This window comes from Salvelinus fontinalis, chromosome 13, assembly GCF_029448725.1.
Source record: "Salvelinus fontinalis isolate EN_2023a chromosome 13, ASM2944872v1, whole genome shotgun sequence".
Lineage (NCBI taxonomy): Eukaryota > Metazoa > Chordata > Actinopteri > Salmoniformes > Salmonidae > Salvelinus > Salvelinus fontinalis.
Genome location: NC_074677.1, coordinates 53,058,560 through 53,172,378, shown reverse-complemented (window position 1 = coordinate 53,172,378; position 113,819 = coordinate 53,058,560). Strand labels below are relative to the sequence as shown.

Below are 113,819 nucleotides of genomic sequence, written 5' to 3'. Positions count from 1 at the left end.
CAATTGTTGGAAAAAGTACTTGTGTCATGCACAAAGTAGATGCCCTAACCGACTTGCCAAAACTAGAGTTTGTTAACAAGAAATTTGTGGAGTGGTTGAAAAACAAGTTTTAATGACTCCAACCTAAGTGTATGTAAACTTCCGACTGTATATACTGTATTCTATTGAACTGTATTTTAGTCAATGCCACTCCGACATTTCTCGTCCTAATATTTATATATTTCTTAATTCCATTCTTTTACTTTTAGATTTGTGTATTGTGAATTGTTAGATACTACTGCACTGTTGGAGCTAGGAACACAAGCATTTCGCTACACCCGCAATAACATCTGCTAGATATGTGTATGTGACCAATCAGATTTGATAATAGCCAGTTGATGTGATAACAATCTTGTGAGTTGACATACAGTGGGGAGAACAAGTATTTGATACACTGCCGATTTTGCAGGTTTTCCTACTTACAAAGCATGTAGAGGTCTGTAATTTTTTATCATAGGTACACTTCCACTATGAGAGACGGAATCTAAAACAAAAATCCAGAAAATCACATTGTATGATTTTTAAGTAATTAATTAGCATTTTATTGCATGACATAAGTATTTGATACATCAGAAAAGCAGAACTTAATATTTGGTACAGAAACCTTTGTTTGCAATTACAGAGATCATACGTTTCCTGTAGTTCTTGACTAGGTTTGCACACACTGCAGCAGGGATTTTGGCCCACTCCTCCCTACAGATCTTCTCCAGATCCTTCAGGTTTCGGGGCTGTCGCTGGGCAATATGGAGTTTCAGCTCCCTCCAAAGATTTCCTATTGGGTTCAGGTCTGGAGACTGGCTAGGCCACTCCAGGACCTTGAGATGCTTCTTACGGAGCCACTCCTTAGTTGCCATGGCTGTGTGCTTCGTGTCGTTGTCATGCTGGAAGACCCAGCCACGACCCATCTTCAATGCTCTTACTGAGGGAAGGAGGTTGTTGGCCAAGATCTCGCGATACATGGCCCCATCCATCCTCCCCTCAATACGGTGCAGTCGTCCTGTCCCCTTTGCAGAAAAGCATCCCCAAAGAATGATGTTTCCACCTCCATGCTTCACGGTTGGGATGGTGTTCTTGGGGTTGTACTCATACTTCTTCTTCCTCCAAACACGGCGAGTGGAGTTAGACCAAAAAGCTCTATTTTTGTCTCATCAGACCACATGACCTTCTCCCATTCCTCCTCTGGATCATCCAGATGGTCATTGGCAAACTTCAGACAGGCCTGGACATGCACTGGCTTAAGCAGGGGGACCTTGCGTGCGCTGCAGGATTTTAATCCATGACGGCGTAGTGTGTTACTAATGGTTTTCTTTGAGACTGTGGTCCCAGCTCTCTTCAGGTCATTGACCAGGTCCTGCCGTGTAGTTCTGGGCTGATCCCTCACCTTCCTCATGATCATTGATGCCCCACGAGGTGAAATCTTGCATGGAGCCCCAGACCGAGGGTGATTGACCGTCATCTTGAACTTCTTCCATTTTCTAATAATTGCGCCAACAGTTGTTTCCTTCTCACCAAGCTGCTTGCCTATTGTCCTGTAGCCCATCCCAGCCTTGTGCAGGTCTACAATTTTATCCCTGATGTCCTTACACAGCTCTCTGGTCTTGGCCATTGTGGAGAGGTTGGAATCTGTTTGATTGAGTGTGTGGACAGGTGTCTTTTATACAGGTAACGAGTTCAAACAGGTGCAGTTAATACAGGTAATGAGTGGAGAACAGGAGGGTTTCTTAAAGAAAAACTAACAGGTCTGTGAGAGACGGAATTCTTACTGGTTGGTAGGTGATCAAATACTTATGTCATGCAATAAAATGCAAATTAATTATTTAAAAATCATACAATGTGAGTTTCTGGATTTTTGTTTTAGATTCCGTCTCTCACAGTTGAAGTGTACCTATGATAAAAATGACAGACCTCTACATGCTTTGTAAGTAGGAAAACCTGCAAAATCGGCAGTGTATCAAATACTTGTTCTCCCCACTGTATATACTTTCCCCCAAACCTTCACAATTAAATGTTAACTGCAAAGTAGGCATAGCCTACCTGGCAAAAGTATATCACGAGTAAGTACATTCCTATCGATTATTTGTTATTTGCAAACTTTGCCATGGAATGAGCAGCAGCAGTACAGAACCTTCCCTAGACCAGCACACTAGGCAGAACACTGCGCAATTAAAGGGCCAGATGCTCAATTAAATCAAAATGTTAGTTTTCTTCCAGACCTAAAAATAATTGTTTTCTAATGTGATTAAAGCACTGATATCGACTGAGAATATATGATTTTGTTGTTTCTCTATGAACAATGGTCATTTTGAGAGTGAAAACCCCCCAAAATCTAAAACCAGGAAAAATACAACCGATAAAACACAATTTGGGAAAATAGAAAACATAATCACAGATTTTATAGGGCCCCCTTGGAGTTTTTTTATTAACCATTATTTTACCAGGTATATTGACAGAAAACATTGTGCACGACTTTCTCTTGTACACTAAGGACCCGGGGAAGTTGCAGGGGAGAGGAGAATGTGCCTATTTGAAAGCTAGAAAAAAATGAGTAGCTTGCTTCCTTTTTACCTTTATTTAACTAGTCAGTTAAAAACAAATTCTTATTTTCAATGACAGCCCAGGAACAGTGTGGTTAACTGGTCTAGGAACAGTGTGGTTAACTGGTCTAGGAACAGTGTGGTTAACTGGTCTAGGAACAGTGTGGTTAACTGCCTTGTTCAGAAGCAGAACAACAGATTTTTACCATGTCAGCTCAGGGATTTGATCTTGCAACCTTTCGGTTACTAGTCCAACGCTCTAACCACTAGGCCAACTGCCACCCCAAATGTAGCTCTCATGCTAGAAAATGTTGGAGACCCCTGATCTATACCATAGAACATAGCACAGTAATAACAAAACTTGCATGCATGGTTGTTCAGTCAGTAGACTAAAATCCCTTGTGGTTTTATTTTTTGTAAATACATGTTAATTCAAATTCAAGTTGCAGCTTGAATTTGTAAAATGAAAACTTTTTTGTTCATAAAATAATGTTCTGATAAACTATTTAAGCCCCTCAATCATGGTTTGATTGTATTTATGCACCTGAAATAAGCACACAAATATTGTCATTAGATGCTGAGTTAGATTTTTCAATATTGGATTGAATAATGATATGTTTCAAGACCCCTGTACCAACTGGCAAGGTACAATATGTGAGCTGTAGGTGTGTCTGTTCCATCACAGTATGTCTACCGCCTCCAACAAGAGCAGAAAATTAACAACTGGCAAATAGATTTTTAGAACTTATGTAAGGATTACTTGCCCGAAGCAGTATATTATTTAAAGAGATAGACCACTCAAAATATATGTGGAAAATCATGTTAAGTTGTATTTTGAATTGACTATACCTTTAAAATTGTGTTGACCTGAGATTATATGAAACTAACATTACATGTTGTCTTGCTCTTCACCCTCAAGCAAGGTTTTACACTGATAGTTAAATGTCACATTAAACCACACACACAAAGAGAGATACAGGGATTGTGTGTTAGGGGGAGCTCTGTTTACCATCTAAAGTGCTGACAGTTAGATTTGATTCACTAGTTCCTGCCCACAGAAAGCACTGGAGGGGCAGATACTGCTTTGTTTATCACTGTCCGTCTATTTTGGCTGCTGGTATTTTATTTTCTAAATTGATGGGCTGTTGCATAAAACAGCTTTCAGCCCATTTCACATGCACTCACATGCACACACGCCTACACATATTACATGATGCTGCCCCTGTTTGAACCCGGTGATCTCACCACCTCCGGGGTTCTATAGAGGGTAGGAGTGGGAGGTCACAGCCACACCCCCAACAAGCCCCATCTCCACCCATGGGTATTGTGTGTGTGTGTGTGTCTAAGAGGCGGGGGATAGAGATGGTAGCAGGTAGCAGCTTGTGTGTGTACGGGGGGGAGGGGGGGGGGGATGCTCTACAGTAAGCCCATGCTCTACAGTATATATAGGAGTGAGAGGTAGCAAAGAAAAGCAGATCTCCTGTTTTGTCCTTTATAATTCTTGATACTGACCCTGCTCTGCTGTAGCCATGACGACCATGCTGCTGAGCGCACTAGGAGCACTGCTCTGCTCCTTGGTTGTCACCGCTGAGGTCATGCCCCAAGGAGACTTCAATCTACAGGGGGTAAGAGAGAAAATGAAGAGAGGGATCAGAAATCAGCATTACATTGAAAATCAAATGACGAGGAACAAACTAGGGATTGTTATGGAGAAAAAAGAAACATTAGGAGAAAGAATACAGAAAGAAACCTGTGATGAAAACAAGATTCAAATGGAAGGGATGAACGAAATGTGGGAATTCTAGTGACACATTGTCAGGTGTTCATATTGAGACAAGAGTTATTGAGATGTTCATTCATGAATGATTCTGGGCTATTTCAGTATAGAGCCCTCGCAGATTTAAAGAACCACTGAACACACTGATTGGCACGTGGGTTTTTCTGTTGCTCATTAGAAAAATGAAGTTTCAGTCTTGGAGGTGTGTTTCCTGGCCGATTCCACATTTGGTTATTGATGTTTGTCCCCCATGAGACACTGTAGCCTATTTCACTTTCTCAAAATCCCCAGAGTGAACTAAATAGAAATAGAAATCTGTAATTCATTTATTTTGACGTTTTTGCCAAGGATGTTTTAGTTGTGCGGCTTTACATCTAAGGTGTTTAGTGCAGTATTTCTCAAGCAAAGAAATGCATGAGTTGTTGTCTAATGTGAACAGTCGGAGCTGCTGAGCAGGTCTGTCTCACTGTCTATGCTATTAGATAGAGAGCAATCACCGCAGCTGTTCACCCCATGTTAGTGGAAAAATCCTCAAATCAAAACCCAACCTTCATTTACCCGTTGTGACACACGGATGTTCCAAACTCCGTTTTAGACGAGACTGACTTTATCTCCATAATTATCCTATTTACACTTTGAAGTCAATGTTGATACTAGAATAACTTTCGGACTCATATTGATGCCACAGAGGCCGTTTTCATAGGGATCTGTTGCTTTTCAAAGGCAGCCGTTCTTTAAGGTTGATACTTTCTGTGACCCCTGCAGACAGGAATGAGGAGGTGATGTAATCTAATCAGGGCTGGTTTTTGCAGGTGGCAGGAAAGTGGTACGTGATTGGATTTGCCACTAATGCCCAGTGGTTCGTCAAACACAGGGCCGACATGAAGATGGGCACCACCATGCTGACACCAACTGCTGATGGAGACCTGGATATTGCATACACTAGCCGGAAGTAAGTAAGAGAGAGAGAGTGAGAGAAAGAGAGAGACATTGTGCTGATTCTGTATGAACTGTATTGTCTCTGTAGCGCTGATGGCTCCTGCTGGAGAATGAACCACCTGGCCAAGAAGACAAACCTTGCGGGGAAATTCATCTACAATAGCGAGCGTAAGTCTACAACCTATAAACACATACACACACAGTGCACTAATGGGCCTGTGTGTGATATTGTCAATTCAACTCCCTCTCGTCCCCTCTAGGCTGGAGTAATGAAAATGACATGCGTGTCGTTGACGTTAAGTATGACGAGTTTGCTCTTATTCACACCAAGACCAAGGGTGTTTCAGCTGTGCTCACCAACCTGTATGGTACGATCCTTTCCACTCCTCTGCAAAATCCTATGACCTATCATTGTTTCACTATTCCTTTCCCCATCATTTGTTAGAAATCTTATATTACAAAATATTGCATCCCTCACAGTATATTTAGTCTGCCATGCACTACATGTGTTGTGTCTACAGCCCGTGGAACAGACCTGAGCCCTGACCTGCTGCAGAAGTTTAGGCAGTTCTCCCTGGACAAGGGCATTCAGCCTGAAAACATCGCCATCTTCCCCAAAAACGGTACATCCCATCTCTGTTTGTGAAGTGTGGTTAAGTTGGATAATATTTCTGGATAGAAGTGTGGAACGTCTCAGACTTATCAACCGTCTTTTTTTCTGCAGATGAGTGTCCCGCTGCGTAATTTCATCCATCTTCTTTACTTCCAAGGCGTGCTCCCTTGATCCTTCTGCATGGCTTTGCTACTTGATGGGTAGACCCATGGCCACTGTGGCAACCATGAATCATCTTTAGCTGCAGTGATCCATCAGACTACATCTTAACTTGCATCTGCAATACATACTGAAGCCCAGCGTAGCTGGTTAGGCAATCTTGTAACCTTAGTTTTTCACTTCCCTGATTGGTTCCAATAAAATACTGTCTAGTGCTTTTTCCGTTTGTCAGTCATTCTACTCTTCAGATAACTAGAATATGTTGGGTATTTAATACCTCTGAACCTAAGATGTGATGTTAGCTGCTTTAGAAGTTTGTGTTGATCAAATGTCATGTAAACCCAGCTCTAAAAGTAACCTTGATGTACCATCATTCTATTGAAAATGTTATCCTACTCCTTGCAGTAATTAGGTAGCTGACAATTACACACATTTGTCAATTATTAAAAAGACAAACATGCAGGTAAAATATTATGCTTTTATATTTTTGTAGCTTTTTCAACAAATACGTCAAGTACATCCATAACACAGCTCTGATTCCTCCTGTTATATGTTTACATCTACACACTTTATTTAAAAATGTGTACAAAACAATAATTTACCTCCTATAGAATTCTAGTTACACTGAATATTACAACAAAGTTCATGATGAAATAAATACAAAAACAAAAATGATCACAGGGGAAGGAACTGTCAAAGCCAGAGTACAAATATACCACCAGTCTTTACAAGTTGTATTTCTCCTCAGGGGACTAATGCCTCTCCCTGGCCACTGGCATAAGTAGATGTGTGTTTGGGTAAAGGAAGTATGTTGTGGTCATGAGTCTGTGGTACCAGATCTAGTGCAATCTAACTCTGAAGGCCTTGCTGGCACTGCATCATATTTCAGGTGTCTGATAATCAAGTTTATTAGGGGTTAAATAATCTGTATGAAGATGGGTTTATGGGTTGGTTCTAAATGATACTGCATACCTGTTAGATCCCCCCACCCCCATGGGATAAACAACCACATCTAGTATCTCATTTTGTGTAAAGAAGTGAATTAACTAAAAGAAACCACAGCTTTTACAATGGACATGGCTATTTGCTATGATGCAGTCAACTCCTTCTCCAGGCATTGTCCATGACCAGACAGACAGTTCTCCTCAAAACAACAAAGATATGATGACATGGAGATGTGGGGTCAGAGCACCAGGAAGCACAACACGCTATGAAAGTCCCGCCTACTTCCTAGTTCAAGTCCTGTTTTTTGAATGGGCATCAAGCTTACATAATCAAATAAATGAAAATGTGGTTATTTAAGATATGTCAAATTATATTTGTACTCATGGATTAATTTACTTATACCTGATGCCTTTAATAGGGTTTCCAATTGCATTTTAATATTCCATAATCAAAAACGTTCATAAAACCCATTGGATAAAGGTGAATTAATCCACGGATACAAATATGTGACATCATTTTTTTATTTAAATAACCACATTTTCATGAATTTGATGATATAAGCTTGACGCCCATTCAAAAACAGTATGGGACTTGAACCAGGAAGTAGGCAGGACTTTCATAGGGTATAGATACATTTCTGTAATGTCTTAACTGACACATCCCTCACAACTGGCACTCAACCCCATACAAAACACATTCTCTCAGTGTCTCAGCATTCAAAGCATCAGGTATAATTCATGAGTTCATGATTACTGCATTCATAGTTCATTAAATATATTGGCAAGTGCTATTCGAATAAGAGTTCATCTCGACCACTCTGCTCAGTGGACCTGCTTTTTCGCAGCAGGTGAATGTCCATTTCATTGTGTGAATACAAACAGCTTGTAGATAACATTTTGTCTTAGTTGTGTGTCAACAAGTAAAAGTAGGATTAAAAGTTGCTACTTTAGTAACTGGACTGTTGGCTGTGGAGTAAAAACTAACGTATGAATCTACAAAGACCTCAGACTCTTGCACATCCTACAATGCACACTTTCACCAGCAGGGGGATATGCAGACAAAGTGCAAGTCTGTACAGGGCTTTGTCACATGATTCCATAGGCCTTACCCAGGTATATGTACACTTATATTAATTTTCAGTTGCAGAAAAGTTAGCTTGAGAGTCTCTGGGGTAATAATAACAGAAGATGTCCCATGTTAATGCAGCTAACAGACAGACACACATACACACCCTGAACAAAAATATAAACAACATGAAAAGTGTTGGTCCCATGTTTCATGAGCTGAAATAAAAGATCAAAAGAAATGTTCCATACGCACAAAAAGCTTATTTCTCTCAAATTTTGTGCACAAATTTGTCAACATCCTTGTTCGTGAGCATTTCTCATTTGCAAAGATAATCCATCCACCTGCCAGTTGTGGCATATCAAGAAGCTGATTAAACAGCATGATCATTACACAGGTGCCCCTTGTGCTGGGGACAATAAAAGGCCACTCTAAAATGTGAAGTTTTGTCACACAACAGATGTCTCAAGTTTCGAGGGAGCGTGCAATTGGCATGCTGACTGCAGGAATGTCCACCAGAGCTGTTGCCAGAAAAGAATGTTCAATTCTCTACCATTAGCTGTCTCCAACGTTGTTTTAAAGAATTTGGCAGTATGTCCAACTGGCCTCACAACCGTAGACCATGTGAATGGCGTCGTGTGGGCGGGTGGTTTGCAGATGTCAACATTGAACAGTGCCCCATGGTAATGGTATGGGCAGACATAAGCTACAGACAACGAACACCAAATTGCACTTTATCGATTGCAATTTGAATGCACAGAGATACCATGACGAGATCCGAAGGTGATGTGTCGCGCTGCATGAGACAAAATGGTGGTCTCACACCAGATACTGACTGGTTACTTGATCCATGCCCCTACCCTTAAGGTATCTGTCACCAACAGATGCATATTTGTATTCCCAGTCATGTGAAATACATAGATTAGGGCCTAAAGAATTTATTTCAATTGACTGATTTCCTTATATAAACTTTACTCAGTAAAATGTTTGAAATTGTTGCATTTATATTTTTTGTTCAGTATACATACATACAATTTATTACGGTGTGGTAGTGGTTCCATTTGTGTTTTTGTTGTGGTATGAGGGGTAGGTTGTGCCAGGGTCACTCTGCCTGCACTAAGTCCTTGTGGTGGCGTGCGATATGCTGGCTCTTCTCCGAGGGCCTGCGGAAGCCTTTAGAGCAGATCTCACAGCGGTGGGGGTAGTCTTTTGTGTGGATGGAGATCACATGGCGCTTGAAGCCCGAGGCATCCCCAGAGCTGTAGTCACAGTACTGACACTGGTACACCCTCCTCTCCCTGGGCCCCTTGGCCATGCCCGCAGCACTAGAACTAGCACCAGGTACCAAAACCTGCTTCCTTGCCATCGGTGCACTGGCAGGGGAAGGCCCCAATAAGGTCCTTTTGGCCCCGTTCTTTTCAGGAGAGGCCTGTTGCTCCTTGGTGTGAACTGACAGGATATGGCGACTGAGCACAAAGGGGTCCGCGATCTTGAAGTTGCAGTGCCGGCACTGGTGCAGTTTCTTGGCACGGTGCGACGCCGAGTGCTTCTTCAGTTCAGACGGCCGGTGGAAGCCTTTATCGCAGACGGCACATTTGTGGGGGTAGTCCTTGGTGTGCACCGATATGATGTGGCGCTTCAGGTCACTGGAGTTGGAGCTCTTGTGTTCACAATGGGCACACAGGTGGGTTTTGGCCTCCTCGTGCGTCAGCCCGTGCTGCAGCAACTCCTCCTCCTCAGCAAATGTCTGGAAGCAGCGCTCACACTTGAAGGGCATCTCTTTGCTGTGTTTGGTCTTGACATGAGTCTTCAGGTTGGAGGAATCAGCCGACTTGTAGTCGCAGTAGAGGCAAGAGTAAGGCTTCTCGCCGGTGTGTGTGCGCATGTGTTTCTTCAGCTCGGAGGGGTGCCGGAAGCCCTTGCCACATTCCACACAGATGTGAGGGAAGCTCTTACTATGGACAGCCAGCAAGTGGCGGTTGAGCAGACCTTGTTCAGCCGTCTCGTAGTCACAGAACTTACACTTGTGCATCTTGTTGGCCTGTGAAGGCACCGGACTCTTGGGCTCACGGTGGTGGTGCTGCAGTCGATGTGAGAAGAGCGCCGCCTGCTGGTGGAACTCCTTGCCACACACCTCACACTCAAACAGACCCTTGCTGCTCAGTGTGTGCCCCTCCATGTGGTTATGAAGGCTTGCCTTCTTGTTGGTGGTAAAGTCACAGTCCGTGCACTGGTACTTTTTCCTGGTCAGGACATCTTGGTGGTGGTTTTTGGTGTGGCGCTTCAAGAAGCCTCGCGACTTGAACTTCTTGCCACAGAGCATGCAGGGGTATACGGTCAGAGGCTGGCCATATGGACCAATAATGATGGCTGGAATGGGAAACAGATACAAACTCATGACTCCCAGATATCACATGATCTATATTCAGAAATGAAACGTGTGAAAACCTGTGCAGAGTGAGTTTGGCAATCAGCTGACTTTATAAATGACCCGCAGTTGCCCAGCCCATAGAATCAAAATGCAAAATGATTGGCACCCTTGATAAAGAAGAGCAAAGACGACTGTATAAAATAACAATACAAATACTGAGCTATATTGTATGCTTAAAAATTATGTTATTTTATACTAATACAATTGCTTAGAGAAAGAATTTGTTTAACAAATTAATCTCAAAACTACAATGCAATACTCCAGCACCCTCCCATTGGAGAATCTGGAGAGATTCTGTATGGAGGAATTGTCTAAGACCCATCCCAATGTGTTCACCTATCTCATAAAACATTTTAGAAAAAGGCTCAGTGTCATTATCCTCACAAGGGAAGGGTGCTGGTATATTGAATACAGGGGTGGCAATATTTTTGACCCCTATCTTTTAGATGCATTTTGTTTATTAAGCAAAATCTCTTTCTCTGAGCAATTTCAACAAAAATAATTACCGGTAGCACACAATATTCATTACATTCTGTCCACATACTTTTGTATCGGCACATACACTACACGACCAGAAGTATGTGGACACCTGCTCGTCGAACATCTCATTCCAAAATCATAGGCATTAATATGGAGTTGGTCCCCCCTATGCTGCTATAACAGCCTCCACTCTTCTGGGAAGGCTTTCCACTAGATGTTGGAACATTGCTGCGGAGACTTGATTCCATTGAGCATTAGTGAGGTCGGGCACGGATCTTGGGCGATTAGGCCCGGCTCGCAGACAGCTTTCCAATTCATCCCAAAGGTGTTCGATGGAGTTGAGGTCAGGGCTCTATGCAAGCCAGTCAAGTTCTTCCACACAAACCATTTCCGCTTTGTGCACGGGGGCATTGTCACGCTGACACAGGAAAGGGCCTTCCCCAAACTGTTGCCACAAAGTTGGAAGCACAGAATCGTCTAGAATGTCATTGTATGCTGTAGCTTTAAGATTTCCCCTCACTAGAACTAAGGGGCCTAGCCCGAACCATAAAAAACAGCCTCAGACCATTATTCCTTCTCCACCAACCTTTACAGTTGGCACTATGCGATTCGGGCATGGTGAAGCGTGATTCATCACTCCAGACAACGCGTTTCCACTCCTCCAGAGAGTCCAATGGTCGGCGAGCTTTACACCACTCCAGCTGACGCTTGGCATTGCGCACGGTGATCTTGGGCTTGTGTGTGGCTGCTCGGCCATGGAAACCCATTTCATGAAGCTCCCGATGAACAGGTATTGTGCTGACATTCCTTCCAGAGGCAGTTTGGAACTCGGTAGTAAGTGTTGCAACCGAGGACAGAAGATTTTTACACACTTCAGCACTCGGTGGTCCCGTTCTGTGAAGTTGTGTGGCCTATCACTTCGCGGCTGAGCCGTTGTTGTTCCTAGACGTTCCCACTTCACAATAACAGAACTTACAGTTGACTGAGGCAGCTCTAGCAGGGCAGTAATTTGACACACTAACTTGTTGGAACGGTTGCATCCTATGACGGTGCCATGTTGAAAGTCACCATGGTCTTCAGTAAGGCCATTCTACTGCAAATGTTAAAACTATGGAGATTGCATGGCTGTGTGCTCGATTTTATATACCCATCAGCAACGGGTATGGCTGAAATAGCCGAATCCACTAATTTGAAGGGATGTCCACATACTTTTGGCCATGTAGTGTAGCTCACTATTTGTATTAATTATTTGACAGTGTTATTTGCTCATTTTTATCATGGGTGCCAATCAATTTGGGACCTGACTGTAGTTCAGTCCCATCTGACAGCTAAATACCTGTCTGGACCTGGCGAGGCTCAGCCCTTGTTCTCTTATTCTTGTTCCGTTGCCTGTTGACCTTGTCCACTCCGTCTGACTCGTCAATGTGCAGCAGAGCACTGGCGGCACCGTTCCTGTTCTCACAGCTTTCACTGTCCTCAGAACCTGGAATCACATCGTAAACGTTGAATGCAAATGCACACCTCTCAACACTGCTAGAGCAGCGATACGGCGCAGACTTTTTTAACATTTTGTTACATTACAACCTTATTCTAAAATGTATTAAATTCCCCCCCACCCCATCAATCTACACACAATACCAAAGCAAAAACATGGTTAGAATTTTTTGCAAATGTTTTAAAAATAAAACACTGAAATATCACATTTACATACAGCGCTGTGAAAAAGTATTTGCCCCCTTCCTGATTTCTTATTTTTTTGCACATTTGTCACACTTAAATGTTTCAGATCAAACAAATTGTAATATTACAAAGATAACCCAAGTAAACGCCAAATGCAGTTTAAATGATCATTTTATTTATTAAGGGAAAAAAGCTAACCGAACCTTCATGGCCCTATGTGACAAAGTATTTGCCCCCCCCCCCCCTTGTTAAATCATGAATTTACTGTGGTTAATCACATTTTTTGAAAGCTGAGTTCAATTTCACTAGCCACACCCAGGCTTGATTACTGCCAGACCTGTTGAATCAAGAAAATAGAACCTGTCTGACAAAGTGAAGTAGGCCAAAATATCTCAAAAAGCAAGACATCATGCCGCGATCCAAAGAAATTCAGGAACAGATGAGAAACAAAGTAATTGACATCTATCAGTCTAGAAAGGGTTACAAAGCCATTTCTAAAGCTTTGTGACTCCAGCGAACCACGGTGAGAGCCATTATCCACAAATTGAGAAAATTTGGAACAGTGGTGAACCTTCCCAGGAGTGGCCGGCCTACCAAAATTACCCCAAGAACGCAGCGACGACTCATCCAAGAGGTCACAAAAGAACCTACAACAACATCTAAAGAACTGCAGGCCTCACTTGCCTCAGTTAAGGTCAGTGTTCATGACTCAACCATAAGAAAGAGACTGGCCAAAAATGGCATCCATGGCAGAGTTCCAAGGCGAAAACCACTGCTGACCAAAAACAACAAAGGCTCGTCTCACATTTGGCAAAAACATCTTGATGATCCCCAAGACTTTTTGGGAAATATTCTGTGGACTGACGAGAGAAAAGTTGAACTTTTTGGAAGGTGTGCGTCCCGTTACATCTGGCGTAAAAGTAACACAGCATTTCAGAAAAAGATCATTATACCAACAGTCAAATATGGTGGTGGTAGTGTAATGGTCTGGGGCTGCTTTAGGACCTGGACGACTTGCTGTGATTGATAGAACCATGAATTCTGCTATCTACCAAAAAATCCTGAAGGAGAATGTCCGGCCATCAGTTCGTAACCTCAAGCTGAAGCGCACTTGGGTTCTGCAGCAGGACAATGATCCAAAACACACCAGTCCACCTCTGAACGGCTTAAAAAAACAAAATTAAGGTTTTGGAGTGGCCTAGTCAAAGTCCAGACTTGAATCCGATTGAGATGCTGTGGCGGTTCATGCTCAAACCCTCCCATGTGGCTGAATTAAAACAATTCTGCAAAGAAGAGTGGGCCAAAATTCCTCCACAGCGATGTGAAAGACTCATTGCCAGTTATCGCAAACGCTTGATTGCAGTTGTTGCTGCTAAGGGTGGTACAACCAGTTATTAGGTTTAGGGGGCAATTACTTTTTCACATATGGCCATGAAGGTTCGGATAGCTTTTTTCCCTTAATAAATAAAATCATCACTTAAAAACTGCATTTTGTGTTTACTTGGGTTATCTTTGTGTAATATTTAAATTTGTTTGATCTGAAACATTTAAGTGTGACAAATGTGCAAAAAAATAAGAAATCAGGAAGGGGGCAAATACTTTCACAGTACTGTACATATTCAGACACTTTACTCAGTACTTTGTTGAAACACCTTTGGTAGCAATTACAGCCTCGAGTCTTCTTGGGTATGACGCTACAAGCTTGGCACATCTGTATGTGGGGAGTTTCTCCCATTCTTCTCTGCAGATCCTCAAGCTCTGTCAGGTTGGATGGGGAGCGTCGCTGCACAGCTATTTTCAGGTCTCTCCAGAGATGTTTCATTGGGTTCAAGTCTGGGCTCTGGCTGGGCCACTCAAGGACATTCAGAGACTTGTCCTGATGCCACTCCTGCATTGTCTTAGCTGTGTACTTAGGGTTGTTGTCCTGTTGGAAGGTGAAACTTCACCCCAGTCTGAGGTCCTGAGCACTCTGGAACAGGTTTTATCAAATATCTCTGTACTTCGCTCCGTTCATCTTTCCCTCGATCCTAACTAGTCTCCCAGTCCCTGCCTCTGAAAAACATCCCCCTAGCATGATGCTGCCACCACCATGCTTCACCGTAGGGATGGTGCCAGGTTTCCTCCAGATTTGACGCTTGGCATTCAGGTTAAATAGTTCAATCTTGGCTTCATCAGACCAGAGAATCATGTGTCTCATGGACATAGTCCTTTAGGTGTCTTTTTGCAAATTCCAAGCTGGCTGTCATGTGCATTTTACTGAGGAGTGGTTTCTATCTGGCTACTCTACCATAAAGGCCTGATTGGTGGAGTGGCCCTTCTCCCCTGATTGCTCAGTTTGGCTGGGCAACCAGCTCTAGAAATAGTCTCGGTGGTTCCAAACTTCTTCCATTTAAGAATGATGGAGGCCACTGTGTTCTTGGGGACCTTCAATGCTGCAGATATTTTTGGGTACCTTTCCCCAGATCTGTGCCTCAACACAATCCTGTCTTGGAGCTCTACGGACAATTCCTTTGATATCATGGCTTTGTTTTTGCTCTGACATACACTGTCAACTGTGGGACCTTACATAGACAGGAGTGTGCATTTCCAAATCATGTCCAATCAAATGAATTTACCACAGGTGTACTCCAATGAAGTTGTAGAAACATCTCAAGGATGATCAATGGAAACAGGATACATGAGCTCAATTTCGAGTCTCATAGCAAAGGGCCTGAATACTTATGTAAATAAGGTATTTCATTTATTTTATTTTTTACACACATTTGTAAAATGTTCTAAAAACCTGTTTTCGCTTTGTCATTATCGGGTATTGTGTGTAGATTGAGAATTTACAAAAAATATTTAATCCATTTTACAATAAGGCTGTAACGTAACAAAACGGGAAGTGGTCTGAATACTTTCCAAATGCACTGTACTTATTACTACAGAGTACAGAAGAGCAACAAGACATTCTCTGCCCTGTTAAACGATACATTCTTATATAATAGTGTGTGTCACTGACCATAAGCGGCTGCCCAAGCCACAGGCATGAAGTCCTTACTGAGAGCCGTGCCGTCGTAAGACCGCTCATGGGTCACTGGCTCCTCACCCCCCACCACCACCTCCATGTAAACCTCATCAGATATCTTTGATGCACCTGCAGGAAAACACACTAGTTTTAACACAATCGTAAAACACACACACTCTCACACACACACACAGAATTTATTTCTTACCATGGTCCCCTTGGGACATGTACACCATCTTCTCTCGGAGCGCTCGGCCTGTAGAGTCCGTCAGTGCCACGTCCTCTGTTTCTCCTACGCAGACAACCACACAATGACTTAATACTCCTTAGTGATCAACTAACGTGGGTTATAGAATACCTCTTTCTAAGTGCATTGAACATGATTCAAATGTCTCCTTACCCAGGTCATCCTCCCCAGAGTCTGCCTTGAAGATATACACCTTGATCACCTCCTGGCCATCCTCGTCCTTCTCCACCTGGTCCTCCACGGCTCCCTCCACAGTCACCTCTGTACCGTCGTCTGACACCATCTTGCCTGCCTCATCCACTGGAGGGAGATGAAAAGAGAGCGAGTTAAGAGAGCCATTCACTACTGATCATTAGTCTAACTGTAATGTTTTCTTTATAAGAGGCCAGGTGACTGAGTGAGTGCTATTGATGTAGAACTGGAGAAGTGAAGCAGGATGGTACTCACAGGAGATCATGAGGTAGTCCCCACAGCCGTCTGTGTCTTGCTCTGGGTCCAGTTCATCCTGGGCATGCCCGTCTGCCACCATCTCATCCTCAGGCATGTCCCCCATGGCAACGCCTTCGTCCTCCCCCTCCAGCGACATCACACATGTCTCCACAGCAACCTCCTCGTCCTCATCACAGTGCACATACTCAGACACCACATCCTCAACAGCATCCTGGATCACCAGCTCCTCTGAAGAGAATCCATGCACCGCCATTCCCTCCCCCTCCCCCACCAGGACCGTCTCCTGCAGCTCCACCACAAACTCCTCCCCTTCAGCACCACCCTCATCTGGAACACATCAACACAGGAACAGGTGGATATCTTCAGTGTTGGCCTACATAAACATATTGCAGAAGACATACAGTGCTTTCAGAAAGTATTCACACCCATTGACTTGTTCCAACATTTTGTTGTGTTACAGCTCAAATTTAAAATGGATTCAATTTAGATTTTTTTGTCACTGGCCTACCCACCCCATAATGTCAAAGTGGAATTATGCCATGGTTTGTGCAAGCCGGAACAGCTCATAGGGCAGGTTGATGTAGCTTGATGTACCCCCTGGACTGGACGTGAGTCTATTGCAGGACCTTACCCCAATCTATCTCCTTAATGCTGAGTGCCAAGCAGAGACGCATCAGGTCGCATTTTTACAGTCTTTGGTCGAGCAGTGAATTTCAAACACAGATTCAACCACAAAGACCAGGGAGATTTTCCAATGCCTCACAAAGGGCACCTATTGGTAGATGGGTAAAAATAAAAGCAGACATTGAATATCCCTTTGAGCATGGTGAAGTTATTAATTACACTTTGGATGGTGTATCAACACCCAGTCACCACAAAAACACAGGCATCCTTCCTAAATCAGTTGCTGGAGAGGAAGGAAACCACTCAGGGATTTCACTATGAGGCAACGGTGACTTTAAAATAGTTACAGAGTTTAATGGCTGTGATAGGAGAAAACTGAGGCTGGATCAACAACATTGCAGTTACTCCACAATACTACCCTAACTGACACAGTGAAAAGAAGGAAAATATTAATACTGCAAAAAAGTGGCAAAGCAATTTACTTTCTGTCCTGAATACAAAGTGTTGTGTTTGGGGAAAAAACAATACAACACAGTACTGAGTACCACTCTTCATATAGTGGTGGCTGCATTATGTTATGGGTATGCTTGTAGTCGTTAAGGACTGGGGAGTTTTTCCAGGATAAAAAAATAAACTGAATGGAGCTAAGCACAGGCAAAATCCTAGAGGAAAACTTGGTTCAGTCTGCTTTCCACCAGACACTGGGAGATTAATTCACCTTTCAGCAAGACAATAACCTAAAACACAAGGCCAAATCTACACTGGAGTTGCTTACTAAGAAGACAGTGAATGTTCCGGAGTGGCCGAACTACAGTTTTGACTTAAATCTGCTTGAAAATCTATGGCAAGACTTGAAAATGGTTGTCTAGCAATGATCATCCACCAATTTGACAGAGCTGGAAAAAAATTGAAGAGAATAATGGGCAAATATTGTACAATCCAGTTGTGCAAAGCTCTTTGAGACTTAACCAGATAGACCCACAGCTGTAATCACCGCCAAAGGTGGTTCTATCATGTTTTGACTCAGGGGTGTGAATACTTATGTAAATTAGATTATTTCTGTATTTCCTTTTCAAGAAATGTGCAGAAATTTATAAAAACATGTTTCACTGTGTCATTATGGGGTATTGTGTGTAGATGGGAGAAAAAATATATATATTTCATCCATTTTGAATTCAGGTTGTAACAACAAAATGTGGAATGAGTCAAGAGGTATGAATACTTTCATAAGGCACTGTATGCATGCACTCTTACAAAGAAAATAGCTTTAAAAAGCTTTTAAGAAAAGCTTTACTTTTGTGCAGAACAAAGAACAGTACAGGGAAATACTTGAATGCTCAGTGAAACGTAGCTATTACCTGATCCATGGAGAATGATTTTAGGATCCTGGGAATGGAGTGCAAGCCTTGTCTCATCCTCATCCATTGTCCTTACACCTCATTTGTCACTGCAGCACTGGAGGCAAGAATTGACCAGTCAAATCACAGTCACATAGGCCTAATGGCCAACCCAAAATATTAGTCTACCATATTCAAATCCTAAATCTCACTCAAACAAGAAATACATCTCATTACAATGTAACAGTTATCATTATGCCCATGTGTTTCCCCTCCTGTGAAATGTAGTCATGTCCTAATCTTTCTGGATATCAATTATATTGGTCTGCATTTTATTTGGTGGTAATCTTCGAAACTATTTTAGCTATATTACTTGGCCAACTGCCTAAACCAAAAATAGGAAGGGTATAGGCAGCTATGTGATTAGGTTTATTTAAGCTATGATAGTAATGATAAAATCATTATTTTGTTGTAATGTGCTTTGACGTCACGAGAGATGTTTTCAGCCATGCAAATACTATCTATCGATCTTCATCCTCCTAGTCATGCAAAGTGAAAAAATATATGCGGTTACTCGCCGAAATGCACCGAGACATAAACAAAAGGTTTGAGCGACGCAGCACAGTTGTCATCCAATTCCCCCGCGGTCAAATCTGACAGCAGTGGTCTGGCACACAACAGTGTGGGAGCGCGAGACAAGCAGTGATGCTTCATGATACTTACCGGAGGACACGCACAATTAGATCAACAGACTCAAACCTTTAACTATAGCCTAAATGGGAACAAATTCACTACAAAAATGGCGCTTGCTGTAAATTACCTAGGTATTTACGCAAAAAGACAACATTTAAAGACAAAAGATCTACAAGCAAACAAAATTAGAATTTCACAAAAGTATCTGGCGGTCGTAGTAAAATGGTTACATAACATCAAAGATTAGACTCTAGCTAAATGTGGTCGTTTAAGTTCTTTAAAAAAAAAAGTGAAAGGCAGCTTTGAGCTAGCTAACGTCAATGGAAACATGACAGCTGACCCAACCCACACATCCGTGCGATAGTAAACATAAGTGCATAGCTAGGTTAGCAAGTTCGCGAGCCACTTGAAAGGTTTATTGCTAAGTATGGCGGCTAGCCTGCCTAGCTAAAGCATATTTCCTTCAGTGTTTTCAAAAACAGATGTGCGCCATTTTGTTGGAGATCCCTGGACAAACATTTTACCCACTGGCGTTATTAATGCAGAACAAAAATAATCTCTACAATATCATATTTGAACATGGTAACTATACTGTTAAACTTTGTGGGGGGTATCTGGCTAATAGCAGACTATAATGTTACCGATGTTATGGAAAATCCACTCGCGGATTTTCTAGGCCGTAATTATGGCCTATTGTGGCCGGGGCCCAAATAAGCAAAGGCCCAACCCCTCGTACGCTTCTCCACTTTTCAGATAGAAACATAGAATAATGCACATGCAATCACAAATGTAAAGCATTGCCTATGCTCCGTGCACATAAAAAAAAAAGCGCAAGATAACCTGCTTACCAGATTGTGTAGTACAGGTTGGCCTCTCTCGATTTCCAGGCCGTCCGGTTTCCCCAGACTCGGGCAGGATTCAATCGGGAGTTTGTGCTAGCTGGGCGGGCCGCTGAGGCGCAGGGAGGGAGGGGCCGAGATTTTCGAAGCTCCACTGATAATCGCTACAGCCCCCAGCTCCGCCAGCACCAAGGCCGCCGTCAGCACTCACGTCACAGCCCGAAAGTCGTAGGAAAATGCGGAAGAAGTCTGGACACCCAACTGCTGGTAGTTATAGACAGGCCACGATCAGGGGCACAGCAATTGTGCTCCACTATGAAGATTTTACATCGCGGCTGTTTTCTTTGCATACCCTTTGAAAGCCTGGTATAGTGAGCTTTGTTTATTCATGTATGTCGCTAAAAATCATGAACAAACTGCGATGATGTTCGACATTTACTCCTACTACCATTAGCCAGATGCAATTATCTAATCCTATTGGTTAATCATGTTACTACCCGCTTTACAGGTTAATTTGACAGCTACAGATTTGCCAGTGATTGACCACTTCTACTTCTTGATCAAAATCATTTGACACATGGCATTCTTTATTCTTAAAGTTGTTATCCATTGATGATCTTCTCTCATGCCTGCAATTTGAGTATACCTTCAAAGATGATCAATATCAGCACATTGTTTGAATGTAGCAGGAGAGAGACCAGCTGTCAGGGTGCTCGATCTTAGTGTCTTCAGCAGCAGAAGTAAATGCTCCACCACCGTTATTGCCCAGGCCTCAGCTGGAAGCAGTAGAACACTTACACAAACGGTAGCCTATTGCTTTAGAAAGTAAAATATACTTTATGTATTTGACTGAAAATCTCTCATATTTATTTTCATGTATTATTTTAAGGTTATTTTAATATGTATTACACTACTTTCAAGAGTGAACTATTTTATTGTATTTTCTAAATTGTGTTGATGTTGTGATGTCATCAGCGGGAGCCATGCTTTTACTTCTGTTTGCTCAAAGCGTGATGAGAGCTCTGTGCCCACATGTTCAAAACATGGCGAACCAGTTACCAACACCAGAAAGCACGAGGGGTTTGAGCTGATTGTATGGAGATTGTGACAGCTGGTTAAATGGTGTCCCTTGACAAGGCAAGAACAAGATGTATGTCAGGAGAAGGGCAGTATTATCATAAGGAGACACTTGGAATACGGAGGAGGAATGGAGGGGAAAAGAGAGAGAGAGGGAGGAAGATGGTGAGCTTGAGTAGGTTAAAATGGTGGAAAAAAGGGAGATGGTTTGTTAAAGAAGAATGGTAGAAAGTGTAAGCAGAGTGAGTTGAAGACAGGAGGATAAATGGAAGTGAATGAGGGCAAAGTGTGGTAGGTGTGGTGAAGTTCTCTGAGCCTGAGGCTTGCACCGAGGGTCAGGATAAAGATGACACATCTAATATCCTACCACTCATCCAAGCTTCCCTGGATCTGCACTCCATATCTCCCTGTGTTACAATAAATACCATGATTCATTCATCCCTGTTTCTTGGTCTGAGTCTGCTCTTGGGTTCCACTGTGCTGCTCCGCCTAACAGTTAGCTAGCCAGAGAAATGTTGAGCAACATTAGCCAATTCAACTGATAAAATAATTGAGTTTATGGTGTGAAAATTAGCTGGCTAATAAAGTCAGACAGCTAACTTAGATGAGTTAACGTTAGTAACCTAACCAATTCGCTATAGTATTTACTGGTATGACTCCTTGCCGTTCCTCAAGTTATAACACGTTAGTTGCTTACTGGACCCTGGCAATCTGTGTGAAATGTTAACTAGCTAACGAACTAACTACATTCTGGTAAATTTTCAGAATGAGAGAATTAGGTGAAACAAGTCGATTCAGGGATCAAGTGTAGCTGAAGCTGGGCATGGCTTATGGAACACCACACACTTTCCCTCTCACTTTTTCAATACAGTGGATAAAAAGGGGTATGCCTGAAGGAGATCAATTATGCCAACAATGGGTATCATGCTCTGTTGGCACATTGTAGAACAGATGTCCACAGGCAGAAAGTGTACAATGTAATAATGTGCCGTGTAGCCCAAAGATATTGCTTTTGTTGTGTTGAATTTGACAGTAACACTTGTGTGTGAGTGAGGGGGGATAATTCAATGTTTTACTCCATGAATGTTATTTTTGCACATGTAACCAACTTCACATAACCCCCCAGAAGAAAGGTACACGGACACCCACACTTCAGGTTGACTCAGTTTTTATCTGCAGTAAAAGATGTCAAACGGAAATGACAGGCATTGACAGGATGGTCACAGCCACACGTTCACTGGTTAGGTAGGACACTATATATATTTTAGATAGGAGCAACTGTAATGATACATGCCCTCAATGTGAAAATACAGAGCACAAGTACAACCCTTTTTAAATAAACCTTTTTAAGGTAGTAAGTAAATAAACATTAAATTAATATTTCAATAAATCGCCTGCTAGCAAATCACCTGCTAGCAATAGCTAGCGTGACATTGCAGTGCCGTGACCCACGGTGCTAGTTAACTTAGCTCGTTATTAACATGGCTAGCTAAGCCAGCAACAACTTGGTTAACTTGCCGAAATAGGTCTTAAATACATTAACGGCAAGATAAATATATACATAGTCACATTCGCTATTTACTTTGGGATATATGACCCCGTTTTCCAAAGACACTATTGTGTTATACAGTTTTAAACAGTTTTTTTATATTACAGAGGAAAAAGACACGAACGTGCTCTCAGAATATCTTGACTGAGGAGCAGGCAGACCAACTTCCCAAATAGGGGAGAAGCACTCAAAACCCACTAGTTGTTCTTTCAAAGAAAATAAGTCCGAAGATCTCTCGTTTGCCAACCTCACTACTATGGCAGCAAATATTATTATGAATTCAACAACACACAATGAAAGGAAACTTTATTTATATCACACATTTTCCTGAAGTGAATGGTTTCACACACTACTCTACCCGCAAACTGCGGCGTTCTTTGATATCTACATTGCGCGCGAAGTTGATGTAAAATCTAAATTTAAAAAATACTTTGACACGCACATGTAGCCTTGTGCACTTGCTCGATGTCTACTATAGTGGCCGCTATAATAGAGCAAAAATAGAATGCCTGTTTGTTTCATTCTATTTCTACTAGGAAACAAATAACATCGGGTTGCTTTCTTTACATTTTTTAGCTGTGAGTTAGGTTCACATTAACCACTTTTTATATTACACAAGAGACTGATCATGTAGATCATATTCTTTGTTGTTTAATTAGTTAAAATCTGCATTTCCCCCTAGCAGGGATTTTTTTTAGCATGTGTCACCTTTTTGGGCCCTCACCAGTTTGCATCCCTGACTTGGTACCATCGAGGTGCGGATATTTACTTTCTACATGAGTTGTTATTTTTCAGTTTCGTCCTAAGAACAGATTGTAGTGGTAAAATAAAAAGGGATACATTTTTTGGTGCCATTTAGGCGAAATGGAATTCTAAGCGTCACTCCAGTCAGAGGCTCTGCGAACATTCGATTCCATTCATTTGCTATGGGCTTGCGCTAGTGTTCCAGTTTAGCCAATATTATTTTTCAATTTTTCAGCCTTGGGTGAATTTTGACTCGTTCTATTGTCCAGCCTAAGTCCAGACGGCAGCATAAACGTTTGCCTTGTATTTGTATCCATTCCATGCAGTCATTAAAAGAGAGACAACCGGCAGAATTATGTCCAGAGCTTTCTCTTCCCTTCCCCCTACACCTCACCAGAACACAATGCAGAAAGGTACCGGTACAGAACCGGTTACACATGCACAAAGCCCCACCTGCTAGCAGGTCACACGTACTTCTCCAGCACCTGTGACGCCACCATAATAATCCCACCACTGCCACAAATGTAGCGGGAGAGAGAACAGCTGACAGGCTTGATCTTAGTTTTATGGCGCAGTCTTCCAGTCTTATGGAGACTACTGCTCTACCACCTGTAACACGAAAGCCCAGGCCTTAGATTGAGGCAGTAGAATACCCAGTCACAGCTGTAGGCTAATACACTGTAATTTACACAAGCATTTTTATTAGATTTGTGTGCAAAGCAAGAGAAGAGAAAATGAACAGCCATAGGAGTGGAAAAGGGTTTTTGCTATTCATTAGTCTTGCTCAAGTTGAAGTTCTAGTTCAGGTGGATTGCACATTGTCCATATCATCCAGAGCAAGCTGCCTTGTCCACAAGCAGAGTTTCTCTGCTTCCTCTTCCCACTCAGAATCTGAGAGGGAATCCTCACTGGAGTCTTCCTCCAATCCCAATGGCAAAACTATCTGGGGTGCTTCAGGCTTTACAACACTTCCTTCCATGTCTTTCTCTTGCTCTCCTCTCTCTGGGTTGTGGTTTTTCTCTGTTATTTCATTATTCTCATCCTGTAGAACGATGTAGAAATAAACTGATCAGAAATTGAGGCTACCTCTGCTATGTCCTGTTATCTACTGCACAGCGCTGATTGATCCCCCCCCAAAAAAACATCTGAGCAAGTAGAATTTATGGTGTGTATATAAACTGAGCAAAAATATTAACGCAACATGTAAAGTGTTGGTCCCATGTTTCAAGAGCTTAAATAAAAGATCCCAGAAATGTTCAATACGAGAAAGAAAAAAAACTTATTTCTCTCATTTTGTGCACAAATTTGTTTACAGCGCTGTTAGTGAGCACTTGTCCTTTGCCAAGAAAGTTCATCCACCTGACAGGTGTGGCATATCAAGAAGCTGATTAAACAGCATGATCATTACACAGGTACTCCTTGTGCTGGGAACAATAAAAGGCCACTCTAAAATGTGCAGCTTTGTCACACAACACAGTGCCACAGATGTCTCAAGTTTTTAGGGGTGGCGTGCAATTGGCATGCTGACTGAAGGAATGTCCAACAGAGCTGTTGCCAGAGAACTGGATGTTCAGTTCTCTACCATAAACCGCCTCCAATGTCATTTTAGAGAATTTGGCAGTACGTCCAACAGGCCCCACAACCGCAGACCACGTGTATAGAGTCGTGTGGGTGAATGGTTTGCTGATGTCAACATTGTGAACAGAGTGCCCAATGGCGGCAATAAGGTTATGGTATGGGCAGGCATAAGGTACGGACAACGAACACAATTGCATTTTATCGATTGGCAATTTGAATACTGTGACTTGATCCTGAGGCCCTTGTGAGGCCCATTTTCTTTAAAGCTATCTGTGACCAACAGATGCATATCTGTATTCCCAGTCATGTGAAATCTATAGATTAGGGCCTAATGAATTTATTTCAATTGACAGATTTTCTCATATGAACTGTAACTCAGTGAAATCTTTGAAATTGTTTAATGTGCATTAATATTTTTGTTCAGTATATGTTTCATATAAACTCACCTTCAGTGTACCCCCAAGGATATACAGATGTCTCATGCGGGCAGCTGTGGTGCGTGCACGGGCAGAGCGGCGAGTTGAGGGGAGGGAGGTGGAGCTAGTGGCAGGTTGTGAGGCATGGCGTGCTGTAGAAACCACAGAAGAGGGGGGAGCAGCAGGAGACCTAGGATCAAGTGAAGACTATTGCCATCATGATGCCATCTGTCATGAATAGTAAACCCACAGTTACTCAAGTAATGTGTATATACACTGAGTGTAGAAAACATTATGAACACCTGCTCTTTCCATGACAGACTGACCAGGTGAAAGCTATGATCCCATATTGAGGCCGTCATTGTAAATAAGAATTTGTTCTTAACTGACTTGCCTAGTTAAATAAAAAAATGTCACTTGTTAAATCCACTTCAATCAGTGTAGATGAAGGGGAGGAGACAGGTAAAACAAATATTTTTAAGCCTTGAGACCAGTTGAGACATTGATTGTGTATGTGTGTCATTCAGAGAGTGAATCGGCAAGTCAAAAGATTTAAGTGTTTTTGAATGGGGTATGATAGTAGTTGCCAGGCGCACCGATTTGTGTCAAGAACTAGGTTTTTCACACTCAACAGTTTCCCGTGTGTATCAAGAATGGTCCACCAAAGGACAACCAGCCAACTTGACACTGTGGGAAGCATTGGAGTCGACATGGGCCAGCATCCATGTGGAGCGCTTTTGACACCTTGTAGAGTCCATGCCCCGACAAATTGAGGTTGTTCTGAGGGCAAAACGGGATGTAACTCAATATTAAGAAGGTGTTCTTAATGTTTTTTATACAGTGTATATAGTATATTGGCCTATTGTAAATGCAAGAAAACACATTAATGACTTAATACAGCAGGGAATCTCACTCATAGTGCCCCCCTGAGCTTGTCTTTATGCTTACCTGAGCATCCGAGGTGGGATTGCTCCTCCAATCAGAGGGCAAGGAATTTGAGGCGCTAACAGCAGCATCTCTTGCCTTAGCCTGTCTGCCACAGTGTCCTTCCCGCCCACCTCCAAGCTATCCCACTGTAGGATGTTTCGTGACAGTCCTTGAAGAGAGAGAGACCTCCAAGTGTTCTCTCGCCCTCCAAGGTATGCAGGCAGCTCGTCAAGGTGACTTGAGAACTAAAATTATGGTACATACTAGTGCTGTCAGATTTGTCTGGAAATCATGTCCATTGCATATGGTACAATTGTTTCATGTATGATGTAAAAGTATTGCTCCAAAATGCTCTGAATGTGAAAACTACTCTTATCAAAAATGTTCTTAATCTCACCTGCATAAAGTCCCTCATACAGGTAATATAAGACGTGTCAGAAATCATCCTCCCTTGCCTCTGGATCTCATCAGCAATAATGTGATTGATGAATATCCTATTTCCCATCATCCTGCAGGTGTCTGTTGTGGCCTACATGGAAGTACAAATAGGTTTAGAAGATATGAGACATGTCGAACCAACTAAATCATCCACTTGTATTGACCACATCTCTGCTAATGCTGCAGAAATCTACTCAAAAGCAGTATCCATACCCATCAGATGTAGTGATCATATCTAGGAAAACCAGTTCCAAAGACTGGACCTAAAATAGTGCATAAGCGATCAGGATTTGCAATGATTCCTATGTTGAAGATATGAAAAATATTTGTTGGTCTGATGTGTGTAATGAGGAACATCCTGACGCTGCACTTGAAACATTTATGAAATTGCTTCTTCTGGTTACTGACAGGCATGCGCCCATAAAGAAACTGACTGATAAAACTGCCAAATCCCCATGGATAGATGATGTTTGAAAAACTGTATGGCTGAGAGGGATGAGGCTAAGAGAATGGCAAATAAGTCTAGCAATACAGCAGATTGGCAAAAATACAATAAATTGAGTAATCACGTAACTAAACTAAATAAAAAGAAGAAGAAACTACCGTAAAACTTCAATTAATAGCCCAGATGTTTATTTTCTTAAATCACAGAACACAACAGGTGCTTATTAGAGGCTGGCTTCTATTTGAGCCAGGTGTCTATTTCCTTAATGCACACAGCTTTTGCTCATTTGCATAGTTCATTGTTTAATTCCAGCATTCACTTCCAGCAATGTAATGCATTTCTTAATTTGTTGCACTAACGTGTTATCATTTACACACTGTGTCACGTTTCTTTTGTCTTACTATGACAAAAAAATAAGAATAATGATTCTTGCTTTGACTGTGCATTTTCGTCAGTTCTTACTTTCGCCACTAGGCTGATTTCTGGGGGTCTACTCCTGAAGTTGACTTTTTGTGCTTCACAGTTAGCTAGTAGTTCTCAGCTGTTAGCAGCCAACGGCTAGCAGTTTCTTATTGCCGATAAAAATGGATGATTGACATAATTTTGTTTGTTATTACTGAATTATTTAATATAACAAATCAAACATTTAACCTTGCAAACAATTCATGGTAATTCATGGTAACCTCGTAAACAATTCATTTAGACCCATCGCTTATTTGAAACAGGCGTTTATTTGCTGAATTGTGTGCCATTGCCCGGCTATCAAAAGGGACAGGCGGCTATTTGAGACTCAGTGTTTAATTGAAGTTTTACAGCATACTATAGAACAAAGATAAATTATATAAAGAATGATAGCAAAAAGCTCTTAAGTAAATTCAATTCTAAAAAGCTTTGGAGTACATTAAATTCTAGGCAGAAAAGCTAACTCAGCTCCAGGCTGATGGATCATTCCCTTTGATATTGTCAATCACTTTAATAACTTTTTTGTTGACAAGATTAGTAAGCTTAGGCATGACATGCAAACAACAAATGCTGAGCCTTAATATTCATGCATAACGGACCAAATAATGAAAGACGAGCCCTGTAGCTTTGAATTCCGCAAAGTTAGTTAGTGTGGAAGAGGTGAAAAAATAATTGCTATCTATAAATAAGGACAAACCACATGGAACCAACAACCAGGATGGTAAATTACTGAGGTTGGTAGCGGAATACATTACAACTCCTATTTGCCACATCTTCAATCTAAGCCTAGAAGGCGGAGTGTGCCCTCATGCCTGGAGGGAGGCAAAGGTCATTCCGCTGCCCAAAAATAGCAAAGCACCCTTTAATGGTTCAATCAGCAGACCAATCAGCCCGTTAACGATGCTTAGCAAACTTTTGGAAAAAAATACAATGTTATTTTACAGAAAACAAATTAACAACAGACTTTCAGCATGCTTATAGGGAAGGGCACTCAAAGAAATTGACAATAATAAGATTGTGGAAGCTGTTTTGTTAGACTTCAGTGCAGCCTTTGATATCATTGATCATAACATATTTCTGATCAAACGTTGGTGTTATGGATTAACTTCCTCTGCCTTTATCATGGATGGACAGTTACCTATCGAATATAACACAGAGGGTTTTATTTAATGGAAGACTCTCTAATGCAAATTTGGTTGACTGTGGTGTACCGCAGGGCAGCCGGCTTGGACCATTATTGGTTTTTGTGTTTACTAATGACCTTCCACTGACCTTGAATAAAGCCTGTGTGTACATGTACGCTGACAACTCAATAGTATACACGTCGGCTGCAACAGTGAAATAAATAACTTAACATAGAGATCCAGTCAGTTTTAGAATGGGTAACAAGCAATAGGCTGGAGCTAAATATCTCAAAACGAACCTCATCTGGATCTATTATTGAATAATGTGGCTATTGAGTAAGTTGAAGAGACCTGACTGCTGGGTGGCACCGTAGCTAGGAATCTATCATGGTCAAAACATATAGACTCAATGGTTACTAAAATGGAAAGAGGTCTGTCCATGATAAGGCGTTGCTCTGCTTTCTTGATATGTCAGACAACCAGACAGGTCCTACATGCCCTAGTTTTGTCGCACCTGGACCACTGTCCAGTTCTGTGGTCAGTTGCGGCAAAGAAGGCAAATTGCAGTTGGTCCAAAACAGAGCATCACGTATTGTACTTAGATGTACACGAAGGGAGAATGTCAATGACATGGATCTCTCCTGACTCAAAGTTGAGGAGAGATTGACTGCATCACTATTGGTCTTTGTTTGAGGCGGTGATGTGTTGAAGGTACCGAACTCTCTGTTCAAGCTGTTGGCACACAGTTCGGACACTCATCGGTATCACACAAGACATGCAACCAGAGGTCTCTTCACAGTCCCCGGGTCCAGAACAGAGGCTGGAAAACACATGGTATTAAATAGAGCCATGACTAAATGGAACACTTTGTCACTGCAGGTAACTCAAACTAGCAATAAAACCAGAATAAAAAAAGAGATAAAAGGACACCTTACGGCACGACGGGGACTGTGAAGAGACACACAAAAAAATATATATATTTGTATTGTATTTTGCATTGTATTATGTATTGTATTACAGTGCATTCGGGAAAGATTCAGACCCCTTGACTTTTTCCACATTTTGTTACGTTACAGCGTTATTCTAAAATGTATTAAATAAAAAGAAAATCCTCATCAATCTACACAAAATACTCCATAATGACAAAGTTTTTTTTTTTATTGTCTAAAATATAAAAAATAAAAACATTTACGTACTGTAAGTATTCAGACCCTTTGCTCTGAGAATCAAAATTGAGCTCAGATGCATCCTGTTTCCATTGATCATCCTTGATGTTTCTAAAACTTGATTGGAGTCCACCTGTGGTTAATTTAATTTATTGGACATGATTTGGAAAGGCACACACCTGTCTATATAAGGTCCCACATTTGACAGTGCAAGTCAGAGCAAAAACCAAGCAATGAGGTTGAAGAAATTGTCCATAGAGCTCCTAGACAGGATTGTGTCAAGGCACAGATCTGGGGAAAGGTACCAACAAATTTCTGCAGCATTGAAGGTCCCCAAGAACACAGTGGCCTCCATCATTCTTAAATGGAAGAAGTTTGGAACTACCAAGACTCTCCCTAGAGCTGGCCGCTCGGCCAAACTGAGCAATTGGGGGAGAAGGACCTTGGTTAGGGAGGTGACCAAGAACACGATGGTTACTGTGACAGAGCTCCAGAGTTCCTCTGTGGAGATGGGTAAACCTTCCAGAAGGACAACCATCTCTGCAGCACACCACCAATCAGGCCTTTTGGTAGAGTGGTCACATGACAGCCCGCTTGGAGTTGCCAAAAGGCACCTAAAGGACACTCAGACCATGAGAAACAAGATTTTCTGGTCTGATGAAACCAAGATTGAACTATTTGGACTGAATTCCAACCATCACGTCTGGAGGAAACCTGGCACAATCCCTACGGTGAAGCATGATGGTGGCAGCATCATGCTATGGGGATATTTTTCAGCGGCACGGACTGGGAGACCGGTCAGGATCGAGGGAAAGATGAAAATAACAAAGTACAGAAAGATCCTTGATGAAAACCTGCTCCAGAGAGGTTCACCTTCCAACAGGACAATGACCCTAAGCACACAGCGAAGACAATGCAGGAGTGGTTTCGGGACAAGTCTCTGAATGTCCTTGAGTGGCCCAGCCAGAGCCCAGACTTGAACCCAATGAGACATCTCTGGAGAGACCTGAAAATAGCTGTGCAGCGACGCTCCCCATCCACCTGACAGAGGTTGAGAGGATCTGCAGAGAAGAATGGGAGAAACTCCCCAAATACAGGTGTGCCAAGCTTGTAGCGTCATACCCAAGAAGACTCGATGCTGTAATCACTGCCAAAGGTGCTTCAACAAAGTACTGAGTACAGGGTCTGAATACTTATGTAAATGTGATATTTCAGTTTTTTATTAGCAAAATTTTAAAAAACCTATTTTGCGTTGTCATTATGGGGTATTGTGTGTAGATTGATGAGGGTGAAAAAAACTATTTTATACATTTTATAATAAGGCTGTAATGTAACAAAATGTGGAAAAAGTCAAGGGGTCTGAATAATTTCTGAGTGCACTGTATGTAAGTGATACGTGGTTGGGATATGACTGTGATATGTGGTTGTCTCGCCTGGCTATCTTAAGATGAATACACAAGCTGTGGGTTGCTCTGGATGGGAGCGTCTGCTGAATGGCTAAATTGTAATGTAAATGTAGTGATATGTATGTTTGTATATTTAAGTATATTATGTATTTTATTTGTTGTGTTGTTTCCTTGTTTGGACCCCAAGAAGAGTAGCCGCTGCCTCGGCAGACGCTAATTGGGGATACTAATAAATAAAATTATACTATATACTATATACAGTTGAAGTCGGAAGTTTACATACACCTTAGCCAAATACATTTAAACTCAGTTTCTCACAATTCCTGAAATTTAATCCTAGTAAAAATTCACTGTTTTATGTCAGTTAGGATCACCACTTTATTTTAAGAATGTGAAATGTTAGAATAGTAGTAGAGAGAATGATTTATTTCAGGTTTTATTTCTATCATCACATTCCCAATTGGTCAGAAGTTTACATACACTCAATTAGTATTTCGTAGGATTGCCTTTAATTTTTTTTACTTGGGTCAAACGTTTCGGGTAGCCTTCCACAAGCTCCCCTCAATAAATTGTGTGAAATTTGGCCCATTCCTCCTGACAGAACTGGTGTAACTGAGTCAGGTTTGTAGGCCTCCTTGCTCGCACACGCTTTTTCAGTTCTGCCCACAAATATTCTATAGGATTGAGGTCAGGGCTTTGTGATGACAAATCCAATACCTTGACTTTGTTGTCCTTAAGCCATTTTGCCACAACTTTGGAAGTATGCTTGGGGTCATTGTCCATTTGGAAGACCCATTTGCGACCAAGCTTTAACTTCCTGACTGATGTCTTGAGATGTTGCTTCAATATATCTACATAATTTTCCTCCCTCATGATGTAATCTATTTTGTGAAGTGCACCAGTCCCTCCTGCAGCAAAGCACCACCACAACATGATGCTGCCTCCCCCGTGCTTCACGGTTTGGATGGTGTTCTTCGGCTTGCAAGCCTCACCCTTTTTCCTCCAAACATAACGATGGTCATTATGGCCAAACAGTTCTCTTTTTGTTTCATCAGACCAGAGGACATTTCTCCAAAAAGTACGATCTTTGTCCCCATGTGCAGTTGCAAACCTTAGTCTGGCTTTTTTATGGCGGTTTTGGAGCAGTGGCTTCTTCCTTGCTGAGCGGCCTTTCAGGTTATGTCGATATAGGACTTGTTTTACTGTGGATATATACTTTGTACCTGTTTCCTCCAGCATCTTCACAAGGTCCTTCACTGTTGTTCTGGGATTGATTTGCACTTTTCGCACACCAAAGTACGTTCATCTCTTGGAGACAGAACGCATCTTCTTCCTGAGAGGTATGACGGCTGCGTGGTCCCATGGTGTTTATACTTGCGTACTATTGTTTGTACAGATGAACGTGGTACCTTCAGCCATTTGGAAATTGCTCCCAAGGATGAACCAGACTTGTGAAGGTCTACAATGTTTTTTTCTGAGGTCTTAGCTGATTTCTTTAGATTTTCCCATGATGTCAAGCAAAGAGGCACTGAGTTTGAAGGTAGGCCTTCAAATACATCCACAGGTACACCTCCAATTGACTCAAATTATGTCAATTAGCCTATCAGAAGCTTCTAAAGATATGACATCCTTTTCTGGAATTTTTCAAGCTGTTTAAAGGCACAGGCAACTTAGTGTATGTAAACTTCTGACCCACTGGAATTGTGATACAGTGAATTATAAGTGAAATAATCTGTCTGTAAACAATTGTTGGAAAAAATACTTGTGTCATGCACAAAGTAGATGTGCTAACCGACTTGCCAAAACTAGAGTTTGTTAACAAAAAATGTGTGGAGTGGTTGAAAAACTAGTTTTAATGACTCCAACCTAAGTGTATGTAAAGTTCAGACTTCAACTGTATATAGTTTGTGACAGCACGGGCAGCGCCATTGAGGCCATCTTTAATCTAAAGTGTCATGCGCCATGTTCTACCAACTGAGCTACAGAGGACCACTATGTGGGTAGTGGACAAGTGCATACTTCAGGAAAAAGTATAAAGTATTGAGATTCATTGACAGCAGGGGAGCTTCAACCCCCCCAAGAGCACAAACACTGACATCTATTAGACAACACCATAGACGTCTATAATGTGCTATACTGTAGTGTACGCTAATGTACTTTGCTGTACATTGTGGACGACAGGAAAAGGAGGACCGAGCACGCCCCCATTCTCATCGACGGGGCTGTAGTGGAGCAGGTTGAGAGCTTCAAGTTCCTTGGCGTCCACATCACCAACAAACTAATATGGTCCAAGCACACCAAGACAGTCGTGAAGAGGGCACGACAAAACCTATTCCCCGCCAGGAGACTGAAACGATTTGGCATGGGTCCTCAGATCCTAAAAAGGTTTTACAGCTGCACCATCGAGAGCATCCTGACGGGTTGCATCACTGCCTGGTATGGCAACTGCTCGGCCACCGACCGCAAGGCACTACAGAATGATCACTACTGTGCATGATTCTCTCTTTACTGCAACTTTGTCACAGTTTCAGTAGTGACACATTTAGTGGGGTGGTAAGGAATTCAGGTAAAATGTCAAATATGCAATACAAATGTGTGTGTATTATATGGCATTTGTTGGAAGACTTGTTTGGGAGGAATAGGTTACAAATGTGAATTTTTTTTTCAACCCCCAATTTAAACCACTTCTGTAGAATAACCCATACAGTATATTATGAAAGGTGAGATGTCTCTCTCAGGCTTACCTGATTAGATGGTAGGAACACTCTTTTTCCAGAAATATATTGTCTTCCTCCTCCAAGGTGGAAGATCTTGAAGACAATCACTGGAGGGAACTGGGAACCTGAAAATCTATCAGCCAAAGAACAAAAACAGGCCCATTACTGTGCTAGTGAAGTTTAGCATGCAGTTTGGTCTCTTTGAAAATAATTACATCCACATGATTTTTACTGTCAGCATTTTAATTTGGATTTACCAGACAATCTTTACACTTGTTGAGACCATAGCAGCAAAATGGGTATTAGGTTTACAGATGGGGTACCTGAATCTGACCTTGCAGTGCATGCTTGGATCTCTGACCAGATCAGCTTCTCTAGGGCTGAGTTGGCGAAGAATAGCAGGTGCAAGACAGTGCTCCTGAACAGTGCCATGACAAAAACAAACAACTCACTTTTTGGCCCACTTACAGTGCCTTGCAAAAGTATTCATCCCCCTTAGTGTTTCACAAATTGGTGAAGTGAAATGAAAAAAATAACTTGTTTAAAAAAATGTAAAACGGAAAAGTGGTGCGTGCATATGTACTCACCCAATTTGCTATGAAGCCCCTAAATAAGATCTGGTGCAACTAATTACCTTCAGAAGTCACATAAAGTCCACCTGTGTGCAATCTAAGTGTCACATGATCTGTCACATGATCGCAGTATATATACACCTGTTCTGAAAAGCCCCAGAGTCTGCAACACCACTAACATGCTGACCAGACCGGACACGTCGCGTGCGCGAGGGTCGCAAAATAAATGTAGAAATCCATGTTATTCAATTATTGCACCCACACTGCTCGCGCGCGCCAACGAGTGTCTGCGATGCCAAGGTCTAAAATAGAACTCGTTTCTATTTCTGACGCAGATCGCGCTGAAAGTCCTGCCTCTCCCATCTCCTCATTGGTTTATAGAAGCAGGTACCCACGTGCCATCAACTTATTGGTTATACCCATGTGGGTGATTGAAAGACGAACTGTTTTGCCGGTCGTCGTGTTAATACTATAGAGGTTTAGATGCGATCACCATATAAATTCAAAGATGAAAAAGCCTGGAAGGAGGAGAGATGACTAGAAACGATTCGGTTGGCCGTTTTATGTGTGGATGTCACGTTCCTGACCTTATTTCCTTTATTTTGTCTTTGTTTAGTATGGTCAGGACGTGAGCTGGGTGGGCATTCTATGTTATGTGTTTCTATGTTTAGGTTCATTGTTAATTAGCCTGATATGGTTCTCAATCAGGGGCAGGTGTTTTACGTTTCCTCTGATTGAGAACCATATTAAGGTAGGCTGTTCACACCGTTTGTTTGTGGGTGATTGTTCCTGTGTCAGTGTTTGTACCACACGGGACTGTTTCGTTTGTTAGTTTGTTCCGGATCGTGCGTTCTTTGTTGTCTGTAAGTTCTCATGTTCAGGTCTGTTTACGTCGTTTGTTGTTTTGTAATTCATCAAGTGTGCTTCGTGTTCGTCTTTCTTTAAATAAATCATTATGTCTTCATACCTCGCTGCATATTGGTCCGATCCATGCTCCTCCTCAGACGAGGAGGATAACGAACATTACAGAATAACCCACCAACCAAGGACCAAGCAGCGTGGGAGAAAGCAGCGGCAGAAATCTCAGGACTCCTGGACATGGGAGGAGATTTTGAACGGAGAAGGACCCTGGGTACAGGCTGGGGAATATCGCCGCCCCAAAGCTGAGCTGGAGGAAGCGAAAGCTGAGCGGCGGCGATATGAGGAGGCAGCACGGCAGCGCGACAGGTACGAGAGGCAGCCCCAGATTTTTTTTGGGGGGGGCTAGAGAGGAGTGTGGCTAAGCCAGGTAGCAGACCTGAGCGCACTCCTCGTGCTTATCATAAGCAACGCGTTACTGGTCAGGCACCGTGTTATGCGGTTAAGCGCACGTTGTCGCCAGTGCGTGCCCATAGCCCGGTGCGCTATAGGGCAGCCCCCCGAAAGTGTCATGTGAGTGTGGGCATCCAGCCGGGGCGTATGCCTGCTCAGCGCGTCTGGTCTCCGGTACGCAGTTTCGGTCCAGGGTATCCTGCGCCGGCTCTGTGTGCTGTGTCTCCGGGGCGCTGGGAGGGTGCAGTGCGTCCTATGCCTACGCTCCGCTCGTACCGGGCAAATGTGGGAGTGGAGCCTAAGGGAGAGGTGCGCGTAGTAGGCACTAGATCTCCAGTGCTCATCCACAGCCCGGTTCAACCTGTGCCTGCACTCTGGAGGGTCCGGGCTGGAGTAGTATTCCAGCCTGGGGGAGTGGTGCCAAGGCTGCGCACCAGAGCTCCAGTGCTCCCCCACAGCCCGGTCCTTCAGGTGCCTCCTCTTAACATCAAGCCTCCTGTAGGTCTCTCCAGCCTGGTGGGTTCTGTGGCAGCCCCACGCACCAGGCTGTCTCTCCGTCTCCTCCCTACAGGTGTGCCCGTCTGCCCAGAGCCGCCTGCACTGCCCGTCTGCCCAGAGCCGCCTGCACTGCCCGTCTGCCCAGAGCCGCCTGCACTGCCCGTCTGCCCAGAGCCGCCTGCACTGCCCGTCTGTCCTGAGCCTTCAAAGCCGCCCGTCTGTCCTGAGCCTTCAAAGCCGCCCGTCTGACCTGAGCCGCTAGAGCCGTCCGTCAGTCAGGAGCCGCTAGAGCCGTCCGCCAGACAGGAGCCGCTAGAGCCGTCCCCCAGACAGGAGCAGCCAGAGCCGCCCGCCAGACAGGAGCAGCCAGAGCCGCCCGCCAGACAGGAGCAGCCAGAGCCGCCCGCCAGACAGGAGCAGCCAGAGCCGCCCGCCAGACAGGAGCAGCCAGAGCCGCCCGCCAGACAGGAGCAGCCAGAGCCGCCCGCCAGACAGGAGCAGCCAGAGCCGCCCGCCAGACAGGAGCAGCCAGAGCCGCCCGCCAGACAGGAGCAGCCAGAGCCGCCCGCCAGCCATGACCAGCCAGAGCCGTCAGCCAGCCATGACCAGCCAGAGCCGTCAGCCAGCCATGACCAGCCAGAGCCGTCAGCCAGCCATGACCAGCCAGAGCCGTCAGCCAGTCCGGAGCTGCCCCTCAGTCCGGAGCTGCCCCTCAGTACAGAGCTGCCCCTCAGTCCGGTGCTGCCCCTCAGTCCGGTGCTGCCCCTCAGTCCGGTGCTGCCCCTCAGTCCGGTGCTGCCCCTCAGTCCGGTGCTGCCCCTCAGTCCGGTGCTGCCCCTCAGTCCGGTGTTGCCCCTTAGTCCGGTGCTGCCCCTTAATCCAGTGGGGTTAATATGGAGGGTGGTTGTTAGGAGGAGGCCACGGAAGCGGGGATTGACTATGGTGGGGTGGGGACAACGTCCAGAGCCAGAGCCGCCACCGTGGACAGATGCCCACCCAGACCCTCCCCTATAGGTTCAGGTTTTGCGGCCGGAGTCCGCACCTTGGGGGGGCGGAGGTACTGTCACGTTCCTGACCGTATTTCCTTTATTTTGTCTTTGTTTAGTATGGACAGGACGTGAGCTGGGTGGGCATTCTATGTTATGTGTTTCTATGTTTAGGTTCATTGTTAATTAGCCTGATATGGTTCTCAATCAGGGGCAGGTGTTTTACGTTTCCTCTGATTGAGAACCATATTAAGGTAGGCTGTTCACACCGTTTGTTTGTGGGTGATTGTTTCTGTGTCAGTGTTTGTACCACACGGGACTGTTTCGTTTGTTAGTTTGTTCCGGTTCGTGCGTTCTTTGTTGTCTGTAAGTTCTCATGTTCAGGTCTGTTTACGTCGTTTGTTGTTTTGTAATTCATCAAGTGTGCTTCGTGTTCGTCTTTCTTTAAATAAATCATTATGTCTTCATACCTCGCTGCATATTGGTCCGATCCGAACGTTACAGTGGATTAATTGTCGGAGTAGAGGACCTTGTGCATTTCAGGTAAAATAACAACTCAATGTTTATATCCCAGGACAAATTAGCTAGCAACAGCAAGCTAGCTAAATAGGACAAATTAGCTAGGAAGTGCAAGCTAACTAGCTAAATTGCCATGTATGTTTAATACTTTTCGACCTGTCCCCAAATTAATGTAATTGGTTCAGAGTTTGTTTTGATATTTTAACCTGCGTGTCGTGATCGCGTTTGGTGTAGGGGGACAAAATTAATTTATGCACGATAGCGCACGATGTCGAACGAGCGCAGCCGGTTTGGGTTCCGTGTAAGCAAGGGGCACCACCAAGCAAGCGGCACCATGAAGACCAAGGAGCTCTCCAAACAGGTCAGGGACGAAGTTGTGGAGAAGTACAGATCTGGGTTGGGTTATAAAAAAATATCCGAAACTTTGAACATTCCACGGAGCACTGTTAAATCCATTATAAAAAATGGAAAGAATATGGCACCACAACAAACCTGCCAAGAGAGGGCCACCCACCAAAACTCACGGACCAGGTAAGGAGGGCATTAATCAGAGAGGCAACAGAGAGACCAAAGATATCCCTGAAGGAGCTGCAAAGCTCCACTGCGGAGATTGGAGTATCTGTCCATAGGACCACTTTAAGCCGTACACTCCATAGAGCTGGGCTTTACGGAAGAGTGGCCAGAAAAAAAGCCATTGCTTAATTTTAATTAAAAAATAAGCAAACATGTTTGGTGTTCGCCAAAAGTCATGTGAGAGACTCCCCAAACATATGGGAGAAGGTACTCTGGTCAGATGAGATTAAAATTGAGCTTTTGGCCATCAAGGAAAACACTATGTCTGGCACAAACCCAACACCTCTCATCACCCCGAGAATACCATCCCCACAGTGAAGCATGGTGGTGGCAGCATCATACTGTGGGGATGTTTTTAATTGGCAGAGACTGGGAAACTGGTCAGAATTGAAGGAATGATGGATGGCGCTAAATACAGGGAAATTCTTGTTGGAAACCTGTTTCAGTCATCCAGAGATTTGAGGTTCACCTTCCAGCAGGACAATGACCCTAAGCATACTACTAAAGCAACACTCAAGTGGTTAAAGAGGAAACATTTAAATGTCTTGGAATGGCCTAGTCAAAGCCCAGACCTCAATCCAATTGAGAATGTGTGGTATAACGTAAAGATTGCTGTACACCAGTGGAACCCATCCAACTTGAGGAGCTGGAGCAGTTTTGCCATGAAGAATGGGCAAAAATCCCAGTGGCTAGATGTGCCAAGCTTACAGAGACATACCCCAAGAGACTTGCAGCTGTAATTACTGCAAAAGGTGGCTCTACAAAGTATTGACTTTGGGGGGGTGAATAGTTATGTGTAACAGTATAGCTTCCTTCCCTTTCCTCACCCCTACTCAAGTTTTGAGTTTTTTTGTCTTATTTCTTGTTTGTTTCACACACAAAAAATATTTGGATCTTCTAAGTGGTAGGCATGTTGTGTAAATAAAATTATACAACCCCCCCCAAAAAATATATTTTACTTCTAGGTTGTAAGGCAACAAAACAGGAAAAATTCCAAGGGGGTGAATACTTTCGCAAGCCACTGTACATAAGTTAACATCTGATATAATGATTATATCAGATTTTCACACAGCTCCCCACCAATAGGCCTATATAATTGAGTTCATATTAAGGCTATTTAGCCTATGATCAATTTAAATCTGAATTGCAATGTTGTGTTGATCAGTAAGGCTGCCAGGCTGCAACTCTAGCACTCACAGCAGCACGAACAGTGAGCGACATCAGCTGGAAAAGTATTTTGTCTTGGTGAGACCTCCAGTATGTCTGGATCTTCATCGCGGCAAATACACGCTCCTCTTGATTGAATCTGCATGATGTAAATTCATAATCAGAGACTCAGAATATATCAAGTTCAGACATTTAACAACAGAAGCAGACTTTATCATGTGCGAGGCCTCGTCTTGTACAATTAATCTACGGACCGGACCCTTACCCATATTCCATTTTCCACTCCTGCAATGCTGTTGCCTCTGCCTGTGTTGTATCTTGTTAGAGACGAGTTGCTAAGGGACGATTAGAATACTAACTTCACGAGCCAAAGTAAAGACACATTTCCTGAGCTAATCAGAGCGTTGGTGCTATACGGAATCGTTGCGACGCCCATACCCTAACTCCTACCCTTAGCCTAATTTTAACCTTAATCCTTTCCTAACCCTAACCATTTTAAATCGGTTAGGGACCCTTCCCTACCTTCATCATGTTCAATGTCAACTTCAATGAGGATAGGGCCGTCCCAAGGATCCCAGATAGCATTGGAAAAATCCCGCAAAAACATGTACAAACGGATTGTCGACCTTTGCATTCTTATGTGTTAATAACGTGTTTATTAACAAAGCGTTTATTATCAAGTAATTATCTGGTTAGTCATTGGCCTTATTATGAGAACACCGGCCTATGAGATGAACAAGAGCCGAGGGAAGTTAGCGAGTTTCGGATTGGAATGCGACCTGAGGAGCAGCATGTTCTCTTTCGGACACCGTAAGTACTCGAAGCTTGGCACGGTAAAAAAGGATCATGTACAAGGTGAGAATATAAACTTTATGTACTACGTAATAACTTAATATTTGGAAATTAATTTATTTCCGATTCAGTCCACACTGGTTTATTATGTGTTTTGTTAATTTACTGTTTTAGTTGAATAGCGATCTGTTTCAATAACATTAAGGGGACTCGATCCCCCGGTGAAGCACAGAGGGCGTAAGGACAGCGAGCAAGACACCATGATTATCAAGGGCATTGCATTAAATGCATAACACAGTATATATTTTCTTCATTATGTCGGAGTCATTCATACTGATACTTAGAGTTTCTGGCGCTCTGAGGTAGCTGTCTCTTGTCACTCATGCATAGCCAACTAAAGTCGAAAGTAAAAAAACGCAGCTAGTTTTTCACACGCGTTCGGGCTGAGTTTACCACACTCTGTAGGTCCTTACTTGGTCTATCCACGGGGTACTTGAGACTCATGGGAGCATATGAAGGTGTACTTCATGGGTACTCTGGGCAGAACAAAATTCAGTCTTTACTTGGTCTATCCACGGGGTACTTGAGGAGACTCATGAGAGCATATGAAGGGGTACTTTATGGGTACTCTGGGCAGAACAAAATTCAGTTGGTGGTACAGTAACCGTAAACGTTTGGGAACCACTGCTTTAGGCTAGAAGTTCATGAACTAGACAGACACTCGATATACCGGTATTGTCACATGCCTACTTAATGGGATGAACAATATACTTCTTTTTTTACACTAGATGGCGACATTGATCTTCTGTAACACTTTGAGGGCCACAATTCTCAATTCCATTACAACTTCTAGCTTCTACTCCTTTGGTGTTTCCAGGTCTGAATGTTCTGCTTGACAGGTGAAATTTGCAACATTGTGATGGCCTCACTAGGTAATAGCCTGGCTGACTCAATTCACGAACTGCGAATTTACACCTGAGACTTACCCCGTTTTTTTACCAAAAAGGCTCAAACTTTTGTATCCACCTCCACGGCCCGGCTCGTTTCTCACTGGGCCATGGCCTCAGTGGAACTGCTTTGACTGCTGGTACTTTTCAGCTTGCATTTAAATAACAATGGCTAACTGTGAACATGGGTTAACACATTCCACTGTTAACACCTTCTCACAAAGCAACTGTCTTGATGATGCAGAGGTTGTTGATGTTATGCTGATGAAGGAGGACCCAAAAGCGACGAAATAGAAACAGAGTCTTTATTCCAGTCATAGACAAAAACGATACTCCTGATATATCTAAGGTAAAAACAAAACAGGAAAACTGAAATCCTCTCGTCAGTAGAGATGAACGACTGGAGACGCGACCCCTAGACACCTGCTCACACGCAGCATCTGATGAAGGCAAAAACACGATAGGGCGGAACAAGGACACAGAAACAGCAAACGTCAAACAAGAATCCGACAACGACAGGAGCGGAAAACAGAGGGAGAAATAGGGACTCTAATCAGAGGGCAAAATAGGGGACAGGTGTGAAAGAGCAAATGAGGTCGTAGGGAGAATGAGAAACAGCTGGGAGCAGGAACGGAACGATAGAGAGAGAGAGAGCGGGAGAGGGAGAGAGGGAGGAGGAGAGAGAGAGAGAAAGAGAAAGAACCTAATAAGACCAGCAGAGGGAAGCACAGGGACAAGACATGATAATCAATGACAAAACATGACAGTACCCCCCCACTCACCAAGCGCCTCCTGGCGCACTCGAGGAGGAACCCTGGCGGCGACGAAGGAAATCATCAATCAACGAACGGTCCAGCACGTCCCGAGAAGGAACCCAACTCCTCTCCTCAGGACCGTAACCCTCCCAATCCACTAAGTACTGGTGACCACGTCCCTGAGAACGCATGTCCATGATCCTCCGTTCCTTGTAAATAGGAGCGCCCTCGACAAGGACGGGAGGGGGGGAGGGAAGACGAACGGGGGCGCGAAGAAAAGGCTTGACACAAGAGACATGGAAGACAGGGTGGACGCGACGAAGATGTCGCGGAAGAAGCAGTCGCACAGCGACAGGATTAACGACCTGAGAGACACGAAACGGACCAATGAACCGCGGAGTCAACTTGCGAGAAGCTGTCGTAAGGGAAAGGTTACGAGTGGAAAGCCACACTCTCTGACCGCGACAATACCTAAGACTCTTAATCCTACGTTTATTGGCGGCTCTCACAGTCCTCCCCGCAGACGAAGACAGACCGGTACTAAAGTCTAAGGCGATCTGAGACCATGGTCGAGAAGGAATGGGAAGCGGTCTAAGACGACCGGCAGGAGGAGAGTTACCTGACTTAGTCTGCGCGCAGTCCGAACAAGCAGCCACGAAACGGCGCGTGTCCCGCTCCTGAGTAGGCCACCAAAACCGCTGGCGAATAGAAGCAAGCGTACCCCGAACACCGGGGTGACCAGCTAACTTGGCAGAATGAGCCCACTGAAGAACAGCCAGACGAATAGAGACAGGAACGAACAGAAGGTTACTAGGACAAGCGCGCGGCGACGCAGTGTGAGTGAGTGCTTGCTTTACCTGTCTCTCAATTTCACAGACAGTCAACCCGACAACACGCCCTTCAGGGAGAATCCCCTCGGGTTCCGATGACGACAATCGATGAGAAAAGTAAGCGCAAGGATGGACCTTATCGTCAGACTGGAAGCGCTGGGACAGAATGGCTCCCACGCCCACCTCTGAAGCGTCAACCTCGACAATGAATTGTTTAGTGACGTCAGGAGTAACAAGGATAGGGGCGGATGTAAAACGCTTCTTGAGGAGATCAAAAGCTCCCTGGGCGGTACCAGACCACTTAAAACAAGACTTGACAGAAGTCAGAGCTGTGAGAGGGGCAGCCACTTGACCGAAATTACGAATGAAACGCCGATAGAAATTAGCGAAACCGAGAAAACGCTGTAACTCGACACGTGACTTAGGAACAGGCCAATCGCTGACATCCTGGACCTTAGCGGAATCCATCTGAATGCCTTCAGCAGACAGATAATCATCGAGAGCCTTACGTTCGGGAGCCGACAGAGAGAATAATCTACCCCGAGGAGAAGTGGTCCCCGGATGGAGATCAATACAACAATCATACGACCGGTGAGGAGGAAGAGAGTTGGCTCTGGACCGACTGAAGACCGTGCGTAGATCATGATGTTCCTCCGGCACTCCTGTCACATCACCAGGCTCCTCCTGAGTAGAGGGGACAGAAGAAACAGGAGGAATAGCAGACATTAAACACTTCACATGACAAGAAACGTTCCAGGATAGGATAGAATTACTAGACCAATTAATAGAAGGATTATGACATACTAGCCAGGGATGACCCAAAACAACAGGTGTAACAGGTGAACAAAAAATCAAAAAAGAAATGGTCTCACTGTGGTTACCAGATACTGTGAGGGTTAAAGGTAGTGTCTCATATCTGATACTGGGGAGAGAACTACCATCTAAGGCGAACATGGGTGTGATCCTCCCTAACTCTCTGAGAGGAATGTCATGTTTCCGAGCCCATGCTTCGTCCATAAAACAACCCTCAGCCCCAGAGTCTATCAAGGCACTGCAGGAAGCAGCCGACCCGGTCCAGCGTAGATGGACCGACAAGGTAGTACAGGATCTTGATGGAGAGACCTGAGTAGTAGCGCTCACCAGTAGCCCTCCACTTACTGATGATCTCTGACCTTTAACTGGACATGACATGACAAAATGTCCAGCAGAACCGCAATAGAAGCAAAGGCGGTTGGTGATTCTCCGTTCCCTCTCCTTAGTCGAGATGTGAACACCTCCCAGCTGCATGGGCTCAGTCTCTGAGCCGATGGAAGGAGATGGTCGAGATGCGGAGAAGGGAAGCCCCGCTAACGCGAGCTCTCTTCCCCGAGCTCGGTGACGAAGATCTACCCGTCGTTCTATGCGGATGGCGAGTGCAATCAACGAGTCCACGCTGGAAGGAACCTCCCGGGAGAGAATCTCATCCTTAACCTCAGCGTGGAGTCCCTCCAGAAAACGAGCGAGCAACGCCGGCTCGTTCCAGTCACTGGATGCAGCAAGAGTACGAAACTCTATAGAGTAATCCGTTATGGATCGATCACCTTGACATAGGGAAGCCAGACCCCTGGAAGCCTCCTTCCCAAAAACTGAACGATCAAAGACCCGTATCATCTCCTCCTTAAAGTTCTGATAAACGTTAGAACACTCAGCCCTTGCCTCCCAGATAGCTGTGCCCCACTCCCGAGCCCGACCAGTAAGGAGTGATATGACGTAAGCGATCCGAGCTCTCTCACTAGAGTACGTGTTGGGCTGGAGAGAGAACACAATATCACACTGGGTGAGAAAAGAGCGACACTCAGTGGGCTGCCCAGAGTAACATGGTGGGTTATTAACCCTAGGTTCCGGAGACTCGGAAGACCAGGAAGTAGCTGGTGGCACAAGACGAAGACTCTGAAACTGTCCAGAGAGATCAGAGACCTGAGCGGCCAGGGTCTCAACGGCATGACGAGCAGCAAACAATTCCTGCTCGTGTCTGCCGAGCATTGCTCCCTGGAACCCGACGGCAGTGTTGAGAGAATCCATAGTCGCTGGGTCCATCTTGGTCGGATTCTTCTGTTATGCTGATGAAGGAGGACCCAAAAGCGACGAAATAGAAACAGAGTCTTTATTCCAGTCATAGACAAAAACGATACTCCTGATATATCTAAGGTAAAAACAAAACAGGAAAACTGAAATCCTCTCGTCAGTAGAGATGAACGACTGGAGACGCGACCCCTAGACACCTGCTCACACGCAGCATCTGATGAAGGCAAAAACACGATAGGGCGGAACAAGGACACAGAAACAGCAAACGTCAAACAAGAATCCGACAACGACAGGAGCGGAAAACAGAGGGAGAAATAGGGACTCTAATCAGAGGGCAAAATAGGGGACAGGTGTGAAAGAGCAAATGAGGTCGTAGGGAGAATGAGAAACAGCTGGGAGCAGGAACGGAACGATAGAGAGAGAGAGAGCGGGAGAGGGAGAGAGGGAGGAGGAGAGAGAGAGAGAAAGAGAAAGAACCTAATAAGACCAGCAGAGGGAAGCACAGGGACAAGACATGATAATCAATGACAAAACATGACAGTTGATTCCACTCGCCCCAAGTCTTGTGTCAAACGCAGTTCCTGAAAAATAACACTTGAGCTTACGTTAACATAAACGCTGGCAACACACTGGTGTGGGGTAAGTCTCAGATGGAAATGCCCCATTGATGTCCCAGTCATTCTGTGTCTTCCAAGGTAGCAGGTGTGGCTGCTGTGCCTGGAACTCTATGGCTGCTTTCAGGGACTGTGTTTGCTGCCACCAAGGACAATCCAAATGTCACCTTAAATACAGATGAGGTACCGCATTGTGCGCACAATCACACTTTCTGAAGTCTTTCAGCATACATCCAATCTGAGGCAAGCCCACATTTGGATGCGGTAACTGACCCATATTGTTTGTTACAGCTCTCCCTCTACACTATACCACAGCAGAAGTTCCGCTATGTGGAGCCGGAGATAGGGCACTTGGAGCAAGGTGTTACCACTCTAAGGAAACTGGCAGAGCCCTACACTACCTGGTGTCAGGTACATTGATAACCCTACTCACCTGTGAGCTACTGGGTGATAGAAAAGACTGTTCCTAACAGAGGAAAGAATTACTATCTAAAAATAAGGACAGTTGTTGGGTGTTTGTGTAGATATGCAACCCCAGGCAAGATTCACAATGTCTGATACCCCCATCCTCACTCCAAAATAACTTCACATGGGCACTGAAATGTGAAATGTTTTTGCCCTGCTTTACATTATCATCCCAGTTGCTTTTGCGTATTTTACAATGCGCCCCTGCAAAGATGTACTGTGATTAGCTGTGACTGGTAAATATTAACTACAGTAGGTCTCACTAATATCAATTCATCTTTGATTTCTCTTTGAGTATGAACTGTACTTATTTTCCCAGAGACCAGTTAATATTTACTGGTATTCCTATGTGTCTAGAGCTATTATACATCCTGTTTCACCATGGCCAGTAAATCTGTACTGTGTTTCACCATGGCCAGTAAATCTATACTGTGTTTCATCATGGCCAGTAAACATTTATTGTTGATTCGATGCTGCAATCAATAATCATTGCACTTGTTGAAATGATTTTGTCCATCTCCAATGAAGTGTTAGTCATGATTGTGCTGCTCTGCTTCTACCCCTGTGATCACACCAATGATCTGCTCCCCTTTCAGCAAACAAGCCATTCAGCAGTGGAAAATGTTCAGGTACTCCCCCATAGCCACTCACACATAATTCAAATCAAATCAAGCTTTATTTATACAGTGCATTTCAGACATGGAATGCAACATAATGTGCTTTGCAGGAAAAAACTACTAAAATACAATGAAAATAAAAGCTGAATTATTTACTACACTACAAATATAAGATTAAAAAAACAAATGAATGACAAACTGAACAATTAAAAAAGACCCTAAGGAAAAGCAACGCTAAAAATATGTTTTAATATCTCTTTTGGGCTCCTGAGTGGCGCTTTGTTCAAAGGCGCTGCATCTCAGTGCTAGAGGCGTCACTACAGACCCTGGTTTGATTCAAGGCTGTATCACAACCGACCATGATTGGGAGTCCCATAGGGCGGCGCACAATTGTCCCAGCGTCATCCGGGTTTGACTGGGGTAGGCAGTCATTGTAAATAAGAATTTGTTCTTAACTGACTTGCCTAGTTAAATAAGGGTTCAATAAATATATGTCCACAGTTTTGCACCCCCCCCCCCCAGCTTTATCACAAAGCCCAGCTAACGTTGCCATGGGGTAACATATATTAACTGAACAGTACCGGACCCATAATCAAACATTGTCGAACGCCACATGTGAAATGCATTTTCTCTGAGTTATGTTCACCAAGTGTAACACTTCCAGTGGTGGAAACAAGAGTCAGGTGCAGAGAGCAGGAATCTCTTTCAAAAAAGTGGAATTTTATTTCCTTAACGTAATCACCTACAAACCGGTGACGCCACACTAAACACTGGGCGCGTAAAGAGAAATGTTCCAAAGTCAATAGAATAACAAAATCCACAAAATACACACCACAAACACGAAACAGAAAAACAAGCCCGCACAAAAGGGAGCGGGCCAACTGGGTTTAAATAACCCCTAATCTAAACACACAACAGGTGAAACAAATTAGACAAACTAAAAGGATAACAGAAAAGGGGATCGGTGGCAGCTAGTAGACCGGAGACGACGACCGCCGAGCACCGCCCGAACGGGAAGAGGCACCATCCTCGGCGGGACTCGTAACAGTACCCCCCTCCCGACGCGCGGCTCCCGCAGCGCGCCGACTCCGGCCTCGAGGACGACCCGGAGGGCGAGGAGCAGGGCGCTCCGGATGGAGGCGGTGAAAGTCCCTCAACAGGGACGGATCCAAGATGTCCCCCACCGGTACCCAGCATCTCTCCTCCGGACCGTACCCCTCCCAGTCCACGAGGTACTGCAGGCCCCTCACCCGGCGTCTTGAGTCCAGAATGGCTCTGATCCTATACGCCGGGGACCCCTCGATGTCGAGAGGGGGAGGAGGGACCTCCGGTACCTCACCTTCCTGCAGGGGACCAGCTACCACCGGCCTGAGGAGAGACACATGAAACGAGGGGTTAATACGATAGTAAGAGGGAAGTTGTAACCTATAACACACCTCGTTTATCCTCCTCAGGACTTTAAATGGCCCCACACACTGCGGCCCCAGCTTCCGGCAGGGCAGGCGGAGGGGCAGGTTTCGGGCCGAGAGCCAGACCCTGTCCCCTGGTGCAAACACAGGGGCCTCACTGCGGTGGCGGTCAGCGCTCCTCTTCTGCCGTTCACTGGCCTGCTTGAGAGAGTCCTGGACCGCTCGCCAGGTCTCTCTAGAGCGCTGTACCCATTCCTCCACCGCAGGAGCCTCAGTCTGGCTCTGGTGCCACGGAGCCAGGACCGGCTGGTACCCCAGTACACACTCGAAGGGCGACATGTTCGTAGATGAGTGGCGGAGTGAGTTTTGGGCCAACTCCGCCCACGGGACGTACCTCGCCCATTCTCCTGGCCGGTCCTGGCAATACGACCTCAGAAACCTACCCACCTCCTGGTTCACTCTCTCCACCTGCCCATTACTTTCGGGGTGATACCCAGAGGTGAGGCTGACCGAGACCCCCAGACGCTCCATAAACGCCCTCCATACCCGGGACGTGAACTGGGGACCTCGATCAGATACGATATCCTCCGGCACCCCATAATGCCGGAAGACGTGGGTAAATAGAGCCTCCGCAGTCTGTAGGGCCGTAGGGAGACCAGGCAATGGGAGGAGACGACAGGACTTAGAGAACCGATCCACAACGACCAAAATGGTAGTGTTCCCCTGAGACGGAGGAAGATCCGTCAAAAAATCTACTGATAGATGAGACCATGGCCGTTGTGGAACCGGAAGGGGTTGTAACTTCCCCCTTGGTAGGTGCCTAGGAGCCTTACTCTGAGCGCATACCGAGCAGGAGGAGACATAGAGTCTCACGTCCTTAGCCAAGGTGGGCCACCAGTATTTCCCTCTAAGACCACGCACTGTCCTCTCCACCCCCGGATGACCCGAAGCAGGTATTGAGTGAGCCCACCGAATCAATCGATCACGAACACCAAGCGGTACGTACCTACGGCCAGTCGGACACTGGGACGGCGCAGGTTCTACCCTCAACGCCCGCTCGATGTCCGCGTCCACCTCCCATACCACCGGAGCCACCAGACATGAGGCGGGAAGGATGGGAGTCGGATCGATGGGCCGGTCATCCGTGTCATAGAGACGAGACAGCGCGTCGGCCTTTGTGTTGAGGGAACCTGGTCGGTAAGAGATCGTAAATCTAAAACGAGTAAAAAACATGGCCCACCTCGCCTGACGCGGATTCAATCTCCTCGCCTCTCGGATATACTCCAGATTGCGATGGTCAGTCCAGATGAGAAAAGGGTATTTAGCCCCCTCAAGCCAGTGTCTCCACACCTTCAGGGCTTTTACCATAGCTAGTAACTCCCTGTCCCCCACATCATAGTTCCGCTCCGCCGGACCCAACTTCTTAGAAAAGAAAGCACAGGGACGGAGCTTCGGTGGCGTGCCCGAGCGCTGTGATAGCACGGCTCCAACACCAGCCTCGGACGCATCCACCTCCACTATGAACGCTAATGAAGGGTCCGGATGCGCCAACACGGGAGCCTCAGTGAAACGCGCCTTCAACTGGTTAAAAGCTCTCTCAGCCTCAGCCGACCACTGTAGACGCACCGGCCCTCCCTTTAGCAGTGAGGTAATGGGGGCCGCCACTTGGCCAAAACCCCGGATAAACCTCCGGTAGTAATTGGCAAACCCTAAAAACCGCTGCACCTCCTTTACCGTGGTTGGAGTCGGCCAATTACGCACGGCGTTAACGCGATCACTCTCCATAACCAACCCTGAGGTGGAAATGCGATAACCCAGGAAGGAAACGGCTTGTTTGGAAAACACACATTTCTCAGCCTTGACGTATAGGTCATGCTCTAGCAGCCTCCCAAGAACCCTGCGCACCAGGGAAACATGCGCGGCGCGTGTAGCAGAATAGATCAGGATGTCATCAATATACACTACCACACCCTGCCCGTGCATGTCCCTGAGAATCTCATCTACAAAGGATTGGAAAACGGCTGGAGCATTCTTTAACCCATACGGCATGACGAGGTACTCATAGTGGCCTGATGTGGTACTAAACGCTGTTTTCCACTCGTCTCCCTCCCGAATACGCACCAAATTATACGCGCTCCTAAGATCCAGTTTTGTGAAAAAACGTGCTCCGTGGAATGATTCCACCGCCGTAGCGATGAGAGGTAGCGGATAACTAAATCCCACTGTGATTGAATTTAGACCTCGATAATCAATGCACGGACGCAGACCTCCCTCCTTCTTTCTCACAAAAAAGAAACTCGAGGAGACGGGTGACATGGAGGGCCGAATGAACCCCTGTCTCAGAGCTTCCGTGACATATGTCTCCATAGCCAACGTCTCCTCCTGTGACAAGGGGTACACATGACTCCTGGGAAGTGCAGCGTTCACCTGGAGGTTTATCACACAATCCCACCGTCGATGAGGTGGTAATTTAGTCGCTTTCTTTTTACTAAAAGCGATAGCCAAATCGGCATATTCTGGGGGAATGCGCACAGTGGAAACCTGGTCTGGACTCTCCACCGAGGTGGCACCGATGGAAACTCCCACACACCTACCTGAACACTCCTCTGACCACCCCTGAAGAGCTCCCTGTCTCCAGGAAATAAGGGGATTGTGAATGGCTAGCCAAGGAACCCCCAACACCACTGGAAACCCAGGTGAATCAATAAGGTAGAAACTAATCTGCTCCCTATGATCCCCCTGTGTTACCATGTCCAGCGGCATCGTGGCCTCCCTGATCAACCCTGACCCTAGTGGTCGGCTATCTAAGGAGTGCACAGGGAAAGGAGGGTCTATCTGCACTAACGGAATACCCAACTTACGGGCTAGACCGCGATCCATAAAACTCCCAGCTGCGCCTGAGTCTACGAGCGCCTTATGCTGGAGAGAAGGGAAAAACGCAGGAAAAAAAATAACCAAAAACATGTGACCGACAGGAAGCTCTGGGTGAGTCTTGTGCCTACTCACCTGGGGTGATCGAGGAGTATTCCGCCTGCCATCTCCACTCCCAGAGGCGCTCCTCCAACACCGGTCTGAAGTGTGTCCTCTCCTGCCACAATAGGTGCAAGAGAAGCCACCTCCTCTGGCCCCCCTAGATGCAGCCCCTCCCAACTCCATCGGGGTTGAAGCGGGAGGACTGGGAGGTGGAACGAACAGGACCCCCTCTGAACGCCCGCGGGCAGCTAGCAGGTTGTCCAGTCGTATAGACATGTCAATTAACTCATCGAGAGAGAGCGTAGTGTCTCGACAAGCTAGCTCCCGACGGACGTCCTCCCGAAGGCTACATCGATAATGGTCCATCAGGGCCCTGTCATTCCACCCCGCGCCAGCAGCCAAGGTCCGGAACTCCAAAGCGAAGTCTTGCGCACTCCTCGTCTCCTGTCTGAGGTGGAACAGTCTCTCACCCACCGCTCGGCCCTCCTGAGGGTGGTCAAATACGGCCCGAAAGCGGCGAGTGAATTCTGGGTAGTTGTCTCGAACCGAGTCTGGGCCGTTCCAGACCGCATTAACCCATTCCAGGGCTCTACCCGTCAGACAGGAGATGAGGAGGCTAACACTCTCCTCTCCAGAAGGAGTCGGACGAACAGTGGCCAAGTAGAGCTCCAACTGGAGCAAAAACCCCTGGCACCCAGCCACCGCTCCATCGTACTCCCTTGGGAGCGCAAGACGCAATGCACCCGAACCTGATGCTGACGTTGATAGGGAAGGTTGCGCCGTCTGGGAAGGAGCTGGGGTTGTAGTCGGGATACCACTCCTCTCCCATCGTTCCATCCTCGCCATCATCATGTCCATTGCCGTCCCTATCCGATGGAGAACGGCGGTGTGATGCTGGACACGCTCCTCCATCGATGGGAGAGGGGTGGTTGCTGCTTCTGCTGACTCCATATTGGGGTGCGGGCTTCTGTAACACTTCCAGTGGTGGAAACAAGAGTCAGGTGCAGAGAGCAGGAATCTCTTTCAAAAAAGTGGAATTTTATTTCCTTAACGTAATCACCTACAAACCGGTGACGCCACACTAAACACTGGGCGCGTAAAGAGAAATGTTCCAAAGTCAATAGAATAACAAAATCCACAAAATACACACCACAAACACGAAACAGAAAAACAAGCCCGCACAAAAGGGAGCGGGCCAACTGGGTTTAAATAACCCCTAATCTAAACACACAACAGGTGAAACAAATTAGACAAACTAAAAGGATAACAGAAAAGGGGATCGGTGGCAGCTAGTAGACCGGAGACGACGACCGCCGAGCACCGCCCGAACGGGAAGAGGCACCATCCTCGGCGGGACTCGTAACACCAAGGGTGACAAAAAACTATTGACCCATCTCCATTCTGTCCAGAAGGCTATCATGGTCAACAGTGTTGAATGCAGCACTTAAATTTAAATATAAGAGTACAAGAACAGAGCTGTTTGGTATCTGTGCTGGCTCTAAGCTCATTTACCACTTTAAATAAGGCTGTCTCTGTGCCGTGGTGGGCACGAAAACCAGATTGGAATCTTTCAGTTGGCACTTCAGATATGCATTTAAAAACTGTTTTGAAGAAGGTGGTGGGGATACGTTGAGAAGGCAGGTAGAAGGCTTAAGTTGTGATATCACTTTCCTGAGCATGTCTGTGTCAACCAGGGAAAATAAATCCATAGTGCCTTTGTGTGGTAGGCTAGGGCACATATCAAACTTCTCAGACAGCCTTAGGTCTTGCTTGACTGATACCCAGCCTAATATTGATTATCTTATCTTTGAAATATGCCGCAAACTCATCACATTTAGATGAGGAAAGTTCACATAGGTTTGCGGGGGTAGGATTTATCAGGCCATTAATGGTCAAGAAGAGCACTCTCAAATTATTGTGATTTAATAGTGATCAAGTTATAAAAATGAGCCTGTCTGTCATTTCTAATTGCCTTGTTATAAATGCCAAGTTGCTCTCTCAGAATATCATAATGGACGTGCAACTTTGACTTTCTCCACTTCCGCTCTGCCTGTCTGCCTGTACTCCTTAATTGATTAGTTTCCTCACTCATCCAAGGGAATCTCCGTTTGAATGTGGCCTTTTTCAACTTTACTGGAGCTATGGCATCAATGGTTGTCCTTAATTTGCTATTAAAGTTTTCAACTTAATCATCACAATAGGAAGACAGAATAGGTGGTGGAGTATTGTTCATACACTCAATAAAATCTGGAGCAACTTCAGTGGTAAGATAGCATTTCTTAATAGTCCGTTCAGTATTACCCTGTGCTATGGGCAACAAGGTAGTAAAAAATCCACTGTGGTGATCAGATAAAGCAACATCAACAATAGAGGATATGTCAATAGAAAGCCCCTTGGTAATAACCAGGGCCAGAGTAGGTAATAACCAGGGCCAGAGTATGGACACGGTTATCGGTGGGCCCAGTAACATGTTGGATAAAGTCCATAGTCTCTTTGTCAACATGAATATTAAAATCGCCCAATACAATGATTTTGTCACAGTTCTCAAGGACAATAGACAATAGTTAAGATAAATCAGTAAAGAAAGTGGGGCAGTGCTTTGGTGGCCAATAGAGCGTTATGGCCAGCACTGGTGGCTGCCATTTAAACAGTATAGCACGATGCTCAAAAGACCCAAAGTCGCCAAACGAAATGTCCTTACAGCTGAAAGCATTAGTAAACCCCTTCGGTAGCAGGGAGGTGGCCAGAGATAATTATTATCTTCCCTGTGCTAGCGAGGGTGTTTAAAAAATGTTTGTAGTTCTCCCTCAGATCCTCAAATCGCCTAAAACGAAGGTCATTAAAACCTACATGTGATGATGGTGTCAATATTGGAGTAGTTGGCCAGAACAATGGGCAGGAGGGAGTTGATGTCATGGACACGAACTCCTGGGTGAAAGTGGACCTAGGTCGGTCCACAGATCTAGGGCAGGCCAAAATCTCTCACCATTGAGCTGCCCACAATAATGGTGGTCGTGATGGAATCCGATAAGGAAGCGACCTGCTGAACTGCGGTGGCTGTGGGGGAGGGGGGGGGGGGGTCACTGGGCGGGCGCCGGCTGTTGCTATACACCCAGGATCCGTGCAGATTCCCGAGGCTGGTAGGTCCGTCTCAAGAGAGGCAAAGCTGTTTGATAGCTGGATCACATCTTCTCGAATAGATGAAGGGTGGCCAGACTGCTTCCCCGATCTCCTACGCCTTGCGAGTGTCGTCTCCCATGGGCCGCAGAGTTGAGCTTAACATCTGTCTGTTGGGGGAAGGAAGGCCCTAAAAATTGTCAAAGACTCCAGCCACCTTAGTCATACTATTATCTCTGCTACCGCATGGCAAGCGGTACCGGAGTGCCAAGTCTAGGTCCAAGAGGCTTCTAAACAGCTTCTACCCCCAAGCCATAAGACTCCTGAACATCTAATCAAATGGCTACCCAGACTATTTGCATTGCCCCCCTTTTACGCTGTTGCTACTCTCTGTTATTATATATGCATAGTCACTTTGATGACTCTACCTACATGTACATATTACCTCAATTACGTCGACTAACCGGTGCCTCCGCACATTGACTCTGTACCGGTGCCCCAGGTATATGGCCACGCTATTGTTATTTTACTGCTGCTCTTTGATTTGTGCCCAGGGTTGGATAAAAACACTGGTGGGCTAGCTCTGTTAGCATTAGCCGTTAGCCTGCTCCGTTTTCATGATGGCTTGCATCTAACTGCTACTTAACAGGAATCCGGGACACAAACTTGCGTCTGACCGGGTCGCGGAATCTGTAGCAATACAAACTTTACCTCTGATTTAAAACTTTCATAAAAATAACAAATCGAGTATACCGTTCTGTTGTGCGCTTTGATGACACACATGATCATCATAAACTCACAGAGAGGGATTGAGATTCAGCTGATTAGTTGTTATGTCTAAAAGACTGGTAAAGTACTCTGTAAATAATTATTTTAAACCCATTCAGCCTCTCCATTTCTGCTCGGCCAGGCTGTTCCATTTCTGCTCTAGAAGCTTCTGTTTGAGGCTGTGATCACTGCTTCTAAGTCACCCATCTGACCTCTGCCCTATTGGCTCCTTCAGTTAGGAGATAAGCAGCTCACTAACATACGGCACATGTTTGTCAGTAAAGTGCAGTGGTTGGAACTTTATTGGTAGTTGCTCTTTTACAGTGCAGAATGTCTTTACAATGTTTCAAGGGTACACAAAGTGCTGTTGGTTGATGTTTCAACTAGAGCTCCCTACTGGGTGACAGATTGACCTGTGCTTTAGGCTGTAAAACCCAATTTACAAATAGTGATTGTAAACAGTCAAATAAACCTTTGTATTGTAGGTAATTCTGACTCTATTGCAGGGTAAATAAAGACAGGTCTCTTCGTAGGCAAACAGAACTGTATGAGGGTTCTAAGGGCGTGGTAGTCCTACTGTAACCGGTTCTGTACCGGTACCTTTCTGTGTTGTGTTCTGGTGAGGTGTACGTGGAAGGGAAGGCTCTGGACACAATTCTGCCGGTTGTCTCTCTTTTAATGGCTGCATGGAATGGATACAAATGCAAGGCAAACTTTAATGCTGCCGTCTGGACTAACATGCACAAGTATATTTGCCTCTCATCACGCTTTGAGCAAACTGAGGAGTAAAAGCAAGGCTCCCGTTGATGACATCAACATCAACACAATTTAGAAAATAAATAAAATAATTAATCCTTGAAAGTAGTGTAATACATCTCAAAAGAACCTTCAAATAATAAATGAAAATAAATATGAGAGATTTTCAGTCAAATACATCAAGTATATTTTACACCTGTTACACTACCACTAGTTATTCTACCACTATAACAATCACAGTACAAACAATATAAAGCATCACAAGTACACAGTTAACTTGAATTGAAGATTACTGCGCAAGAGCATATTTACTGTGAAATAACGTATTATCATGTTATTAAATGTCAACTTGTTCTGTAACAATGAAAAATAAGCACTTATCCATTATTGAATGGCTCTGAAGGTGCAGAGATTGGGTGACATGAGCTGATGTACGTTACGTGTTCACTGTACTGTCCTCTTCTCCTGTGGGATTCAGGGTGCCGTTGGAAAAGTGATGCCCAAGGTTGAAAGTGCCATCCAATTAGGAAATGGTAAGAGAACACACACCCCATGATACACATAAAGTGAACGCATTACTCATACACTGTAATGTACACCCATTTGTACAAATAGAATGTCAGTTTCAGGTTGGTAACAGAGTTACTTTCTGTTGTTTCAGAGACTTTCACTTTCCTGCAAAACCCTCCTGCTGAATTCTACCCCCGGGCTGGGGTCATTGGATTTGCTGGTATCCTTGGACTCTTTCTTGCAAGAGGTAAATAGTGGGTGTAAGTTTTGGGTTTGGATGAAGAGTACCCTGTTTTTGATCTCTATTGTTTTGGGGTTTTATCCACTTGTCCTTGTGCTAAGAAAGCACTCTGTGAGTCTCTGTGCCAGAGGCTGATCTAGAGGTAGAGCTGTAGCCTCCAGACCATACAAGGCCGGGGTACAAATCTCAAACCTACTGCTGCTTCCTGTTGCCCTCTCCGGCTTCCTTTTCTTGTTTCTAATCTCCTTGAATAAAAAATAGTCTATGTGGCCCTCTGTCCTCTGTCTTCTAGGCTCCAGGGTGAAGAAGCTGATCTATCCTACAGGACTGATGGCTGTGGGCTACACTATGTACTACCCCCAGCAAGCCGCATCAATCGCCAAGGTGAGTTAGCGTGTCAATATTGTATGTCAGATGTTGTGTTTTTTTTTAACCTACTTGTGTGGGAGATAATGCATATTGTTCAATACCAAGACATAAGACTGTTGTAGGGTCATTCTAAAACCTGTGATGTTTGACTCTTAATGTATACTATTTTGCTTAAACCGATTTTTCGGTCCCCCTCCTTCCCACAGAACACAGGAGACTCGTTGTACGATTTTGCCCTGCAGGGCTACGTTAACGTAGAGAAGGTTTTCAAGTCAGTGGAGGGGAAGGTGAGCTCATCCTGTCAGGTCAAAAACTAGTTTGATCCTGAGGATAGAGATGGTACAGAATTACTGTGCAGATCATTACAGATTATTTGTAATGGGTTGACAAGTCTGAATTTTCACATCCTACCATGAATCTTTCCACAGCCAGTGAAAAAAGAGAAACCACAGGAAAATAAGCCAGAAGAAACGAGATGAGAAGAGCTGCAGAGGCCAAACCCTGATCGCAGCAGGTACAACAAACCTGAACATTTTCGCACAATAACAGCCTGCCAGCACCCAACACTTTAATCATTGCCCTAGTGGTCAACCTGCAGGCTTATGTAACACCCCAATAACTTGGCACAAAATGTGGCCAATTCATTATAAATCCTTTATAGTAACATTTATGCCAACTTTAAGATATTTGGGGGAGAAGTCAGAGAACAAACCAGTGTACTTTACATATCAGGTGCTAATGCTAGTAAAGTCTTGTAGATAAAGGCTAACGATGAGTTCTCTCTTTTCAGATACGTTGTGACACTAGGATCGTGACAACAAAACAAGATTAGCAGTCTTCCCAGGTCCTCCCAATGTATGCTACCATAAGTCATGGTTAGGCTCGCTCCCATTTGCGACTCTAATGACCAGCTTTTGCACTAGCCTTCCTCTCTGGCATTTACCCAGGAGGGGGTAGGACCTATCACGAAGGTTTAAACTTTATGTATTGAAGGTTCAGCTTTGTGATTTGAATGTATTTATGTAGACCGGAATAAAATCTATATTGTACGATCTATATTGACAGCGTGGATTTTAAAATAAAAGGCCACCGAAAACTGTAGAGGTATTGTACAAAGGCACCCTAAGAACAACTACGTGTGAGAACAACTACGTGAAGAAAAACATTGTTTGACAACAGTTAAGAAGTCTGTCCTTCCACAAACAAGCACCCACTTCTCCTTCTGAGCCAGACGTTATCATCAGGCCCGTTATAAACTATCTATACATGCTGATTCATGTTGAAATCTATGTTCCAGTACAAGGTCACATGACTAAGATAGTTCTCCTTTTTGCTTATGGAAGGTCAATCACAACCATTATCAGACATGAGTAAATGAAACGTACTGACTTCGAGTTTCAAAACCACCCAGATGTATAACAGGTCTTGCAGGAAGAAGTTGAACAAACTGTTTTTGTATTTATTCATTGAAATACATATTTCTTTTAAAATACATTGACATCAACAAACGAAGGGGAAGGCATTGCCGTTAGTAATCAGTGGTCATTTGCTGAATTTATCGTTTCTTTGCAGAAATCTTCAGCAGGTCATCCTTATCAATCGCATAGAGTCGCCAGCCCTCCTCATCGGACAGGTCTGAGGCTCCACGACGCTTGTAGAACTCTATGGACGACTTGTTCCATTCTGCTACGATGAAATGCATGCTACTGCAGCGAGTCTTAACTGCCGTCTGAGGAAGGGAGGACATTAAACAAAGTTAGACAGGGTCATCATATATCCTTGACTATAGGATGGGAGTTTTCCATAGGCTGGGCTGATCTATGCGTTCAGTAAATTGATTGCAAAAAAGTCCTATAGACTTACCTCACTCAGAACCTTCAGGATATCGGACCCAATACCATAACCTGAGAAAACAGGATCAAAGATTGGCAGTTAAGCCCTGGATCCAAGGACCCTGATTCAGTTGCCAGCGTTGGGCCAGTAATTGCTAGTTCGACTCCCCAAGCCGACTAGGTGAAACACCAAACGATCTGCCCTTGAGCAAGACACTTAATCTTAACCCAGTGTTTCCCAAACTCGGTCCTCGGGACCCCAAGGGGTGCACGTTTTGGATTTTGACCTAACTACACAGCTGATTCAGCTAGGGCAAAAAAACATGTGTGAAACAGGACAAATATAACCAATCCTATTTCTTTAATGTAACACACCATCATAGACTTACCTCTGAACTCCTTCATCACATAGAAGTCCTCTAAGTAGAGAAGCTTCCCAATCCAGGGGTCATAGGTGAAGTAGTACATGGCAAACCCAACGACAGTGTATCCTAAAACACAGTGAAAACATCCACATCAAAACCGGCAGGTAAGTGTTTGTGTAAAACTACTAGGATCTGACAAAATCCAACTTGGCTTATTGAGTATGATATTTTTATGTTATGATGATGAAGGGGATTTTCATGGTCAGAAAAAACTTGAGCCCTAGTTATGATATCACTGAGGATTTAAAAGGAGTTTCTCCGAGAATTGAGAACATTAAATTCCAAACTCCAGATCATGATTCACTTTGAGTTACGCCCACCAACACTAACCATACCTTGTGTTGTGTCTACCAACACGTACTATTGTGTACCTTAGCAGCGCTTCCGTAATTTTTTTTACTAGCCATAAATGTTTGAAATCTTGATTGTCAAACCTTTGCACTATTTCCTTACGAACTGACATTCTGTGAAACAGAATTACAACATGGCTTACCGTCTGAGCTCTGCTTATCCTCAGGAACTTCTGCAACGACGCAATGGTAGAACGGATGATCCCCAAAGCCGTCCTCTAGTAATTCTGAAAGTAAATTGTAAAGTCAGGGACTTCTGATTTGTTGGGGAAACATTTGATATGTTTACAATAATCATCCATCACACACATACAAGTAGACTTAACGTTACCTTTCTCGGTCAAGATGACCTGCTCTTCCATTTTTTCAAATTTCGCAAGTTCCTGAAATAATAGGGGAGAGAAAAAAATGTATTGTTGTTAGTCAAATGTCATAATATTGACAAATATGCTTAGGCTGTCTGTGATTATAACTTAAACTACAGAGATTTAAACATATACATACATACATACATCGTTGAATACACGCATCCTTTTACCTTTATGAGTCGCAATATGTCTGGCACGTCCTTGGGCTCGGCTTTCCGTAATATGAAATTTGACATTTTCTTTTTTTACTCTTCTTTCCTTTTCTAACAAGTCCTCTGAATGTGAAAATAAGCAAAACCTGTTTCTTCATCCGCTTCTTAGGAGTTGACCCCCCTGCAATACGTTTAGGATTCCAATACGAGCGGAATTACATTCGCTTTGGTCGCTGGCAGCTAGTGACTTTATTGAGCGCTTCACTCTCTTTTAAACATATTCTGTAAACGCGTCACAATCACATCCCGGAAGACTAAACGGGAAAATAGCTTAACAAATAACGGTTGACGTCATCGGGTCTCTACTTCCCATGACTCATGAGCCGTGCTAATTATATGCCAGCTGGCTGACGATACTATACTTTCTGAAAGACGCTAACCAAATTCACATATCGATCAATGTGATACAATCCTTTTCCAAAGCATCTGGTCTATATCTTAACATTAATAAATGTGAACTCATGGCTGTCAAAGATTGTGCGACACCTTCATATTATGATATTCCAGTGAAAGAAGAACTTACTTATTTAGGCATAACCATTACTAAGGATCAGAAGTCTAGAGGCTTACTAAATTTTAACCCTCTTATTTTTTTAAAAACAAAGAAGCTAAATCAATAGCTACAGCGGAACTTATCTTTTAAAGGAAGAGTCCTAATAACCATGGCTGAGGGTATCTCTAGGCTAACATATGGCGCTCAATTTATTTTTTGACGGTTAAATAAGCAAGGAGTAAGACCTGATGCTTTTCAACTTTCTGTGGAGAAACCGTACCCATTACATTAGGAAGACTGTTGTAATGAACACATGAGTATGGTGGGATGAATTTTCTGGACTTTACTACCTTAAATAATACCTTTAGGATCAATTGGATAAAACAATTCCTAAGAAGACCAACTTCTATATGGAATTTTATTCCTCATCATGTCGGTCTTCTCTACTTTTGGTGGCCTTAACTTCATGTTGGTTTGCAATTATAATATTGACAAAGTTCCAGTGAAACTCTGCTTTTCATCGGCAGTTTTTCTTGTCATGGACCTTAATTTATAAGCAAAAATGTTATCCACACAGATATTATATACAGAATAATCGGGATATATTGTATAAAAATACTCATTTGTTTTTAGAATATTGGTGCCGAAATAATATCCTATTGGTGAGCCAACTTTTTACTTAGTTATAAGAGATTCTTATCACTTTATAAGATTCCTGTAACGCTAAAAGATTTTGCGATTGTTTTAGACGCCATTCCCTCAGGTGTTGCTTTATTATTCAGGAACGTGTCAAGACCTGACATTCAGGACCTACCTTCTATTAACCCTGTTGACTCATCATTAGGAAAGATTTGTTTCTCTTTTGGTCCATTCAACAACAGAGCGATACGAACCTTGTTTCAGCAGGATGTTGTATCTATTATACCTTATGTCCTGCCTTATTGAAACGGTTTAATTGATAATATCTGTTGGAAAAAAGTTTGGATGTTGCCACATACCTACTTGTTAACAAAATTAAGGAAGTTTCCTTTAAAATTATTCATAAATATTATCCTGCCAACCACTATACGAAGAAGTTTAAGAAAAACATCAACTCAAATTGTACCTTTTGTAATGACCACCCAGAAACGGTGATGCATCTTTGGCATTGTATTCATGTAAGGCAACTGTGGCAAGACATCAGTAGATTTATAATTGTACACATTTATGAAGATCTTACACTATTGTGGAGAGATGTACTGCTTGGATTCTTTACCTACGATAGAAATAAGTTGAAACAATTTAATGGAATTAATTTTATTATACTTTTGGCCAAATTTCATATTCACAAATGTAAATTTACAAACAAAACATCACATTTTCTTACCTTACAAAAAGAAATTGAACTGTATTTTAAGACAATGAAATACTCTACTAACAAAAAAGCTGTTAGAATAATAAGTGTATGTCTGTCCCTTAAGGTCCTTGTGTAATGTGATATTGTACCCCCTAGCCCAATTGTCCTTTGTATATTATTTATATATACTTGTGTTCCCCCATGTACTTTCTGTATAGACTTGAAAAACAAAAAATACAAAGACCAACAACAACAAAATATATATATATATATATATATATATATATATATATATATATATATAAATGATCCCTGCTGTCCGGCATCCTTAGGACATCCCTACCCTATTGACGTTGACATTTCAAATGATTAGGGTAAGGGTTAAGGTTAGGGTTTATGGTACTTTCAGGACAACTGGGAACGCTGAAAGATCGGAAAAGTAAGCGCTCTAAAAATATGCCAGAGTTTCCAACTAATAATTCCGAGTTTGATGACGATTCAAAACGATTTTACCCAATAGAAGTTAGTTTTTTTTCCTGAGTTCCCAGTTGTCTTGAACACACTGAGGTTGGAAGTCAGAGATTTCGCAGTTCCCAGTTGTTTTGAATGCAGCATCGTTTCCTGTATGTCGGACTTTGACAAGGCTGCTCTTGATGACAATGAATGTAGGCGTACATGCATTCTAAAGAGTCTCTAAAATAGGTTTAAATAGGGCAGTGGTTCCCAACCTTTTTCGGTTATTGTACCACCAAGTATATTTTGCTCTGCCTGAAGTACCCCCTCATGTAAATTTGTCCAGTAAGCCTATGGTCTCATGAGTCTCCTCAAGTACCCCCTGTAGATAGGCCAAGTACCCCTGGTTGGGAAACACTGAACTATAGTGTAACTTTAATGAAGTCCTGTTCGCCTAGCCCTAGATAACGTACTTGATTTTATATGATGGTTCCAATAAAAAAAAAAATGTTATTAAATCAGTACACAATGATTAAATTACCTCTGTCACTCACACACACACAAAGTAGGTGATGGCCATGTCATGCATTTATGTAACATGTCCTTGTCACATGGTGTAGGCTACAGTATTTGCGTGACACCTCCATTGTAAAACGGGGTGTATTCATTCGTTTTGCAACAGAAACGTTTACTCCAAACAGAAAACATTAAGCAAGAAAACAAGTTTATATTGGACAAATTAAAAATGTCAAATGGGGGGGTGCTTATATTTGTCCTTTTTCAGTGCATGTCAAGTGGGTAACCTGTACAAGTGAGGTGTTTGGTTCCTAGTGAATACACCCAAGGTCTTACAACCCAAGGTCTTACAATGTTATCCTATATGCATACACATCTGTTTCACTGTACCATCAGAAACACATATGACGTGTTTAGGATGTGTCACAAGAGAATGCTGAGAAGGGTCAATCAAATGACCTAAAACTTATGTACAGTGCCTTCAGAAAGTATTCAGACCCCTTGACTTTTTCCCCATTTGTTACTTACAGCCTGATTCTAAAATTGATCAAATATCTTTTTCCTCTCATCGATCTAAACACAATACCCCATAATAACAAAGGAAAAGCAGGATTAACATTTTTTTGTATGTTTTTTATTTATTCAAAATAAAAAACATATCTTATTTACATAAGTATTCAGACTCTTTGCTATGAGACTCGAAATTGAGCTAAGGTGCATCCTGTTTCCATTGATCATCCTTGGGATGTTTCTACAACTTGATTGGAGTCCTCCTGTGGTAAATTCAATTGATTGGACATGCTTTTGAAAGGCACACACCTGTCTATATAAGGTCAATCAGTTGACAGTGCATATCAGAGCAAAAACCAAGCATTGAGGTCGAAGGAATTGTCCGTAGACCCCCGAGACAGGATTGTGTTGAGGCACAGATCTGGGGAAGGGTACCAAAACATTTCTGCAGCATTGTAGATCCCCAAGAACACAGTGGCCTCCATCATTCTTAAATGGAAGAAGTTTGGAACCACCAAGACTCTTCCTAGAGCTGGCCGCCCGGCCAAACTGAGCAATCGGGGGAGAAGAGCCTTGGTCAGCGAGGTGACCAAGAACCCAATGGTCACTCTGACAGAGATCCAGAGTTCCTCTGTGGAGATGGGAGAACCTTCCAGAAGGAAAACCATCTCTGCAGCACTCCACCAATCAGGCCTTTGTGGTAGTGGCCAGACGGAAGCCACTCCTCAGGAAAAGGCACATGACAGTCCGCTTGGAGTTTGCCAAAAGGTACCTAAAGACTCAAACCATGAGAAACAATATTCTCTGTTCTGATTAAACCAAGATTGAAGTCTTTGGCCTGAATGCCAAGCGTCACGTCTGGAGGAAACCTGGCACCATACTTATGGTGAAGCATGGTGGTGGGAGCATCATGCTGTGGGGTTATTTTTCAGCGGCAGGCACTGGGAGACTAGTCAGGATCGAGGGAAAGATGAAGGGAGGAAAGTACAGAGAGATCCTTGATGAAAACCTGCTCCAGAGTGCTCAAGACCTCAGACTGGGGCAAAGGTTCACCTTCCAACAAGACAACGACCCAAAGCACACAGCCAAGACAACGCAGGAGTGGCTTCAGGACAAGTCTCTGAATGTCCTTGAGAGGCCCAGCCAGAGCCCGGACTTGAACATCTCTGGAGAGACCTGAAAATAGCTGTGCAGCGACGCTCCCCATCCAACCTGACAGAGCTTGAGAGGAACTGCAGAGAAGAATGGGAGAAAGTCCCCCAATACAGGTGTACCAAGCTTGTAGCGTCATACCCAAGAAGACTCAAGGCTGTAATCACTGCCAAAGATGCTTCAACAAAGTACTGAGTAAAAGGTCTGACTACTTATGTAAATGTGATATTTCTGTGTAACTTTTTTTTTTGTTGCTAAAATTGAAAATAAAAAAACTTTTGCTTTGTCATTATGGGGATTTATGTAGATTTATGAGAGGAAAAACTATTTAATCAATTTTAGAATACGGCTGTAACGTCACAAAATGTGGAAAAAGTCAAGGGGTCTGAATACTTAACGAATGCACCGTATATAACATATGTAGCCTACAGAGTAATTACAGTGTACATGTAGCAGTGTGATGTTGTTCCCCTAGATTACGCACCAAATTGCACACAAGGACCAATTCAAATAGGCCAGGTCAAGAGGGGATGTTAATAATTTGATAATAATAATAATAATTCAGTGTATTTTTTTATTTAATTACAGCTCCATAGCTAATGTTTTTATTTGGTGTACAAACACTTTTTCATACCAATATTGTACATACAAGTGATTGTAAAAGTTTTGTATATTTTGGTTTGGCCCATCGCGGGTTATCTGTATTCCCATACCACTTTATCGTTCTCTTTTGCCTGACCCTCGGCTAGCAAGGTGCCGGAGAGCTGTGACTGCACCAAGGGTAACGTGTGTGTTGTCTCTTCGTGTGCAGGGCAAATAAAAAGATTTCAACGAGCAGACCATCAGTTGTGGCAGCGTCCTAATTAAAAATACACAACGCAGAATGAACCACGCTACAAACTGGTGCCGCGACCTGCCGCTGGTTAGCTCAAGCTGACCACCGGAGCTGTGCATGTGGAGGAGATGCGCGATCCGCGCATGCGCACGTGTTGATGGTTTGCTATAAGTGAATGTATACTGTAAATAGTGAAGGTGAATGTAGCATATTCACTAGATAATTGTATTGGTGTTTATTTGCATGTTTTGACAGAATTTGTTTATTGCATTTTTTTTGTATTTGTATGCAGTAAATTACATTGTAGTTTAGTTCTCTATTGAGCCATGGAAGACTCTCAAGTCCATAAGATGAGTTATGCTGGGGATTTTGGTGTGGGTAGAGGGAGGGGTGTCCATGCATTTACACCATTTGTACAGTCAGCTCCTGGGAGTAGAGTGTTTGCTAGTCCTGAGTTTACAAGCACTGGGAGGGGTAGGCTGTTTACTCCACCTGACCAGGGTATCCCACCTCTGTCTCTTGATGTACCATCGTCCCCAGTCCTCAGTAATAATGGGACACCGAGTCAGCTTAGTGACCTTATAAAGCAGATTGGTTCAGAGATAGGAGAATCTATCAGGGCGAGTTTACTGCAGCCTGGGGCTTCAAGTCTTTTTCCTGCCCATTCCCCTGACCAATCCCAGCAGTTTCCCCTGCCTGAACAATGTGGGTCAACTTTTATTGATGCGTCCAAGCTGAATCTGGTTGTGAAGTCAGAGGTTAGTGCTCCACCTTTCTTCAGGGGTGATGGCTCAGATGAGTACTCTGTCCTGGAGTGGGAGGAGCTAATGGGAGTCTACCTAGAGAAGAGGGGTTACACTGGGTCTGAGAATGTTGGGGAGGTGATGTCTAGGCTCATGGATGTGACCAAAGTCTGGATGCGTAACAACCCTGTTGTCACAGATGTTAAGGCAGTGTTCAGTGTTCTCAAGCAACACTTTGGGGATACTGTCTACTCAGGTATGCCATTAGCTGATTTCTATTCAATGAAACCATATGCTAATGAGGGTCCACTAGATTTCTGGATTAGGCTTAACAAAGCTGCAGACGCAGCTGAACAGTATCTTGTAGGTGAGGGTAGAACTTTGCCCAATCAGCGCTCAGAGTTGGCAGTCATGTTTGTACGCAACTGTCCTGATAAAGAGTTGGCCCAAGTGTTCAAATGCAAACCCCTTCGTGACTGGACAGCCAGTGAGGTACAGGACCGTTTGGATGAACTGTTAAGGGAGCGTAAAGCATGTAGAATACAACTTTCACAGCAGGTGGCTACTGTCTTCGACTCCCCCCAGGAGGAAGTGGATCCTGAGAGCAGACCTAATGTGTCATCTTTTTCTCGATGTGGCCGTGAACCAGAACAGGCCCAATCTGTATCTGAGGGTGGGACATTAGAGAAAGTTTTGAGTATGCTAGAGAAGGCTCTTGTCAGCAATACTCAGTCTGTGAACAGAGGGCCCCGTAAACAGTTCCCCAAACGTGAGCGTGAGTGCGCTGTCTGTGGAAGCACTAATCACTGGACCAAAGCTCACTGTCAGATGCACCAGCTGTGTTTCAAGTGCTTCTCTCCTGGCCACATGAGCTTTGACTGTGGTGAGACTGGGAAGCGAAAGAGCCCTGGATGTGGACAGACTGGCAGGTCTGGAAAACTAGAAAGCCTCCATTCTGAGGAGGGCAATGTGGGGCAGGCTAATTTTTCCTCCACTGATGATGATGATATCCAATCTGTTTATTCTTATTTTTGTGAGTCAGTACCCAAGAACAACACAGTAATTTTTCAGAACACAATGAGAATTTCTCAGAATGACAGTTTGTTTTACACCACCGTGCTAGTACAGGATAAAGTTGAGCTGAAGGGGATGTTAGATAGTGGGTCCATGGCTACTACTCTGCGCGCAGATATTGTACCTCGGTTGAGGGAGGCAGAAGTGGTAGAGGGGAACTTTCTAGCTCCTTCAGACATCATACTGGTGGGTTGTGGTGGGACGCAAACTAGCCCAGTGGGCATGTGTGACTTGAAACTACAGCTTTATGGCTTCAGTTATGTAGTCCCAGTGCTTATTGTAGATGGGCAGGTTGATGAACTCATTGTTGGCACTAACGTGTTGAAGTCTCTGATTAGACAGTTCAAATCAAATGACAGCTACTGGCGGGTGGTGGGTACGCCAGGTCCCTCTGGCCAGTGTGAGGACAGCCAGTTCCTGCGTCTCCTATCAAATCTGGAGAGATGGAGAGGAGACTCCATCCCAGATAAAGTGGGCACCATTAAGTTGAAGAGGGCAGTAACGCTCCAACCCATGAGTGAGCATCTGGTGTGGGGCCGCTTACCCCCAAAGACAAAACTCTCTGTGGGCAGTACTGTTGTTGTCGAGCCCAGCACGTCTCGTTGTGTGAATCGACACATACTAGTAGGGAGAGTAGTTACGCCTCTGTGGGGTGATGGATGGCTCCCTGTGAAGATTATGAATCCAACAACTTCGCCAGTTACCCTGAGACGAAATGCTAAAGTGGCAGATGTGTACCCTTGTATTGCATTGGAGGATTTTGATGATGTCAAGCAGCAAGCTGCTTACCAGAACGTGGCAAAAGTACAATGTGACAGCTCACATGGCAGTCTTACAGCTAAGAGTTCAGTTGGTGGCAGTGTAGTTAATGACAACAGTACACTGAGCAATCTTGGACTTCAAGGCCTGTCTGTTGAGGAGTGTCCAGTTTCACAGTTCTGGAAAGACAAACTTGTCGGTTTAATTGAGAAGTATGACACGGTGTTCTCTAGACATAGCCTGGATTGTGGAGAGGCAAAAGAGTTCTGCCATCGCATACGGCTGACTGATGACCGCCCATTTCGATTACCTTATCGTAGGCTTTCTCCAGCTGATTACCAAAAACTCAGGGAAACACTGGATGATATGGAGGAAAAGGAAATTGTCAGAAAATCCAGCAGCGAGTATGCCTCACCATTGGTGCTGGTATGGAAAAAGAATGGGGACTTGCGTCTATGTACTGACTTTAGGTGGTTAAACGCCCGCACAGTGAAGGATGCTCATCCCCTGCCTCATCAGGCTGATGTATTGGCGGCGCTGGGAGGTAATGCCTTCTTCAGCACAATGGACTTGACATCTGGGTACTACAATGTGCCACTGCATGAAGAGGATAAGAAATACACAGCCTTTTCCTCTCCTTTAGGTCTGCACGAGTACAATCGTTTGCCTCAGGGCCTTTGCAACAGCCCAGCTACTTTTATGAGAATGATGCTGACCATCTTTGGGGACCAAAACTTTCTAAGTCTCCTTTGCTATTTGGATGATCTGATGGTTTTTGCTAAGACGGAGGAAGAGAGTCTGCAGAGACTTGAGATGGTTTTCCAGCGGTTGCAGGAGCACAATCTTAAACTGTCTCCGTCTAAGTGCAAGTTTTTGAGGAGGTCTGTTAAGTTTTTGGGCCACATCATTTCTCAGGAGGGTGTAGCCACTGACCCTGCTAAGGTTCAAACCATTTTGAATGTGACTGAGAGTGAGATGATGGAAGCTGATGGTGTCACTCCGTCTCCTAGCAAAATCCGTTCTTTCCTTGGTATGGTAGTATACTATCAACACTACATTGAGAATTGTTCCATGGTTGCTAGGCCATTGTTTCAGCTGACTACAGGTCAGAAGAAGCCTAGGAGAGGCAAGGGCAGAAAGAGGCCTGGTCCCTCTCGCAGGCTCACTGCTGCAGACTGGACTGCTGAATGTCAACTCGCTTTTGAAGCTTTGAAAGCAGCACTAGTTGACCAGGCACTGCTGGCTCATCCAGATTTTTCTCAGCCATTTTTGCTTTCTGTTGATGCATCTACTAGTGGTTTGGGAGCTGTACTATCCCAAGTGCAAGATGGGAAGGCCATAGCCAGGCCAATAGCTTTTGCTAGTAAATCTCTTAATCATGCACAATCCAAGTATCCTGCTCACAGGCTGGAATTTCTAGCCATGAAATGGGCCATTCATGATAAGTTCAGCCATTGGCTGCGAGGGCATAAGTTTACGGTGTGGACCGACAACAATCCACTCAAATATATTCTTACAAAGCCGAGACTTGATGCATGTGAGCAGAGATGGGTTGCAAAGCTGGCACCTTTTGATTTTGATATCCAGTACATACCAGGGCCCAAGAATGTCGTTGCTGATGCTTTGAGCAGAGCCATTTGTCCGCTCCAAAGTTCTGCACCGACTGACAAGAATTCCATATGATGTCCTGCTGGAGGAAGCCAGAGGTCTTCGACTGGATGATGTACAAGACATGTTCCGTCTCTCCTGTGAGCAGCCCGAGGCTGGCTGTGGAACGTCTATGGCTCCTGGGAGTGAGTTGAGTAGAGCTGGAGACAATGTCAGTGGGTTGGTTTCCTGTGAAGAGGTGTCTGCTGTCCTCCAGGCCCATCGCCGATGGGATGATGGTGCCACAGTGAGGGCCGTTTCACATGTGCAGCACCTTGAGAAGTTGATGTCCATGGGTCAGAGCCCTTTACCTGTCCTTACACACAAGGAGCTGTATGACAACCAGTCACTGGATCCTATCATCAGCAGAGTCATGTTCTTTGTAGATAGAGGCCGGCGCCCATCTAGGAGAGAGCGAGTCTTTGAAGCTAAAGAAACAGTTTATACTCTAAGACAGTGGGGGAAACTCACCACGCGGTTAGGGATTCTGTATCGTGTCTCAAAACACCCAGTGAGTAAGAAGAAAATATTTCAGTATGTCGTACCTGTGTCTTTGAGAGGCCTTGTGTTGAAGGGAGTTCATGATGATGCTGGTCATCAGGGTCAGCAGCGCACATTGTGGCTCACGAGACAGCGGTTTTACTGGGAATCTATGGAGAAGGATGTCAAGGAATACGTGGCCCACTGTAAGAGATGTGTGTTGAGTAAAGCACCTGAGCCTGAAGCAAGAGCTCCACTTGTCTCCATTGTGACAACGGCACCTTTAGAACTTGTGTGTATTGATTTCTGGACTGCTGAAGATTCAAACAACAAGTCTATTGATGTGTTAGTAGTGACTGATCACTTTACTAAGCTGGCCTGTGCGTATCCATGTCCAAACCAGTCTGCTAAGACTGTTGCTCGTGTTCTCTGGAATAATTTCTTCTGCATTTATGGGTTCGCTGATTGCATCCATTCTGACAGGGGTGCTAACTTTGAGAGTTTACTTATTGCAGAATTACTTCAGTTATCTGGTGTTGAAAAGTCCCACACCACACCTTATCATCCCATGGGTAACGGTCAAGCAGAACGTCTGAATCGCACACTGGGTGGGATGATTAGAGCTCTGCCAGCTAGGTCTAAGGCTAAATGGCCTCAGATGTTGAACACATTGACATTCTCCTATAACTGCACTGTTCATGAGACTACTGGGTTTCCACCCTTCTTCTTGATGTTCGGACGCACCCCTAGGTTGCCGGTAGATGTTATGTTTGAAAGTGTGCTGTTGGATGGGGACACAGTAGATGTGGATAAGTATGTCCAGTCTCTGGGTGAGGATCTGAGAGAGGCCATGACATTGGCCCAGCAGCATGCCAGTAAGCAACAAAAGAGACAAGCCGAGGTCTACAACAGACGGTCTAAGGGTCACTCGGTGCAGAAGGGAGATAGAGTTCTACTTGCTAACAAGGGTGAGAGGGGCAAGAAGAAACTGGCTGATCGCTGGGAGAGTGTGGTGTACATAGTGGTTGCAAAGAACAGCTCACTGAACACATATCGTATCCAACACCCTACCACTGGACGCATCAAAACTGTGCATAGGAACCTGATTATGCCAGTCAACTTTCTGCCTTTACCTTCGTGGGAGGAACCTGAGGGTCACGAATCTCTATCGAGTGGTGACGTGATCTCTGAGATGTCTGCAAAGTCCAGCCAAATGGATGGGAGTGACGCCAGGACTGTCCACTGGGTAGCAGGCCTTCCTGAGTCTTCTGGGAGGATACTCCAAGAGGATGGTGAAGTCCCGGCTGATGGAAGTGAGGTGGAACAACCGTATGAAGTCCCCTTAAGTGAAGTGTGCTCAGCAGAAGTGGACCAGAGAGATATCCCCGAAGCCTACAAGAGTTCTGATTGCGAAACTCCATTCAGTGTGGATGATGTTACCTTGGTTGAAGATGCTTCGTCAGTGTGGTCTGTGACAATCTACCAGGATTCTGATCAGTCGTCTGACACTACTAGTGTTGAGTCGGTAACTGAAAGTGTGCTGGCTCCGGAGATGCGGATCTGTAGTACTCCCCATCCTGAGGTTAGACCTCTGAGCAGGGTTAGTGCTGTCTGTGACATTCCTGCTAGGTTTGTGGGTGAGGGTGTTCGGACTAGACTAGGTAGACTTATTAAGCCAGTGGATAGGCTAATCCAAACTATGTCTACACAGGAAATGAAACAGTTCTTGGTTTCTCAGTGACGGTAGGATATTGCCTACCTTTTCTTTTGTAGGAATGTAGGAATCTAAGCATGTCTTAGAATGATTTGTGGGTTTGTCTAATATATTTGACAATTCATGTAACTTTGTGTGTAGTCCATCGGCATAAAATGTATATGGCATTTTTCGTATACGGTTGAATAAGGGATTAGCTACCCCTTATTTTTCCTAATCCTTCGCGGGATAGCTTTTCAGCTGATCGACCATTTGTGGGTCTAGAATTAAGGGACTACACTGGGTTACTCTGTCGCCCTGTGGGTGTGAATTTTTTTTTCTTTCTTTGCTTTGTTGCCTTTGAGGTAATGTGTTTTGTTTTGGGCCTATAATCTAGTGTAAAACAGTGGGGGTGAATGTAGCAGTGTGATGTTGTTCCCCTAGATTACGCACCAAATTGCACACAAGGACCAATTCAAATAGGCCAGGTCAAGAGGGGATGTTAATAATTTGATAATAATAATAATAATTCAGTGTATTTTTTTATTTAATTACAGCTGCATAGCTAATGTTTTTATTTGGTGTACAAACACTTTTTCATACCAATATTGTACATACAAGTGATTGTAAAAGTTTTGTATATTTTGGTTTGGCCCATCGCGGGTTATCTGTATTCCCATACCACTTTATCGTTCTCTTTTGCCTGACCCTCGGCTAGCAAGGTGCCGGAGAGCTGTGACTGCACCAAGGGTAACGTGTGTGTTGTCTCTTCGTGTGCAGGGCAAATAAAAAGATTTCAACGAGCAGACCATCAGTTGTGGCAGCGTCCTAATTAAAAATACACAACGCAGAATGAACCACGCTACATACACATTACGTCGTATAACTACTAGCCTACACCTGTTTTTGCATAGCATAATTTAAATGTAAAGATAATAAACTAACGATACAACCAGGTGATCTAAAACAGGGTGAGGAGAGGTTTAGCCACAATAATTTGTGTTTGTTACAAAATCTTATGCATGTAATGGCAATGTAAATTTCACCAAATTGCACAAACCACAAATACATCACAGTTGTAAGTACCATAACTATACCTACAATGTAATTACACAGTACCTGCTGCCTATGTAACTACATTGTAAATACATAGGCTTTAGGCCACTTAGATGTAAATCACTGGGGTTGTGGGCCCTTCATCTTTAATTTTCCTCCATGTCAACAAAAACATCTCCAATATGCATATTCATTAAAAACATCAACTGTTATTGTCGATTAGGCCTGCAGTCTTGTCCAAACCCATTGGCCCTTGACAGCAGTATTCTACTGCCGGTCTATGAGTTATTTTAAATCCCAGGATTTAAGTGTCAAGTTATAAAAGCCCTTAAGTGATTTCAACTTGATCAAAGAGACAGTATTTATCTTACGACGACTCAGCCCGTAGCATTGCTCTGCAAAGCTTCACAGTAGTGACCCAGATATACTATCCAATCTTCAGGGAGGCAGACACTAACTCCACTTAAACAGGGATGATCCATGAACCTGTGACCCCACAAACTGCCACTGAACTTTCTTCCTGTTTGGTTTCTCTTTCGGTTAGTGCTATAATGAAATATCAACAGAATACATGTGACCATGCAGACTTACATGTTTTGTAAATGGGTAGGTTGTATTGTGTGTGCCAAGATGCACTGTAGATACATTTACATTGAAAAAGTTGTACAAATTATTTTAAGTGTGCATGTTGTGAAGTGTCATGGCACCCCCAAAGAGCTCCAAATGTTTTCAATTACCCTAGGACCTAAGCCATGCCCCTTCCCTCCACACCTGTTCCCACTCCCTTAATCACCTCTCTGCTGACTTTCTCACACCTGTTTCCCCATATAAGCTGCTTGCTCCTTCCTACCTACCAGTTCAAAAAAAAAGAATCACCTTTAATTAACCAGGTAGGCCAGTTGAGAACAAGTTCTCATCTGCGACCTGGCCAAGATAAAGCAAAGCAGTTCGACACATACATGACATGGAATAAACAAACATACAATCAATAATACAGCAGAAAAATGTGCAGAAGATGAATGTGCAAGTTGAGATACTGGGGTGCAAAGGAGCAAGATAAATAAATATAGTATGGGGATGAGGTAGATTGGATGGGCTATTTACAGATGAGCTATGTACAGGTGCAGTGATCTGTGAGCTGCTCTGACAGCTGGTGCTTAAAGCTAATAAGGGAGGTAAGAGTCTCCAGCTTCAGAGATTTTTGCAGTTTGTTCCAGTCATTGGCAGCAGAGAACTGGAAGGAGAGGCGGCCAAAGGAAGAATTGGCTTTGGGGGTGACCAGTGAGATATACCTGCTGGAGCGCGTGCTACGGGTGGGTGCTGCTATGGTGACCAGTGAGCTGAGATAAGGCGGGGCTTTACCTAGCAGAGACTTGTAGATGACCTGGAGCCAGTGGGTTTGGCGGCGAGTATGAAGCGAGGGCCAGCCAACGAGATCATACAGGTCGCAGTGGTGGGTAGTATATGTGGCTTTGGTAACAAAACGGATGGCACTGTGATAGACTGCATCCAATTTCTTGAGTAGAGTGTTGGAGGCTATTTTGTAAATGACATCACCGAAGTCGAGGATCGGTAGGATGGTCAGTTTTACAAGGGTATGTTTGGCAGCATGAGTGAAGGATGCTTTGTTGCGAAATAGGGAGCCGATTCTAGATTTAATTTTGGATTGGAGATGTTTAATGTGAGTCTGGAAGGAGAGTTTACAGTCTAACCAGACACCTAGGTATTTGTAGTTGTCCACATATTCTAAGTCAGAACCGTCCAGAGTAGTGATGCTGGACGGGCGGGCAGGTGCGGGCAGTGATCGGTTGAAGAGCATGCATTTAGTTTTACTTGCATTTAAAAGCAGTTGGAGGCCACAGAAGGAGAGTTGTATGGCATTGAAGCTCGTCTGGAGGTTAGTTAACACAGTGTCCAACGAAGGGCCAGAAGTATACAGAATGGTGTCGTCTGCGTAGAGGTGGATCAAAGAATCACCAGCAGCGAGAGCGACATCATTGATGTATACAGAGAAGAGAGTCGGCCCGAGAATTTAAACCTGTGGCACCCCCATAGAGACTGCCAGAGGTCCGGACAATAGGCCCTCCGATTTGACACACTGAACTCTATCTGAGAAGTAGTTGGTGACCCAGGCGAGGCAATCATTTGAGAAACTAAGGTTGTTGTCTGCCAATAAGAATGTTGTGATTGACAGAGTCGAAAGCCTTAGCCAGGTCGATGAATATGGCTGCACAGTAATGTCTCTTATCGATGGCGGTTATGATATCATTTAGGACCTTGAGCGTGGCTGAGGTGCACCCATGACCAGCTCTGAAACCAGATTGCGTAGCGGAGAAGGTACGGTGAGATTCGAAATGGTCGGTAATCTGTTTGTTAACTTGGCTTTCAAAGACCTTAGAAAGGCAGGGTAGAATAGATATAGGTCTGTAGCAGTTTAGGTCTAGAGTGTCTCCCCCTTTGAAGAGGGGGATGACCGCGGCAGCTTTCCAATCTATGGGAATCTCAGACGATACGAAAGAGAGGTTGAACAGGCTAGTAACAGGGGTTGCAATAATTTCGGCAGATAATTTTAGAAAGAGAGGGTCCAAATTGTCTAGCCCGGCTGATTTGTAGGGGTCCAGATTTTGAGGCTCTTTCAGAACATCAGCTATCTGGATTTGGGTGAAGGAGAAGTGGGGGAGGTTTGGGCGAGTTGCTGTGGGGAGCGCAGGGCTGTTGACCGGGGTAGGGGTAGCCAAGTGGAAAGCATGGCCAGCCGGAGAACAATGCTTATTGAAATTCTCAATTATTGTGGATTTATCGGTATTCATGCTTGGTGATTCCACATGTGGCCCTAGCCTTCCTCCTACCACTGTGGGTGTGTTATGAAATAAGTACAAACAGTTATTTTGCTGTATAGAGAATGTCCTAAATATTATATCCTTGTTGCCCTACGTTATATCACTTTGTATATCCATGACCGTGCCCTCAGTTTGCTAATGATAATTCCCAATGCTATGGCTCCTTTGTTCTAGTTTTGTGTTGGCAGTCTCCTCAGTTTATTAGTGTTAAACCCATATTCCCAATAGTCACCTGGGACTAGAGCGCTTTCAGAAAGTATTCATACCCTTGACTCATTCCACATATTGTTGTTACAGCCTGAATTCATAATGGATTACATTTACATTTAAGTCATTTAGCAGACAAGAAATTCTCTCACCTATCAAGAAGAAAATACCCCATCATGACAAAGTGAAAACATTTTAGCAAATGTATTGAAAATTAAATAAAGAAATATCAAATTTATACTGAACAAAAACAAACGCAACATGCAACAATTTCAAAGATATACAGTTCATAAAAGGAAATCAGTCAATTGAAATAAATTCACTAGGACCTAATCTATGGATTTCACATGACTGGGCAGGGGCGCAGCCATGGGTGGGCCTGCGAGGGCATAGGCCCACCAACTGGGGAGCCAGGCCCAGGCAATCAGAATGAGTTTTTCCCCACAAAAGGGTTTTATTACAGACAGAAATACCCCTCCGCAGGACAATCCCACAGGTGAAGAAGCCATGGATGTCATGGGCTGGCGTGGTTACACGTGGTCTGCGGTTGTGCGGCCGGTTGGACGTACTGCCAAATTATCTAAAATGACGTTGGAGGCGGCTTATGAACATTCAATTCTCTGGCAACAGCTCTGGTGGACATTCCTGCAGTCAGCATGCCAATTGCACGCTCCCTCAATACTTGAGACATCTGTGGCATTGTGTTGTGTGACAAAACGGCACATTTTAGTGGCCTTTTATTGTCTCCAGCGCAAGGTGCACCTGTGTAATGATCATGCTGTTTAATCAGCTTCTTGATATGCCACACTTGTCAGGTGGATGGATTATCTTGACAAAGGATAAAATGCTCACTAACAGGGACGTAAACAAATTTGTGCACAAATGCATTTGAGAGAAATATTTTATTTCAACTCATTACATTTACATTTACATTTAAGTCATTTAGCAGACGCTCATGAAATATGGGACCAGCACTTTACATGTTGCATTTATATTTTTGTTCAGTGTACATAAGTATTCACACCCGAGTCAATACTTTGTTGAAGCACCTTTGGCAGCGACTACAGAGGCTTTCTGGGTAAGTCTCTAAGAGCTTTACACACCTGGATTGTCCAACATTTGCCCATTATTCTTTAAAAAATGCTTCAAGCTCTGTCAAATTGGTTGTTGATCATTGCTAGAATCATTTTCAGATCTTGCCATAGATTTTCAAGTAGATAAGTCAAAACTGTAATCCGGCCATTCACTGTCTTCTTGGTAAGCAACTCCAGTGTATAGTTGGCCTTGTGTTTTAGGTTTTTGTCCTGCTGAAAGGTGAATTCATCCCCCAGTGTCTGGTGGAAAGCAGACTGAACCAGGTTTTCCTCTAGGATTTTGCCTGTGCTTAGCTCCATTCCGTTTCTTTTTTTATCCTGAAAACTCCCCAGTTCTTAACAATTACAAGCATACCCATAACATGATTCAGACACCACTATTCTTGACAATATGGACAGTGGTACTCAGTAATGTGTTGTATTGGATTTGCCTTAAACATAACACGTTGCATTCAGGACTAAAAGTGAATTGCTTTGCCACATTTTTGCAGTATTACCTTTTTGCAAACAGCATGCTCGTTTTGGAATATTTTGTGTTCGTACAGGCTTCCTTCTTTCCACTCTGTCAATTAGGTTATTATTGTAACTCCAATGTTGTTGATCCAGCCTCAGTTTTCTATCACAGCCTTTCAACTCCATATCTGTTTTAAAGTCACCATTGGCCTCATAGTGGCCTCATGGTGTATACCCGAGCGGTTTTCTTCCTCTCCGGCAACAGTTAGGAAGAACACCTGTATCTTTGTAATAACTTCACCATGCTCAAAGGGATATTCAATGTCTGCTTTTATTGTTCCCCGTCTTCCAATAGGTGCCATTGGTGAGGCATTGGAAAATCTCCCTGGTCTTTGTGGTTGAATCTGTGTTTGAAATTCACTGCTCGACTGAGGGACCTTACAGATAATTGTATGTGCGGGGTACAGGGAAGAGGTTGTCATTAAGTCATGTTAAACACTTATTACACAGTAAGTCCATGCAACTTATGTGACTTGTTATGCAAATTTACAAAAACGTTCCACTTCTACATTATGGGGTATTGTGTGTAGGCAAGTGCCAAAAAAAAAAGCTATTTAATCCATTTTAAATTCAGGCTGTAACAACAATGTGGAAAAGGTCAAGGGGTGTGAACACTTTCTGAAGGCACTGTACTTTGTCATGCCTGCACCTTTTATGTTATGTGTTCCTAATGTTTCCCCTTTTGTATCTCCCTTCCAGACCGCCTCATCCTTGTTATCCACAGCCAATCCTATCTCCAAGGCCTTATAAGCCACATCCTTCCTATCCAACCTAGAGGCCTTACAAGCCCAAATCCTAACCTCCATCCAAACCTACCCCTAAACCTGTATTCCCCATCTCATCATTGCATTCTGACTGATGCGCCATGGTGGCAGCAACAGTCCTGAACCTAGCTTACGGTCCACCCTAGTCCTTTCCTTCAGTGCACGTCCATCATATTGAGGAGGGTAGCAGGGTAGTCTAGTGGTTAGAGCGTTGGGTGAGTAACCGAAAGGTTGCAAGTTCGAATCCCTGTGAGTTGACAAGGTACAAAATCTGTCGTTCTGCCCCCTGAACAAGGCAGTTAACCCACTGTTCCTAGGCCGTCATTGAAAATAAGAATTTGTTCTTAACTGACTTGGCTAGTTAAATAAAGGTAAAGGTAAAATAAAAATGAAATATTCTAGACCCTTCCATAGGAATGTGCGTAAACTTTCAATGAGCCAAGCGACAAGTTTATAGACTTCTCTGTTCTGGTGTGTCAGTCCACTGGAGTGGGGCAAATTTGGGATGCTCAAAGCACTTAAAAGGTATTTCAATACAAGCACCATCTAGTGCCTCCCATTTAGGAGAGTGTGACTGCCATTTCTAAGAGACTTCGTCGTAGTTCCTGGCCTGTTTCTCATCTCAAAGGTCACCAGTTTTACTCAGATCGCTAGATGAGATTGAATTAGATTAGCCAAATATGGCTCGACATTGCTAAAAACATAAACAGACACCAGATTATCAAAACTGTTTTTATTCTGAGCTTTAACCAAAGTGTTAGAGGTTCAGTTCAGCTTGTCAAAGTACTTGAGTTTGCCCGCTGGGTCTGGGATTATCTGTGAAGAGTAATACATTGAATTAGTGCACAAGCAATTGTCTAAGAATATCCTATCAAATCAAATGTATTTTAAAAGCCCTTTTTACGTCAGCAGGTGTCACAAAGTGCTTATACAGAAACCCGGCCTAAAACCCCAAACAGCAAGTAATGCAGAATCACGGTGGCTAGGAAAAACTCCCTAGAGAGGCAGGGACCTAGGAAGAAACCTAGAGAGGAACCAGGCTCTGAGGGGTGGCCAGTCCTCTTCTGGCTGTGCCGGGCGGAGATTATAAATATAATCTCATGCATGCACTCACTTAAAGCGGCAGTCAGCAGTTGAAACAATAAAGCGTATTCCCCGACCCCGTTTCGGGAAAAAGATGAGGGTGGAGAAATGTAACCACTCAAATTCATAGACAGACCTATGGGGATGCAAGGATTGACCATCCATGTTTATAGTTTTAACCATGTTGAGGCTATATAGTGTTTGTTACCAAACATTGGAATAAAAGAAGCTTATATTTTCAGGTTCTGATGGGGTATGGCAGTTTAACTAAGCTCATGAGGCATTTAGTTATTCCTCAAGAATCAATGGGTACAAATTGATACAGCAACTGCTGATTGCCCCTTTAACCACACACAGTATGAAACTCACTGTGTCACTGCCGGGCTTCCATCCTGCTGGGCACACTGCAAAAAAAAGAAATATTTTTTAATTCACACAAGCTGTAAAAAATGTAAAAAGACAACCACAGATAATGACATCGCAACCACAGATAATGACGTGTTTATCGGTATTATCTGAGACTGTTATGTGGTGAGACTGAATTTGGAGGCTGAGGAGTGAACCGTACCTTCGCCGTGTTTGTCAGTATACTGGAAGGCTTGGACAAGCCGCAGAGTCTCGTCTACAGAGCGCCCCACGGGGAGGTCATTCATGGTGATCTGCCTCAGGACGCCCTTGTCATCGATGATGAACAGGCCCCTGAGGCAGACAATGAAAACAATGAGAAGTTCGGTTCAGTTTCAAACAGCATGACTTTAAACTTCATGAACTTTTTTTATGATAGTAGTACTAGTAATCTTCTTTTGAAGTAGCTTCTACCCCCGTGAGCAAGTGTATACTGTACCTGAGTGCGTGTCCTGCGTCCTCCAGGAAGACTCCATAGTCTTTGGAAATCTGGTGTGTGAGGTCAGACAGCAGAGGGATTTTCATTGGTCCAAGTCCACCCTGCTTCCTGGGTGTGTTGATCCTGTTAACAAAGCCGGGGGGAGAAAAAAAACTCTGAAATTAAAGTCCAAGCACCTCTGAAGAGGGGTGTGATGCTTGTAATCTTACCATGCCAGATGCGTGAATTGTGAGTCGACAGAGCAGGCAACAACCTCAGCATTGATGGCACGGAACTCGTGCACACGATCACTGAACGCAATAATCTCAGTCGGGCAGACAAACGTGCTGCAGGTACACAGAGTTGGTGTCATCAGAATAACACATAGCCAACAACATTATTACTTTACCAAAGCATACTGGATTTTAATTAAGTCACTGGTTCTAAAATACAGCAAAAATCTGTATAACAGTTACTACAGTTTAGATTTTACACTACTAAGATTTTTTTCTCTCTCCCTGAATCTCCATATAAAAATCTGATGATTTGGATTGCTATTTTATATTTCTTCATCCTGGCACGTTACTAAAATCACTTTAATACCCAGACAAAATCATGCAATCTTTACCATACCGTCTTTATACTGCCTATTCTTTATATCTGAAAGGGGAAGCCAATAACAAACCCAGTACAATAAATTCAGAAGACAGACCTAAGCACGATTGCACTATTAAGCTCTGCCAATGGCTTGGAAAACCCAGCAGTAAAAAATTTCAGGCATTGGGACAATGCTTTTAATTCTTGTATTCTTTTCATTTAAATGCATGTAGTTCGGTCCTTAAGCTGTTCTTGTACATTAATGTTCTGTCTGTCATGTGTGTGAACCCAAGGAAGAGTAGCTGCTGCGTGAGCAACAGCTAATGGGGATTCTAATAAATAATTTACATTTTTGTTGCTTGATTAATTTCACCAGTCATTTCTCCTTGCACGTTTAGCTCCAATTATTTAGATAACTTATTTTTTAAATAGTAGCACTAGGCAGTTAGAGAGTACATTTGCTAGCAAGCTATCAATGTGCATAATATGGAGAGGGTACGAAAAAAAGATTAAATGTGGATCTGCAATCTTTTTTAAGCAAAAAAGCCATTCATTTTTTTTTTTTCAAATCACATTCATCCAGGTCAGACATTTGATTTCAATACACGATCGGAAAGAGCAAATTCGAAGGTTTCTAAAGCACCTAAAAGCGACGAGGGCATGGGCTCGGTTTCAAAATATCACTTTTTTTATAGATTAACAGCGGGTCCACACGTTCCCGCAACACTCAAGTTGTTTGGGAAAAAATATTTATATTTTATTCTTACTATAAAATGTTGTGTTGACTGATCTGGGCAGGGGAATGTAATTGTGTCTTGTTTGTTTAATGAACTATTGATTTCATTTGCATGGTGCAGCCACAGCCTATAGCCTAGGCTGCATAGACGAGTAACATAAAACTCAAAATATGCTATTCTATTGAAATACATTTTCTTAGTATTATAATGTTTCTTAAGATCTGCCTAAACTTATTAATAATGGATTTCTTTGTGATGGTATATAGTCAATGGATTTATTCAAATAGACACATCCGCCGGCTGCGCAACGGGATGTAGCCTGTAAAATGCGTATACCGACAAGTGGTAAAAATGGGACTGTTTGAAAGGGGGGGGTCATATAAAACTTTTTTTTTTTTTAATGATGTCTGAAATACGTGTAACAAAGTAAAATAAACAAACAAACACATTTTATGACAGTAGCAAAGAACACTATAAAGAGGATTGTTTTAGGATGAAGGTCAGTAAGAGATAGTACTCACAAGTCCAGGGGGTAGAAGAAGAAGACTAGGTATTTCCCTTTGTAGTCCGACAGTTTGAGCTCTTTAAACTCGCCATCGATGACAGCTGATCCCTCAAAGTAAGGTGCAGGCTTTGAAACTGCAAAAAGAACAAATAACAAAAACACATTTGATGACAGTTCAAAGCACGAGCAAGCAAGTTATTTGCTGATCACATTTTAGGGAAAAATCCATCAGAATAGACTTCCTGCGGTGTATCCCCAATGTTGTTACCAACACACCATTATTTAGTGTGCTTGGTCAACAATGAATAGTATTTGTTCATAGTTGGTGAGCAGTGTGCAGGTAGGCCTATGGCTCAGGGCAGGCTTGGAGCACACATAGCTTTCGTTCAACAAAGAGGGCTCCCTCTACGTCAATGATCCTTGCTTGCAATACGGTTTTGGAAACCTTTGGAAGTTTACTTCCATATCGGCTAATTGAGACATAAAACAAAAAGGTAAAATTACTACAACCCCCACACGGCCATATTTCCATGTTACGGACTGTAGACGGAAGAGAGGCGACCACTTGTTCTAATTAGCCTAGCTACCCGAACGCCAGAAAAGTGTTGTAACTGAGAAGTACTGTCGGCTGCAACTGTTAAAACTTCTTGTCAATAGGGGGGCGCTATTTTCACTTTGGAAAAAATCGTGCCCAAATTAAACTGCCTCGTACTCTATTCTAGATCATACAATATGCATATTATTATTACTATTGGATAGAAAACACTCAAGTTTCTAAAACTGTTTGAATTATATCTGTGAGTAAAACAGAACTCATTTTGCAGCAAACTTCCATCCAGGAAGTGAAAAATCTGAAAACGAGGCTCTGTTCCAGGGCCTGCCTATTCAACTGGCTTATATTTATCGATATACATGCACTTCATACGCCTTCCACTAGATGTCAACAGGCAGTGGAAGGTGGAATGGGGTGTCTAGCTTGATCTGAGGTCGAACAAGAGCTTTTGGAGAGGCAGGTCAGGAATTTCCTTTCTCTACCTAGGTGCGCGAAGCACCTCCATATTGTCTTCTGATAAGCGTTCGGTATACACGGCTAATATCTCCGGCTCTGATTTTATTTGAGACGTGATAATAACTTCGTAAAGTATGTTTTTTCAACCGAGTTTATCAGATTATTCAACGTTTATTGGGACTTGGAGTTTTCCGTTCTTTGCGTCGAGAGAAACTGGGAACGTCATCAACATTGGCTAGCATTGTGGCGCGAATTCGACAGGAGAAAAGGACATTCTAAAACCAAACAACGATTTATTCTGGAAATAGGACTCCTTGTACAAGATTCTGATGGAAGCTCAGCAAAAGAAAGAACAATATGTTCTTTCGTATTTCTGTGGAAAATGTTATTTCTATTCTCCGCCGTTTTGGCGGGCGCTGTCTCGCAAGCTGTTTGTTATGGTAAAGTTATTTTTTTAAATCTAACATGGCGGTTGCATTAAGAACCAGTGTATCTTTCATTTGCCATACAACAAGTATTTTTTAGTAAAGTTTATGATGAGTTCTTTGGTCAGATTAGGTGAGTGTCCAAAATAGCTCCTGACATTCTGGGGAAATGTTGCTACATTTTCACAATGTATAACCACGGTTTGCAGCTCTAAATATGCACATTTTCGAACAAAACATAAGTGTATTGTATAACCTGATGTTATAAGACTGTCATCTGATGAAGTTGTTCAAGGTTAGTGATTAATTGTATATCTTTTGCTGGTTTTTGCGAATGCCATCTATGCGGTGAATAAATGCGGTTGTGTGTTTGGCTATTGTGGTAAGCTAATATAATGCTATATTGTGTTTGCTGTAAAACACTTAAAAATCGGAAATATTGGCTGGATTCACAAGATGTCTATCTTTCATTTGCTGTACACCATGTATTTTCCATAAATGTTTTATGATGAGTATTTAGGTATTTCACGTTGCTCTCTGTAATTATTCTGGCTGCTTTGGTGATTTTTTGATGGTAGCTGCAATGTAAAACTATGATTTATACCTCAAATATGCACATTTTCGAACAAAACATACATTTATTGTATAACATGTTATAAGACTGTCATCTGATGAAGTTGTTTCTTGGTTAGTGACTAATTATATCTCTATTTGGTCGGTTTTGTGATAGCTACCTATGCGGTAGAAACATATTGAAAATATGCGGTTGAGTCTTTGGCTATTGTGGTTAGCTAATAGAAATGCATAGTGTTTTCGCTGTAAAACATTTTAAAAATCGGAAATGGCTGGATTCACAAGATGTTTCTTTCATTTGCTGTATTGGACTTGTGATTTCATGAAAATTATATTATATGATATCCCTGTCCCGTTAGGCTAGGCTATGCTAGTCAGCTTTTTTGATGAGGATGCTCCCGGATCCGGGATGGGTATTACTGAAAGGTTAAAACAGTGAGTGTATATTTTGCATTAGTAAAATTATTTTAATGTGATATGAAAGTAGAGGGCTTTTAATGTTTCTATAACCGTATTTGGCGGTTTTGGCTGCCAGAGTCAGTTTACCTCTGAACATATATGGTCCTTGGACGTTAAAGGAGTAGGTTACCCATGTAACCAATGTGAAATGGCTAGCTAGTTAGCGGTACGCGCTAGTAGTAGTGTTTATTTCGTGACGTCATACACTCTGAAACCTTGAAGTAGTTGTTTCCCTTGCTCTGCAAGGACTGCGGCTTTTGTGGAGCGATAGGTAACGATGCTTTGTGGGTGACTTGTTGATGTGTTCAGAGGGTCTGGTTCGAGGTTCCGGCAAAGGAGAGGGACAGAAGCAATACTGTTACACCTACACATCTTAACAGTACTTCTTGGGATAGGGCACAACTGGCTACCTCATGGGGTGCATCCTGGAAGTGGCCTCCTTATACTCTCTCCACTGCTGGTTGGAAAACAGAGAACAAATGTGAAAGCGATAGGGAAGGTACCAGCCGGGAATTTAATTTCACCTGCCTTTTTAAATGAATGCAGATAAAGAAAGCGCAGACTCGATGAGAGGAAGCCACTTAACATAACACTGACTGAGATGCATCCATTGGGATTGTATGGTGCAGCAGCTGTTATTGCTAGGGTCCTCCTGTCTGGGTCCTTGAGACAGTAGTTGGAGTAGCCAGCATATTCTGACCCTACCGTTACGCTTGTTTATACTGAGCTGCACTGGGGTCGAAACACAATCATGGTTAGATTAAGACACTGCAGCGCCAGATCAAACTACGTTTTCAGAATTTAGGCTTCGATATCAATACCAGCTTAGTATAATGATAATCAACACCATAGCGATACCACTGTGAAAAAATAACTTAGTCAAATATACAGCACTGTTATTGTATGAAACACATCGTCAACTCGCCATCTGGACTGCTAGGCCAATGGGTGTGCAGGCTTTTGATCCAGCACTGCTCAAACACACCGGACTCAGCTTAACAAGGTCCTGTTAAGTAGTTGATTTGTCAAATCTGGTGTGTTAAGATTGGGGCTCGAACAAAAAAAGTGAACCCACCCTGCAGCTCTCCTGGACCTATTATGCTGTACCATTTGAACATTAGCCTAAAACCAAAAAAGGTATCAAATGGCTATACTTCGAAGCAAGGTAGCTAAGCGGTTGAGTAGGGCTCTAGACTTACAAATAAGACATGAAAGAAGTAATGGAAAGCCTAAATAAGTTCAGGAGTAAAAATATGCTTAACCAGTCACATAATAAGTTGCATGGACACAGTGTGCAATAGTGTTTAAAATTATTTTTGAATGACTACCTCATCTCTGTATCCCACATATACAGGTAATTAACTCAAAGGGCACCTATTGGTAGATAAAATAAAGCAGACATTGAATATCCCTTTGAGCATGGTGAAGTTATTCATTACACTTTGGATGTTGTATCAATACACCAGTCACTACAAAGACACAGGCATCCTTCCTAAATCAGTTGCCGGAGAAGAAGGAAACTGCTCAGGGATTTCACCATGAGGCCAATGGTGACTTTAGAACAGTTACAGAGTTTAATGGCTGTGATAGGAGAAAACTAAGGATGGATCAACAACATTGTAGTTACTCCACAATACTAACCTAATTGACAGAGTGAAAAGGAGGAAGTCTGTACAAAATATTCCAAAACATGCATGCTGTTTGCAACAAGGCACGAAAGTAATACTGCAAGAAAATATGTCAAAACAATTAACTTTTTGTCCCGAATACAAAGTTTTATATTTGAGGCAAATCCAATACATTACTGAGTACCAATCATCATATTTTCAAGCATAGTGGTGGCTGCATCACGTTATTGGTATGCTTGTACTCGTTATGGACTGGGGAGTTTTTCAGGATAAAAAAACCCCAGAATGGAGCCAAGCACAGGCAAAATCCTAGAGGAAAACTTGGTTCAGTCTGCTTTCCACCACTGGGAGATGAATTCACCTTTCGGCAGGGCAATAACCGAAAACACAAGACCAAATCTACTCTGGAGTTGCTTACCAAGAAGACAGAGAATGTTCCGGAGTGGCCGAGTTACAGTTTTGACTTAAATCTGCTTGAAAATCAATGGCAAGACTTGATCTAGCAATAATCAACTTGACAGAGCAGAGCATGAATACTTTCTGAAGGCACCGTAGGTTACCACTGCAAATGGCGCATTCTGCTCCGTTGACGCATCATCTCAACTACATACTGCGTTTGTAAAGTGATTTTATTTCCTCTATATTGAAAGTTCAGAAATAAATTGTTATACTCATAAAGCTGAGACCCGCAATTATACTCTGAAATGTTACTCAACTGTCAGTATGTTTGCGCTTCACTCCGTGTGCAAAGGGGGGACTGGGAGTAATTAGAGCCAGCAAAACGGGGACAGTGCAGATGTTTTTATTGCAGGAAGCAGGTTAATGCATATTAGTGTTGACCAAATAATGGTTTTAGAACCAAAAAGAAAAATCAGCAGCAACGTTGTGTAGCCTAATCACTGAATTTACCGACATAAACAAAATTAGTCAGAGGAGGGCAATGTCGGTAACTTTTGGTGTATCGTCCCAGCTCTAGTTAAGTGTTGTTAATCAAGTTGTATAGGCTTCCTTGCTCTCTCCTCTGGCAATGGCCGACTCTCAAACTCACTTGATGTGCACACACAGAGGCACACATGTGGATAGCTCTCTAACATCTTAAAAAAAGTGTACCTGAAGAATTATTTGATGTTCAATCTTTTTCCGTGGTGGAAACAATTAAGCAGCGGCACAATATAACGTTAACACTATAGTCATCTCCGTCACATTTTTTAAGACATTGAAAACCTAATTTAAAGACATTTTAATACTCAAGGCCTTTAAATCAGATAAATGAATGTAAGACTTTAAAGACATAGCAGACACCCTGATCTTAGTAAAATAACCAGTGGTGTATAGTCAAGGCCATATGCAAACAAAATCAAATTTATTTATCATAATTTAAATTCACAAGATAGAATGAACTTGTCAGCAATCGAGAATTGAACCTTGATTCTTGAGCTTGGACGTGACAACACAAGCTCAACATTGGCAGAAGCAACTTTCATTGATTTCAAAGGAAGCATTTCTTCAACCACTGATGACAATGCCACACCAATGGCTATAGTGTAGCAGGGCCTTTAATCTAACCATGAAGGCGTTCTGACCCCAGTGCAGCTTAGTGTAAACAAGCGTAATCGTAGGGTCGGGAACACTGCAGGCTACAGTTGGAGCCAAGTTTTGGCATGACGTGTCCAAATGTACTACTAGCTACAACTTATGAATTTGGGTCGACAAGTAAAATCTGGCATATTACAATAACGCGAATACCGATTTGATGCAAACTTCAGTTGTGAAAATGTGCAGCATAACTGGAACGGTGGCTAGCTATCTAATTGGCTGCAGGCAAACTAGTTAGCTAGCTATGTAGTTACCATTGTATTGTGGAGTAAAACATCCTCCCGTTATTAAAATAATTTAAGTCAATATGATTGCCAAGTACAACTACAGTACCGTGCAGGGGGACAATACCCACTTTTTGCCTTGCTGAGGTGCAAGGAATGATCAGAGACGGGCACACGGAAAGCCTCTCCAGGGTAGACGTGTCCTCCAGCGTAGTTGTAACACTCTTGGTCCTTTTTCCCATCAGAGCCGTCTTGGGCTGCAGTGGTAAACTTGGTGACAACACAAATTGTGCAAAACACACTTAAAATGTCCTTTATCATTTTCATATGAAGCATAACGTCCATTCCACTGTCTTGCTAAAACCACGTAGCTAGCTGCTAAGAAAGTACTGTACAGGAAGAACTACAAATCCACTTCTTCGTGTGAATTTTCGGCAGACTAGACGCTGTGTTGCGTATTGCTGCCTTTCGCAGGTCGGAATGCGGATTGCACATTTGTCACAAAAAAAGGGGCATGTGGACATTTTAAAATTGCACCACCTTCTAACCTTGCAACTTATCTATACATAGTAGCGGTGCGTCGGTAAAATCACTGGGGAAGCCAAGCCAGAAAAAAAGCCATATTACAACCTATGAGTTGTGATAATTGAATTGTTTGCTCTAGCCTGTTAGTTAATATGCCTTGAGACCGTGATATATAGGCCTAAGGCAGAGACAATAAGGCAGAATAAATTCAACTACACCTTCGTTTCATCACAAAACCGGAGAGCAACCTCTGTCCGATGAAGTCCACAAAGCATATTGCATGTAACAAACAGCATTGTCAAGCAAGTTAATGTTTGACTTTTTCAGACTACTAAACAACTATTTATTAAGAATCACTTGGAGAGTTACCGTAAGTTGCAAAGAAAACAGAAAATGCCTCCACTACCCTAGCACCATTTCAAAATCATCAAATCACATATGCTTAGTCTAATACAGTGACAACTAATAGATACCAAAAACTATTTAGTCCAATCAATGTAAGCTAAATATGATGTGGCTGTCCAGGGTTCTGATTTGTGTATGTGCGCGCGTTCGTGCAAGTAGAAAAAACATGTTGACTCATCCTACTTGTAGAGAGACACCAATGCCATCCTTCTCTCTTTCATATTGATGAAACGGTCCACGACTCTGTCATACAGTAAACACTTTAATTTGTTGTTGTCCTAGGCTACCTGGATAAAATGTTCTCACTAGCCTAACTTCCTTTTTATGGCCAACGTTAGCCTACATCTAGCTACATACCGAACTTCCATCCTCTCAGGCCAGGGGCACAATGTATGAATTTATGGTTGGATTAGAATCACCGTTATAATTATTGTCCATTACGGAGAATTAAGTAAAACCACAAGTCCAAATCCCTTTCTCCATCCATGGCTAATTTAAGGAAAGGGTCAATTTTAGCTAGCTAGCCAGCCACTGGACAACAACACAACTAGATGCAACAGTTCAAGTTGTTTCTGTCAATGACGTATTGCTCTCCATGTGATGTGATCGGAGAGAAGCCAAATCAAAACTGACTTCCCTTGAAAAAAAATTTGGGGTGTGCCAGGACTATTCACAGTTGCACTCACTCAATTTAGCTCAACGCTGATTTGCTATTATTTTATACTTTTTTAATCAAGGGAGGCCAAATGCTCGCTAGCTTCCTTCCCTTGCATTCAATGCTATGGGCGGCAACAATGTCACTCTTTTTGACCTGACAGCATCAGGTAGATGGCCTAAATTATGAAAGAGATGAAATATTAGTTATTTTATGTTTTTCTCTTGGTAAATTTTTTGGGGAAGCCTGGCTACCCTTGGCACCCCATCCCACCACTTTGGCCCTAAACAATCCTACACCAGGCTGTTGGCCGGGGGGAACCCCTTATCTCAAAACTCCCTTAGATCTTCTGCACTGAAATCTCTCAAACCCAAATATTTCTCAACTGCTGCAACTACCACATCTATCTTCTGTGATAACCGCTCCATCAGTGCAGTGCAGTTGATCACGATGGCTATAAATTCAAGAAATCCAACCTTACTAAACTCAGTCGAAACCCTCATCCCTCAAACCGTCTTCCTGACTCAAACTTTGGCAAACTATACACAGTGGTTTCTCAACCTCCACTTCACACTCCCTCTGACTATGCCCTCCTGCACACTGGAGGATATCCCTTCTACATATTGCTATCACATGTCTGAATCCTTGGCGTCTGATGCACTGTAGCAGGTTCGGAACAATTGCCCTCAACGAATAGTTAATGTACCCTAGCCTGACCTTATCAGGTAGAAACTCCATGTCGAAGCTCAACAAGACAGGGTATCCTCCATCTAACCATTTCCACCGGGTCTGCATCTTACCAAACGGCAGGCATCACAAACGCCAGGAATATTCTCGCTCATCTTTCTCATCACTGATCACTCCTTTCAGCAGCACCCTGCTCTGGAGAGCAAAGACCAACACAGGCCAAACCCTGAGAAGTGTGATGCACAGCGCCTGCTGCCTCTGGGGTGGAAGATACACAGAAATCTAAACAATTCCTCTTCTCAAAACATTGACAGATGTAACAGTTACCCGTTCGTCCTTTACTAAGCTTGAAACAATATATGGGTCAGCCAAAAAGCAGGGATCCCCTTTTTTCAAAAACGTCTCTTCAGGGCAAATGTTGGAAATCTCTACCCCCACACCTGCTGCCACAGGTAGGTCTTCATCCTGCCCTCACAATGATGCCACTTTTCTCTGATTTCTTATCTGTTTGTGCTGTGCAGTTTATGACCATTGTAATAAATGACACACCTTTTTCACATACAATATATCAGGATACCTCGGTTGCCGAGAAACTTCAGGTTACTTGCATAACCCCGGTTTTCTGATATTATGGGTGACACATTTCACTATACTAGTGGAATTCACCAGAATCTTCTAAGTAGCTCAAAGAACCAATCATACACGTCTCAGAGACAGACAGGTTGAGTGGCGAATGAGGGAGCCCCTCCCCTCATAATAAAGAGCCACCCGCCTGCCCTCCGATCATTTTTGAGCGTGCCAAACTTCCTCACACTCTTGTGAGTAGGGGAACGTGGTGAGATGTCGCACTCATAATCTCAGAGAAGAGGGGTTACACAAGTAACCTTAAATTATCTTTCAATTATTTGTTGTTTCGACATCTCACTAGTGGGATATGACCACCTCAAGTATCCCACATGCTCTCCGAAGCCAGGCAGTTTCAATGTCAACCCACAGAGGCCCTGATACGGAGGACATTATGTGCCAATAACGGAGCAGTGGCGTTTAGTCGGAAGAACCTCATAAAAGTATGAGGGATGCCAAACAAGCTGCACTGCAAATTTCCTGCAAGGAGATTCCCTTGAACAGAGCCCAAGAGGTAGCTATACCTCTGGTGGAGTGAGCCCTTAGGCCCTCCGGAGGCTGTAACCCCTCGTTATTATAGGCCAATACAATTGCTTCCACAATCCAATGAGACAACCGTTAACAAGAGAGGGGGCTCCCCTTGCAGGGAGGCACCAAGGACACAAAGAGTTGGTCACTCTTGTACAAAACTCTTCCTATCCAAGTATATGCGCAACACACGTACTGGACAAAACGGTGTAGCCGCTCCTCTTCAATTGAAAAGAAAGGCGGAGGGTGGAAAGCCACAAGCTCCAAGACCAGACAATTGTAATTGCGCTTACCTCAGGCATAAAGGCGGGATTGGGCGTAACATACGGGACCCAGAGCTTCCACAGGAGCAGCCAATGTCTTAGACCAAGAGGAAATTCCCCCCTTGGGTAGACACCTGTTTTGAAGTTCACAGGCAGGGCTACCTCATCACGTGACCATAACCACTACATTCACCCCCCTTTGACCTCCTCACTCATGAGACCACCCCACGTTGGGCAGCATTGTATGACATGGGGCATGAACCCAGAGCATCCAACGTCTTAAACCAAGAGGAAATTCACCCCTTAGGCTGCGGGCAGACACTGGGTTTGAAGTTCGCAAGGCTTCCTCATCATGTGACCATGACCGACTCATGAGCTAAATTGTGTGTAACCGGTGTGAAATGGATAGCTAGTTAGCAGGGTGCGCGCTAATAGCATTTCAATCGGTGATGTCACTCGCTCTGAGACCTTGAAGTAGTTGTTGCTCTGCAATGGCCGTGGCTTTTGTGGAGCGATGCTTCGAGGGTGACTGTTGTCAATGTGTGCAGAGGGTCCCTGGTTCGAGCCCAGGTAGGGGCGAAGAGAGGGAATGAAGCAAACCTGTTACATGGGCAACAAGGTGAACTTGGAAAAGCCATGGGCAAACTGCAGGCACGAATGGTGACTGACAGTACATGCAGCTCATTCACTCCTTTTGCAGTAAAGTTGTCTTAAAGGAGGGATATTTCATCTCCATAGTTCCAGCGGCTCAAAAGGCTGCTGTGAAATAACCTCAGGCACATTAGACTAATCCCATGATGGGGCTAAGGGCTTGGGAACTGGACGTACGCGGCGAATGATGTATATAAACCCTGGATTGCTGGCGCTATGTATTGGCCATTGAGAGGCTTTGAAGCCACTAGTCGGCCATATTGGCACTCCCCAGTAGGAGCAGTACTCCATAGGAATTAATGGAATTATTTCCATGTATTTAAGTATTTTTTTGTTGTAGTGGGGACAGTAACATTAGCACTCTAAAAAAATACTTTAAAGGAAAATGTTTTTATATTTTTTCACATTTATTATTTGTATATTTAATATAATTTAAAAGTGTGCATTAAGGTGTCTGTAATAGAATAAACGTGTCAAAAGCGAATAGACATGAATAAACGCATTTCTATATCTTCCAAAATCTACCAAGATGGCTGCGTGGTGACTTCAATACAGCGCCCCCTGTCAGTCATCCTGGGTTCATACACATCATTGGACATGCCCCCTTCATGAAACAACATAACAGGGGGTGTTTTCCCACCTTGTTCTTGTGGAAGCCTATATAACATATCGAGATAGACCTTACCATCGGAGAAAACCTTCCCTCTGTCCAAAAGGTCCTGCAAGAAGCATAACACCTCAGATTCAGAGCATCTGTTTTCAGTAGCAACACTTCTCAAAATTACACCACTTGTTTCCATACAGTGAGCGTGTAGAAGGGTGGCGCGTATCCTAGTGGTTAAGAGCATTGGTCCAGTAACTGAAATGTCACATGGTTTGATGCCATAGATACACATGGCGAGGTGTGGCTAAACATGACCATGCTCCTGAGTAGGGTATTCCCTGGACTCACATGTTAAATTGCCAACTTTTTTTGCCTACTCATAACCCGACAATGGTTGTATTCTTTTTTGTATCATTCTATAAAACATTTTGAATATGCTTGGTTGGTTGTTTAACATACTTCCATGTCACCATCAGCCAAATTAACGGTTCCAATGGACTTTCTTCAGCTAGCTAACGTTAGATAACTAACTCTTTTAAAGCTAAGATGCTAAAAAGCTGTTGTGTACCGTTTTGTTTGAATAATAGTCAAAGAAAAGACCACTAAATCAAGTTATCAACTTCCCAAGGACCAGGTTAGACGAACCTCATGGTTTCAGGCTATACCCTGCAAAGATAATGGAAATCTGTTACTCGATACATTTGTGTGTTCGGAGCACTTCATTCACAGTAAATCACTAGCTAACACTTGTTTGTATCTAACTAGCTATATGTATTGCCTGTGTAAACCTGGAGATTACACGAAGTAGGTGTTGATATCACCATAGGCTACTTTGGCAGGATTGTCTACACAACTGGTTTCCGGCAAGTTGAAAGTATACAGGCAAGCCAACAATAAACTTTTCTAAATACTTAGACCGTTCAAGGGCAGGAAAAGACTAGAAGTAGTTATGGGGCATATTTAAGACTTGAGAATTAGATCGAGCCTCCAATAAATTCTACACAGAGTACAACAGTATAATACCCATAAAACCTAGCGGTCAAACAGGGAAATGGTTCCAATCCTTTTTCCACCATACATTTTTTTTTTTTTTAATACATTTTAAATTTTTATTTAACCAGGCAAGTCAGTTATGAACATATTCTTATTTACAATAACTGCCTACCAAAAGGTCTCCTGCGGGGACGGGGGATTAAAAATATATAACAAACACCGACATCACGACAAGAGAGAACACTACATAAAGAGGGACCTAAGACAACACAGCAGGGTAGCAACACATGACATGGTAACAACACAAGATGGCAGCAGCACAGGTTACAAACATTGGGCACAGACAACAGCACAAAGGGCAAGAAGGTAGAGACAACAATACATTATGCAAAGCAGCCACAACTGTCAGTACGAGTGTCCGTGATTGAGTCTGAATGAAGAGATTGAGATAAAACTGTCCAGTTTGAGTGTTTGTTGCAGCTCGTTCCAGTCGCTAGCTGCAGCGAACTGAAAAGACAAGCAACCCAGGGATGTGTGTGCTTTGGGGACCTTTAACAGAATGTTACTGGCAGAGCGAGTGTTGTATGGATGAGGGCTGCGGTAGATCTCAGATAGGGGGGAGTGAGGCCTAAGAGGGTTTTAGAAATAAGCATCAACCAGTGGGTCTTGCGACGGGTATACAGAGATGACCAGTTTACAGAGGAGTATAGAGTGCAGTGATGTGTCCTATAAGGAGCATTGGTGGCAAATCTGATGGCCGAATGGTGAACATCTAGCTGCTCGAGAGCACCCTTATCTATAAATTACATCTCCGTAATCTAGCATGGGTAGGATGGTCATCTGAATCAGGGTTAGTTTGGCAGCTGGGGTGAAAGAGGAGCGATTACAATATAGAAAACCAAGTCTAGATTTAGATTCAACTTTAGCCTGCAGCTTTGATGTGCTGAGAAAAGGACAGTGCACCATCTAGCCATACTCCCAAGTACATGTATGAGGTGACTACCTCAAGCTCTAAATCCTCAGAGGTAGGGTTTAGAGCTATGGTCATGTTCTGTTATAATCTCCACCCGGCACAGCCAGAAGAGGACTGGCCACCCCTCATAGCCTGGTTCCTCTCTGGGTTTCGGCCTTTCTCCTAGCCCTGTGCTTCTATACCTGCATTGCTTGCGGTTTTAGGCTGGGTTTCTGTACAGCACTTTGAGATATCAGCTGATGTACGAAGGCCTATATAAATACATTTGATTTGATAGTAGTCACACCTGTGGGGAGAGTGGCATTCTTAACAAACCACATAACCTTGTTCTGAACACCTCCAAAACAAAGGTCAAGGGCAGAGAAAGATTGTTGGACACTAAGAAAGCTTTGTTGTAGAGCGTTTAACAGAAAATGTTCCATAGGGGATTATAGAAAAACTTAAAAGGGCTGTGCCATGGCGTTACGTTTTAATAACTGTAAATCTCTCTAGGACAAGGTGACTAAGCAATATAATCGCCTGTATTTACCCCCAACAAATGAAATGCTAATTAGCTGCTATTGTGACTATTACTTTATAACTACAAATGCCATGATCTGGACGAGACTGCCTAATCAAGGCAAAGGTAAGCATCTCTGGATTAACTAGCTAATGTTAACTAAATGTAGGAATTAATAAAATTGACTTCATTTCTTTAAATGGACAATTCTGTTAACTTCCTTGTGCATGTTTTAAATTGACACAATACCTGTTAGCAAAGGTGTCAGCTATCATGACACTATGCAAGACCCAAATGCAGACACAGGAGGCAGATGGTTGGAGTTTAAGATGTTTAATACATCCAAAGGGAATAGGCAAGAGAATGGTAGTGGACAGGCTAAAGGTCATAACCAGATCAGAGTCCAGGAGGTACAGAGTGGTCAGGCAGGCAGGTACAGAGCCCAAAACAGGCAAGGGTCAGAACCAGGAGGAACAGGAAAACCGCAGGTAGGCTTGGGCATACAAGATGAACAAGGAACAGAGAGACAGGAAACACAGGGATAAATACACTGGGGAAAACAAGCGACACCTGGAGGGGGTGGAGACAATAACGAGGACAGGTGAAATGGATCAGGGTGTGACAGTCAGCTAGAGATGACATATAGGAGCGTGCAGTGATTTGTAGTTTGTCACGATGTCTACTTTGATGCTAATTAGCATTTCCGAATCTGATAGTAAATAGAGCCGAATATATTGATAAAACCTTGTCCGAGAGAGATATACATGGTTATCAAAATAAACCTACCTGAAAGACACCTCCACTGTGGGGTTCTATTGCCATGGAGCAGAGAGAAAAATGTACAGTTTGATAGCTAATCTCATGCTATTCTACACATTTTTGCCATGAGACTGAGATAACATTTTGCAGTTTTACAGCTAATTTCCTGTAATTCAAAAACGTTTTGCCTTAGGATAGGAACACGTCATAAACCATCTCGGGGGGGGGACGACGATCTCCAGGACGTATGCATTTTTGTCCTTGTTGATAACTTAATAGAAAATGTCTCAAGTAAAAGTTGAGTCACCCAGTAAAGGTCTACTTGAGTAAAAGTCTTAAAGTTTTTGATTTTAAATATACTTAAATATCAATAGTAAATGTAAAAATGGAAGCACACAGGCTAGATCTTGAGGGAGCTGGAATGCTGTGAAAAAGTACATAAACAATCCCCAGACAGCACCTCCTGGAGTCAACTTAAAGCAGCCAAAGCCAAACTGAATTTGGACGATACTCGGGAGGTTAAAAAAAAAGTTATTTTTACTAAACAGAAATACCATGAGTATAGCAATAGGCAGAGTAGATTGCTTGCTTACCAATTTAAAAAAAGAGCAGTCAGAGCGTACAATCATGGCTATCCGAACAGCAGAGGACGAGGTCACATATGACCCAAAAAAGATCAATTTAACTTTTCATGATTTTTACTGCAAACTATATACCTCAGAGAGAAAACACACGGAGGCAGAACACTCCTTCCTAGAGGGAATCTCGCTACCTAAACTATCAGAGACCGACCAAGAAGATCTCAACTCCCTCTTCACTCCTGAAGAGGCCCTGGAGGCAATTACCTCCATGCCACCTAATAAGTCCCCAGTCCCAGATGGATTCCCCAGAGAGTTCTACAAAGCTTTTTGGCCCCAGCTTAGCCCTATTTTCATGCCAATGCTGGAGGGATTTTGCAAAAACGGAGTTCTCCCAGACTCAATGCACACAGCTCGCATTACAGTGTTGCTCAAAAAAGACAAGGACCCTTTATCCTGCTCGTCCTTCCAGCCCATAAGCTTGTTGGATTTCGACTACAAAATAATTACCAAATTACTCGCCAAAAGACTAAACACTCTTCTTCCCAAAATAATAAAAGCGGACCAAACTGGATTTATTAGAGACAGATACTCTTCTGATAACATTCGCCGTCTTTTTGATATTATTGATCAAGTAAACGCACAGAAGACCCCTGTCCTGCTGGCTTCACTGGATGCTGACAAGGCGTTCGAGTGGAGCTTTCTGTTCTCAGTCTTAGAAAAGTTCAATATGGGCCCAAACTTTATTAAATGGATCAAATCACTATACTCTCATCCAAATGCCATGGTGACTTCTAACAGACTGAACTCTGACAGATTCCCTTTGGGACGGGGCACAAGACAAGGGTGCTCGCTGTCCCCCCTGCTCTACTTGTTGGGGGCGGAGCCTCTGGCAGAGTTGATAAGGAGCAATTCAAGTATTATGGGTGTTTCTGCAGGCGGCCTGGGGATTTCAATACCTTGGGATCTTCATAACACCAGATCTGAATAGCCTTTTCAAGGAGAATTATCTTCCACTCCTGGATCGAATCAAGAACGATCTCCAAACCTGGATCTCCCTCCCAATTAGCTTAGTAGGAAGAATTAATGTAATCCGTATGAACATCCTCCCTAGACTGAACTATTTATTTCAGATGCTCCCATGCCATCTCCCACCTTCCTTTTTCAAAACAACTAACCAAAGCATCACCAAATTTATAAGGGGCATTAAAAAAAAAACTACGATCAAGTTCTCCACTCTATCGAAACCTGAATCTAAGGGTGGTCTTGCCCTTCCCTCCCTTCAATTGTACTACTGGTCTGCCCAAATCCGCAACATGCTAACATGGATCACGAACAGACAAGAGTCAACGTGGATTCAGATAGTGGCAATGAACAACAGGATTGGGATCTAAGCTCAATTATATTAATTAATAACTTTAGTGAAGTGGGCAACATAGCCAAAACCTTTGATTTACAGCACCCTACTAGCGTGGAGGGACTGTAAGAAATACCTGGGCATTTCCTCCCAAATATGTTCTCACTCACCTATAGTAGGTGAGTGAGAACATTTCTTGAAAAACAAGAAAACTTTAAATTGAAAACAAGAAAAAAAACAAAAAAAAAACAGACACAAGCAAAAACTCTTAAAAGAAATGTTGCAACAGCCTACACCTAAACATTATTGATTTGCCATGATGTTTGGGATGAAAACTAGACGATTTTTCAGTGTGATCAAGTGTAGGCTACGGATTACAACAGCAGCTGCATTACAGCCAATGCTCCCCGTCACCCAGGGCAGCGTAAACGAAGTGGTAATGTTATGTATTTATAGCCCATTTATTTGTCTAAATAGGCTATAAATACACCCAATATTTTCTGTAAATGTGAATGTGATCACATTTTGTTTATATTTAAACTTGCCTGGCTAGGCTACTTTGGCCTTTTCAATCACAAATTATTAGCCTACCTGGATGTAATCAAACACAACAGTGATGACAGACTGAGTTACATTTTTAATTAAAGTTGCATAGGCCTACAAGATACAAACCTGCATAAAGCAAAACCCTCACCACCACTATTAGTCATATTACAGTGCATTCAGGAAGTATTCAGAACATTTTGTTACGTTACGTCTAAAATGTATTAAATCGTTTTCCCCCCTCGTCAATCTACACACAATACCCCATTATGACAAAGCAAAAACAGTTTAGAAATGTTTGCCGATTCATAAAAATGAGAAGAAAAAAAATGGGGAAAAAACTACATTTACATAAGTATTCAGACCCTTTACTCAGTACTTTGTTGAAGCACCTTGACAGCAATTACAGCCTCGAGTCTTCTTGGGTATGACGCTACATCATTCTTCTCTGCAGATCCTCTCAAGATCTGTCAGGTTGGATGGGGAGTGTCACTGCACAGCTATTTTCAGGTCTCTCCAGAGATGTTCGATCAGGTTCAAGTCCGGGCTCTGACCAGGCCACTCAAGGACATCCAGAGACTTGTTCCGAAGCCACTCCTGCGTTGTCTTGGCTGTGTGGCCTGCCGCTGAAAAACATCCCTGCAGCATAATGCTGTCACCAACATGCTTCACCGTAGGGATGGTGCCAAGTTTCCTCAAGACGTGATGCTTGGCATTCAGGCCAAATCTTGGTTTCATCAGACCAGACAATCTTGTTTCTCATAGTCTGAGAGTCTTTACGTGCCTTTTGGCAAACTCCGAGCGGGCTGTCATGTGCATTTTAGTGAGGAGTGGCTTCTGTCTGGCCATTCTACCATAAAGCCTGATTGGTGGAGTGCTGTAGAGATGGTTGTCCTGTCAGAGAGACCATCGGGTTCTTGGTCACCTCCCTGACCAAGGCTCTTATCCCCAGATTGCTCAGTTTGGATGGGTGGCCAGCTCTAGGAAGAGTCTTGGTGGCTCCAAACTTCTTCCATTTAAGAATAAATGGAGGCCACTGTGTTCTTTGGGACCTTCAATGCTGCAGAAATGTTTCGGTACCCTTCCCCAGATCTGTGCCTTAAATGTAATCTTTTGGTTCAATCATAATGCATAATAAGCATCATCATCAAAGGGAACATATTGGGTGTATGCTGATAAACGGTAGAAAGAATGTTAATTTAGTAGACTTGTTCAGTAGCAAAAACCCTTCAATGGATGCATGACCAGGGGTCGGTCGAATGCTGCTTCCACGTGTTCGACACCCAGGAAGACGACACAGAGGGAGTTCGTGTCCTTGCCCGAAATGGTTGCCTTGCATAGGCATGGGTCTGCCTAGCTAAGCTAGCCAAGTCTACGCAGCTAGCCGTGTGACGCTAGCTACAAAGAAAAAAAGTGGTGAAGCAAATTCTTACCCGAAGCGAAAACTTTCCTTTCACTCATGTCACCCAACACAAAAGACGAGCGATGATAACCCAGCATAACCTTCACGGCACACCTGTGAACAGGAAAACAGATCAAGTCGTGCTGAGAAGAGCTAAGTAGAACTCTTCTGTAAGGAACAGAGGCGAGAATGATCAGAGGGCAGGTGGGTGGGTGTCTCTTTAGTATGAGGGGAGGGACTCCCTCATTCGCCACTCGACCTGTCTGCTCCGACAGATGAGTATGATTGGAACAGGAGGTTGGTCGCACCTTAATTGGGGACAACAGGCTTGTGGTAATGACTGCAGCAGAATAGGTGGAATGGTATCAAATACATCAAACACGCGGGTTTCCAGGTGTTTGATGCCATTCCATTTGCTCCGCTCCGTCCATTTATTATGAGTCATTCTCCTCTCAGCAGGCTCCTGTGATGATTGGTATATAATCTGCATTCACTTCATGCGCCACCCCAGAGATAACCTCCTGGATAGGCGCCCTGATTCAAAAATCCATACATGAAATATTCCACCCCTGATGTGTTTTTGAGGTGCAAAGCATGCTTTTTCTGCTCCGCAGACACACAAAAAGCATAAGACCACTTCTTGTGACTCTCATCCATAACACATTATCCTCCAACGCATCCCAGATTTTCCTTGAGACGTCAAACGGATACCACAGGTAGCATTGATCCAAAACCCTAACTTTGACAAAAAACGAGTCTAGAGTAGGCTTGGATTTCCCCACAACTTTACTTATATTGTTTCCTTTATTTTTTATCACTGTAACCCACTCATTCAGACTCTCTGTGCTCTCATCTTTACCCGATGCGCCATTGGTTTCAAACAGAACATCCGTTTCCACCCTCTTTCTCTCCAAGAACTACAAATGCATGCTGGGGGTGCTCTTATTCCATGAGCACACGTGGTTTTGACCTCGATTGAACCCTTTCCAGGGGTACTTGCCCTTTCTCTAGTGTGTGATAAGGATTGATTTGGCTATATAAAACTATATAAAAACAATGTGATGAAAGCATTAAGCTATTTCCTATTTTGTTGTGGCTCAGTCGGCAGAGCATGGTGCTTACAAAGCCAAGGGATGTGGGTTCAATTCCCGCTGGGGCCACCCATATGTAAATAAAAAAAATAAAAAACATATGTATAAAGTTGCATTTGGAAAAAGGTGTCTGTTAAATGGCATATATTATTATAATTCTAAAGGGTCCCTACAATAAAATGTATATTGTGTTACTAATGCTTAAGAGGGATGTGAAGGATGTATTGTAAGTATTTGAAATACACTTACTTATCCAATTGAATCCTCTGAAGGTCCTTGTTTAAACAGTCTAAACCAGTTTATGTATCGTCCTTTTGACTATAAGTACTTGCTTCGTATGCAGTAATTCATTTTGCAATCTAATGCTTGAAGAGGAAATCTGCTTTATTTTACCTAGCTATAGCTACCCCTATGCTCTTGCCCTATCTCTAAACTGTGCATTTAGAAGGGTCGGTGTTATCCTGAATCCGTGGAACGTCCCTGCCGCAAACCTAGCGTGTCCCCGGGAACCCAATTGGTGCACGTTTTGGGTTTCGCCCTAACACCACACAGCAGATTCAAATGATCAAAGTTTGAATATTTTTTTTCCAGCAAAGTATAAGGGAGTTATACTCCAGTCTACTAGGTGGCAGTAATGCAACATTTATTGGATGCCATCGCCGTTTAACCTCATCGAAGAAGACAGGCAGCGGAGGGGAGAAACGTTCTGGAACTGCAGGTCGGTGGCAGCACGATAGTATGCAAAAGATGCTGACAATAATCTCCAACGTGCTGAGGGGTAGTGCAAGCAGAAATGTAAGTATTGTTTCTGTATAGTACTTTAGTATAGGATACAAAGGACTGCATGCCCTTTTCTTAAACAAGACCGGCTGCTGTCCTGACCTTGCTAGACAGCAAGGCCCCAATTCGTACGCGTACCGGGGTAACGTTAGCTTGCCTGGCTTTAGATACACATAGGACTGTGGTCTAGCTGTAGTTAAGTTAACCTGCTAACTAAGATCCTAGGGAATCACATTAAAGGCCTACGTTACCGGTACTTTATCTAGTTAGCTAACTAGCCAATCGTTTACCTAGCTGGAGCTCCTTACCTCCAGCAGCATCATCATCAAAGGCAGTCTAATAACGTTAGATGCGAGAGCGTCTCCTCATATCACATCATTGGTTGTTTTTGTTTCTGTGCCACAATGTCCGCTATTAATCAAGATACCCAATGGTAAGGTCTTAATGACGTGAAAAAGCTTCTGACGGAAGTGTCAGTATGATGAGAGAGGATCAGTGTTATGAAGGTAATCACAGGGAACTAAAAATGTGTGCTTGGCTGGCCTGGCTACCATGGATAACACAACTCAAACATTTGATGTGGCACATGATTGTCTGAATTTTCTCTTTTCATGTCTGACAATATAACCATGTGATTCTCTAATTGATCTTTTTATCCATTGATGTTTTTCTCCTTGTGTTCTCTCACTTTTCCCCTCTGGTTCTCTCTCCTATTGGCTGCCTTATAGGGAGCCCAGGTTGTGTCAGAGGTAAGATGTGGTTTTACTGACGTAAGGGTGATACAATCCCTGTAAGGGTGATACAATCCCTGTAAGGGTGATACAATCCCTGTAAGGGTGATACAAAACCCTGTGACGCATGACTCTGTTTTGCACTCCAGCTTTATTTCAAATGATTTATTTCCCTTTCACATGGTATGTGCCATACTTTCACTCAATGATTTTAGTTTGTGACCACTGGTGAATACTTTTTTTTTTTTGTCCATTTCCAGCATCCTTCAACATTGTATTTACCCAACCCACCACTAGAAAAACAGTTTATTTAATTTTCTTTTTAAGCAATCATGCTTTACCATCTTCTAATCCCTCATCTTGTTGCTTTTTGAAAATTAAAAGCTATTCATTCTCACATGCACACAGACCTATCTCATATAGCTTCTAGCTAGACCTACTTATTTCACATTGGATAGTGGTGTCAGAGCTAACAGGCTAGCGCAGATGCTTTGGCTAAGCCAAATGTGGTCTGATTGGTAGGTACTGCTTATTTTATGTTGTGAGTGGAAAGTTGTTTGGTTAGTAAGTTTAGTGCAGAGAATGTGGTGTAGAACTAGCCAATTTTTCTTTAGGTCTGAGTCTTTTTTAAAGGGCTTTAATTGGTGCAGTAGTTATGTGGAATAACATATATATTTTTTTAATCGTATTCCTGATGAAACAAAGAACTCAGATGATGCACTTTTTAAGTGTTGAATAGCTTTTTTTAGTGTTGAACTGGATCAACACCTTCAGAACAACCAAAATACCTTTAGCTGTTTGAGCTGGAATAGTTAACTGCTGCTGCTTTCAGACCTCTCAGTGGGTGTTGACTCTGCAGTGACTTATCTGCCTGGCTCTTCTCTCCCCAGTCCTCCATGCGCAGGGCTGTTTTGCAGCTGCTGGCAGTCCAGGGGCAGTATGCTGACATAACCTCTCCACCAGATCCAGCACTACGACCCTACAAGCCAGACACAGATTTATACTCCATCTCACACAGTCCTCCAGCAGACAATTTCAAAAGACCAAAGACTGATCTAACATTTACTGAAATAGACCCCAGTGCTGTACTGACCACAGAACGTACATTTGACAGCAGACTAATACCTGAAGAAGAACCCCTAGAAGTCACTCTAGTCGATCCGTCCCCTGTCTTTAACAGTAAACCTGAAGAGGAGTTATTTGACACTGACAAACCATTTGCAGATCTATCACTTCACCACGTGATAAATACGGAACCGCCAGTCTCTGAGTTATCCGTATCAGAGCAACCAAATCTAATCTCACCAGAACTCTTCGCAACTGGCCTGACTGTTTCAGAAGCAGAACCCTTGGCAGATACCGCCTTGACTGTTTCAGAATTACCTTTATCCGAACCATTTGTGAGTACAAACCCATTTATTCCAGAATCAAACTCATCTGAACGGTCAGCTGCTATGGCCTCTCAAGTATCAGAATTGACTTTACCAGAGCCTCCATTAACCTCTGATGCACCTATCATAGCCCACTCTTCAACACAAGCAGAAATGGACTTTGACCAACTAACGCTAGAAATATCATCACCAGAACGACCTCTAAACACAGACCAAACGACTCAGGAATTAAACCCACCCGAACCTGACAACAGTACAAACAGCCACACTTCCATATCTGAGCCTCAGCTGGCAGAGAGGAGCCAGAATACAGACATAATGTTGCTTTCACGCCCTGAGATCGCCCTCAGCCTGACTGAAGACGCTCCTTTACCAGAGCCACAGCTTGCTGTGAGTACTGGCAGCCCCCCTGTCTCTTACACTCCTCCCCTCACCACTACTCATGCTTTTACAGTACACTGCATGCCCTTATGCACAGGTGCAGCGATCCACCTGTTTTCTCACACGAAGGCTAAGCACATGGTGTGGTGATCACTGTTTCCCTAGAGTGCTTGAATTGACTGACTGTGCGAACCTGCTCACCCCAAAATGATCTCTATTCATATTTGGTCTACAACACTATGTTCTCTTTCTCCATTAAACATTCACATTTGAACACACATTAGATTTTCCCAAGGTGAATACAGTGTTCTGGATATGTCCGTTTTCAGCCGGCGAGGCATTCTTGTTAGTTGATTGGTTCAGTGTTTGAGACAGTGACTTTTCACTGGCGATCTCGGTGACAAGGGAGTGTTTATTCACGCTAGTTGTGGTGTGTGGATCAACCTCGGGAAGTGTAGCTATGTTTTGTCTCAAGGTTGTTCACTCCACCGTTTCTCACTGTTTGGGTCTGTCCTCCTGGCTTGCCCAACTGCAGATCTTGCAAAGTATATTTGTGATGTCTGGTAAAAGGTACGCGTGGAGTGCAACCTCTCAATGTCCTCTGTTTTTATTTTAGGCCGCCAGCATGGTGGCGTCGTCACGTTCATATGCTGATTTCACTCCTGAGGCCACCTTCGACATAAAGGTAAGACAAATAAAAAGTCTTTAAATTATTTTAATTTTTTTAGCTGATAGTCACTTTTCGCCTTGATCTCATTGTGTGCTCCCTCCTATAGAAAGTTGACCTTCATCGTCTGGAGGAGGGCCCACCCCTGACGGCCACTCTGACCCGGGAGGAGGGGCTGAAGTACTACCGCACCATGCAGACAATAAGACGCATGGAGCTGAAGGCAGATCAGCTGTACAAGCAGAAGATCATCAGAGGCTTTTGTCACCTGTATGATGGCCAGGTTAGATTGCACACAATCACTCATGTATTGTATAAGCAAACGTACCGTCTCGCATGAACACGCAGACGCACTTCATTCAAATATAAACGCTCTGAGATTCTGTTTGTCATTCTATGATAGGAAGCCTGTGCGGTTGGCATTGAGGGGGGTATCACCCTGTCAGATCACCTGATTACTGCATACCGCGCCCATGGCTACACCCTCACCAGGGGCGGGACCGTCAGGGAGATCATGGCTGAGCTCACTGGTGAGTGGACTTGACTCAATCCAATCGATAACTCTAATAGTGCTGAACGATTACTGCTTTTTGAGGTCTGTTTGATTATTAGGGAATAACGGGTTTCGATTTAAAACCAAATATACATTTTTTTACATTTACATTAAATGCATTATTAAACAATGATTAGAGATTTTTTAGGGAAATGCCAAAGCTAGAAATGGTGAACATTAAATTGCCACAAATTCCATTGTCTTAGTCAGGTCCATATAGGGGGAGGAGGAAATTACTATTAAATAATAAAATATCAGTTCTGTGTATGACTTAGTTTTATGACTTCATAATTTCTCATTCCTAAATCATCTCATCTGCTCAGACAGTAGCAGCCAGCCAGACAACCATTTAACATTCTGTGTTCTGCTCATACTGTGCTGTCTTTAGTCATCCTATTTAGCTAGGCTAGCCTGCCTAAGTATGCTGCATAGTTGTCTGATTAAATAATTTTACTAGTTCTTCAAAGTAGATGAGGCATACTTTCAAACTTTCTATCCCTCTCTCGTTGCGTACATTACTCTCTCATGCAGCGGCGTATGCTATCTGTGTGTATCTAATCTAACATAGGAGGCGTAAAAGTGTATCCATCTGTGTCCGAGCCGGAAAAGAACAGGCTCAATGGATTATGGTCATTGTAGTTAATTACCACGGTTCTGTGCTGAACTAGGTTGAATATTTGGGTCATAAAAACAACTCCCTTCAGCCCAGCATCCCATTTTAGATCTTTACTTCATTTCTCTCGTCACTTATTTGAATTATCTGTATAGAAACAGAGCATTGGGCTCAACCCCAATAACTAAATGGAATTAAAGTAATTGAAACTGTCAGTCAATTATTTGATTAATAACCCCCCCAAAAAACAAACATTTGGGCTCCCGAGTGGCGCAGCGGTCTAATGCACTACTTCTCGGTGCAAGAGGTGTCACTATAGTCCCTGGTTCGATTCCATGCTGTATCACATCCGCCCATGCTTGGGAGTCCCATAGGGCGGCTCACAATTGGCCCAGCGTCATCCGGGGTAGGCCGTCATTGTAAATAAGAATTTGTTCTTAACTGACTTGCCTAGTTAAATAAATAATCGCTTAGCACCAAGAGCTAATCATTGTACTTTGCACCTCTGATTTTGTCTTCCAAACCATTCAAACACCTTTTTCACTCATTGTTTTCTTCCCTCATTTCTTCCCTTGCTGTCTCACTAAGGTCGTAGAGGAGGCATTGCTAAGGGTAAAGGAGGCTCTATGCACATGTACACTAAAAACTTCTATGGAGGCAATGGCATTGTGGGAGCTCAGGTAATTCACAAAGGCCTAGCATTATTCATTTATCTTAGATTTGAAAGAATCCCATTTTATTTCCTTTTTAAACCTCATAATTTGTCTAAGCTGTATATCCCATTCAAAGATGGTGGATTCTCCTTCTCAAATATAACACCTGCCTAATCCCCCCTCAGGTACCGCTGGGAGCCGGTGTAGCCCTGGCCTGTAAGTATCTGGGCAATGACCAGCTGTGTGTCAGTCTCTATGGTGATGGAGCAGCCAACCAGGTTTGACATGCTTCTTGAAACCTGCATGCATTGAACATATGAAGGACAATCACTTCAAGTTTAGATCTGAGCCCAACTGTTGACTGAATTTGTATTAATCCACAGGGTCAGATATTTGAGACCTATAACATGTCGTCTCTTTGGAAGTTGCCCATCATCTTCATCTGTGAGAACAACCAATATGGCATGGGCACATCAGTAGAGCGCTCTTCTGCCAGCACCGAATACTACAAGAGAGGAGACTACATTCCTGGCCTCAGGGTAGACAGCTAACTAATACATTCACGCTTCTGTACAACTTACATTTCTTGAGTTTAAGAATGACATTTTGTATCTGTATCCAGGTGGATGGGATGGATGTCCTGTGTGTTAGAGAGGCCACCAAGTTTGCAGCTGATCACTGCCGATCTGGAAAGGTGAGCATCAACCTTACAGTATGTAGGGTTGTTAATTTTGTGTCTGTGTGTACTGTGTACAGGTTTGTGTGTTAAGTCTGTTTCTCTGCTCCACCTGTGTTCAGGGCCCTATCCTCATGGAGCTCCAGACCTACCGTTACCATGGACACAGCATGAGCGATCCTGGCGTCAGGTAAAAGTCCACAGCTCCACTGAGTATACCAATGACTCAAGTGCTTCCCACAGTGCCAAGTTGGCTGGATGTCCTTTGGGTGGAGGACCATTCTGTATACACACGGGAAACTGTTGAGTGTGAAAAACCCAGCAGCATTGCAGTTCTTGACACAAACTGGTGCGCCGGGCACCTACTACCATACCCCGTTCAAAGGCACTTATATTTAGACTTGCCCGTTCACCCTCTGAATGGCACACATACACAATCCATGTCTCAGTTGTCTTGAGGCTTGAAAATCCTTCTTTAACCGGTCTCCTCCCCTTCAGGTTTGACATGAAGTGGATTTCCACTGACTGAAGTGGATTTAACAAGTGACATCAATAAGGGATCATTTCTTTCACCTGGTCAGTCTATGTAATGGGAACAGCAGGTGTTCTTAATGTTTTGTATACTCTATTGTTCTTATTGGATTAGTAGATTACTATTGTAGATTATTACCTACCTATCTGTTATTTTCTCTGGAGAAGTTATTTGAACTCCCATCAGTAAACAGGTTTCCATCCAACCATTTAATGCGGATGATTTACCTGGCGCATAAAAACAGCCACGACAGGACTAATGGAAACAGGAAATGTCGGTTAAAATTCATAATTGTCGACAATTTGTTTGTTCGACATGGTGGGATCTTTTTGTCGGTAAAATTAGTTACGTGAGAAATGGAGGTGGAAGCGCCTTTATGCACAAATATTGATAATGGCCACAAGTCACACAATGATATGTTACGTTATAGGCCTACCACCACCACGCGGAAAAGCATGACAGTTTATAGGTAGATGAAATAAATTAATATGAACTTCACATGGTGGTTAAGTGCAATGATCAAGCAAATCCAAATGGCTAAATATCAAGGGTAGACTATTTGATTGCTGGTGACATGATTATCGCTGCTTGCTGCCAATTTATCAAATAAATTGGTCTTGTTCTTATCCATATCTCATCATATAACCTGTCCACTTTATCAGCAAACTTGTCTAGGAAGCATGCGCCAAAACAAGATTGGGCAAGTTTTCTGTTTAACAGTTTTGGGGGTTAAGGCCCTTGGGAACGTAATCTGGCCATGATAACAAGATAGGTTAGTCTATCTAGCTAACATGGGCTAGTAGTTGATCAACTGAAGATTTCTGACAGTTTATTAATTACTCTCTCTGGTCTGTCGGTGAATGACAGTGGGGAAACTGCCCATATAAATGTAGAAATTGCACCGTGTTCATTCTACTAGTATAACTCTCAACATCAATAAATTGAAAGCCCTATTGAGTTCCTACATTTATTTATTTTAATTACCCCGTTTTGGGTCTGTGGTCCGTCAGTTTAGTATGGCTGGCATAGTATAACGTTACTGTAAGACAAAAACCACCTCATTTCTGAGATTAGGATGATTGTGCGAACGGTCGCATTTCTCATGCGGCCAACCTCCAGTGTGCACCAGCAGGGCAAAATATGTGCTTTGATTGAAACAAAATACAGGCATGCTACAGTTTGTTAACGTGGTAACACCATCTGCTTTTTTAATGCACTGTACATAATTTGAAACAACACTGTACATAACTAAGAAGATCTACACGCCTATTCCCATGTAGCTGACTGAGATCAAATGGTCGGCATGCATATGCTGCATGGACGCTTCACTGGTAAAACCTGACGAATTATCATTCACAATTGACAGTGAGAAATGTGAAGGGAGGGTTACTACAAAAAATGTGGTTAAATTAGAGGTAAAGAAACGCAGAACGTGATACTGATCTTTCCATGGGATCCGTCAGAACTGGGCGATTACCTACAGTTCCGCAGCCATGGCCATAAAAAAAAAAGATGACTAATATTTGGCACATGGGAACTGAACCACAAAGGTCTGGGTGGATATTGTCATTTATCGGCATAGTAACCAACCCCCACCTCGCGACCTCAACTGTTCAGACCCCTCTTGTGGTGGGGAGAGATTTGCCATTTTAAAGATAACTTATTGCAATTCTACACATTTTGCCATGTCTTGTGTGTTCATATGATACCGGAGTGACTCAACAAACTCAATGGGGGGGGGGGTCAAGCCCACTGGCCACGTAATCCGGCCATGATAAGATTTAGATAAGTTAGACTAACCAGCTATCTAGCGAACATGGGAAAGTATTTGATCATCTGGACATTTGAGTGTCTGGCATAGTATGCTTTTATTTAACCTTTATGTAACCAAGTAGGCCAGTTGAGAACAAGTTCTCATTCACAACTGCGACCTGGCCAAGAAAACAAAGCAGTGTGACAAAAACAACAACAGAGTTACACATAAATAAAATCTGTATACGGTGTGTGCAAATGTAATAAGATTAGGGAGGTAAGGCAAATAGGCCATAGTGGCGAAATAATTACAATTGAGTAATTAAACACTAGAGTGATGTGCAGAAGATGAATGTGCAAGTAAAGATACTGGGGTGCTAAGGAGCAAAAAAATAAATAACATGGGATGAGGTAGTTGGGTGGGCTGTGTACAGGTGCAATGATCGGTAAGCTGCTCTTGACAGCTGATGCTTAAAGTTAGTGAGGGAGATGAGGCTTCAGTGATATGTTACTGTAAGGGGGGAGGGGGGTAGAACTGGGGGGTTACATACAGATCTGCAGCCATGGCCTTTTTTGGGAACATAACCGCAAAAATGCTTTATGTGCACGTCATCACACACAGCCTTTTCTTCACAACAAATCAGTTTGATGGAAACACCTCTGGTGGGAAAATGTGCATATTGATTTTATGCAGAATTAAAAAAATAATAATAATCTCCAAATATTTGCATAGAAATCTGAAACCAATTGGATGGAAACCTAGTGCTGACCTACCAGGGATTCAACAGCTAGTCTTTCAGTGCTCTAATATATTGCTACCCCTGCACTCTGTCCCCCAGTAGCCTCCTCCCTGCATTATCATAGCTGCCATAGTGACACTGCATACCCCTACCCCGCTCTTTCCTTAGCTACCGCACACGTGAGGAGATCCAGGAGGTCCGTAGTAAGAGCGACCCCATCTCCATGCTGAAGGACCGTATGCTCAGCAACAACATGGCTAGCATAGAGGAGCTCAAGGTGATTCTCAAATATTCACTAATATACTGGCCATTCGACGCAGTATATACATAGTCAAAGATTCAGATCTTTGACTAAGTTTGAAAAATGCATGATTGACGCATTGTAAATAGTTACAGCTGACAAAAGCATGTCTTGGAGGATGTAATGACCAAACTTCACTTGTCCCGTATGTGTGCAGGAGATTGATATTGCGGTGAGGAAAGAGATTGAAGATGCTGCACAATTTGCCACCACAGACCCCGAGCCCCCTCTGGATGACCTGTGTAGCCACATCTTCGCCAATGATCAGCCCTTTGAAGTGCGTGGGGCCACCCCATGGACCAAGCTGACGTCGACCAGCTAAAGGCTCTTGTGCCCCACCCCTTTGTCTCCTAGGCCCTTCCCCTGTGCTCCATCAATGCACTTATCTTTTCACACATCACATTCCTCATCTCAGCCAACGGCCTTCATGGATTCTAATCTTCTTTGCCTACCTCCCCACACACACATCCTCATCCCGTGTCAAGAACAACTTATGCCACACATTTATTTTCCATTGACCCTCTGCCAGAGCCCTAATCCAAACACTCCACACCCAAAAAGAGTGCCGACTGGTGTCATACCTCATTGACTAACTCTGATTCATTCCTACTTGCAGTGCTCATGCCACACTATTGGCTCTTGTCTTTTCTGTTGAAAGGCCACTTAAAACACAGCAGAGAAGTAAGAAGAGCCTTTCATTATCCTACTCCAAATGTTGTTCTGAGTCTGGTGACATGGACCAATTGTCCTTAACATTACTGGCATAATTATCCCTATTTGATTAGTGTTTTCTTCTTCCCTATCCAAATATAAGATTAAATAAAGAGATTTATGTTGGGATGTTAACATTTTTATTTATTTTGCCAAATCAAACCTGTGCTTGTGGGATCTTGTCTGTGTTTGGAAGATGTCTTTAGGCTGCGTGTCACTCGTAGCCGAGCACAAACACTGCAGATCCACATGAACAGAGGCTGAGTCTGTACATTGTGGTGTGATGCTTCAGATAGATTATTGAATACTGCTGACTTCATGCCTTCACTGTGTTGTCAGTCATACACCATTTTTGTAGACGCTCTCCTTCTAAATCATAATGCTCTCTAGTTCCCTAAAATGTTTTGTTCTAATCAGCCTCATATTTATTGCCAAATGTGTTTTGTATCTAACGTACCAGTACTCAAACTAGAACTGCTTCAAGCAGGAATAGGAAATGCCTCTCTTGGGAGTCTTGGTGATCAACAATGGTCAGACTACAAAACAGTGGGGCACTACACAGGGATCTGTCCTGGTTTTCCCCCCAGAGGTGACGAGATCAGGAAGTGTATGTGCTCTGTTATTGTCTTTGTATAGTCTATCAAAACAAATAAACTATGAAAGAAACTAATTAACTTGTTTTGGGCTTTGTGTGAATGTGTGGTCCCCTGGCTCAGTTGGTAGAGCACAGCGCTTACAACGGCGTGATTGTGTGTTTGATTCCCACTGGGACCACCCATACAAAAATGCATGCATAAATGTTGCTTTTGATAAGTCTGCTAAATGGCATATGCCTTTAAGAGCAAGGGATAAAGTATGTATGTGTATATAGTTAAAGGTTAAATGTAATAAATGTGTATATATATATATAGTACCAGTCAAAAGTTGACACCTACTCATTCAAGGGTTTCTTTATTTTTTACATTGTAGAATAATAGTGAAGAAGTCAACTGAAATGACACACATGGAATCATGTACTAATCAAAAGTGTTAAACAAATCCAAAATATATTTGAGATTACTCAAAGTAGCCACCCTTTGCCTTGACAGCTTTACACACTCTTGGTATTCTCAATTTTTTTTATTTTACCTTTATTTAACTAAAGTCAAGTCAGTTAAGAACAAATTCTTATTTTCAATGATGGCCTAGGAACAGTGGGTTAACTGCCTTGTTCAGGGGCAGAACGACAGATTTGTACCATGTCAGCTCGGCGATTCGATCTTGCAACATTTCGGTTACTAGTCCAACGCTCTAACCACTAGGCTACCTGCTGCCCCAGTCAGCTTCATGAGGTAGCCAACTGGAATGCATTTCAATTAACAGGTGTGCCTTAATATCATTTGTGGAATATCTTTCCTTAATGGGTTTGTGACAAGGTATGGGTGGTATACAGAAGAGCCCTATTTGGTAAAATACAAAGTCCATATTTTTTAAAATTTCATTTCACCTTTATTTAACCAGGTAGGCCAGATGAGAACAAGTTGTCATTTACAAATACAACCTGGCCAATATAAAGCAAAGCAGTGCGACAAAAACACAATTACACACAAACAAATGTGTGTGCAAATGTAGAAGAGTAGGGAGGTGGGCAATAAATAGGCCATAGAGGTGAAATAATTCAAATTTAGCATTAATACTGGAGTGATAGATGTGCAAGTAGAGATACTGGGGTGCAAAAGAGCAAGAGGGTAAGTAATAATATGGGGATGAGGTAGTTGGGTGTGCTATTTACAGATTGGCTGTGTACAGTGATCGGTAAGCTGCTCTGACAGCTGATGCTTAAAGTTAGAGAGGAAGAAATAAGACTCCAGCTTTAGTGATTTTTGCAATCCGTTCCAGTCATTGGCAGCAGAGAACTGGAAGGAAAGGCGTCCAAAGGAAGTGTTGGCTTTGGGGATGACCAGTGAAATATACCTGCTGGAGCGCATGCTACGGGTGGGTGTTGCTATGGGGACCAGTGAGCTGAGATAAGGCATGGCTTTACCTAGCAAAGACTTCTAGATGACCTGGAGCCAGTGGGTTTGGCGACGAATATGTAGTGAGGGCCAGCCAACGAGAGCATACAGGTCACAGTGGTGGGTAGAATATGGGGCTTTGGTGTCAAAACAGATGGCGCTGTGATAGACTGCATCCAGTTTGCTGAGTAGAGTGTTGGAGGCTATTTTGTAAATGACATCGCCGAAGTCAAGGATCGATAGGATAGTCAGTTTTACGAGGGTATGTTTGGTGATTCTAGATATAATTTTGGATTGGAGATGCTGAATGTGAGTCTGGATGGAGAGTTTACAGTCTAACCAGACACCTAGGTATTTGTAGTTGTCCACATATTCTAGGTCAGAACCGTCCAGAGTAGTGATGCTAGTCGGGCGGGAGGGTGCGGGCAGCAATCG

General features: G+C 43.5%; 7 protein-coding genes across 12 annotated transcripts; 3 read left to right on the top strand and 4 right to left on the bottom strand.

The window, feature by feature from the left end:
- Window positions 1–4,016: 4,016 nt before the first annotated feature.
- LOC129869017 (lipocalin-like) lies at window positions 4,017–6,276 on the top strand. Its single transcript, XM_055943455.1, has 6 exons — window positions 4,017–4,198; window positions 5,163–5,302; window positions 5,378–5,457; window positions 5,550–5,657; window positions 5,811–5,912; window positions 6,014–6,276. The coding sequence occupies exons 1-6, from the start codon at window positions 4,103–4,105 to the stop codon at window positions 6,031–6,033; spliced, it is 546 nt and encodes a 181-aa protein (XP_055799430.1). The 5' UTR covers window positions 4,017–4,102; the 3' UTR covers window positions 6,034–6,276.
- Window positions 6,277–9,053: 2,777 nt separating this feature from the next.
- On the bottom strand, window positions 9,054–20,664 carry LOC129869014 (zinc finger Y-chromosomal protein 1-like). The gene is made up of 8 exons (XM_055943447.1): window positions 19,869–20,664; window positions 18,349–18,445; window positions 16,364–16,693; window positions 16,070–16,216; window positions 15,878–15,961; window positions 15,664–15,798; window positions 12,319–12,465; window positions 9,054–10,441 (listed from the first exon to the last, which is right to left on the bottom strand). The coding sequence occupies exons 2-8, from the start codon at window positions 18,413–18,415 to the stop codon at window positions 9,174–9,176; spliced, it is 2,178 nt and encodes a 725-aa protein (XP_055799422.1). The 5' UTR covers window positions 18,416–18,445; window positions 19,869–20,664; the 3' UTR covers window positions 9,054–9,173.
- A 3,246-nt stretch (window positions 20,665–23,910) lies between these two features.
- On the bottom strand, window positions 23,911–40,284 carry c13hxorf58 (chromosome 13 CXorf58 homolog). The gene is made up of 8 exons (XM_055943443.1): window positions 39,800–40,284; window positions 39,565–39,673; window positions 34,232–34,326; window positions 33,936–34,041; window positions 26,548–26,679; window positions 26,172–26,395; window positions 25,254–25,413; window positions 23,911–24,271 (listed from the first exon to the last, which is right to left on the bottom strand). Exons 1-8 carry the CDS (start codon window positions 39,808–39,810, stop codon window positions 24,032–24,034), a joined length of 1,077 nt encoding a protein of 358 aa, XP_055799418.1. The 5' UTR covers window positions 39,811–40,284; the 3' UTR covers window positions 23,911–24,031.
- Window positions 40,285–40,287: 3 nt separating this feature from the next.
- On the top strand, window positions 40,288–57,815 carry apooa (apolipoprotein O, a). Of its 2 annotated transcripts, XM_055943444.1 has the most exons (10): window positions 40,289–40,389; window positions 45,618–45,719; window positions 45,828–45,947; window positions 46,598–46,630; window positions 56,120–56,174; window positions 56,303–56,398; window positions 56,685–56,776; window positions 56,968–57,048; window positions 57,190–57,275; window positions 57,552–57,815. In XM_055943444.1, exons 1-9 carry the CDS (start codon window positions 40,381–40,383, stop codon window positions 57,238–57,240), a joined length of 639 nt encoding a protein of 212 aa, XP_055799419.1. In that variant the 5' UTR covers window positions 40,289–40,380; the 3' UTR covers window positions 57,241–57,275; window positions 57,552–57,815. The 2 variants fall into 2 exon arrangements, with proteins under 2 accessions (XP_055799420.1, XP_055799419.1); XM_055943445.1 differs by lacking the exon at window positions 46,598–46,630 and having other exon boundaries at window positions 40,288–40,389.
- A 384-nt stretch (window positions 57,816–58,199) lies between these two features.
- sat1a.2 (spermidine/spermine N1-acetyltransferase 1a, duplicate 2) lies at window positions 58,200–60,178 on the bottom strand. Its single transcript, XM_055943446.1, has 6 exons — window positions 59,907–60,178; window positions 59,700–59,751; window positions 59,512–59,595; window positions 58,983–59,084; window positions 58,625–58,665; window positions 58,200–58,490 (listed from the first exon to the last, which is right to left on the bottom strand). The coding sequence occupies exons 1-6, from the start codon at window positions 59,970–59,972 to the stop codon at window positions 58,317–58,319; spliced, it is 519 nt and encodes a 172-aa protein (XP_055799421.1). The 5' UTR covers window positions 59,973–60,178; the 3' UTR covers window positions 58,200–58,316.
- An 18,700-nt stretch (window positions 60,179–78,878) lies between these two features.
- On the bottom strand, window positions 78,879–99,908 carry prdx4 (peroxiredoxin 4). Of its 2 annotated transcripts, none has more exons than XM_055943442.1 (7): window positions 99,850–99,908; window positions 81,875–81,992; window positions 80,250–80,366; window positions 80,041–80,163; window positions 79,765–79,895; window positions 79,566–79,600; window positions 78,879–78,929 (listed from the first exon to the last, which is right to left on the bottom strand). In XM_055943442.1, exons 1-7 carry the CDS (start codon window positions 99,875–99,877, stop codon window positions 78,879–78,881), a joined length of 603 nt encoding a protein of 200 aa, XP_055799417.1. In that variant the 5' UTR covers window positions 99,878–99,908. The 2 variants fall into 2 exon arrangements, with proteins under 2 accessions (XP_055799417.1, XP_055799416.1); XM_055943441.1 differs by lacking the exon at window positions 99,850–99,908 and adding an exon at window positions 87,904–88,211.
- Window positions 99,909–101,561: 1,653 nt separating this feature from the next.
- On the top strand, window positions 101,562–112,060 carry LOC129869008 (pyruvate dehydrogenase E1 component subunit alpha, mitochondrial-like). Of its 4 annotated transcripts, XM_055943436.1 has the most exons (13): window positions 101,564–101,704; window positions 102,418–102,438; window positions 103,311–104,201; window positions 104,809–104,877; window positions 104,969–105,142; window positions 105,263–105,389; window positions 106,614–106,705; window positions 106,864–106,956; window positions 107,062–107,217; window positions 107,301–107,372; window positions 107,477–107,544; window positions 110,547–110,655; window positions 110,837–112,060. In XM_055943436.1, the coding sequence occupies exons 1-13, from the start codon at window positions 101,648–101,650 to the stop codon at window positions 110,999–111,001; spliced, it is 2,094 nt and encodes a 697-aa protein (XP_055799411.1). In that variant the 5' UTR covers window positions 101,564–101,647; the 3' UTR covers window positions 111,002–112,060. The 4 variants fall into 4 exon arrangements, with proteins under 4 accessions (XP_055799412.1, XP_055799411.1, XP_055799413.1 ...); XM_055943437.1 differs by lacking the exons at window positions 110,547–110,655; window positions 110,837–112,060 and adding an exon at window positions 107,853–108,478 and having other exon boundaries at window positions 101,562–101,704; XM_055943438.1 differs by lacking the exon at window positions 103,311–104,201 and having other exon boundaries at window positions 101,567–101,704.
- The last annotated feature ends 1,759 nt before the right edge of the window (window positions 112,061–113,819 follow it).

Coding starts and splice junctions, on each gene's coding strand:
- LOC129869017 (XM_055943455.1), top strand. CDS start 4,103: ATGACGACCATGCTGCTGAGCGCACTAGGAGCACTGCTCTGCTCCTTG. Junction 4,199..5,162: donor GAGACTTCAATCTACAGGGG/GTAAGAGAGAAA, acceptor TGGTTTTTGCAG/GTGGCAGGAAAGTGGTACGT. Junction 5,913..6,013: donor CGCCATCTTCCCCAAAAACG/GTACATCCCATC, acceptor TTTTTTCTGCAG/ATGAGTGTCCCGCTGCGTAA.
- LOC129869014 (XM_055943447.1), bottom strand. CDS start 18,415: ATGGATGAGGATGAGACAAGGCTTGCACTCCATTCCCAGGATCCTAAA. Junction 16,217..16,363: donor GGACTACCTCATGATCTCCT/GTGAGTACCATC, acceptor ATCTCCCTCCAG/TGGATGAGGCAGGCAAGATG. Junction 15,962..16,069: donor CTCTGGGGAGGATGACCTGG/GTAAGGAGACAT, acceptor TTGTCTGCGTAG/GAGAAACAGAGGACGTGGCA.
- c13hxorf58 (XM_055943443.1), bottom strand. Junction 34,042..34,231: donor CACTGCAAGGTCAGATTCAG/GTACCCCATCTG, acceptor TTTGGCTGATAG/ATTTTCAGGTTCCCAGTTCC. Junction 25,414..26,171: donor ATCCCACCTCGGATGCTCAG/GTAAGCATAAAG, acceptor ACTTGATCCTAG/GTCTCCTGCTGCTCCCCCCT.
- apooa (XM_055943444.1), top strand. Junction 56,175..56,302: donor TGCCATCCAATTAGGAAATG/GTAAGAGAACAC, acceptor CTGTTGTTTCAG/AGACTTTCACTTTCCTGCAA. Junction 57,049..57,189: donor TCAAGTCAGTGGAGGGGAAG/GTGAGCTCATCC, acceptor ATCTTTCCACAG/CCAGTGAAAAAAGAGAAACC.
- sat1a.2 (XM_055943446.1), bottom strand. CDS start 59,972: ATGTCAAATTTCATATTACGGAAAGCCGAGCCCAAGGACGTGCCAGAC. Junction 59,752..59,906: donor ACATATTGCGACTCATAAAG/GTAAAAGGATGC, acceptor CTATTATTTCAG/GAACTTGCGAAATTTGAAAA. Junction 58,666..58,982: donor TGTGATGAAGGAGTTCAGAG/GTAAGTCTATGA, acceptor CTGTTTTCTCAG/GTTATGGTATTGGGTCCGAT.
- prdx4 (XM_055943441.1), bottom strand. CDS start 88,117: ATGGACGTTATGCTTCATATGAAAATGATAAAGGACATTTTAAGTGTG. Junction 80,164..80,249: donor CAATTCACGCATCTGGCATG/GTAAGATTACAA, acceptor CTTTGTTAACAG/GATCAACACACCCAGGAAGC. Junction 79,601..79,764: donor TACTGACAAACACGGCGAAG/GTACGGTTCACT, acceptor TTTTTTTTGCAG/TGTGCCCAGCAGGATGGAAG.
- LOC129869008 (XM_055943436.1), top strand. CDS start 101,648: ATGCAAAAGATGCTGACAATAATCTCCAACGTGCTGAGGGGTAGTGCA. Junction 102,439..103,310: donor GAGCCCAGGTTGTGTCAGAG/GTAAGATGTGGT, acceptor TTCTCTCCCCAG/TCCTCCATGCGCAGGGCTGT. Junction 107,373..107,476: donor ATCACTGCCGATCTGGAAAG/GTGAGCATCAAC, acceptor ACCTGTGTTCAG/GGCCCTATCCTCATGGAGCT.